This window comes from Thermobia domestica, chromosome 17, assembly GCF_964235325.1.
Source record: "Thermobia domestica chromosome 17, izTheDome1.hap1.1, whole genome shotgun sequence".
NCBI lineage: Eukaryota > Metazoa > Arthropoda > Insecta > Zygentoma > Lepismatidae > Thermobia > Thermobia domestica.
The window spans coordinates 50,756,928-50,901,106 of NC_137470.1; positions in this window are offsets into that span (position 1 = coordinate 50,756,928).

Sequence of the window (144,179 nt, forward strand, 5' to 3'; positions counted from 1 at the left end):
AAAGAATATCTGAGATCCAGACTTACATCAGGGTTGACAACACACAATGCAAAAAACGTAATGTTGTCTGTGTGTTCCGCTCTTATTTCGAGATCATATTGCATAAATCATCTTGAAGGTAAGAAATACATAAGATACATGTAAATAATAATTAATGAATAATCATTTCATTCTTAACAATTCACGGGTATAGAAGCAAAAAGGGCTAAATCCATTTTTTTCAATTTTGTCAAGAGGCGAAACAAAAGTGACTACCTCATGTTTCGGAATTTTCGATTTTTTTTTTTTTTTGTTCATTGGTCACTATTAATTCAGATGACTGACATCTACCTCTAAAGAAAAACAATTGTTCAAGAATTCTGAAACATAAGAGAGTCACTTTTTTTCTCGTTTCCTTACAAAATTGAAAATTGGGTTGAGCAGGTTTTGCTTTTATACCCTTGAATTGTTATCACATGAGAGAAAGGTATCTCATGAAATATAGGTCAAACTATGAAACTAAATCTTGCATTAGAGAAAAGAGTCCATCAGGATTAAAGCGCTCAGACTAGCGTGACCACAATGTAATACACCGTTACGTCCGACCGTCACAACTTTAAGTAATTATGTTTCAATTAATTCCTAGGTGATCCAAAAATGGCAAAAATTGCCTTTTCTGAAAAGGAAAAAAATCAGCCCCTGCTGGGTTAAAAAAAAAGAAAGTTCTGTGGAAGTTTTGTGGAAGTTTCTGCTCCATTGGCCTTCACACCGTGAGATGAATGCGAATGGAGATAAGGCGAAGGTCAGATGCTGGTGTTGATATATCCAACAAACTACCTGGTTCTGGCAATTCAGTTACACCGTGAACTTGCGTAAGGACGGAGTGAACATGAGACCTCCACAGAGCGTCATAAGTAAAGGCATGAGTTCAAACTGGGATCAAAAGCTGCTGCAGCAGGGCGAAAGATATGCCAGGCCTTTGGTAAGGGTGTCGTGACTACGCGGACCCAGTGGAGGTTTAACAAGTTTGAGGACGGTTACGAAACACTCGAAGACGCACCACGTGCCAGAAGAGCAACACATGAAGAAAATCAAGATCTTCAGGTAGCAATTGAGACGAACAGTGGCCAGACATGTGAAAAATTGGGACAACAATTCAGTATGAGTGGAGAAACCATTCGGCAGCACCTCCATACAAGTTGAGTCGATAGGTCTCACATGATTTGACTTCTGGCCAGAAAGTAACACGAGCAGACACCTGTGTTTCTTTGTTGTCCCGTCTGAGGAAGAAGCCATTTCTGGGCAGGGTGTTAACATGTGATAAGAAGTGGGTCCTGTAGAAAACTCCACGATGCCGTCATCATTAGTTAGCATCCCATGAACCGGTTCCAAAACAGCCGAAACGAGCACTGCACAAGAAGAAGATCCTTCTGTGTTTTCGGTGGACTGCTCGCGGCATCATGCATGGGGAACTGCTACCAGCCAGCTTGTCAAAGCATCAATGCTGCGGTATTTCGTCAGCACTTGAGCCATGTTCAAGTAAAACTCAAAACTCTGGCGGCAGCACTTCTGAATCGTAAAGGGGTCCTCCTGTTACAGGACAAGGCTAAGCCCCGCGTGGTTAGGATAACCCTGGACACCATTCCACGCCTTGGGTGGGAAAGGGTATTGCATCTGCCATACTCCCCGGACATTTCGCCGTCCGATTATCACCTGTTCCATTCCTTGAACAATCACCTTAGAAGACGCTAGTTCAAATCCCTAGTAGAAGTGCAACATGCACTTGATATTTTCTTCGCTTCACGGCTGACCACGTTCCAATGCGACGGAATCCGTGGCTTTCCAGAAAGTTGGCGGAAGGTCGTCGATGCTGATGGAGACTACTTTTGTTATTCCAGGTATGTCTTAGGTGGCATATCGATTGTTCGGAGGTGGTGGGTGAAAAAGCGACAAAACTTTCTTGGTAACTTTATACTTCCAGGCCACTATGTATTGCTGGAAATATGAAATACATATAGTGGAAATTAGTATCTTACAATTTGATGTCTTTGAGAAACATCGACATCTTTAATAATAATAAAAAAACATTTCTTTGCTTTTCCAATCTTCCAGATATGCTATTTTTTTTCCAAGTGTCTGTCACAGAATTTCCAAGAGTCTCTTCTTCACTTGCGGAACCCCTTTTTCGTTTGCGACACAATTTTAAATGTAGTACTTTTCAAATTTATAGTTTTAACTCCCTGTGTAAATTCGAAGACCGTCGCTCGTATCCTTATTTTTCTGCCCATTGGAAAGTTTCAAAAATTAGTTTTTTTCAAAATTTCTGTTAGTCATATCTCTAAAACGAAGGCGCTATCAAGATTTGCGCACATATACATTTATTTTCTATCGTGCACAGATTTTTATAACAAACGTCTTAGCAGGAATACAAAATTACTCTGTATATATAAATATTTGTATTAAAATAAATTATTTTTATCCGTTCATTCATCCCTAATGGCTCATAGATTCTGCTTTGATCAATCCGTATCATACTGTTTTTATCGTATTAAAGACTAACAACTTTGTCAAGAAGGTGGGTCGAGAAACTGGGCTATAGTTACTGCTAAATGTAATAGAACCTCCATTTTTGTTTACTGTTAGGTACCGATAGCAGAACATGAATACAGAAATGACAAAAAGGAAAAAAAGATTCAATATTTCAAGGGTTTCCTAGTTACTATGTGTTGAGAGAGTAATTTTTAATGTCTGTACAACTTCATCCGTTCGTCCGTCCCGGTGACTGAATATTCGCCTAGATGTCATACCATTCCATATGTCTCAAGCACATTTTGAACTGAAGGGCTTTAAATAAAGTTCTCCAAAAAGTGGGGTTCCAATTTTCTTCCTGCTCCTAGAAATAAGTATAACTTACTGGAGGGTAAAAATAAGACATTGCGACTTTCTGGAGTCAAATGTAAACAAAATATGTTTCTAGGAAAATCCAAAGGGGTAAGTTATTCATAAAAGGAAAGTTCTTTAAGCATAATTTTCTTTAAAAAATAAACATTTTTATTCTTAATTCATAAATAAATGTCATTAAGTACCATACGATACGACATAAATCGTTTCTTGTGGGAAATATACACTAGGTAGTTCATCATTGGAATTTACAACTAGTTTTATTTATTTATTTTTTTTAAGAATTTCTCAATAATTGTTCCCGCGATTATTTTTTCACGTTTTACAAGAAAATAGTTAAAATACAGAAAAATATTATTCTATCTAAGAAATGTATGCACGAAATTGTGGTGGCCTGCGACTTTTATTCTTAATATGTTAGCAGACATAAGTTAAACGAAAACAGCACACACTTCATTAATCGGGGCAAAAGTTCAAAACTAAAATTTAACAAGCGCAAATAACTCGATTGCATACGTGGTTGTTCAATATGAAGTTGCTCAGAAAATTTTACATTTCATTTTTCCTGATAATCTTTGTGATATGGAAGATGAAACACCAATATTGCACTGTAGATATGGCAACACTTTTAAGGGTCCACTGTAAACAAGATTCCCTTTCAGAGATTTCGTGATGGTATGCACATTCCTACTCAGCCCTCTGGTAGCGTTTACACCAACTATTCCTAGCGTCGCCGTTATTTCTATCATAGATGATTCCGTCAGTGTTGCTAATTCAGTCGCTTTTAGTATTATGTTCATTTTCATGATGACGATTGTGTAGGAAAAATGTAAATTTTCAATTATGTTTAATTTTGTCAATTCTGTGTTTACCTCTTTCAGTTTTCACCCCATAAAAATTACTTTTAGACAAAGAAAATCGGATTTTTAAGAAAAGTGAATGATTCTGAATGAATGTGGAATGAATATGTGGAAGGAAGGAGTAGAATCCTGAGAAAACCAATGTAAAGGATAGTTTCTACCATTAACTCACATTAACTGTGATCGAACCTACTTAACTTCTACAAAAAGTTAGTGTTGAATTTGAAATATCATAAGGAGAAGAAACTTGCCTTGCTAGGTGACTACGTGGGAAAAGACTAATAACTAGAGCAACCCAAAAGCATAAAAAGCATAACAGCAATTTACACATATGGTTGGTACCTTGAACATGGTTCTGGTTGTCTAAGGGTCCAGAAGAAACTAATTTTGAAAGCATAATAAATCATAATTTTAGAAAATAAAGCATAATTTAAAATATATAGCACAATTCTTGGAAAATTCTGTTTAACTGCAAGTTTAACATACTGTATTAATATTTTTTAAACCAATATTTACAACGCAACAATGCAAACCTTATTTTTATTTCTGCAAACTTTTCGGTGTAACCCTTTGAAGTCGAGAAAAGAAAAAAGAAAAATAAGAAAACTTTCCGCCAACTATGAATAAACAATAGTTTTTTTTTTTAAGTGAAACTGAATAGTTATATGATGATTCGAAATGTACAACACGTGCACAAGACCTCCTCACTACATTGTTATGTGTACCTCTTGAACTAAAGACTTTCTGTATTTTTTGATGGCATGTTTTACTTTCCCTTTCTGTATATATGCACCTCTAAGGCACACACAAGTGAAAAAAAAAAAAATGACTCGAGTAAAGCATATCTCTTTACATCTTTACAATGCATTAAGTAGAAAGTTAATTAAATACGATAGAAACAGGTTGCATAAAATATTAATAAATAGATCAAAATATTTAGAATATTTAATGTATGCTAAATATTATACATTACATTTATGTATTTATTTATTTATTTCATAAAGACAACACAACAGGCTTAATGCCCAGTTATAGTGTCGTATACAGAATTATTTAACATACACTATTGTGCATACACAAATATACGTTATCTAGTTATACATAAGTTATTGCATGATAATTCTTTTGAACTTGTTCTCTGACATACTAAACACATCTATTACATGAAGTCTAATCATTTCATTATATGAAGCACACATTCTCCACATAGGAGACTTATGTAATATTTTTGTTCTTGCTTTTCTACAATAGAATGTCCCAGCGTTTGCTATTCTAGTCTTACCTATTGGGACACGTAGTAATACTTCTGAAACTAATTCTGGACAATCAATTTTACCATTTAATAATTTATGTAAGAACAGCAAATCAAAAACACATCTCCTTTTTTCTAATGTTTAAAAATTAAAATTCCTTACCTAGTCTTCATAGGAGACATACTTTGAATAGAAACAGGTTTTCTTGTATGTAAGCATTTTTAAGAATTTAAATTGTATATTTTCTATTGCATCAGTGTATTTAATGACATTTGGTGTCCAAACAGTACAACAGTATTCTAATTTTGACCTCACATATGAAAAATATAACCTTATAAATGTTGATTGTTTGCAGAAATCCTGTCCTATCCTATAAATTAAACCTAGGTTTCTATATGCACTACTCGTTATCGCGTCAATGTGTTGAGTAAAGGTTAATTTGCTATCAAATATAACTCCTAGATCTTTGATAGTATTTGGGGTAGACAAGGAAGTGCCGCTTATTGTATACGTAAAGCTAATTTGATTTTCTTTCCTCGTGAAAGATACAGATTTACATTTGGAAACATTCAGGACTAATTTATTCTTATCACACCACATTTGAATACTCTCTAGATCTTGTTGAAGTTTCACGCAGTCATCAATTGAAATTACTTTGGAGTACAATTTGAGATCGTCGGCTATACACGATTAATATAAAACAATGATTGAAACTAACAATAAAGCATAATTTGGAATAAAATAAAGCATAATTAAGCAAAAAATAAAGCATAATGTGGGTTGCTCTTTTAATAACGTTTATCAGTTTCAAACATCTAGCTGTTTCTATGAGACGGAAAATAGCTTATTGATCGCCCCTCGTAATTCAAAGAAAGGCTAAGACCAAGCTAATATGAGAACAAATCATGACAGATCGTAGACACAAAACGAAATTTAGTGAAAAACCAAATTATCCTAAAATGAGACATTTACCACTCAATAGATCTTATTCACCTGCATAAAATGATAAGAGTAAATGCAAATTAACATGCGTAGTTTTTGAGAAAATTTACAAAGCTAAATATATACTCTAAAATTTAAAAAAATATATTATGAAGGAAATTCAAGAAACTCAAGGAAAACCAAGACACTTAACTTGCTATTATGATGACACTGGTGTTAAAGAATCCGCAGATCAGGGTTTCTATTAGAACTCTGGAAAGGCGGAACTGTACAACATGGTTGTTCTGCGATCACCCCAATATTATTATTAACTCTTAAATTTAAATTTTCGTTTAACTAAACATTGCACACTTATAAGACGTTTACCATTCTATAAGTCACTTTGAGCTGAACGATATAACATCGATATATCGGTAAAAAACAATTTTTATAAATGTAACTAAGAAAGTTGCCCCGCTTTTTGTGGAAATCTGTGTTCTATTGGCCCTCACACCGTGAGTTGAATGCGAATGGAGATAAGGTGAAGGCCAGTTATTGGTGTGGGTATATCCAGCACACTACCTTGTTGTGGCAGTTCGGTTACACCGTGAACTTGCGTAAAGACAGAGTGAACAAGGGAACTTCACAGAGCGTCATAAGGCGTGTATGCTATACGAGTTCAAACTGGGATCGAACGCTGTTGCAGCAGGGCGGACGATATGCCAGGCTTTTGGTGAGGGTGAAACACTACAGTTGTCGATGAGTCAAACATGATTTGACTCCAGGCCAGAAGGCAACATGAGCAGACACTGGTGTTTCTTTGCTGTCTCGTCTGAGGAAGGAGCCATTTCTGGACAAGGTGTTGACATTTGATGAGAAGTGGGTCGTGTACAAAGCTCCACAGCGCCGTCATCATTGGTTAGCATCCCATGAACCCGTTCCATAAGAGCCGAAACCAGCACTGCACCAGAAGAAGGTCCTCCTATGTGTTTGGGGGATTTCTCGCTGAATCGTGCATCGCAAATAGCTACCAGTTGGTCAGATCATCAATGCAGCTGTGTACTATCAGAAGTTGAACCGTACTGAAGAAAAACTAAAAACTCTGGAGCAAGCATTTAACAATCGCAAAGGTCTCTTCCTGTTACAGGACAACGCAAGGTCCCACGTGGCTAGGATGACCCGGGACACTTTCTACGCTTTGAATGGGAAATAATTTTGCATGTATCATACTCCCCGGACATTGGACCGTTCGATTATCACCTGTTTCATTCCTTGGAAAATCACCTTAGAGGACGCCAGTTCAAATCCCTAGTAGAGGTATAAAATACACTTGATACCTTCTTCGCTTCTCAGCCCACCAAATTCTACCGGGATTGAATCCATGGCCTTGACGTTGCCAGAGGTTCGTTGATGCTGCTGATGACTTTTTTTTTTTAAATTAGTTTCCAGGCCTGCCTTAAGTGACATATTGATGTGCGATGGTAATGGATGAAAAAGCGGCAGAACATTTTCAGTTACGTTTATATGACTTTAAAAAATGTAGTTCATTACCAATCTGATACAGTTGATACAGATTTGTTTTGTTAGAATTTATTTCTTGTTCACTTATGTAGTGTATATGAACAACATTCGCTGTTAATTTCGCTCGTCTCGTGAACTACACTAGTTCATCCACTTCTCAGATCTCAAACACTGTTTGAGTGTTACACAATTCATAGTATAAAAGGTATAAGATGATAGAGCATTGTACGAACATAATGAAGAGAATTTATTAACGTTTAAAGATAAACTCTAACTACACAATAGCAATGGTTTGCATATTATTATATTACAGTCTTCGTGGACCTCCCGTGACGGGGAAGGATTCTGAAACTTCTGAATGAAATTAAGGAAAGAAAATCAGGACATATATTTTGTACCTACATTTACAGAACGAGACGAGAAATAATTCTTCGAGAATTAGATGAGACGAGATTATTACAAAACTTTATTGAGACGACGAGAAAACGTTATTTTTCATTTCGTGGTGACGCTACTCTTAACTATCAGATTATATGCACCGTTTGATTTCAACTAATAGCGGCACACATAGTCCTTACAATGAGACAAACATTCCTACTATGACACACACTCTTATAACAGTGACACGAGGAGTCCTCATTGTGACGCGCCCACTGCTTGTAAACTACTCTCAGTATAAGACTGATTTAGATAGTTAGGGATGCGCACGACACAAGATTTGGGGCTGTCTCGTCTCGACAATGTGCTGTAAAAGTGATGTTTAGACTCGAAAAATATTTATTTCTCTATTGGAAGAGCCGTGTCTCGACTCGAATTTTGTCAGGAAAATCCTGTCTCGACTCGTCTCGTGCGCATCCCTACAGATAGTCCATATCAGTGTTTCTAAATCTATGGTTCGTGATCTCTAGAGGGTTCGCGAAAGTGTTTCATGAGGTTCGCGAAGAGAAGCGGAAGATATAGATCTAATTAGAATCTAATACCGGAAAATATTTTTAAATATTATTTTGAATTTAGTTTTGATAGCCAAATTTTTATGTTTATACATACTGTTAAGAACAACAAAAAATAAGTCTATTAAACATTTTCAACAGGTGCAGAATAGTTTAAAAATAATTTTAAATTAAAGAGGCACCATATGAAATTAATGAGAACTATATTTTGAAATACCAGAAAAATACAAATACAACAAAACATTCACATTTAAAATACAATTAAAATTGAATCCTAATGAGATACCTGAGATCGGTGTGATTTCATTAGTGCGCCAATGTCCGGTTGCATATTCGTGACGCACATTATCAACTCATTTTCAACTGATAAGAGATCTCTGGTATTTGTTTCAATGCTTACCATGGAATACAGAAGTAAAAACCACTTTCGCACTGGTACGACGTAGCAAATGGAATTATTACTTTTAAAGCTGCAGACAGTTTTAAAATTTTCAAACGGTCTCCTTTTTCAAAGAGTATTACGATCGGATTCCATATTTGTAATATGAACGAGCTGGACAAATTTGTTTTAATCTATTCACTTTTAGGGAAGATACTGTGTCTACTGTATACAAGAAATTGATTCTACTATTATAGAAATAGCTGGATATTGTGAGATCTCCGCAATAGGTATATTAAATATCCCACACAAGATGATTTCAAACCATAAATAACTGGGTCACTGGCAAGAAGAGGTGATAAAAGGGAGTCGTGATAGGAATTAAGTTGAGAACCACTGGTCTATATAAATCTTTCAGTTTAACTGCCCACGATTATGCTCGTTAGGCTAAGGGAGAAGGATGATTAAGGCAACTGAATGATGCGCGAGGGAACGAGAGTACCCGAACAAAATCCACGGACACGATGTTGTTCTCCACAAACTTACTTGGCCAGGGATCGAACCAGTGGTACAAGGCTTCAGAGGTAAGTGCTCTACCACTGAGCTACGATACTCCCTTTATATACTCTGAAGGTTCAATTTATTTTGTCGTAGATTTAACTCATGACTTACCAAAGTACTGAACTATTTTATGATTAAGGCCTATGACATAGGTGGACGGTGTATAACGACTTTTTTCTTATCTACAAAGGAAAACAGGAAAAATAAAGCAGGCTAGTGCAGGTAACTGGTTAAACATACTCTTTTCTAATGAGCGTAATCTCCGCTGCGATTCCAAGTGGTAAGCACCGGGATTCGAACCGGGGACCACGCGCATTAGAGACGGATATGCTAACCAGTCGTCTACACCAGCCTTCTTTACGAACGAACTTAAATCTCTTCTTTTAACCGACGCTCATGAGTCATCATTTGTGCTGTCACGGCGTCGCGCTCGTACCAGATAACCAACTGCTAAACATCCGACTTTAATATCTGCGCTCAAAACAACTCTAAGATCATCATTTTTTACTCATCTATACTTCACGCAACCAGTGAAATCGTATTCTAGAACGAAAACAACGTACGTTGTTGCTAGTTATTCACATATTTAAATCGACTGATTGATTGGTCTCATTACACTTTTGATTAGTAACGCCACCTTATCCTAATACTTTTAACTTCTAAAGCACGGCTGACAAAAATACAGTTTTCTTCTTTACTCCCTGCTCCGTGGCTATTGCTTGCAGTGGCGACTTCCTGTTGGTGAAATTCTTGGAAGAAGGATGTCATCGTTTCTTTTCCTATTAAAAGCAAGTCTTCTAAAGGGATACAAAATGAAACATTGGCGAATAAAATACATACACTTTCTAATACAAAATACTAATCATTAATATGTGTAGGACTTTGTAGTGACAGTTTGAAGATCAACTATTCCAATAATATACAAATGAGTAAAAGTGAAAAAGACGTAAGTTCCAAAATAGCGCATGCTAACAAGCATTCAATAGGAAAAGATGACAACTGACATCAAGAAATGTGTCGTTGGACGTTCGAAAACGATGTATTAAGACTCCGGTATGGAGTGTGGCGTTTACGGGTCAGAGACGTGGACATTGAGAAAAGCTGAAATGACCAAGCTGGAAGCATTTGAAATGTGGTATTAGTGCAGAATGCTGCGCATATCGTGGATCGAAAGGAAAAGGAATAAAGATGTACTAAAGAAGCTAATGAAGGACGACGGATCATGAAGATAATAGGAAAAAAGAAGAAACAGCATACTTGGTTACCCTATTCGGCACTCCGAATGAATCACCGTGTTCATAGAGGGAAAGACAGAAGGAAAAACAGGAAAGGGAAGACCAAGATTATAATATCTAGATGCAGTTACGAAGAAGAGACCTTATCAAAGTGTAAAGGAGAGAAAAATTTTAAAATTTTCATGTTCACAACCAACCATGTTCCATGTTAAGGTGAACAAGAATAATAATATGTAACTTACATTCCATTCTCCCGTTGAAGAAGATAAGCATAGTCTTTATGTTGTAAATTTACCTACTCTTGGTTTCCTTCTTTGTTACTAACATGTTGCTCAAAGGTTACTAGAATACCTGGCAGAGAACAGACATCAGACAAATTACAACAAATGCACTGTTAAAAATACTTTATTAAATCTGAGAAACCGTTTCTTACCTGTGCACCGAGAATATATTTTCTTAGAAACAAGAGTTTGAAACTCTCATTAACGAGAAATAAAAAAAGTAGATGACGTTGTATAAAAGGGAACGAGAAAATATACTGCTGCTTTCCTTATGAATAAGAATTCTTAAATCTCATTTCTAAGGAAATATTGTCTCGGTGCACAGATAAGAAACGGTTTCTCAGATTTAAGAAATTATTTTTAACAGTATGTTTCTCTTTGGTTGGCCAAATATTGAAAATACGAAAACATTCTTATCTCTGATTGGTCGAACTGCTACCCAGATTTTTAAAGGACATTTTCAGAATAATTTTTATTATGTTTTGTTAACAGCTTCCCATTAATTAATTCCCGGTACTTACTTAAAATAGAAATGCAATATTCTTCTTCCTTTGTTGGCAACGTATTAACTTTAATTATCCAAATGCGAGCAACTTGACTGTGGAAGCATTTAACTGAAAATCACTGACTTAGGTCACACTTTTTCATTGACAGGACCTGGGCAAATTTAGGGAATTTTTGTTTCAAAATTGGCTTGGAACGAACGTAAATTTGAAATGTATTAAAATTGTACAAAAAACCAGTAGAAGCACTTGAAATAAGTAAAGTAGTAGAAAAGAACCCATTGAAACTAAAGTGAAATATCCCTAAAAACAATAGAAAAAATGAAAAAAACGCAAAAAGGAAAGAAAGTAATTTCATTTCGATCCACATAACACACAAATTAGGGGTCAATTTTTCTAAGCATACTAAGAAACAGTACCATTGACGTCATTCAGATATTTGAGAAAAATCGCAGATTACGCTCCTGTTTAAAATTAAGTAACAAAGTGCATTAAGGTGCCATACAACCAACATTTTTTTGTTATGTATAAGTAGGTTTCCTTTAACATAATGACCAATATGTAATTGACAACATTCAGAAATTTGAAAGCACCGCAGATTATTCTCATCTCTAAAACGAAGTAACAAATCATGTAACTGGAAATATACTAAATATTAGCAACGTGGCTTATAAAACTTGCCAGCTTTCTCTAATCTATCTAAACTATAATTGCTCAATTTTTCTTCGATTTGGAAGTATCGCTTTGTTTCAATTAAAAACTAAAGAAAATTAAAATAAAATGTCCTCATCTTCTTTGGCTTTGTTGGGGGCGCGGTGGCTCAGTGGTAGAGGGTTCACCTTCGTTGCTTGGGGTCTCTGGTTCGATCCCACCTCGCGCCGTGTGGACTTTGTGGTGGACAAACACCGTGCTCGTGGCTTTTTTCGGGGTTCTCCCGTTTCCTCCCACTTTCTTCATTCCACCATTTCATTCATTTCTCATAATCACCGTCTCCTTTAGCCTAACCGGCTTAACTGCCTGACGCAAAACTGAAAGATTTCATTTCATGTTTTTTGTTTTGTTGTTGTTGTCAATTCAGACAATACCAAATATTTCTTAGCCCTTAGACTCTGACTGAAGCCTTTTGGAGAATATCCAAGACTAGAAGACCAAAAAGAGTGAAGATCACAGGGAGAAACTCCACGACGGGTAAAAGCTAAGCAACGTTACTCACGAAATATTCAATCTTCAAAAATATATCGCGGCTGGATAAACAAACCAACTTACTGTGTTTCTACGAGAGGACTCAAAAAGTAAAGGCAGATTTGAGAAAAGCTGTACATATTCAACTGATAGAAAACTGAAACATACCTTATTTTTCTACGTAGCCTCCCTGGACTTCAATACACTTTTCTCAACGTTTCACAAGTTTTTTGATTGTGAGTCAGAAAAAAAAAAAAAATCGGTTGCATCTGTAACCGCATCAATGACTAGCTGATGGTTGACGTTTACATTTTTTAGCTTCTGGTGATGATGGGTGTTTCCAAACCATGCTTGCAGCCTTATTTTCCGGTTCGGGATGATGTACCCAAGTTCCTCAGTCATTGAAGTCGATGGCCTGCTGCATCTTTCATAGTCACATAAAGAAGTTCTTCCCTGTTTGAAAAGCTCTATCCATACGTAGATATTTCTTAGCGATAAACAGCTGTCACCATAATGTGCTTGCGTTTGACGAATAATGTCCGCAGGTTTCACACCTTCCGCACCCAAAAAGTGAATCACTGTTCTCATTTCCTCCTTGATGCAGATCTCCAATGGAGCTGTCATGTTTAACGGTCTGATACACTCAAACGACTAGTGCAGGAATACAAGCGACAGGTTGTATCAAAATGTTGCTAACTACACTTACTTAGCGCAGGTTACTAGCAGTGTTGACAATCCCTGAAGAGGGAAATTGTAAATGTGCCTTTACTTTTTGAATTTTTCTCGTATAAATTATTGTTATTAAGGAATATTTGTAACTTAAGGTAAGTAATTTGTAAAAATTTCAGAATTGCATAGAACAATAATGTAATGTGACAGAAATCAATTAGTAAAAGGCAAAAGATATTTAATAAACTACTATCTCAATACTTTGTAAATTACTCATATTTTAAATTAAATGAAATTCAACTCCCAGGCTGGTACTGGTCGGTGGTTCACATCTTTAGATCAGTTGAAGACTTTGGTGCAAGAAAGGGGATGCTACAATTGTACATTTGGTTCAGAATTTAAAAGTAAGTTAAAACTCAACATATTTTATTTTAGCCTTCAAACGCTTTGTAAAGAAAGATGCTATTATAATTGTAAAACATTTCTTTACAAAATGTTTGGGGGCTATAGCACCACTACTAATTTCTTAACTTTTTTTCTTTCAATCCTGAATCCAATGTACAATTGGAGTTGTCCCTTTTTTTGCACAGCCATGGAGCAACCTTAAAATTATATGCAGAAGGAACATTCCTTCTATAAGAAACAAATTTATGTTGTGTAGCAATGTATTGGTTTAAATCTTAAATGCTTCGTACTTCGAACAGTCATGAAATTCTTGCAGTGTTAAGGTAACCGGAGGAGTAAATGTGGCCACCAAAAAGAAGGAAGAAAAGATAGGTGAATTAATTTGGTACAGAGTTCTAGAGAGCATACATGTATCCATAGAAGAGGCAAGAGGTACTCATTCATCCTAAATAAAAGAATTTATGTGAGTTCAAAGCTGGCTCATGACTAAATAACACATTGCTTATATTCGACTCAAGATTGTCAATCTTTTCTTCCGTCAAAATTGCTTTCTTAATTAATCCATTATACACAAATTAGTAGTAGAAAGTTAGTAGCTCCATTAAGTAGAAAAAGGCCACAGCACCAGTTTTGAGCAATTAACAAAAATCTGATGTTTCGTGTTTTATTTAATAAATTAAGTCAATTCCAACTAAGTCATTTGTCTGCACTAATCTGAACTTAATGATTGAGATTGTTATATGCATAGAGGTAATTGGTGAGCACTTCAAATTATATGCCCGTAGTCAAACTCTCTCTATAAAAATTGTTGCGTGAGTAGCACAGGTTTCTGAAACTGAGATATTTGGATAGGTCACATAGTAGTTCCGAAGTGAAGTCTTGACCCGACTACAGTAGGTCCCAAATTTTTGGAGCTATAGACCTCTAAAGTTCATTTTTTCATGTTTTCGGCAGCCTATAACTCCGAAAGGAAACATTTGTCTACCTAGGTTGGTTTATACTTTTTGTCTTTTCTTGGTGTCAGGAATCACCTCCCAAGCGTTGCCGGTGTTGTTTTGAAACACCCTGTATATAAATAACTATATTTAAATAAAGATTTTCTTTTCTATCTGTTCATTTATGCCTAATAATTCATTTATTGTGTTTTGATCTGTCATTAAAATCACTTTATGTGTTCTAGCAATGCTTAACAATTTATTAAGATGGGCCAAGAAATGAAGTTGTAATTCCTGCTAAAATTTTCACTTTTTATTTTTATTTATTTATTTATTACTCTTAAACGACAATAGGAGAGTAAGAAACATCGAAATAGAAAAAAAAATCAATGGTTTCATAGCAACCTCATAATGAAAAAGTTATTTTTCTATGTTGTCTCCGGGTTCATTGGTTCGTTTCGTCAGGAATCACCTCCCCGATGAGTACGTGTACTCCAAGAGACCATATAATTCAATTTTTCATAATCAAATATTGAACTTAAGGGTTTTAAATATGGTTCTCCAGGGAGGGGGAGTTCGAATTGTGTTCGTAATCCCAGTAATAGTGTATAATTTGCTGGAGAGTAAAATCCAAATATTGCGAATTTGTGGAAAGCGGCTCTAACTGATTTGGTTACATTTCATAAGCCAATCACATCCGCGAAATTTCACTAATTACCCTATATTACGGTATAAGTCATTTTTCTGAGAAAAATCCAAAGGGTTAAGTTATGCATAAGGGGAAGTTACTTAAGAAGATTTTTTTAAGAACAATTCAGTTTTTTTTAATTAATAAGAAAATATTTCATTAATAACCTTACAACGTCACATAGACCGTTTTACCTGAACAATATACACCAGGTAGTATGAGCTGTATTCAGAAAGTATTGATCGAATCTTTGGTTGGCAAAAATACATTTATTAATTTTGAAACCCGAGACACTGGTCCCTTTCAAAGTAGTCTCCTTGGTAATGCACACATTTCTCTCATGTCAGCGCTTCCGCCATTGTTAGAAACACTTCTGGAACACAGTTTTTGGAATGGTGATCAACTGTTCTGTTGCATTCCGCATGATGTGTTCTCCTGACTCAAATCGGGTTTCTTTTAGTGGCATTTTCAGCTTAGGAAATAACCAAAACTCACACGGAGCTATATTGAGTGAGAAGGGAGCCTGAAGAGAAACAGGAAAATTGTGTTTGCTGATGAAAGCCTGAATCAAATTTCGCGGATATTCTCCTCATACCCAAATTCTAGTAGAGATTTGAATGTACCGATCCGATTGAATAGTTTCCGCTTGGGTATCACCAAGCGTTTGGCAAAATTTGATTCAATATCGCTGCTAAAAAAAAGGAAAAGAAAAGAAAAGAAAACGAAAAAAGAAAAAAAAAAGAAAACTGAAATTCTACGCTTACTACATGTCTTCACTAGTTGGCCGACTGCTATCGACTAGTGTTGCCAACATTTAACGAGAAAAAATGGCTAAAATCAACAGCTAAAAATGGCCAGAAGTGCCTAGAAAAAAAACAAACTTGCCTGTTCATAGAAAAGTAAATAAATTCGGTTTCTATAATAACAAAATTAACGCAGAACTTTCCTAACAGAAATAAATGTCATAATCATCATCATTATATTTAGGTTGAGCCGAAGCTTCTCTTATTTTGGTGCTTGTACAGGGATGCTTTTGTTTCAGCTAGGCGTAGTTGCAGAATTGTGGCTGAAATTTCGTATAGAAAAGAAAGGAAAAACTCTTTTGCATACGGCGCAACACAAATTTCAGTCTTAAAATTGAAGAAACCGTTTTTGTTTTCAACCTATTCCTGACTGTGACCTGGTTGAATACACGCTTCACTTTCGCATTCGAATGTAGAAGCGTTGGTATGACCAAAAAAAAAAAAAATAAATAAATAAAGCCAACGAAAGTAGTTCTGAATATATACTCTGTTCTCCAGCATCTATGTACGGGTTTACTTCTTGCAAAAAATCTTCAGTTTTAGACTTATTTCATGAAATTTATGATTGCCACTGATTTCAATTGTATCGATCAAATAGCTAAGTGAAAGCTAAACCTAAGTGAGTAAAAGACTGTTTCAACGGTTTCAAGTCCTCATTGACGCTGAAAAGGAAAATTTACTGAAGGATCTCTACAGAATATTATCAGGAAGTCTATTCTGAATTTCTTTCACGATTTTTTAAAATAAAATTTACATCTTTCCCGAAAATTTTTCTCAACATCTACTGGTAACTTACAGGTTTGAGCTCATTCTCTACTGTCTAACCGAGATATGGTGAGAGATCAATATGACCATCAATGCTATCTTTTAGCAGGAGCGTCATTTCAGATTTTGCTTGAGGGTGGGCAAGCCCCTTGACAAGTAAAATTTTGCGTGTTTCACTGATTTACTACTATTCCATTGATAAAATCTATATTACTCTCAAACTCAAGTTGGGCACCTGCGTTTTCCCTGCCTCCCCTTAATGACACTCCTCTCTTTTATAGGGTCAATTCTGGCAGTGGGGTTTAGAATGCTATCATTTAGAGAATGTATCAAACATCAGAAAATTGCCAAATGAAACAAGAAATATGTCAAAAAGTGACCAAACCAAGAAAATGGTTAGAAATGGCTGAAAACAAAAAACATATGGCTAGAAAAGCTACTAGTGGCTTTTTCGAAAATGTGTGCCTAGCCAGGTTCTGAATATGGCCAGATCTAGGTACAAAGTGGCTAAATTGGAAACCCTACCAGCGACTGACTCTTTCTGTGGGTATTGAAAAAATTTACGACTGCGCAAAATTGTTCCCTCTAAATCTACACTCAGAAAAAAAAGTCTCCGGCGCTTCATTGGTTTACGCGGGAAAAAATAAGGCTCGATATTTTTTAACACACATCGTGTACCCTTAGGATATTCGGAATGGCTCTGGTGATTTCTTTTCACATTTCATAAGCAAATATTTAAAATGCAGAAAAAACATTGTTTGAGAAGTGAGAGTGAGAAAGTTTAGTGGCTTTTATTGTCAATGTGTTTGGCTGATACGCAGTGTTCGAAGGGGAAAAAAGCAGAGGCGGTGTGTTTTATTAGGATTTTGACTTGACATACCGGCTACCTAAATGTTTAAATGCGGTGAGGGTATGTTGCCTTAAAGATTGCATTTCTATTTACATAATGACTCAACATTATTGGATAGCTTCTCTTTAGTTACGAGGCATAGAGAGACTTTGATTCCTCGTGACCAACCTTATAAATTAAAAATGTCCTCTTATGTTGTAGTATAGAGAATTATACACGAAAGTGCTCAAAATCCGAGTTCTTGTATTAATTTTCTACGGGAAAGCTCCCGGACCCCCACTCGACTGAGGAGTATACCAAACTCTCGGAAGAATCGCCCCCACAGCAGACAAGCCCTAAGTCCGCTCTTGGTCAAAACACGATATTTGTATGAATTAAGAGAAAAAGACATACACACATACGAAAGAAACAATTCAATATGGTACAGCAAAATATAAAGTAGATGAACTTCTTTGAAAACGTCTCAGTTTAAAAACAAAAGGCAGGAAAAATATAACAAAAATGTCGGTGTTGTCAACTTAGAAATTATTTTTACATAAGAAATAAAATATTTTTACATGCAAAGCTATTCGTCAATTACTGTTATAAAAATGAATTTATTAAAGGTATTTAGAATCTACTCTCCCCTGACGGTATGTCTTGGTCACTGAGAAACCAGAGGCGGTATGTCTTCATCACTGAGAAGCCAGAGGTAGTATAGCATACCACCGCATACCGCCTCACTTCGACCACTGCTGATACGCATTAAAAGAAAGCAGCATAAGCTTTAGAAATCTGGGCAACAGATATAGAAACTAAGACTTCGCAAATGGCTTAATAGTCTTTCATGTTAAAACAAGTACAAATATCTCTATTGTATATAAGACTGTTCAATAACGAAACCACCAGAATATGTTACATTTCAGTTTTCCTGATAATCTTTGTGCTATGGAAGATTAAGCATCATTGCAACATTGCGCATATGGCAACACTGATAACAGTATACTGTGTGCAAGATTCTCTTTAAGAAGTTTTGTGATGATATGCATATGTCTTTTAAGCCCCCTGGTAGCGTTTACACCAACTATTTGTTTGCGTCGTAATCATCGTCGCATTAGTTATATCCCGGAAGAGTCCGTAAGTGTTGCTAACTCAGCCGTGTTGTTAAATGTGTTCATTTTCACATGATGATACCTAGGAGAACTGATTTTTTTTTATCGTTTTCAATTACGTATAATTTTGTCAATTTTGCGTTTACTTCTTTCAGTTTTACATTCCACGAAAATGACATTTAGACTAACAAAAAAAATATGATTAAGGAAAGCGAGTGATTGTGAAATGAGAACGTAGGAGGAAGAGAACCTTGAAAAAACAAAAGGAAATAATGTTTTCTACCATAAACTTACATTACCATTGATCGAACCGGGTACCTCTCGTATCAAAGGTAAGCGGTATTATAAGTGGGCTACCTTGTCCCTCTGCGTTATAGTTCTCAAGTATATTTTTCAATTATCTTGTGATATTTAAAACTATTTATAAAAAGAAAGATAAAGTATGATTTTGTTGAATATTCTTCTTGTAGTATTATAACACTGCTGCATCACAATGAATTATAGTGAAACCTCCCCTAATAAAAATATGCCAATGAAGTATTTTTCCATAACACCAACAGATTTTTCTGGCCCAATATATTCTACTTTCATTCTCAGATGCGGAGACGGACAGTCTAGTTCCCCCTTCAACATTTTAACAACCTCTTCAAAACGGACAGGAATTATTCTCAGTTCATTCGCCTTAGACACAGACAATTCCTTGTGTAATTTTTAAATAAATATGCGATTTAGTACAACAGACAGATAACTCCTTCAACAACGGCCACAATTGGTGAGTTATCTCTCCATTTTTTTTCTGTATTTAATGATAATAATGCCCTATACTCTTCACGCGTTATTTTTAGTACAGTCAGTATGCGAATTAAGGAAATCTTGCAGAAAAATGGCATGTACTTGACGAGGAAATTAGCACACATGCAGTATATTTTCCAGTACGCGCCCATATCAAAACATTCTCAGGAAATATTTCCATTTCTTGACACAGAGTAATTTCTCTCTAAGCTCTCCGTAAATTGGTCCCCCAGTATTTTGATATTAGACTATACATACAAATGATATGTTTATTGTATATTTAATACAATTACCACATAACTTACAAGTAATCTAAACTTGTGTAATATCTCTGTAACGGGCATTTCTCATTTGCGGATATCATGTCCTATCGATGACCGTTATTCATATATTTGACTGTAAACATATCTTATATGCGCCATTTTCCGTTAGGAGCTCCATCTCAGAATAAATTACAATTCTGCAAATCAAACTTTCCCAAAATTAATGCCAACGCATATTTAATTTTAGACGACAATTTTGAGTGTGTGTTCGGTATGGACTATAAGTTGTGTGCTAAATCAAACGACATTTCGCCACTATTACCACAAAGATTACAACAACAACAACAACGAAAATAATAATTGAAAGAATGCAATCCACGCTCTTCAGCAACAATGCAAGGGTACTCTGAATATTTTAAATGTGAGTTAAGGGTGAAAGTATTTGATTTAGAGTTGTCAGGAAGATTAATGGACTCTTGATCTATCAAAAATAAAACTATGACATATAGTCGCATGAGAAACAAAGGAATGTAACTCCATTTTTGCTGGTTTACAGGCGAGAGGACAAACATGCAACTCTATTCATCACGACTCTGGTACTCACTAAAGAAATAATAAAAACTTCTGACCAGAGTATATACACTTGTTTATTAAAAACTAAATTACAGAGTAATTTAAAAACTAAATTACAAAAAATAAAGAACACTGTAATTTAGTTTTTAATAAACAAGTGTATATACTCTGGTCAGAAGTGTTTACTATTTCTTTAGGACAAACATATTATTTTTTTAAAGGTGTGTTTCTAATAACATAGTAATTGAACTATATTACAACAGATGATCGACAAGAAGAACATATGGCGTTACGTTCTATTTACACCAAGTGGGGTTTTGAAAATTATGTCCAAACACGAAAAAAACGAAAATAACATTTTTGGAGCTACGTTTCTCTGGTTCTCATGCGACAATATATTCCTTGCTTTATTATTCAAAGTTTAGCCACAATTATAGAACACTTAAGCCAGATCCTGCACTTAGGAAAATCCGTTGTCCGGACAGCGGTATATTGTACAAATATGCAGAATCCTTATGTTTACTACGGAAATCCGTACGAAGCGTACGTTATCCATATCCTACATACTTTACCCGCTTAGATGTTGCATCATGCCTTTGCAGGATGTCTGACATCTAACAGTATTCCGTGCATTATATACATACGCATATGTTACATACGTTAGCTATGTGTTATATACGTCCATCTGTATGTGGGATCCCAACCGCCTATATATAATTCTTTCTTTCATGCGGAAAGTACGTTTATTTAAAACACTTGTAGTGTACTTTTTCAGTTATGCGTTTGCTGCACGTTAAGTCCAAAACTACAGGATTTACACATGTAACCTACGGTTTTACGTACGCCACATACGTCTTTTGTCAGTGCGTAGGTAATTTAGTTGTTTTCCGAAGGTAACTGTTGGCAACATCAGGCAGGCTTCAGTGCCGCACAGTTCCGGATTAGATTGGGCAATAGACTCAATGAAACATTGCCACATACCAGGTTTCCTCTACAGTTTACATCACGTTGATTCCCCACTATTCTTTCCGCTTTTATGCATCGTGCGTTCAAAGATCCGATCGTAGAGTTGTGGCATATACTTGCCAGAGGCAAGATGAAGTTTTGATTTGATATACACAGAGAAAAAAGCACGTAGTGCAATTATGATAACACGACTATTAGCGCATTATAATATTACATTAGAATATGATTTCACAAAACACGTTAATCACTCTTTATTTCATACTTAACTTCTGAAGTAGTTACCCGAATGGATGCCAAAGAAATATTAAGAAAGTTTGTCTCTAACTTACAAGAAAATTTCAATTGTAATGTTGTTTCTTCATCTCCGAAAAAGGCAGGAGTCATTTTACCAGGGGTTACTTTGTTTATTTGTTAAAGTTTAGTTCCTTTCCATCAGCTATTAGAATAGTGTATGTACTTAAAGCTCAAGATCGAATCCGAACCAGTGTAAAGCGTTCATTTATTTCATGCTCTCCTACATAGAATCGAAATCTTGACCACGTGCACCAAAGATATACGCTCTAACCACTAGAGTACGTTTGTAACGCTTCCCTCCTAAAGGATAGATCTGTCTGCAACGCGTTCTTGGCACGCCACGGTTAAGTTGTGAGTGACAATACGCTAGGAAACTCAGCAAAACGCCACACTACTCACAAATCACTGTAACACAATTGTTTGCATGTGGCAACAAAGACCCACCAAATATCAATTACCTCATTTGATGGGCTGGTGACAACTAACGTCATCTACACGACAAAGCTAATAAGACGACGGCTATTGGAATAAAACGCTCACGTGCCAAGATAAAACAAACGTACTCTAGAAAAGCGGGGAGGACAGGGTTTCTAGTTTTGGTCAATTGTAAAGTTAAATAATTAGTACAGTGCTGTAGTGCACATTTTATTCACAAAACATCACTTAGAAGATTAAAACTCCAACATAGGAGTGATTCTTAATCATAAAAATGCACCTGCTATGTTCAATGAAAACATATTAAATATAGGAAGATTATAGATAAATATTTGCTTAAAGAACGCATTTATCTATTTGAGCTTGACTCACTCCAGTTCTACCAATAGGCTCCATTGGAAAGTTTTGAAAGAAAATACACTTGCTCCAAGGAAACTGGATAGATTCTAGAAATGTACAAAAATAAATAAATAAAATAAAATAAATTTTAAGATCTGGTAATTAACGCTCTTACTTCTGACTAACTTGAAACCCAAGCAACAGAGATATTCTTGACTAATTTAAAACCTTAGATATGTTATAAAAACATCGAAGAAGACCAGGAATCAGACAGAGTAATAGTTCAGAATGTGGTTCATTTGATAATTACAGTCGAAAAAACTTGTCCTGGACTTTTGAATGAACACAAAAGAGAAACCCGAATCGACGGGGAACAGAGTCTAATGCTAACAAAGTTTGATGAGTTTTCCTTCAAAACTAGATTGTTGTTCAATTTTTGTAGACTTATAATGTTGAAAAATATCGAGTATATAACGCGCTACACCGGCATACAAAATCACACACACCTTCAGAGCCTTCGAACATTTCGTGTAAAGGGTTAAAAGAATGACCATAAAATAACAAGTTGGAAAGTAATAGCAGCTCGCATTGACGTAAAAAACAAAATACAAGAACACGCAACTGTCCTTATAGCGTGAATGAGAGTTATTACATTCGAATTCCGCTGAGTTTAATGAATGGAAATGTTTGTTACATATCAAGAGTCCAGTAGGAAATTTGGGCTTATTGTTTGGCAAAACACGCTGAAACGACTGAATACAGTTTTCGACGCCTCAAACTGAAAAATAATGAACAAAACTTGTCTAATAAAGTTTATTTAAAAGATCTTTACTGATACAGCAAACCTAAGAGCGTGAGTATCAGTGGGGTCCATTCACAGACAAGACTGCTATAAGCGAAGTGTTTGGAGCTAATCAAATTGTGGAGAATATATCAGCCAGCACGACGACACTAGTGTAACTGTGGGACGTTTTCGGGTCTGCAATGTCGAAGAATTATATGAAGACTCTTCAACATCGTATGCAGCTAACAATGAAGTATTTCCGCGTATTCCAAATAGAGATAACAAAATTCGGTTTCTGTCAATCACTCCCAACCTATTTAGGTCTATCGATACATTGGCTTGTTTCAGTATGCTTACTGCAAAGCTGGATATCGTACACGCGAAAACCCTGTGAAGTTTGGTTTCCTGATTTATGTCACGAACTGTGCCTCATATACTTCTCTTGCTTGTATATGTTGTTTCTGGTGCATGATCATCTATTGTTTGAAGCACTTCGTGGTCGAAAGTTATTTAAGTTACTTTGGTATGCATCTTTGTTCTAGTTTTGTTAAGTATTAGTTTCTCGATATAGATTCAATAAATCCGTAGCTTGTTATCATCATTCAAATATAAAACTCCAGTTTTCTTTAATCGTTTGCCGAGATTACGGTATCTGATCCAACGTTTTAGCCTGTTAGCTTCTAGGTGCTGATTTAGAGTAAATGCATATTACATGTAAAGCTGTTGTATGATTTCTGAAGGTTTTATTTTTTCGTGTTTCATAAAATTTGTGGGTAAAGTTGTCTGGGTGAAACGAGGAGTTCCTGATCGATTGTGTTTTTGTTTTGAGTTCAACCGGAAGCTCATCATAAAATAGTTCAGTTCCAATTGTCAAATCAATCCCATTCTGACCTATAACTCTGTCAAATCCCGGGTTACTGGATTCACTTATGAAAATGAAGTGTAGTAGAATATGTCACAATTAATGTTCCTGTAAACGCGATCATCGCTCACAGTTCCAGATGAGACCTTTTAATGTATATTCTTTCGCTGTAAGCTTCTTTCTGAAGTTTCAAGTACAAAATATGTGTTAGATATTTGTTTTCTGGCTAAGGACAGAAGTCAATGGAGAGCTTTTGTTAACGTGGCATTGAACGCCCGAGTTTCATAGCCATAGAGTTAGTTACTTTACTTAGATAGATATATACTTATTCTCAGATCATCCAAACACCTGGTTTGACAGCTTAATAACTTTTACTTCAACGTTATCTCATTGCCAGTAATAGCTAAGATGAAGTGAAGCAACGTTTTGTGGTCAAGAAATCCCACATAGGTCTTTAAATTTTTATTTGCATTTCAGAGTGTGAAGGTCATCTTGTTTAGAATAAATTATTCAATAATCTCTAAGCGCCTTAATTAGAGCGTTTGAAATATTTGTAGCGAATTCTGATAAATTTGTCCACTAAGTATGTCTACTTCAATAATATTTATTTATATTTATAAGTTCCAAACAGCAAGCTGAAATAGAAAATGACAACCAATATTCGTAAAATGAGAAATATGTTGGAGTCTTCAAGCGAGGAGAAAGTGTTCTTACAATGTACCAAAACAATTAAGCTTTATATAGAATGATGGATGAAAAACGAAGCTTAGATTCATTTCCTTAATACTAGAGGAGTTTCTCAACTTTGTAGACTTGTCCCTTCTATTATGATTTTATTGTAAGTTATACGCACGGTTAATAGGATTATCATTAATGACTATCCAAAATTTCTGGTTCTCAAGTAATCAAGGAGACAAAGAACTAAAATGAATAGAAAAAAAATATATGTCAACTAAGTTTTCCCGACGTAAAGAAACGAGTGTTGATGATTTTTTTTTTTTTTTTTACTCTTCAGCAGTCCAAAGATTAGAATTTCCGAGCGTTTGTCTCATCGAAATCCAAGTTCTGACCAAAGAATTCTATTATGTCGCACACTAGGTGCAAAATGTTCTCAAGACATAAGAGATGGAAAGTTGCCTTCAACTTGAGCAGGGTCTTTTTTTCAGACCTTCGTGATAATGAGTATCCGAATTTGGTAAATGTGGTCACGGGTTATGAAACGCGTTTCTTTATTTTTTTTATTTATTTTTTATTTTACACTAACTAAACAATAAAGTATTGTCTGGTTTGCGAAAGATGAACCCTGCCAAAGAAAGTAAAACGTCTGAAATTTACTATTAAGTCCTGTTTGCCGCTTTTATATGCAAGGACATAATTGTAGGTGCCACTCTCTTCTATTACGGATAGTGTCATCCTATAGCTACACGCCCAAATATTTATCCGCTAATTTGAAACGTCAACCCCCCGATACTTTCAAAATGGTTTCTCCACCACGAACGTCTCGGCACATGGGTCTCCCTAAATCGTTGACTTCATTCGTGCTTCGAGGATCCTACTTCTGCAGGCAGCACCTTACTCAGCCTGCGATCTTTTGTCTTCTCTACAAGTAAAGACCAACGCACATGGCAGATATTAAGAAGTTTATTATTAACGTAGTGCATGCCAAATGGCATAAACTGACACCTGTTGATTTTCAGGACTGTTTTCTGTAAGTGAATATACAGGGCGTTTCAAAACAACACCAACAACGTTTGGGGGGTGATTTCTGACACCAAGATAAGGCAAAAAGTATAGACTAATTTGGGTGCACAAATGCTTCCTTTCGGAGTTATAGGCTTCCGGAAACAATAAAAAATGAAATTTAAAGGCCCATAGCTCCAAAACTATGCGGCTACCGAAGTTGGGTCAAGACTTCACTTAAGAACTAGTATGTGCCCTATCGAAATATCCATGCTTCAGAATCATTCGGTAGTTCCACAACAATTTTTATAGAGAAGAAGAACTTTAAGAAGGCATAACCATCCAATTTTCCTATTACAATTCAATCAGAATCATTTGCTTTTTACAAATGCTTCACAATAATTGAATAAGGATTTATAATATAAACCAAAATATGTCTGGAAAGCGATTATTCTCGGAAACATACGTCCAAACATCTGCATGGTGGTCACTAGAAACAATCATTTCATCTTTTTGAACAGAACGAAGTCAGAAACTCACACGGGCTTCTGTCCGTATGGAGGAGACATAGCAGCGACAATGTGTATGCGCGTAAATGAAGACAAGTACGAGAAACGAACACCAACCTGCGCTACGTACTCATTATGATGTAACATATTCTTGGGGTTCAGGATAAGCAAACGTGCGACTGTGTCCGTAGAAAAGAAACACGTCAGCATGTGGAAGTAAAACCTAAATGCTTATTTTCGCTTTGCGTTGACGCAAACCGTTACAAAATGAGAGGGTCTAGATACAAGTACTAGAGTCATTTCAAAAGTTTTGCATACAGCTCATGCACGGTCGTTTGAGTGGTTTGATCAAGTTCACTTTTAGGTTAGTTATGGGTCAGAATTTGGACTTGACGATTGTGTCTGTGTTTGCTGGTTTGCATAGCTGTGTTGTGAGAAATTCAGTGATGAACCCGACTGAGGTTTATTACACATGGTGAGAAGCGTTCCTATATCAAAATCGAAACTCTATTTGGAAAGAATCCAACTGAAATTTACAATGTTTGCGAGATGTTCGTGGAAATAGTGTAGTGGATCATAGCACTGTATTACGGTGCTGAGCTCATTTCCGTGAAGATCGTGTAAGCACTACGGGCAACCCAACAAGTGAAGGACCATTAACTGCAACATACTACACCTCTGAGATTATTGTGAATGACACTGTGAGAGAGGATCGACGAAAACGTAAGAAAATTGCATATGAGGCCAGAATGTCTGTCACTTTACTTTACAAAATAATTACTGAGAAGCTGAAGCTAAAGATGAGATGGGTTCCGCATGATCTGAGTGAAGAGCAGAAAGTATGTCGCAAACGAATCGCCGAAGAATTGCTTCAACGTTTCCAAACAGAAAAAGATCAGTTTCTACGAATGACTTGTAATTGATGAAACCTGGATACGAGATTTTTAACCAGAACTGAAGTCTCAGTCGTCAGAATGAAACTGTTCAGACTCTCGGGCCCGAGTAATTTCCTCCGCCAGCAATCAAAGGTTAAACTCACGATGATCTTCGCGTATGATATGCACGCGGAGATGGCTACAATAGAGTGCCACAGGGGATGTCTGTACCAGGCGTATACTACAAGATGTTTCTGGAAAATATTTCTCGCCTGAAAATTCGTGAAATAAGGCCTGACATTCTTGCAGCTGGTGTCCTCATTTTGAACGATAATGCAAGACAGCATACTGCTCTACAAGTAAGGAAGACACTCGAGAAGTATGGATGGGAAATACTTCCCTACCCAATATAGTCCTGCTTTGAGCCCACCAGACTTTAATTTATTTCCATTATACACTCTGTAAAAATCGTTTTGATTCAATTGACCAAGCCTTCAGGCAGTTCACCCGAGTGATTAGACACCTCAGCAATGAAGGTACCCTATCCAGAATACAGAATTTACCAAAATGTTGGGAAGCTGTCATAAAGAAGTATGGAGATTATATTGAAAGCCTGTAAAGGTATTTTGTACAATAAATTATTTACTTCCATAATATATTTTTGCAACTGTGCAGAACTTTTGAAATGACTGTCGTACAATATATTGCAAAAAATATTCCCAACAGTTGCTAGGACATAACATTGTACGTAAGGGTACATGTAAACACTAACTGAAAACATTAGAAACTATTAGTGACATAACAAATAACAGTTATGTGCCACGCTAAATAACAATATATGAGTCTAATTTCGTAATAACGTTCGCAAAATTTACGGATCACAAACGAATAGTGAAATAAACAATTATAATTGCATATCAAGTATCGCAAACAAACATGGCCAAACTTTACATTTCGTTAACACAATCCACTGAAGAATAAAGCCGTATAAAACGTTTTGAGACATTCATTAAGACCTAGCTGCTCCGTATGTAAATGAAAACTTGAACCTATGATTTTAGTGATGTTAATACAAAATTCACATAGTTTAACGTTTGGCGAAGTATCATAGAAGGAGTTTGCCAAATATACTAATCTAACCAAAGCTTATCTACCTATCCTAAGTCATAGTTTATGTTTAAGAACAAAAAGAAAGAAAAAAAACACCTAAGTAAAATTTTAGTGAACCCCATCAGCACTATATTACATAAATTAAACATATCACGCATTGAGCCTGTGTATAGTACATTACGTCAGTATTACTACTTGCATTTTGGTCAGTTTATTTATCCTTAAATTTATAAGAAATATGGTGCTGCTTCGCTTTTGGCGCACCAGATTTTCGAAGATTTACTGGTAAAATTCAATACTAGAAAAGACATTTATAAAGAACAAATTTCTACTGACGATATAATTAAATACAAAGTAATAAATCTGCATTTTATGTTTACAAGTGTAGAGTTGCTAGTGTGTAATCCTTACAAGTACTTTACTACGGATAAAATAAGTGAGTGCATATGAAAGGTGGTCGTATTAGAAACTATTTTAAGCAAACCCAGGTTCTAGCAAACTTTCGTACATCACAATACATCGATTACTGGGAAACAATCGATTATAGTTTGCTTGCATGTCCATTGTTGGCAACTCGAAGTGATGCCTCGTATATATATATCGCGGGTAGCTCAGTGGTAGAGAGCTCTGGTGTGCGGAGTCAATAGTTTCATCCCAGGTGTCACTAAGTGGGCTTTGTGATGGACAAACCTCGAGGGTTTTCTCGAGGATCTTACTTAAGTTTCGTCTTACTTTCTTCATTCCACCAAGTCGTTAATTGATATATTCACCTTCATGAATAAACAGAATAAACGTCGAACACATGAATTAATGATAATGAAGGAAACAATGCAATAAAGGTAGAGGTAAAGGTGTTATTGTGGAACTTTGCTAGTAAAATGTAACCCCTGCATATCGCAGCTTCCAAGTGCTGCAGCCTACTGGAAAGAGTGAGAAATTATGCATTTTGTCATCCAACAGCCCATTGTAGTGCTCGAGTTCAATTTGATGAGACATATGCGTGCTGAGGAAGTTGTTTTGATTTTCTTCTTTTGTTAAATTTTTTGCGAGGTAAGATTCGTATTGTACTTTTTGATGTATTTTACTGATTGTAGATATCAAATGATTTGCTTATCGCAATCTATCATAGTTATAGTTTTTTTCCTTTCTTTAATGGCCTAAGTTATCTTTCAAGAGTAAGGTGTAAGGAGAAGTAGCAATCTAATATGTCGAAGGTGTTAATGTGGAACCCTGCCTGTGTTGGTAAAATGAAACCCTCTGAACTTTTCCACAAATCACTAATTGGCATTCTTATGTCATTCCATATACCCATTAAGCAACTAGGACCAAAACCGAAAAGTGTTTTGAAGAAATGGAATAGTGAAATATGATTCAAGCAATCAAAGATGTTCGAGAGAAGAGAACAGGAAGCCACTTTCTTCAGGAGTGTTCACGTGTCTCCTCAAGAAATCAGCTCAATATCTGAGTTTACGAGAAAGCGATCTAATAGAGAACGGAAGGAATCCAGTGCATTAGTTCTTCCAGCTTCATCTTACAAGTTAGCATTGGAGGGAACATTGCGCAAAACTAAGGGATACAATGCAAAGTCGTTGAAGAATCGTCTCAAATTACAGAAGAATGCAACAGATTCAGAGCAAAGGATAAAAACTAAATATAGAAGAAAACTGTCAATTGAAGTTGCATCTGCGTCTGAAGACGAATCAATTGTTTCTGGGGAATCAGCTTTAAGTATCCTGGTTAGAGAGATTTGTCCGGACACTGAGGATGGAGCGTGTATATTTTGCAGACAGTCGTTTTCTGAAGACACGAGACGCGAGTTGTGGATTCATTGTGTATGTTGTGAATTGTGGTGCCATGTTGATTGTTCGGGATGTGGAAAGGACATATACATTAGGGATGGCCGGATCCGGATCTGGCCGGATCCGAAGATCCGGATCTGATTGGGTTCGGATTTTTTGGATTCGGATCTCGGATCTGGATCCGGATTTCGGATCTGGGTCCAGATCTCGGATTTCGGATCTGGATCCGGATCTCGGATTTCGGATCTGGATCCGGATCTCGAAACTGGATCCGGATCTCGGATCTTGGTCCGGATCTCGGATCTGGATCCGGATCTCAAATCTCGGATCTGGATCCGGATCTCGGCTCTGGATTTGGATCTCGGATCTGGGTTCGAAATTCGGATCTGAATCCGAAATCCGGATCTCAGATCTTGATTCTTATCCAAACCCACATCCCACCCAAATTGTGATAAACTTGAATATCAAAAATTCGCCGAAAGTAATTTCACGAAATCCTGACAGTGAAGAAGAAAACAGAAAATTAAAACGAATATTGACAAGTCTATTTGTCTCTTTCATTCTACACTAAACATCAAATGCTTGCCTTACTAAACAATAATCTGATTTGACCCGGATGAGAGTTCAAATGTCGAATCTAGGTCCACCCGGTTACAGGATTGAGATGCAATACTAACTAACTAACTAACTTTATGGCCTATGGAACCCGGAGGTTCAATGCCGCGTTCACAAAAGCTCTCCACTGACTTATATTATTAGCTAACTTCATCCAGTTTCTACTTTGTATTCCAATCTCTGCGAGATCCATCTTAATATTGTCATCCCATCTGCACCTAGGTCTTCCTAATGGTCGTTTTCAGATTGGTCTTCCAGTCAAGACTTTGAAACCGTTTCTACTTTCTTCCATTCTAGTTACATGACCCGCCCACCTAAGCCTCCTAGACTTGACGATCCTAACAATGTTGGATAAACCATATAAATTATGTAGTTCCTCGTTATGAAGTTTCCGCCATTCCCCATTCCCGGTCCTCTTGGGTCCGAATATTCGTCTCAGAATCATGTTCTCAAATATTTTTCACTCTATGCTCTTCCCTCAGAGTAAGTGACCATGTTTCGTAGCCATACAGCACAACAGGCATGATTATCGTTTTATATATTTTAAGCTTCAAATTCCTCGACAGAATTCGCGACGACAAGAGATTTTGAACCGAATAGTAACACGAATTCTCTGCTTTTATTCGACATTTAATTTCTCCGTGACTATGATTTTTGTCTGTTAATATTGATCCTAGATATTTGAAACTATCCACTTTATCAAAAGTATTATTTAGTATATTAACACGTCCATAATTTGTTGTATTCCGGTCCCGACGCACTTCTATGTATTTAGTGTATGTATTTAGTTTCCTCCGCATTTACTTCTAAACCCATGTCCCTGCAAGCGTTTAATAAGATTTGTGCATTTATTTCTAATGTTCTCCTATCATCTCCTATTAAATTTACATCATCAGCATATGCCATAACCTGGTGAATACCGTTCAACTGTAGCCCCTGGTTGCTATCTTTGAGTTTCCTTATAGCGTATTCCAGAACGAAGTTAAATAATAATAGCGAGATGAATAATAAATAATAATAGCGAGATGAAATACACACATATTTATATTTGAAACCGGAATACAAAACTCGAATATTTAAAATTCCTCAATACACCTATTTCATTGACAGTTTTTAAGTATACTTATCTTGCTCAGTCTGCTCAAAATATCAAATGTATACCTTACAATTAGATTTAATAATTATTTAGTAAATCACAATATGAGCACCGAGAATAAACTACGAATTTTGGTACCCCTTATCTAGATTTGAAATTTCGGATTCATACATAGAATCAGGCTGAAAGATAAATATTTGATCTGGACACCTAAACAAGTGCTAGTACCAAGATCGTAGCCGTTTTACCTAGGTAATGCGAGCGGAAGGCACTTGCACTAATTCCGCATGTACCGGTACTTTGGGGAACACAAGAAACTAAAAACAGATAAATATTCTTTTTCAGGGGCAAGTCGCGCTTTAACATGACTTTTTTATGAGTGTTGTGTTCAAATACGAAAACTGTAAAGGCGACTTGTTTAAAATAAATGCCTTTTCTTTTTTAGAAATAAAGTTAGGTACTTTCACATTGAATAAAAATTAGCAAAGCACATTTCACTGATTTGAGTGCTGGTTCTTATGGAAGCTTTCACACTGAACCGAAGATTTCCTCATGTGGGTAACGGATTGCCACAATTCACCTTGCTGAAAGACGTGGCTTATCAGAAGGTCTGCCAAGATTCTTTTGGACTTAGCCTGTAGACTGCTTCTGATCTCAATTATTCCCATATAGCAAGACTAACCATATATAAAGTTGGTTCGAAATGATTTAAAATATCACTAATTGACCTTAAGGGGATAATCGCGATTTAAATATTCGTAAATCAGAAGAGATGTAAAAGTTAAGCGTTAATATAAATCCGATAATTCCTAATGCAACCTAATGATAGCAATAAAACTCCTTATGTAACATTTTCAAAGCTAAGATTAACAGTTTTGTTCCTGAAGAGGGTTTATGGCAACACAGAATATTATAAATCCAATTATCATAAGTAGTACCTCTGACAGCCCCGCATTTCACATCACCGTCGCCCTTCATCCTGACAAGTGGGCAATTCACTTACCCACAATGAATTTTCAGGCATTCCAGTTACATCAGTATCTCAGTTTGGGTTTGGGATCATGCTTCGGTGAGCCTTGACTATCACCATCAGCAGCTATTAGAGAAGCAGAACTTATTTCTGTATTAGGTAATGTGGGTAACTATAGCTTTTCGTCTATAGAAGACAGAGAGCGTGCCTTCGGTGCCCGTGGTCATGGGTTCAATTCCCGGAGAGGCACTCAACAATTTCGATGCATCGTGAGGACAATTGGGGAGTTATCTTAAATAAGAGGTAGCGGACTCCAGTCTAGAAATCCGACATTAGGGACTTCGGGTGTCGATGCGTTGACTACACATCCCCACTTTCAACGTAAGCCCGCTGATAGGAACCAAAGGACTGTCGTGCCAAGAATTTAGTTTGTTTTAATTATTATAAATGCCTTCTTTATTATTAAATTTTATCCAATATTTTCTATTCAACTAGTTTGCGAAACTCAGAGCTAGCTAATTGTTTTCTTTTTAATTCATGTTCATAGTTAGCACAACTAATCACTAAGGAAAAACAATCTTTTCAATAAAATTCGCCTCGCGTCTTTCGTAGCTCTAAGTTTAGTTATTTTTAGTTTTTAGTTTTTTTTTTTTTTAAGCTGAAGGGCGGTTTATCATTTTCCCCTCGCTTTCCCTATTCTTTTCTCTAGTTTTACTTATGTTTCTTTGCACGGACATTGCGCCTATACGCACGTGCTTAGTGTGTTCGTTTACTAAAGCGGGCCATTTTCCTGCCACTATAGAAAGTAAGAGTGCACTTTTTCAGAGAAATATTAATTGACGTATGTAAGTGAATATATCTGTGACGAAGTCATTATTACTCAGTTTTTTGCATCGTACATAGTTTCCTCATCCTTATTAATCTCTTCAATCCCGCTTCCTGAATTCCCGTTCTAGTAGTCTTTCTTGATGGGGGACTGATGTCTCATGTAGGCTTATTAACTATAACATCAGCAATAAAGAAAGTACGGTTTAATTTGCACTAATTTTAAAACATTGCGTTAATTAAATAATAATAATAATACGGAGCGAGCTCAGGCTACTTGTTAGGATTCTTGCTTCGTAATTGGTTCGAATTCGGAGACGAGCCATCCTGACTGAGAATTTTCCAGGGTTGTTCCTCAGTTATACTGGGCAAATGCTAGGTTAGTACTTTGATCTAAGGCTCTGGAGACCTTCCTTTCATTCCTTTTCCAATGTTTTCATCTGTTGATTACTACAGTGTAAAGTGGCCTCTGAGGATGTATCTGGTAGCTTATAGTAAATAAACAATAACGATTTAACATATCTTCACGAAACGTGTGGGTTAATTTAACTACAGCCTTACAGTACCAATAGATAGCTAAAGTTTTAATATCAATTTCCTGACTTTTATATACTATTTTCATATTGTTTCAGCTTTCAATTTTTTCATGTATGTTCCCACCGAGAATTGAACCTGAAATCACATGAACAAATGCGAATATGTTAAATATTTTTGAACACTTTAAAATACAAAACACAAAACGCTTCAATAATACGATGCATGGATATGTTTTGGTTACGTCCTGCAATGTATGATTAAAGAAACCAGGAGGGTGAAGAAAAAATAACAGAAATCTCTTTTATATTTACTCCTTCAACAAACTCCCGACCTCAGAAGGGCAAGCCATAAGTTAGCTAATAAAGTCATACAACGAACACAACCATATCGCTCTCCTGAAATTCTTGTGTGTATGTTTAAAAATCTACTGTTGTTCCACGCCAACCAGTCTATATTTTTTGTTGCATATACCTTCGAAGTGAAAGATATTCATTATTACATTTGTTGGTGGTTGGACTCGTGAGTCAGAAGAAACTACTATTAATAAAGAGTTTGTTTTGTCTGCTACCCCTGCGATTAGAAGGGCCTTATCTAAAATATATTTCATTTGTATATGAGAAAAGCAGAAAGTTTGTTTTCTAAGGGGAAAAAAAATATTTTCAATGTGAACCACCTAACATTAAGTTTCGAAGAGGAGCTAAACAGAAGAATTTGTTACCATTTACATCAGTTTTCAGAGAGTTCACTATACTCTGAAATGGAAAGAAATGAAACTTGGAAACATTTTACTAAAGAGACTTCGACAGAAAGTGCAACATGTAAATATTGCAAGGTTAAAATAAAATAAAGAACAAAGGTAACATAAACGTGTTATGGAAACATTTAAAACCATAGCAACCTACTATATCAGTGAATCCTAAAAAAGTTTATACGAATTTTAGATATTCAATTTTATCATCACAATTTCAGATGTAGGTTTGGATACGAATCAAGATTTGAGATTCGAATTTCGGATCCAGATCCGAGATCCGGATCCAGGTCCGAGATCTGAATTTCGGATCCAGATCCGAGATCCGGACCCAGATCCGAAATCCGAATTTCGGATCCAGATCCGAGATCCGGATCTGAGGTTCGGATCCGGATCTAGGTCCGGATCCGGATCTCACTGGATCCGGGATATCCGGATCCGAAAATTTTTGGCCATCCCTAATATACATCTGTAACTTCGTCAGTAAATAGACCATGGAGAGTTTTTTTTTCTACATAGCTGACCATAACGTGGATTTCCTTTCGTATTTCTATTAGTTGAATGTAAACCTAGATACCTTATTAAATGATACATTTGTTTTGAATACCAGCCTGCATTTCATTTGCTTTTTTTTTCTAATTCTTTAAACATACTGATATTTTGGATCCACATTACCACCTTATTTTTGAAACGACTTAATTCGGAGTATTTATGAAAATGTGAATTATTTTTATCTAATTATGCATATTATCTGAATTTGATGATATGTTGCACTGGCAAACATAATATAGATTGTGTACAAAGTTTGGATGTATTTTATGTGCTCTATAAAATTTTACATGCCAGAAACAAAATGGGGTTCCACAACACCATCTTTACCTCTAATTAAAGGAATTGGAAAACCCCTGGAAACCGCACGAACACGTTAACACCAAACCGTATAACGGTTTAACCCTTTATTTACTAACCACATTATGGGATCATCATCGAAACCAATCATTATGGGATAGGACTCATACGTTGTGTTCGAACTGTCCTCCTTGGAAACAATTTTCTCTGTTTTGCCAATCGACAAATAGCTGGCAGCATCAGGTACAAGAAATAGGTTTCCCTCTGAAGACATTTTGTTTCAGATAGGCAAAAGGGCTGAGTAGCTGTTTTCACTATCCAATGTTTGAAAGACGCGCTAACTTAATGTAGCAAAGTTAGGTGCTTGGCTTTTTTTGTGTTGTTTTGTTTTTATCTACACGCTTGGTAAGCATGTATTCATTGTTAAGTTTCGGAATCATTTGAGTGTTGTGTGCAAAAGAACCAATTGCGTTTTTTGAACTTAGAAGCAGGGGCGTCATTTAGGGGGGGCAGGGAGGGGCAATTGCCCTCTACTGAGTTTGAGATTTATATAGACTTTATCAAACGAATAATGGTAAATCAGTGAAAAACGAGAAATTTTACTTAAATCAAGGGGTCTTCCCCCCCAAGCAAAATCTGAAATGACACTCCTGCTTAGAAGTACCTTCTGGCCGGAAAGATATAATTTATGTCTCTATTTACTTTCTTTTTGTATTTTTAAAATTAAGAATGTAGAGTGCCATTCTCTACGAATTGTATTTGAAACTTCTTTGAATAATTGATGCAAACATATATCTGACTCAGATGTAAGCAGTGGCGCACTTAGGTAGGGGTAAGGGGTCATTTCTCTCAATATCTTTTATCATATGAAATATCTATTTGAAAATAATCTGAGAAATGGATACCGTGAGAGGTTTCAGATAAATGAAAGTAAATAGGATGACTGGGCCGTAGTGGTCTCCCTTTCAGTAGTGGTCACCAAGGACAATAAATTTGCAGTGCAGACTCGTATTAGCCAATAGGTTTTAGTTTTTCACTTTTACTGTAATGCCTATTACCCTTTCTGTATACTACACCCCTAATGGATAGTTTTCTTAGTTGGAGTATGAGTTTGGAAAAGGTTATTATGTGTATGCGGAGAATTATTCCAATTTACAAATTTTGAAGCTAAGCAACCCGTTCGATTTATTCCTGTATTTCCAATATCTTATAAGTATTGTGAATCTTTTTAATATGTAAGAATTCAATAATGATCAGTTAATTCAAAAATATATTTACTTTTTACGACAAAATTTTTGCAGACGTGAGTTTTAGGGGTGACCACTACTGACATATAAAAATGACTACTTTTTTAGTAACGGTCACACTAGATGACCATAATTGAAAGCACAATTTCACTAGTGAGCACAGAAATGACCAGAATAAAAATTAGTGGTGTTCACAGAAACAGGCTTTTCGGCTTTTTTTACTTAAAAAAAACTGGTTTATCACCGAAACCGATTTCAGTTTCTTCCAAGACCGGTTTGGTTTTTCAACGGATCCGTTTTCGGTTTCCTTCAAAACTGGTTTCGGTTTTCTCCAAAATTGGTTCTATTCCTAACCAGAATAGTGTTTTGTTGTTCTCCGGAAACCAATTCCGTTTCCACAGCAATAGAAAGTTTTATGTGCTTTTCAAAAGTTTTCGTCGAAATCAATTTCGGTGAAAACCAGAACTGGTTTCAGTGAAAAACCGAACCTATTTCCGGAGAAAACCGGTTTCGATTAAAAAGATCCGGTTTTGGGGAAAACCAAGACCGTTTTTGATTAAAAAAAATTGAATTGGTTTTTGGAGAAAACCGTAAACGTTTTCGGTGAAAAATCGCACCGGTTTTGGCGGAAAAAAAGAAAAAACAGTTTCAATTGAAAAACGAACCAGTTTTGGAGAAAACCAAAGTCGGTTTCGGTGAAAAATCGAACCGGTTTTCGGAGAAAACCAAAAGCTGTTTTGGTGAAAAACCGAACCGTTTTTGGAGAAAACCGGCGAAAAGCAAAACCGGTTTCAGTGAAACAACAAACCGGTTTTGCAGAGAACCAAAACCGATTTCGATGAAAAATCGGACCGGATTTTGGAGAAAAAACTAAACTGGTTTCGGTGAAAAAGTGATCAGATTTTTGAAGAAAACCAAAATAGATTTCGTTGAAAACAACTGATTTTTGGAGAAATCCAAAACCGGTTTCGGTGAAAAAAGAAACGATTTTGAAGAAAATCAAGACCGGCTTCGGTGAAAAAAACGAACTTTTTTTAGAAAACCGGAGAAAACCAAACCGGTTTCCGTGAAAAAATGAACCAGTTTTGCAGTAAAATCGAATAATGTACAAAATACATACAAATAGCTAATATACATACAAAATAATATATTATACCGCCCGGTATTTCCACTTCTGGTATTCTTTTGTTTCTTTCGAAAGATATTACTGGAAAACTGTAAAATTAGTGTCAGTTTAATTTCGTTGCATGGAAGACCCTTAAAATATGATTTTCTGCCAGATTGGACCTTTATGTATGAATATAAAGGTACATAAGCATAGCTTCACTATAGTTTTACATATATATATATATATATATATATATATATATATATATATATATATATATATATATATATATATATATAATGTAACATTTTACTTAAAATGTAATCATATTGCAGTTTCCTTTTATATTTTTCTGCAATTCTTTGTTTTCATTGAATATTGTAGCTAACTAATATTACTTAGTTACAATATTACTTTGATAACACTAGAGTATTGATCATTTCAATGTAAATTTAATTTTACTAAGAAAGTGTAAAACGAAGAAACACAGTAACCTATAATAAGTATCAGCTAAAAAAAGGAAACACTACTGAATATAAAAATGACCACAACTAGAAAAAAGTGGCCACTACATGTAAAACTGCTCTTACCAATGAAAAATTGGCATATTTTCTTACTGCTTCCCTTAATGAATGAAAGCTATGGTTGCACTGAAAGAGAATAAGATTTTCCCTTAGATGAATAAAAACCACCACTGTAACATAAAAACACAACTGGCAAGACAATATCAAAATCAAAATTTCCTTAAGGGTGTCCACGACCTATTGAGTCAAAGGGTCCGCAAAAAATTCAGGAATGCCTCTTTTACAATTGTTAATCAAAAATATTTCTTTGTTGCCCAATTCATGCAAAAACATCTCACGAGTTCATGTCAAACTCCATTGTTTCAAAATGCCATGAATAAAGGGTTAAATCTATATTTATCATCAGAAATGAGTGCTGTATGAGATGGCCACTATGCACTAGATATCCATAAATGAGTGTACAACATATAAGTGTTTCCTTGTACGAGACTGTCTTTGTCTCGCATAAAAAATATAAAAACAAAAAACTTGTAGGACATTTACCCTTAGTTTGAGTAGTCCTAATTTCAATCTTCGTGTGGATCTGAGTGTGGTTATAAGTTATATTCTTACGTCAACTAATCCAAAGTACAGTATATTAACATTCACTTACTTGTTTGTAAACTTCCGAACCAAACGAAATATATTATTCATACCATTTTTGTTGTAAGACAAAACAGTATTATTAGTAAGACACATACATGATGATATTATTGTCACATCTGTATATATATACAGTATATATATATATAGCTATAATATTTTGCATGCGTTCAGTGAAACGAGTACCTTCGCTACACGCAACATTTACCCCCTAAAAGATGGCTTTCTCACCGGAGCTTTGGCAATAGCGGAATGCATACTCATTGGTTGACACCATCCGCCAGTTTGGCCTACGCTGACTATAGTAATATGTCCCTTAACTCTGGAACTGGTGATTAACAAGTGCAGACAATTCTAATGAGGTTAACGGACAGTACATGGTAGAAGAAGAAAAAGTTGGACGTCAAAATACTTTAAAATAAAGAGAGGAAAACATGCATAGAGACATTAAGGAACATATGAACATGTATCCCAGGATGTACGGCCTCAGAACTTCCAGACAAATATTTGTAGCCCAAGTTTACGATCACAAACATGTATGAAACTTTTAGAATATGAATTGCAAAAACGCTTCGGCATTCTGTTTCTTATAGCCTCATTCAGATCAGTTTTTAAATATGTGAATTTAAAATTTCGTTCTGAAATAAAAAATAAGGAACTTTGTGGTTTGTATGAGACGTTTCACACATCAATTTTCCTGGTTATAACCATGACTTGATTGAAAGAAATAATAGATGTATACAGCAAAGGACAAAAGGTAAGATATATTAAAGGTACGACGAAAAATCGAGCTGTAAGTATACCACTGCCTTTCGTGTTTTTTTTAAACATGGAACAAGTCATAAATCTAGAACATGGCAAAAGAATGAATATATATATATACAATTATCTATATAAGTTATTTCCTACAAAACTAATTAGAGAGTGCGACGATTGTATGGGCGTACGCTACAACTTGGACAAAACCCAAGTAGCCAAGTAGCAGGACAACTGCTGAGATACAAATTAAAATTTTTCTTTACGTTTACGAATAAAGTTAATAGAAATGAATAAGCAACTGTATGATACTTGTTTTTTTAAAACATTCAGCGAATCAACATAAACTATATGCTGATCACTGACAAAATGAAGTTTGCTCAAATATGAACACAGCAAAGAATGAGGTGTTGAAACAACACAAAATGACTACCACTTTAGCGTGTTACTTGTGTGTCAATTCAACACCAAGCATGTCGCCTTAGAGTATTTCAAAAATACCTCGTTACTGGCTGAGTATTTGTATTGTTTCTTTTTTATTGGCGGGTACGAGAAAAGCTTTGCGAAATATATTTCACATTTGTGGCAAGTAACTAAACACATCCTATGTTTTCTGTAATCAGTCATAATAATATTGTTGTAAACCTTTGAATCATCTAACAACAGTTACACAGATAGCAGTGCTTCTATCTGTTTTCTTTATCTGTTATTCTTGTGTCTTAGCACGTATGAACAGAAGATGACAGAACTATTGCCTATGTAACTCTTGTCAGCCGATTCACAGGTTTACCACAATATTATTGTGACCGATTACAGGAAACATAGAGCATTATTCGTTACTTGGCACAAGTGCCAAATATACTTCGCAAAGCCTTGCTTATATTAAACGATAAATACCAATGAAAACTCTCCCAAGTAGTAAAGAGTTATTTCCGATATGCCCGGAAGGCGATGTCCTTGCTGCTGAATTAACACACAAGTAACACGCTAAATTGGTAGTCATCTTGTGTTGTTCCAACACCATTTTTTACAGTGTATATAACATGATGCTTGATACATATAACTTAGACAAGCCTGTGCTACGCGTAGCACTGGTGGTACTCCCATGCGCAAAAAATATTGCGCGTATACTGTAACTCACGATTTTTCGCAATTATTTCATTTTCCATATGTTTATGGGTAAAATTTAGTTATTAGTAAGTGGAGATAATAGAAAGCAATCCATCTAAGGAGATATTTCCAAAAAATATAATAAAATAATAAAAATATAAGCAAAAAACAAAATTATGTTCGGTTTTGTGTATACTGGCAATAATGTTTTCGAGGGAATTTTTGGAGTAGCACAGCACGATTGCAGAGGGAATAACAAGATTAGTAGGAGAAGACCTGAACCAAGGAATGGAAATTGGAGTAAAATATTGCATTTATTGGCTTAAATCTAGGGTGTAAATTGTCTGCCAAATATAAATTAGCTTCTGTAAGCAAGATGTTAAGCGAAAATATATAAACAAAGAGAAAAACTGTTGTCTTAAGTTTGGAAGTGACATGCTCTATAGCCATGAGCATTTATTTCTTAAGAAAAAGATAGGCAACAAAAGAAAATCTGTGTGGTCAAGTGGGTAGTGTGACGGACTAGTAATTCTTATACTGTTTTGACACCAGATCGAATCCCATCCGGTCCTGTTCAATTTTTTTTCTTTACAAAACATTGTAGAAAGTGTATAATTTTTATGTTGATAAAACTGAAACAATACAATTAGGAAATAACTTTTTGTTTCCTCTGATGACGTATTTATTTAGAATTAGTGTACTATTAGTAATACCGATTGCTTTCAGTTTATGGTGTTGTATAGCTTCCTTTATCATCCTCTTTTCTTGAAAAAAAAAATTATCTCCAATAAAGTATGAAAATTATATATAGTCAGAAACAGACATCTTAGTATCAAACGTGATTTATCGTGATGAAATGAATGTTTCCCGTTATTAAAAAAGAAAACTATAGAAAATCATTGGATTTGGTCTTAAGGTTTTTATTGTGCTATATATATTCTTTATAAGACTATACTTTATAAGGGAAGATGAGCGATCATACCCTCAAATTTAGCTAGTGAGTGAAAGATGTTTTCGGCACAAATATTTTACAGGTTTAGGTGCATGAAACACCAATACGCCATGGTCTTGACCTTCGTTTATTTCACATTATTATCCGACATATCATAGCAGGTAAAAAGCAGCATCAATCGGCAAGAAGAACTGCAAGTTGTGGTCTTAGTCTGTTTTTGATGCTCCGGACTCGATCGCCTAGCACGCTCGTCTATACCTTGACTCATACGTCTATCATTCAGTGCAGGCACATATCCAACTTTTCTTTTCGGAGGGGACCCGACACGAATCCTCGTAAGCACGTATTTCTAATGTTTCAAAAATATCAATAATAATAATAATAATAATAATAATAATAATAATAATAATAATAATAATAATAATAATAATAATAATAATAATAATAATGCAACAGTTCTGTATTTCTCTTAAACGTTTCTTACTTGTCATTTATGAACCGGTCAAACTTAATTCTAACTCACACGAAATCGAAAAATATTTTCTAGAGACATGTAAGGAAAACTGTCTGCTACGTATATCACATAACAAAAATAGCAAATGGCAATGAGTGTATCGTTCTAATAAAGTAATGTTATAAACAGACCGGAAACGAAATTGTAATCCCATTTAAAAGTGTTCTTTAATTCCACCTGGTATCAATGGCATTACGGTATATTCTTACAAGTAACACTTCCCAAGTGTAAGACCCCGATTTTGATAAAATTTGACAGTCAGATACTACACATAAAATAAACGAATACATGTTTTTTATTTTCTGCGGAAAAACTGTTTTACGGGGGCAAAAGCACTCACCCAAAATTTTGAAAGTTGACGCCCGAAAGACAAAAACAACTGGACCAAAGTGTACGAAATTGTGCACAGATATGGCAGACGTAAAATGAAGGAATACGTGTTTTGTATTTTCCTGGAAAAAACGGTTAGGTGGGACGCAGACCCCTCCAAACCTTTGATCATGAAATATCAAAAGTGCTAGTAACAATATGTCTGATGTGTGTAAAGGACGAAGAATTCCGATGACACTTTGTGTATGGACAATACGCAAAAACTAAACGAATGCCTGTTTTAGGGGACAAAATCCCCTATCCAAAATGATGAAAGTTGACGCCCGAAAGGCAAGAAGAAGTGAACCGAAATGAATGAAATTGTGCACAGATATTGTAGACGAAAAATGAGGGAATATGGGTTCCGTATTTTCCTGAAAAAAAAAAACGTTTCGGTGGGACACAGACCCCTCCAAAACAGTATGTCAGAAGTGCTTAAAGGACATGAAGAATTGGAACGACACATTGTGTAGGGACAATACGCAAAAAAAAAAAAAAAAAAAAGGTTTATTTTCTGCGAAAAATTGGTTTTAGGGGCAGAATTCCCCCCCCCAATTTTGAAATCGTGCACAGATATTCTAGACGTAAATCGAGGTAATTGTGTTTCGTATTTTCCTGGAAAAAAGCGATTGAGTGGGGCTCGGACCTTCTAAGCTGTTGATTAGGAAATATCAAAAGTGCAAATAAGTATGTATACGTCAGAAGTTCCTAAAGAGTATGGAGAATTGCAACAAAACTTCGTATAGGGACAATTTTCAAAACAATAAATGAAATGCATTTTAATTTGTATGAAAAAACAGTGTTGGGGCCTAGAGCCCCTCCAAAAAAAAAAGTTAATATTACCGTAAAAGTGCAGGAAGGAGTGGACCGAAGAAAATGAAATTGTGTGTAGATATTGTATAGACTGTATGTAAAATAAGGACTTTCGTGTTTTAAAGATGTCCCTATCAATTTTGGCACATCAACAGCAAACAGGAAATTAATCGGCACGAGTTTTTGTTTATGCGGAAAAACATTGTAAGGGTTAAAGTTGCCTCGTGAAATACTACAAAATACGCTATACTGTTTGTGCTTGTTGTTGATCTGCCAAATTTGAAGAAATCTGATGGAGACACTTGTGAAACACGAGGGCTTTATTTTCCATATCCAATATCTACAGACAATTTCATTCGCTTCGGTCCAATCCTTCCGACATTCAACGCCTCGGTCTACTCAAAAGGTTTTTTTCTCTTTTCAGGAAAATACGAAGCACGTATTTCCTCATCTTACCTCTACAACATTTGTGAACAATTTCATTCAGTTCGGTACATTTTTTCTTGCCTTTCTTGCGTCAAATTTCAAAATTCATGGGGGGGACCTTTTGTCCTCTAAAACCGTTTTTTCGCAGGAAATAAAAAAGCCGAATTTGTTTATTTTTTGCTTATTGTCCTAACACAAAGTTTTGTTCCAATTCTTCATGTAAATTTAGGCACTTCTGACATACTGTTATTAGCACTTTTGATATTTCATGATCAAAGGTTTGGAGGGATCTGTGCCCCACCTAACCGTTTATTCCAGGAAAATACAAAACACGTATTCTCTAATTTTATGTCCGCAATATCTGTTCACAATTTCGTTCACTTTGGTCCACTTGTTTTTGCCTTTCGAGCGTCAACTTTCAAATTTTGGGTGAGGGCTTTTGCCCCCTAAAACCGTTTTTCAGCAAAAAAAAATAATAAAAAATAAAAAAGCACTTATTTGTTTATTTTATGTATAGTATCTACCTGCCAAATTTTATCAAAATCGGAGTGTTACACTTGGGAAGTGTTACTTGTTAGAATTATAACAACAACGCATTGTCCACAGTTTGGACACTGACTCAAAGTAATCTGACATAAAAAAAAAACTCAAAAGGGAAAAAGTAGGTTTATTAAAAAGTGATTGAGGTTTGGTAAGGGACAGCTTCCAGGACCTCACGCTGGATATCACTGAGTCAATGCATTATATTTGTTTCTTGCAAAGATGATAATTAGATGCGTAATGTGTAAAATTATATCATAGTTTGACTTTTTATAGGTCTTTCCTTAACACATCCATATTATCCGGCGTTCTGCCTGCCTGTTTTATGTCGGATAAGCGAAACTCTACTGTATTTTCAGATAGCATATACACAGGAGCTAGAGGTCTGCACGGGCCGGAATTTTTAGAACGGACTCGGCCCGTCCCCTTTAATTTATAATCTATAGGCATTAGCATTAAGGGCAGAGCCAATGGAGCCCAGGGCCCCCAGCTCAGGGGGCTCTTTAAAATCCCTCTGTTTAATACTTACGCTCGCGGTATCGCTAGATTTAAGTCTTTGCATCAGCAGCATTTACCTGTTAATAATGAATGCAATTATTTAATTGTTAATAATGAATTTAACTAAACTAATTATTGTAAACTTGGAGCACATTCAAATATTACAGCATAGTTCTCGGTAGTTCCATAAGTAATTTCAGAGACCACGGTGTTTCAGTGGTAGAGCGTTCACCTTTGGTGCATGGAGTCCTTGGTTCGATCTATGCTCGCGCCAAGTGAACCTTGTGCTGGACAAACACTGTGTGCGTGGGTTATCTCGAGGTTCTCCCGTTTTATCCCACTTTTTTCATTCCACCATTTCATTCATTTCTTATCATCACTGTCTCTTTTAGCCTATCCGGCATAATCGTGGGACGTAAAACTTAAAAATTTCATTTCAAATCATTTCAATCAAAAAACGGTTGCAGGAAGTACCGGTATGTAATTTCGAATAAAACAAACTACTATATACAATTCTGAGTATATTATTCTTTTATGAAATTCTCGCGAACCTTATTTCTAAATTGAAGGGTAAGAAGACTAAATTAATTCTCTTATTATTATAGATCCATTTCAATTGAAGCAGTTGGAATAGTTGAAAAAAGAAAAAAAACATACCCTATATTCCAGTGTGCCACAATCGGTATAACGCGCCACACTGGTGTGTCCAGCAAAGTGAACAGTGTGACGCAAACTTTTTCCTATTATTTGCAAGAATATTTGTCGAGTTCCTGTTATTTATTATTATTATTATTATTATTATTATTATTATTATTATTATTATTATTATTATTATTAACGATTTTTTCATGGATCAGCTGTCTGTATACGGTTAAGCAACCACAAGTATCACATTGAAGGAATGAGTGTAATTATTTACTTTAATAGTAATACAAAAGTCTATTTGCTTGTATATTCTACCGGTAATAACTGCATCCGTCTAGAAAGCTAGGACTAACAACAAAGGGATACCAAGTTGTGACCACACACCGCCCCAAATCGTGGGTGCCACAAGTTCTCTTCTACGCCTTAGAACAATAAGGGCTGTAGCGTTCAGGGAGAGAGAGAAACAACTTAATTCCATTGCAGTTATATGCTTATTAAATGTTAACTTATATTTATAAATTGTGTAAGTGATCGTATCGTTTTCTGTTTATTATTATTATTATTATTATTATTATTATTATTATTATTATTATTATTATTATTATTATTATTATTATTATTATTATTATTATTATTATACATTTCTTAATACGTTGATTGCCATGTGTATGGAATTCCATACACACGGCTGTCCTGTACAGTAGAGCGTGATTATTTTCCATGCGCAAACAATGTAGATATTCCAAGTTTGTTGTGTTCGTTCTATAGGTGTGTATGTAATTAGATACATATGGCGTAGAAATCAAAATTTAATGTCCATGCCACGTATATGCAAAACCATACACAAAGACATTTATGAACAAAGACATTGAGTTTGAGTTTAACGTCTCGTTCAGCAACGAAGCTATATGAGACGTCGGCCTACTGATTAACGTGGACTCCGAACCACGTGAGCTCTCGCCAGGAATCGAAGCCGGGTCTTCCACGCCAAAGGCGCGTACGCTAGCCACTAAAGAGCTTATGACTGAGACATTTATGAGCTAAAACAAAGGCGAAAACAAAGATGTGTGATGTGATTTTGAGTTTATCGTCCCTTTCAGCAGCGAGGCTATATGAGACGTGGACCTACTGATTAACGTGAAATCCGAACCACATGAGCTCCCGCCGGACGAAAACAAAGACCTTTGGAATTGACAATTGTTTGGACATTCCAATCGAACCTACCTAATATTAACAACGTTTCTACGATAATTTCGTAACTTGTATTATTTCTTTTGTTGATTAGCTTGGTTAGGCTTATTTAAACACTTGCTTCTTTGCACCGACGTGTCACATCTCTTGGATGAAGATACACTAGCTCTCACTGGAAATCTAATCCAGAACCAATGCACTTGAACCATTTGACCACAACAAGGCACATTTAAAAAGAAGTTTCGATTTTGTTCGGAAAATTGCGATTAGGTGTAACATTTAAAAATATATTTAAGAAAGGGTACGGAGTAAACGCACTGTACTTTCTCGCTCGAATTTTTTACACTGACTTATGTTAGGCTGCAACTGTTATTGAAACATTTATTTGGGAAATTGCGAATAAAATAATGTTTTGGAAAACTTTGCTAGAAGAAACTTCAGGCCCAAAAGTAAAGTACCCATTGGTCATATTTCCGTTAGAAATAACTTGATCCATATATTAGAATTATAAAGGATATAATTGTATGTGAACTATAAGCAAAAGCGTCTGAGTAATTTCTGAGAAAATTATGCAAAAAGTCATCCCCAAGAATAAATTATCCCTTGTGGATCTTTTCAGTACAAACGAGCTATGCTATATTGTTAGTGTTTTCATAAAACATTTATTTATGAAATACAAACACAATCGCCTAGTCGTTCTTGAAAATATCGCAGGGTAAAACTTACTGTCAAAAGTAATATACCATTTCTAGATTTTCCGGATGAGGGAATTATACCATATAGCTAGGTTATTTATGTAACACGTATTTATAAAATATGAACAACAAACATCTCCTGAGTTGTTTTTAGGAAGGTCATCGGGAAAAGCTTACCCCCAAAGGTAAACTCTTCTATCTGTACTTTTGACAGTATATCGAGTAATTTTTAAGCAAATCGTCGGGAAAAATTTCACTGTCAAAGTAAACTCTCTCTTTTGGATTTTTCTTTTCGGAACAAGCGAGTTATACCATATTGTAAGATTATTACAGAAAATATTTTTACTGAAATTAGAACAAATTTGTCTCAGTTATTACTGAGACAATTGTCCAAAAAAAATGAACCCTTGAGAAAACCACTTCTTCTGTATGTTATCGGAATAAACTATTTATGCTCTATGTTAGTTTATTAATGAAATATTTCTTTACGAAATATGAACAAAATTGCCTGAGGCGTTAATGGGAAAACCATCGGGGGAAAGCTCACCCTAAGATTAAGCTACTCCTTCGAACGAGTTGTCATATTGTTAGGTAATTAATGATACGTTTATTTATGAAATTTGGTTGAGAAAATTGTGCAAAAAGAACGCATCCCATACAGTAAATTACACCATATATATTTTTTCAGAAAAAATATTCATATGTGGTGGAGATTTGTTAATAAAATATATATTTATCAAAAGTAAATAAAATCGTCACAGCTTTTTTTTATTTGAGAAAATTGAATTATTTTAAATTTTAATCCTTCAGTAAATTACCCTTGCTTTTAGGTGTCGAAGGACATAAAATTCGAAAGATATTATGTTATTAAAACGTTATGTCTAGAATTCGGTGCAGATAAGTTGAACAGTATGGCCTCTATTTGAGTGCGTGTAAAAGCGTGACGAACCGAGAGACAAATAGATGGACAGACATCGAAAAATCATTTTTTTCAATATGTAAGAGCCATGTAACTTGAATTTATTGAAATCTAGTATTCGGTTTTTATAACTATCACCACACTTTCTTCTTTCGTCGCTCGAATGTGAAAACGAATAGGCCTACACCGACACGTACTGTGATAATTTGTAATCTCAAAAATTTAATTTGTTATGTTTAATGTGTGGTTACTCTAGAAAAAAAAGCTTATGCATGTTACATCATTTTATTATCAGTTTTTCATGCTACTGTATAATTTGGTACGATTATAGTTAATATTCATGGCATCTTTTGGAAGCATTCGCGTTCCTCACAAAGAGAGCTGTAAAATTTACTTTTGTTTAAAGAAAGCACTCTTGATTTTTTTTTCACACAGACTTGCATTTGTTGCACTTGTGGATATGAAACAAAAGGAGAGAGATAGAGAGTCAATACTTTAAAAAGAAACACACACACAGAAACACTAGAACAGTTTTTTTTCTTCATGACAACGAGCTATCGCTGTGACTGTGTTCCTCACGCTGTGTGTAAGCTGCAGGTTGCTCTTGTTTTGTTTTTTTTCTGTTCCTGACTCACAGACACTCGCAGTGAGTTGAAGCTGTGTAAAAACGGAGAGGGAACGGTTAAGCATACCATACCATAAACTAGAAACAATCGCTATTAGTAATAAATAGTAAGCTAATTCTGAAAAAATACGTCATCAGAAAAACAAAAAGTTATTTCATTATTATATTATTTCGTTTCTTATTAACATAAATATTATACACTTTCTACAATGTTTTGTAAAGAAAAAAAATTGAACAGGACCGGATGGGATTCGATCTGGTGTCAAAACAGTATAAGAATTACTGGTCCGTCACTCTACCCACTTGACCACACAGATTTTCTTTTGTTGCCGATCTTTTTCTTAAGAAATAAATGCTCATGGCTATAGAGCATGTCATTTCCAAACTTAAGACAACAGTTTTTCTCTTTGTTTATATATTTTCGCATAACATCTTGCTTACAGAAGCTAATTTATATTTGGCAGACAATTTACACCCTAGATTTAAGCCAATAAATGCAATATTTTACTCCAATTTCCATTCCTTGGTTCAGGTCTTCTCCTACTAATCTTGTTATTCCCTCTGCAATCGTGCTGTGCTACTCCAAAAATTCCCTCGAAAACATTATTGCCAGTATACACAAAACCGAACATAATTTTGTTTTTTGCTTATATTTTTATTATTTTATTATATTTTTTGGAAATATATCTTAGATGGATTGCTTTCTATTATCTCCACGTACTAATAACTGAATTTTACCAATAAACATATGGAAAATGGAATAATTGCGAAAAAATGTGAGTTACAGTATACGCGCAATATTTTTTGCGCATGGGAGTACATACGATTTATGGTGGTATTAATAATTAACCCTAGGAACACCAAAGTATTTTTGGGTTACATGGAACACCAACGGGGGCCTCTCAGGCCCACAGCATAAAAGTCATTATTTCTCACAGAAGATAATTTATCTTCTCTGATATGAACTTGGCATGTCTAAGACATCATACATTTTTATTCTCTATTATTACAAGGTTTCTAACTACAGCTTTGCCAACTATATGTGTGTAATTGTTTACGTTACTATTTTTTATTTATGTTAGTAACTATGACCTATTTATTTTATTAGTTTGTTTGGGAAAAAAACTATCAAACAGATCAATATCAACTTAGTACAGTGTAGTATGTATACAAAGGAGGCTTCGAAAAGCATCTTGGTGGTGTACAGTAAAGTAGGGTAGAATGGGGAAGAGTGGGGAATACTTCAGTATTCTAGTGAATTCAGAATTAATCTTTTATAATTCCATCCAAGCTATCCTTGGAATGGCGAAATTCTTTCAAATTTTGTGTGAGGGACGTTCATTGGACACTATCTATCTATCTATGTATCTATCTATCTATCTATCTATCTATCTATCTATCTATCGATCTATCTATCTATCTATCTATCTATATATATATATATATGTGTGTGTGTGTGTGTGTGTGTGAAAGAGAGAGAGAGTGAGTGTGTGATCATAATATAACGTGACATATTTAGGTGCTAGAAGGTTTGAAAGAATAAACTAATATGGAATATACAACTGCCGAAAATATAATGAGAAAAATGTATATACTAAATTTTTTTAATGCGCAGTTGGCAACATTGCACCAGCATAATAGCTCAGAGTACCCTTCATGTTGTAATACCAAATTTATTTCAGAGTAAAATGAAATAAATAGCCAAAACACTGGAATATAACAGTTAGCGTATGTGGTGAATAGTCCCATAGTACTACCAGTGGGGGGGGGGGCTCTTAGGCCTACAACACTTTCTTTATTTATAAATAGAAAAAAATAACACTAAAATCTAAACAAGTACGTTTCATGATGAATGGGGTCAAACTTGACAATATCAATTATCTTCAAACTTTTTATGCAATCAGAAATGTTACAAAATGGAAGAAAAATAATTTGTGGGCCTCCGAGCCCCAGCCACCCTCTTGATGAGCCTAGGGTTAATATGCTTTGATAGTACGGTACGTCAGTGGAAATTATTGACAACCCTTGCGTTATAACACCTTTACACACTTAGAAAACATTATTTTTGATACAATAGTTTCACGATACACAAATAGGGTGGCCACAAAATCCCGTTACTCCTGAAAATAAGTAACATAAACCACTAAACGTAAGTAAATAATTGCACGGAAGGAAGTGAATGACATGAAGAACATTGTTTTCGAGAAGTTTATTGAGATAGGAGACATTAAGTGTCCAAAGGACCAGTCTGTCGAACGTTATTCTCGCGACATTTTGCAGAGCATTGCAGGTATAACTTGAATAAAAGCTTGCTTCACAACTTATGTCAGCTCTGCGGTGGTACTGTAACGGTTTTGCGGAATGATGACCTTTATGAACCCCCATAGCGCACTATCACAGGTGGTGAGGCCTGGGCTTCGTCATGACCAGGCAAGTGGTACTGTAACTGGGAATATCAGCCATCGTTCACACAATCTGAAACAGTGGAAAAATTTACATCTTAACTCTATATAAAAGTACAGTAACTGACATAAATTAAAGGGGTACTTCCGATTGACGTGGAAAGTTAAATTTAGCGTGATTACAGACATGAATTTCTGGGACTAACTCACAAAACTGAATATTTTTAATTTTTAGGTGGTCTAAAAGGGGTATAAGGACATTCCCCATGTTATTTAAATGGGCCTTTTTTGGACATATAATCTCATATTTTAGGCACTTCCCAGACAACAACTTAAACTTGCTTCAAGCTTGTGGCAAGCTAGTTAGTTACATCAGGGCAAGGCTTGGGGCAAGCTTGCGTTCTCAAGTGAAACACAAGTCCAATTATGTCAAACTCAAGCCATGTATAAGCGTAACTCAACAATGGCAAGCCTTATTAAGCTTATTGCAAGCGAAATTCACGCCAAACAAGCCATATGGAAGCTTGTTGTAAGTGAATTTAAATAAAACATAAAACAGTAAGAAATCCATATATATCGATCGTCTGACTAAATCCATGCTACAACCCTTGACTATATCGAAAACAACTATGACATATAAATGTTACCTCAATTTTCCAAATATTGAAGCAAACGCACAGCCGTGAAAACATCCACGACTGCGATCCGTTTCTGCGAAAGTTAAAAATATCAATAATCATAATTAGTGTTGTGTCGATCATTAACGATACGATCATTATGAACGAATCATGGTGTGAATCAAATGAATTATGATTCTTTTCACAAACGAATCTATTCTTCTAATGAATCATTTGTACTTCTCACTGAATTGTTTGCAGTGATCGAAATGAATTTAGAATCACAAACTGCCAGCTTGTGTGAGACAATTGGTGTGGTCAGTGTTGCTATGTTGAGAGATAAATCCCACGGCGTAGGGATTTTTGACGTTGTGAGGGATTGTGGGATGATTCTGGGAAAGTGTCTGAAATGTAGGGATTTTCCGGCTGGCTTCTGCTTGATGCATATATTTTACTTCAAGGAATTTTTAAATCGAGTTTCTTTATTTTTGCTTTCGGTTTCTGAGCAGATATCCGTTTTTATAAGTCCCTGTCTCTTTTCGTTTGTGAGGCCTGTACACCGCACATGGGAGTCACTAACCCTCCTCCTCGCTATGAAGGAAGGAGAGGCAGATGGTATGTGTAATAAACCAGCATCCCCAAAGACCATTGACCTTGCCTTAGTCCGATTCTTCCCACCCTTCATTGAGAAAAAAAAATCACTTATCTTCCCTTCCACCACTTCCCTACAGAAATATAAATAAATAAATCTATATGGGGCCAAGGCAAACGAAAAAAAAAAATGTATGTATTCTGCTGTTTTGGTGGGACAAGTAGGAATGTCAATTCCCTAAGAACGATTAATTTTCTTGTTATTCTTGAAAATATTTTAATTTTCTTGCATGTTTATTATCAATAGTGTATACACGATTGGTTTTGCATAAGTGTCGTAAACAACCCCCCAGTGCTCATCAATACCTTAAATATCATATAATGATTCATATTGATTTCTGAGGGAGCGGAAAAGGTGGCTCTGTGGTATAGCGCTCACTTTCCGTGCGAAAGGACCTTGGTTCGATTTCAGGCCATGTGAATTTGCGGCGGAGAACACCGTGTTCATGGGTTTACTGGGGGCGCTCCCTCACTCTCATCCCAGTAACTCTTCATAATCATCCAGTTTCTTAATTCATCCGATCCCTTTAGTCTGAAAGGCATAATGATGGGATGAAAAGCTAGAAAATGTTTATTTTCTACCTTAAGAGCTTTGAAACAAAATGGAATGAAATCTTTGAGTTTTACGCCCCACGATTATGCCGGTTAGGCTAAAGGAGACGGTGATTATGAGAAATGAATGAAATGGCTTAAGAGCTTTGAGTTCTTGGCTTAGTCAGACAATACGAAATGTTGATAGTACGGTAACAACACTTTAGATATATGAGTGTTCTTGATATATTCCACTATGCTATAGAACAGATGCTTAAGTATCAACAATTTTGTCAGCATTTTTAAATTGGCAATTTGTCATTTATTTAAAAGAAATTGGAAGTTTATTACATAATTTTATTCGTATGTGGGGTGTACCGAGTTTTGATTTTTTTTTTTTTTTGTTAACCTGATATTTTATATATGAATATGATATTGATTTAAACAGTTTTTTGGGAAGAGGGGCAAGGATATCCATTTCGTAGTGGATTTATTGGAGTTTGAAAATGATTCGGAAATCTAATTTATCTAAAACTAGCATTGTAGGGGGATATTTTAGATAATTTTCGTAAGCCTATAGTCAGGTCCGGCGCTAGTAGTTTTGCCGCCCTAGGCGATACTTTCATATGCCGCCCCTTTAATCCGCAAACTTTATTTGGACAGAAGACTTTCAAGTGTCACGAAAAACTAATATGCCCCATTTAAAACCGTACGAAATGGAAAAGTAAACAAAAAAAATGAACTACTTCTTTCGAATGCTTACGTAATATTTAAACGACTCCATACATGACACAATATTCAGTATGCTGGATTTCGCTGTATATCTGTGATGTACAGCAGCGCATACAGAAAATAAAGAGGTATGCTTTAGTCACGACTAAGAATTTTAAGTTTATTTTATATCAAAAGGTGTTTCCAATAGAGCATGGAACATGAAGATAATATAGTGACTCAGATATTACGGCAAAACTAAGTGATTAGCCTAAACCCTATAATGTTCTAGAACACAATAGGCATACATAAATTTAACAAACCTTAATTGAAAGAAACTTTTCTTTCTTTGTTATGAGCAAATTCTTTTATCACATTCGCATAGTCCAATGTTCCAGCCAATTCATGTACTGTTGATATCATCGCCAGACTACTCAAGTGCGTTTTAGACATGAAAGAACGTATATAGTTTTTAATAAGCTTAATTAATGTTCCTTAATTAATTTTAAAGTTTCTTTTGGTGAAAATTTAGTCTTAATAACAGCGGATAACACTTCTTTCAGTTCGTCTTTCAAATCACTGTGGTTAATATCTTTAGATTATTCGTGTGTTAAAATGCTGGCAAGTTTAGTACACTTTTCAGACATAAGTTCAGGTGGCATATCTTTAAGATTACTTATATCTTAAAGAATATCGAAATACTCGCTGTGATATTTAAGTTGCTCAAACCTTTTTCTTAAAGCTAACACAATCACTTCTAGAACTTTGTAATAAAAATCGATCTTGTATCTTTTTTGTGATCTTCAATAGCTCTGCCTTGTACTAAAATTGTCTCTTCTTCTTTCGACTTCGAGCATGCACTGTATTACCTATCAGTGGATCATCCATATCTAATGCTGATACCAACTTCATCGCATCAACTAAGTAAGATTGAAACTTTGCATAATTTCTTCTCTTCTCAAAGTACTCAAATACATTTTCAAGAAACCCGACTGCATCAACACATGAGAATCAATGCTTTGGACACTTTTGCTTACTATGTTTATGTGGAGTAGAAAGTCATACCAGATAACAAGTGAGGAAAGTAACCACGTAGCTGGTTTGCTATACACAGAACATCGTGGGTGACCATTCTATCTGTTCTATTGTTGTTACTTATTTGAAGTAAGACATCATAAATCTTCCCTATTTGATACCTAACCAGTAAGTTGAGTCAGAGCATTAATTCGGCTCTCCCACCTTATGGTGCTGTACAGTTTTAAAGTGAGACTGCTAATATGTTCCTTTAGTATGGCCCAACGTTGAACTGGCGCAGAAAAAAAAGTCAAACTTTTTTAGCTGTAGAAAAAATAAAACGGCGTACTAAGATGCTGTAATTACATCGTTGAGACAAGATTTAGTGACTGACTACCACAAGGAGTATAGAAGACTTGGGAATTTATTTCTTAAATTCTCTTCTGAATACCTGAATGTTTGCTTTCCTTATTGGAACCAATGTCGTACCCTTGGTCCCTTATGTCTTCGATAGGAATGTTCATTTCCTTTAGCTGTTTAATTATTTCTTCTGTAAGTCATAGACTAGTGATGACTGTTACCGGTACGAAACCAAGAAAATGTTCGCAAATTTTTACAAGGCATTCTCCATTACTGTATGTAATTTGTACAAAACGGAAATTGGTTACGATATTTGCTCAGTAAATTGGTTAACAACTTGCTGCTAGAACCTAAATGTCTCTAGAAGCTGTGGGCTAGAACGGCCTGCTTCAAGTGGAAGTGTACCTTTCGCATACTTGGAGTGGAGCGTTAGAACATTGCTGAATAGAAAAAAATATAAAAGAAACCTTGATAGTCTTTTCCACCCCAGCTGAAAATCTTATCTACGCCATTGCAAGAGAAATATTGAACGAGATACGTGTGGCTAGTAGTTTGATAATTGGAAATAAAGGAGAATGCTCCGAATTTCCTAAGTGAGTATTATCTGGAATGTGAGTGAAGTAAGTTCAATTACATTCTCAGGCGAATACAATTTTATTTCTCCATGTGGGCCTATTACGAAGCATTATATTGTGATAGTATATTTTTATTTTTCAAATTTTTCCACCCTGGGCAATGGCACGGCTCGACCCCTCTTGCGCCGGCTCTGTGTATAGTTTAGTAATTAACTTTGAAAGTCCTGAGAAAGGAAATCTAGTTTTGAACCCTGAATCATTTAGGTTCTTACAATAGATATTCTTTAGTAATCGACTATTGAAATGTCCTTGGAGAAAATGCTGCATATCCATTAGGATCTTCATTCAGAAAACTTTATAGAATATAAAGAAACGATGAATGACCTGTGTTTCAGGTGTCAATTGAATGAACGTGTCTTTTTTTTTACAACTGTGGTTGTAAGATACAATATAATTAATGCTTCTTGTGAACCATGAGGCAACGCAGATTCAATTCGCAATCGAACTCAGACTCTGAAGCGAGCATTTAAGCATATTGCCATTAATATACATAGAATATCCTAGAAATGAGTTGTATGTATCCCGTAGAGTCTTGTGGGAGTAACAGCATTTACCTGTTAAAGTATCTGCATAAAATGTGCTGGGTATATGCAAGCAGAAATAATCGATGAATATATCCTTTCACTTACATGTTAGTATTGCATGTAACTTTCTTGTGCACATATGCAACAGTTTCAGAGTACTACATTTTTGTTTACTACTGAAAAGCATATTTCAACCAAAAATAATAGACATCATTAGAAGATTTGAAAGAAAGCACACAATGTCTAATGAAAATTGGCTATTTGAATTTAAAAAAATAAACTAAAATTATATATAACATGCTTTCGCAAGATTAGAGAATTTCCTTTGCTTAATTTCAATTCGAAACAAATGAAATGAAACTTATAGTTTAACGTTCCATGATTACACACCGAGGCGAAGGCAGACGGTGATAATGAGACATGAGAAATGAATGCTCTACCACTGAGTCATCGCAGCCCCAATCCAAAACAAGAGTATTATAAAACGGTAGGAGTAAATTTCATGTTTCATAACAATCGCAGAATTTAAAAGGTTTTTCGATTCGATGGAAGCTAGATTCACTTCATCATTATTTATTATCTGAAAAAGCAGGAATACTATTAAAAAATCACAGGAAAATATGCACCATATTCAGCCAGAGCACATAATACATATAAGGTGGATGCCTCAAAGAAATTAACGACACATTGCATCAAAATCGAATAATTTTGTTGAAAATTATGGGGAATATTGTTTCATCATGTTATTTTAAAATATGGAAAATTCGATTTCAATGTATCCCTGCAGACAAAGCACAAGTATATTACTCAAAAAGAGTTACGCACTTTTGATATGGGGGGCCCGGATTCAGTGTCTCGCCCCCCGTGCATAGCTTCTGTAATAACTTTCTAAATGTAGGGTTATTTTTCCAAAATGAGGGATATTTGACATTAGTTAGAGGGTTTTTTTTAGCAGTGAAAACCTGGAAACACTGGGTGAGGTTGCTTCTGCAAACGCGCATGCAGTTCACGGGGAGTGAAAAAGAAAGAAAACCATACGCGCGTCTTTTATTCCTGCTTTTGTAGATGGGTGCGATTTTTTTTTTCTTTTTGCGTGGTAGGGTTGTTTCCTAGGAAGAAAGGAAGCCGCGTTGTTAGATTACTTTCAGAATAAACTTTCTTGTTGCTTGCTTCTTGTCGTGAAGTACTGGCAGTGTTGTTCAATTAGGTGTAATACAATTTCGTAGTTAATATCAACATACTCTTGATGAGCATTTATCCATTACATTAAGATACTCTACGTGCATTGGATAAAATTATTTTCATCACGTTCAACTGCAATAGCCAAAAAGGTAAATTTTAATGTTTTACAATCAACTCAAAGTACTATATCGTAAAACAGATCTAATTTGTAATTTCTAAAAGGAAAACAAAATAAATCAGAAAGAGTACAAAGGAAATAATAAAGAAACGCGATTATTCTAAATTTAATTTTCCATTGCATAGAAACGTTTACTTTTCGTGTCTCATGCAATTAGCTTTCAATAGTTCAACATTAGCCGGAAGCAAACATGCAGATAGAGCAGAAAAAAAAACATACAACGAAACTGCAGACATAAGATGGAAACACACTGAAGAGAACGTTCTCATCACAAGCAATTGATTTGCTGAGATAGGGACGCCAGATCCTTCGAACAACGCCGAGCGAAGTTACAAATAGAAGCAAGAACTTGTAACACTAAGCTTTTTACCTCGATATTTCAAACTCGCAACACCTCTGTGTGCGAAATACTCCGATTTGTCTTAATTTGTTATTGAAGCATATACGAATCTGAAGAAGAAAATACCTAAAATGAGAAAAGGACTGTCATAGACTTTTAGGGTATTTCAGATCCTTAGGAGACACCCTCGTGGTCCTCCCAAAAGAGGGAAAATCACCGAAACTTCGCCCATACAGAAAAGAAGGAAGAGATGGTTGCCTAGCAGTCTACGATGCTGGAGTCCAGATTCCTAATTGGTCGCCGCTCAGAGCTAATCTCCAAGCAATTTAGATGCTTAATGGACTAAAAACCTTCCCACCTCATTTTTCGGACTAAGACAAGTGTCACTGAATAACCTTCAAGAACTGTGTATTAGTGATGTGTTAGTGTGAGTGTTAATACAGACCACAACAAACTGGAATGGATGGAACTAAATCCGTAAGTAGTACTCATTTATTGGCAAATCCGAGTCAGTTCCAGTTTCTATACATATACTCACCGTTCTGCTCTCATATCTGAATGTTTCCTTTTAGGCTGTGTTGTTTCCAATCCAACACTAACCCAAAATTTTATCGGGAATTAAATTTCAAATTAGATTCGTTTTAAGAAACAAAGGCACTCGCATTAAAGCCTCGCACATTGCCTTTGCTGTGAATGAATGTTTCCTTTCTACTCGCACATTTCCTCCTCGAAAACTGTGTACCTTTCATTCACCCAAAATGCTCTCCCTAATAATATAAAAATGAAGATACGTTCTAGGTTGCAGGTACGGAAACCTCATCTAGACAAGAACGTTAAATGTGCGCTGTGCCCTGAGACCAGGAGCATATGTAAGACTCAGGAGCATATGCACACAACGTGGTGCCGAAACCCGCTCTTACCGTAGTGGTCCTGCGGACTCACAACGTGGTGCCGAAACCCTCTCTGCTAACGCTAGGAATTGAAAGACTGGTCCTTCCCATGCAACGGGGTGCCGAAACCTGCTCGTACACTTGTGGCCACAGGCTCACAGCGTGATAACGAAACCCGCTTCTGGAATCGAACACAGACCTTTATGCGTAGCATTTGTGATGGTATCCCTTCCTGTTTAACTCATTCTACATGTGCTTTGTAATCACATTGTGATTATTGTACGATAGCTTACTGACCTACTCGCCTCATACACTGTAATCGGCTGACTTCCTTCCTTGTTGTTATTAGTGGCACGACTACGAAGATAAGCATTGTATGCCAGTCTCTTGATGGGTCATTGTCCGCATGTCGGCAGATTCCAAGCAATCCCTCGGTGGTTTACTGGATGATATCCATTTGGTAGCGATAAGAAATCGTAAGCACCTTAAGAAAAACGCCAAGGAGCTTAGAGAGGCATTTGCTCTTCGTTTGCGCACTAGAACAATTTGTAGGCGGCCTTTTTCTTCCTCATCGTCATCCGACATGGCAGAACAAAATAATGGTGTACATACTGGAAACGTGTTGAACCAGAATGTGGTTCCCCCAAGTAATCAACCAACCCCACCTAATCCACCTCCACCCCCCCCCCCCACCACCGGTCGTACATGTTCATAATGCAGCTTTTCGCTATCCGACTTTTGATGCGGATAAGGATGATATTCAGGAATTTTTTTAAAGAAATGGACGATGTTATTTTCCTTAATAACATTCCCCGTGACCAGGCAAAACAAGTAGTAGTGTCATGTTTTACAGGTAAAGGTAGACGTCAACTTCGCGTTCTCCTTAAGCGCAATAACTTGGAAAACGCTACCTATACTGAATTCAAAGATGCTGTCATAGAAGCTTTTAAACGCGCTAGGGACAAACTTTCAATCTTTGAACAACTACATGGTAGAGTACAAGGTGAAACAGAATCCGTCCGTAACTATGTTTACGAGAAAATGATTTTTTTGGATAAATGTGATAATTTTTCTAATGAAGAACAATGTTCATTCATTAAGAACGGCCTTTTGCCTTACTATTTAGACAGAATTGGTTTTCATGCCTTTGACGACCCGGACGAGCTTTTGGAGGTTCTCACACAAATTGAACTAAACAAAAATCGTCTCGAACGCAGACAGGTCCAAACGTTGGAAGATAAAGTCAAAGCAGCAGTGCGGAAACAGCTTGCGTCTTTACAAACGATCTCTTTTGCGGAGTCTCTTGACACGTTTGTAGACACGAACCCCGCACCCACCAATACGACTAATCCTCCACTCAACAACAACCTTCGTAAAAATAAATTTAAATACAAAGGCAAGCCTAGCCATGTTCTTCCATCTTCGAACGCTTCACAGCACGCACCTCTCTCCCCTCAAGGAAATACGGAGGACCTAACGGCCAAAATTGATAAATTACAGAAAGACTTAGAGGGCTTAACTCTGTCAGTAGCCTCAACCACGGCTTCCAATAAACCTACACCTTATGTGAAAAATACAGGACAGGAAGGTCAATTTAGAGGTAAACCTAGAAAGTTTGGTAAGGGTAGAGGACACAAACAGTATCCTTCTTATCCCGTTAACCCTTTCCCTCCAGGTTATTACCCCTATCCGTACATGCCTTATTTTCCGCAATCTATGGGTATGGGATCATCACCCCATCCTATGACGATGCAACCCATCACACAACCAAGTGGTAGTGGACATTTGAATCCCGATGCTCAGGGCTTCTACCCCCACCCACCTTTGACTTACTCGCAGGCTTTAAATTAACTACGGGTAAGACAGTTGGGGGCAGTCTTACCCCGAGCTCCCCTCCCACTTCCACCTCGGACAACGGTCCACGTACGCCACATGTCCCTCACGGAAATCGAACCAATACCACTTGCTCTGAAAATAAAAATCCACGTGGTAGATTAGGACGCAAACCCTTTGCTCAAACCCTTCACGTACCACTTATAGCAAATGAGATTCTTCGTATACCACTACAAATTGGTAGAAATGACGTTCATGGTATAATAGATAGCGCGTCATCTATCTGTATCATTGATAGAAGTCTTGTCCCCAAGTCGGCCAAGCGTTATCAAATTCAAACCACTGTAGTAGGTATCTCTCAGGCCCCAGTACAGCTTAATGAAGTTGTTGTTTTACGCCTTAGAATTCATGGTTACACCTTCCACCATCGCTTTCATATCGTCGACCGCTTAAGTGTACGTCTGATCCTTGGTGTGGATTTTTTACGACCACATATGGCACAGGTCAATATGGAATCGAACACCTTGACGCTCAAACGTCATGGCAAACCCCCGCCAGACGCTTTTAATGCGACCCCTCCCATTAGTTCATCAGCATCTGTGTATAACATCCTTTTAAATGCTTCGAAACCATATTTCACCTTAGGTCAACGAACGAGGTTGTTACCCCGTTCTCTTACGGTACTTCCGCTCCGACTTCACAACGGAGACACGGGCGTTGACTATTGTATTGAACCTGACCCCCGCGTTTTTGCGAAACATGGTATTCTCATACCCCATGAGTTATTGAACAACGAATGCAATTACATCGAACTCATCAACCCCAGGCAGAAATGTATTACTTTACAACCTTCGCTATTTATTGGAACTGCAGACGAGGTGGTAACTGCCCCTCAAGATAAGGAATTTTACTCCTACTTTGACCCCACCTATATCAACTTGCCACTTTTAAATGAAGGTCAGCGTAATTTTGACTCATCTAAATTACAAATTGGACCAAACGTTTCTCCTGAAACGAAAGACAAAATAGTTAAATTAGCGTATCAATATGCTGATACCATGACTTGGACTGACACTATTGGTTCTGCACGAAATTTTCAATGTCAATTTCAAATGAAAGAACATTCGCTTTTTCGAGGTAAGAGTTACGCAATTCCTGTTGCCCTTCAAGATGAAGTCCGTGATTACATTAATCAATTGTTGGACGCCAAAATTATACAACGGTCGAGTAGCCCATACAGATCGCCAGTCATGTTTCTTCGCAAACCCTCTGGAGCGATTCGAAAAATCATTGACCTCCGTGAAATTAACAAATGAATTGTATTTCAAAGCGTACAACTTCCTCCTATCCAGGACATTGTTCAGAAACTTAGTGGTCATAAATTTCTGACATGTTTCGATGTCACCAATGCCTATTTCCGTTTGGACCTTCATCCTTCGTGCAGAAAATATACTGCCTTTGCTATTCCTAACATTGGAGTTTTCGAATATTCTAAACTTCCACAAGGTCTGAACGTATCTCCTGCATTTTATAATAAATTTATGAGTATCGTTTTATCGAATTTGGAACCTCAATCCCTCGAATACTATTTTGATGATATTGTCTATTTAAGCGATTCGGAAGAACAAGCTTTAGTGATATTGGAAAAGCTGTTCAGACGTTTTCGCGTTAGTGGACTTCTTTGCAGCGTTGCCAAATCTAAATTCCTTTTCGATCAGTTAGATATATTAGGCTATACTATCTCTCAAGACGGACATAGAATTAGTGAGAAATTGATAAATGCAGTGAAAACATACCAACAACCTAAAAACACACGCCAACTTAGACAATTCTTAGGTTTAGCGAATTACATGCGTAGAGGAATACGGGACTATGCCAAATATGTAGCCCCTTTCCGTCCTCTCCTACGTACAGGTGCTAAATTCCAGTGGTCCCCGGAAATGCAGTCCTCCTTTGAAACGATCAAAGACAAATTGGTCTCTTCCGAAGTTCTAAGGCCCTATGATAGGAATAAACCTCTATGGGTATATACGGACAGCTCAGACACATGTCTCGGCTCGATTCTCTTACAACAAGAAAGCGAGACTGACACTGAATTTTACCCAATAGCTTACTTCTCACGTTTGTTAACACCTAATGAACTGAAGTTGTCTATTCTCCATAAGGAACTTTTAGCCATCATTGCCACCTTCAAAGCATTTAAGTTCTACTTGCTAGGTAGGAATTTTACTCTTTGTTGTGACAATAAGAGTTTGACTTACTTACAAACTGCGAAAGAACTGAATTCGAAACTTTTATGCTGGTACATGACTATCAGTGAATTTCAATTTGATGTTAAATTTATTAAAGTAAGGACAATTTCGCAGACCCCCTCTCACGTTACACTATCCGCCCATGCGATACCGAAGATGTCACATTTGAACGTCTTGCAGCAGAAAATTGCTTTGTGTCGAACGCAAAGAAGACAAAAGGCATCCCACATTTTAAGTTTTTGGACCCTGTAGATGTCGTTACAGCGCAGAAAAACGATTCCATTTTTTGGTCCGCTGTACAAATTGGTGAAAGACGATCAACCGCCTCGTAATCCAACCGAAGCAAGAGCGTTGCGAAACTTCAAAATTGTTGATGACAAGCTTTACAAGATTGCTCGCTACACTAATTGTGAAAGATACCTGTTGTGTATTCCCGAGAGCCTCAGAGAAGAAGCGTTTTATCTCATACACACGCTTCCTGAACTTGGTAATCATGGTGGACAACAGAAAACATACGCGTTGGCCCACTCTCGTATCTTTTTTCCGAACATGCGTGAATATCTAAGAGAAAAAGTTCGCCTTTGTGAATGTTGTTTGTTACACAAACGAAACTCCAATCAGAGAAAATTATATCCTCAAACTTATGCAACAAATGAACAGCCCTTCTCCACGCTTATTTTGGGTGAGATAGGTAAATTACCAATCACAAAACACGGGAATACTTACACCTTAATTGCTTCTGACCTCACCACCAGATATTTGATTGCTATCCCCATCCCTGATGTGAAAGCAAACACAATCATAGAAGCGCTTCGCACCCATGTCTTTCTTGTATACGGGTACCCTCGTATTTTAAAACTGGACAAATTACCTAGCCACTCCAGCAAAGTTTTCAAGGAATTTGCTGAGAAATACTCTATACAAACAGAGTATGCTACAACTCAAAACCATAACAGTATTGGCTTATGTGAGAAATATTGTGACATTTTACAATCATCCATTCGGCATTACATAAGTAAAGATCGCGATGATTGGGATGAGATATTACCCGCTATCACATTTGCTATTAACACGTCTGTTAATTCCAATACTGGAGATAGCGCGTATAGACTTCTTTTCGGCCACTTTCCCCTAACGGCTTTTGATGTCAAATTCAACACTTGCACCGACCCCGAGGTCTATACCAAACGTCTCAAGCTATTGCAACAAATTCGAGACAAGGCGCAAGAGAAACTTAAGAACATATTCAAGAAAAGGCTAGATGCTTTTCACCCAAGTCCCCGTTCACATGACTTTGACATTGGTGATCCTGTAGCCATACTAGATGTCACGCCTAAAGTTAATGTGCCGCAATTTTTAGATTATACCTATAAACTCGCTAAAGCTCGCTGGGGGCTCCGCCCCCAGACCCCCGGTCACGGTTTTCACATGAACTGTGTGAAATTCTAGAAAACTAATCTTGAGGAATTTTCTTACATTTAGAGCAGACACTTGTCACCAACACACACTTCAATTCAATCAGTATTATTTCCTGCACTTCACTTTGAACAGAAAATACACAATCTAATTAGAAACAACTGTATTCCTACTTCTACTCTGACAATCATTATTTGCTTATTATGTACGCTTTTGCACAAATCTGTACATATTAGAAAGAGAAATAATACTTATTTTCTGCCTCATAGTAGCTCCTGCCATCTTAAAATCTAATACGTATAAAATCTTGCTTTTTCCAGAAATACTCACGGTTTACAAATATTTTTTGCAGTCTTTTTAAAGATTTATTCATAGCATTTTGCAACGACTTTCTTTCGGGTAGGGCTTTGCTAACTTTCGGGGGGAGGGGCTTTGCTTGAAAATGTGAAAATTCGGGAAGATATTTCATATACTTTACTATAGTAAGATTTCTAGGGGGGCTTAAGCCCGGAAGCTCCCTTAAGTACGCCACAGATTATAGTTATAATTGTGTATTATAGTGGTGTATTACAATGGTTTATTATAAGAGTGGTAATTCATATCTGTCATATAAGAATAGGAAAATATTTGCAGTTTTCCTACGTAATTATTCTTGTATTTTAAACGAAGATTACAATTTAGTAGGTAATTTGCAAATATGAATTTTCTTGCACGTATTTTAAACATTTGTTTACAGCATTTGCGTCAACACTACCTTTTAAAATGTCATTTAGTAGAGTGACCTTGGGTAAAAATGTGCTTATCACCTGCAGGAACACTGCTTCACATGTTCCATATATACTGGTTAAATACTTGCCGTCTTCCTGCATATTTATTTATGTATTCCCAAGAAAGACTACAATCTATTATATAAAAGAGAACGCACAAATCCTTTGTTAGCTCATCACGCTAATACGGCTGAACCAATTTCTTTCATTTTTGGGGGGTTATTAGGATTTGGACCCTAGATGGTTTTTATCATATCACTTTAATTTTTAATTACCAGTGTCTTGAGATAATTGACCATTCAAGTGTCCATAACGTACAAATCCTTTGTTAGTTTATCATAGGTATAAAAATAAACGTATTTATATGCAACCCGCATGACCGTGTCACTCGGCGGGTTAACATAAATGACAGGCGCTATAATGTTAACATTTACTGGAATTTGAAAGCGAAAAAGTAAAAATTATCTAAGTAACAAAGTTTATTGCGTTCCGGGGTGACCGCAGCGAAGCGGGGTGAACGCTGCTAGTTTGTAAATAAATTACAAATGTGAATTTTGTTGGAAACTTTTTAAACATTTGTTCATAGCATTTGCAGAAACACTACTTCTTACAGTGTAATATACACTTACACTTACACTTACACTCATCGAAACAGAACGAAAGAAACAGAACAACGAAGAAAATCAAATATACAACACACGAAAGAAACAAGTCAGCGCCTGTACTAAATTATAAAATATAACAGTAATAGCAGAAGGAATAACAAAAATGCTACTATTTATTCGAATCAGCTAATAAAACTTGATATCCACAATGATATTCCCCAAAAAACTGCAATATATAAAAACATTCTCATTCCGATTTTAGAGGTGTAACTCGCTATTGCTCGCAGGGGGCTCCGCCCCCAGACCCCCGGTCATGGCTTCGCAATGAACTTTCTCAACTTCTGGATAACAATTCTGGAGAAATTACTTATCTTTAAAGAATATATTTATCACCAACACATGCGTCAATTCAACGGGTATTATTTCTTGAATTTCACTTTGAGCAGCAAATATACAATTTATTAAAAAGAACTATATTCCTACGTGTACACTGACAATCATGTAAATGGCTTATTGTGCGCGACTTGCGCACATACGTATCAGAGACAACACTACTTATTTTTTGTCACATAATAGTGGAGAATGTCTTGCAATCTCCTACTTGATAAACCTTACAATATAATTTTTTTTGCAGGATTTTTAAAAATTTATATATAGCATTTTCATAAATACTACCATTTGCCGTGAAATATATTACAATGTATTATAATGGTGTACTTGGGGATAATTTCCAAAACATATTACCAGCAGCAAAGGTACGTCCTATCTGTTACATAAAAGTGGGAAAAAATTTGCAGTCTTCCGACATATTTATTTTTATATTTTCATCGAAGACAGATATTAGTAGATAATCATTTCTTAATAACTGAAACAACTTATTTCTTATTACAATCAGCTAACAAAACATGAATACCAAAATAATATGCTCTAAAAGAGCGCATATATAATGCCATCAGTACTCCGATTTTAGAGGCGTAACTCGCTATTGCTCGCAGGGGGCTCCGCCCCAGACCCCCGGTCATGGCTTCGCAATGAACTTTCTCAACTTCTGGATAACAATTCTGGAGAAATTACTTATCTTTAAAGAATATATTTATCACCAACACATGCGTCAATTCAACGGGTATTATTTCTTGAATTTCACTTTGAGCAGCAAATATACAATTTATTAAAAAGAACTATATTCCTACGTGTACACTGACAATCATGTAAATGGCTTATTGTGCGCGACTTGCGCACATACGTATCAGAGACAACACTACTTATTTTTTGTCACATAATAGTGGAGAATGTCTTGCAATCTCCTACTTGATAAACCTTACAATATAAATTTTTTTGCAGGATTTTTAAAAATTTATATATAGCATTTTCATAAATACTACCATTTGCCGTGAAATATATTACAATGTATTATAATGGTGTACTTGGGGATAATTTCCAAAACATATTACCAGCAGCAAAGGTACGTCCTATCTGTTACATAAAAGTGGGAAAAAATTTGCAGTCTTCCGACATATTTATTTTTATATTTTCATCGAAGACAGATATTAGTAGATAATCATTTCTTAATAACTGAAACAACTTATTTCTTATTACAATCAGCTAACAAAACATGAATACCAAAATAATATGCTCTAAAAGAGCGCATATATAATGCCATCAGTACTCCGATTTTAGAGGCGTAATTCAATGAGATACTGACCCCTCATCTACGTTGTGCGTTAAGTAGAAACTTGAATCTGTAAAATTTTAAGCAGTTCACTAGTCCAGTGGAAAGATGTCAGACTACTGCGGGCGAGACCTGGGTTCGATCCCCATCGATTTCTTCTTATTTTTTTTACTTTCTTCAAACTTATATTTCGTTAACATATATTGATTGTCAATAAGGTTGAGTCTATTATACACATCATTTCATTCGCACCTTGCCCGACAGAGAAACTATTGAATCGAAAGAAACACTTTCCCACTATCTCATATATTATAACTAATTACACTGCCGACCACACAAAAGCCAAAAGGCGTTTTTTTTTTTTTCAGCATCTATTGTGACTATTTTCCAAACTGTTTTTCCGATACTAACGTACTTCCTATTTGCAGGCTAGATGTGTGGTATACATGATAAACTTGTTATACGAGGATCAACTACGACAATAAACGGAGAGGTTTTGTGCGATCATTTTTTCGATTTCTTGCATCGTTTCGGGGATATCAGCTAATTTCTGGTTTGAAGAACACACATTTTAATCGCGGGACACAATATCGTACAAGTGATGCCCAGTGTTACTTCCAGACCTGTATTTCATTGGGGTGGGGGAGACCGCCGGAGCTTTAAGAGTGCCTCTCGGAGCACATCAAAATAATACCTCTTATAATACAAAACGTAAAACTTCTGAACAGAAGACCTGCGTTCGATCCTTATCAAATTCTTTTCTGATTTTTTTTCTTTTTCGAAAATTTATTTTTATAGCATAGGTGATTGCCAATAAGCTTGACTCTATTATACACGGCATTTCATTCCAACGGGAACCGCAACACAAACTATTAAATCGAAAGGGGCACTTTTCCACGTATCTTATATATTATAACTATCTACGCTGCCGACGAGAAAATTTTCAAGAGGTGCCCATTAGTGTGTGTGTGTGTATGAGTGTGTGTCTGTATTTCTTTAAAATTATTATTTTATACTTTCCAGTTGTGGCATTGACTTCAAAATTGCTATACGCATGTATCTTAACGAGGGACATAAAATGTGAGAGAGATATTTTGCAATCATTTCCGGTTTGAAGCAGAAACTGTTGTCCCGAGACAAAATGTATTGTTGTCTTCTATGGACACTATATCGTGAAAATGATGCCCAATATTTCTTTCAGACAATTTTTGAAGGACAGAGCCTCGTCAGAGCGCCCCTGGAGGAGATCAAAATAATACGTTTAAAATAAAATAACAAATAGAATATTAACAGCAGTGCACCCGTCCTAATAATTCCCCCCCCCCCAAACACGGAACATTGCTTTCGAAAGACACACTGGTGATGCACCATTTCCAAAGCTACATAGGTTTAAATTTAAATACTTCAGTATCGTCTCGAAACTACACACGAACATACCAGGGGCGAATCCAGGGGGAGGCGATCGGGGGGATCGCCCCCCCAAAAAGAGGAACCTTTCTTATTTTATATATAAATAAAATATATAGTTTATTTTTTGACGCTCTTAAAAGTAGCTCTAAGTAGCAGTATTACAACCCCCCCAGAAGTCCGTCCTGGATCCGCCCCTGGAACAAACTGCCTCGTTTCGGGACCATCTCAAAAGTTGCTGTATAAATATACCTTTTCCCTCTACGTATGTAATAATGAAAATATTTCGTTCCCGCAATACGAACAGAAAGTAGTTTGCTAAAACGAAGAAATGGAGATAAGAAAAAGTACAAAACCGTTTAGCCGGGAATAGAACCCAGACCTGCTACTTAGAAAGCCCAATCGTTACCTCTGAGCTAAGCTCGTATGTTGATTCTAGTTTGTTCCATTATGATTAGCATAGCTCATAACAAGACAGATCAAGCAAATTCAACAACATAGCTTCTTTGCATTAAAGATGGCGACTTCTCCAATGATTTGTTTCCTTATTTAAAATGCATTTCATCCTTAAGAGTATAGCAAAACATGACTGTCCTACCGTGAGAACAACTTATAATTTTCATGGTTACAAACTTTTGAACCGCAATCTTGAATCGAAGATGCCGACTTTTCTAACATGTCGGATTTTTCCCCTAACTTACTTTGTAATCTACACACTTAAACGAAATTTCGTGATTCCACCATATCTACAAGTTGCCTAGAATTAGACGCCCCCTTATTACATTCCTAGAACTTTCTTACACCGAAAATGATTATTTTTTCAAGTTTAAGGGCGGATTCGTAAACTACGCATGAGAGTAAACATCACCGAGGAATTTCAACGTCCTAGACACAGCCATTACAAATTTCACATTTTCTCGATTTGTGCCGCCAAACCAAAACGAATTTTAATGCTCTTTTTTCTATCATAAACTATGTTTCTAGCTTCACTGACTGACAAAATATGACGTTTCTATGGTGTGCGGAACTACTCTAAAAAACAACATTTCGAAACGACGAAAAATTTTGACACTTCATTTACATGGAAAATGTCGCCTTTTTCGTGATATCGGAATTTTCCCATTACTCACATCCCATGACAAACAAGTATGCAAAATTTGGTGTTTGTATGTTTTGTGGAAGTATGCAAACAATTAAGTGTGTTTCCGACTTTAGAGGTGTATAAAATTCAATGAGATACTGACCCCTCATCTACGTGCGTTAAGTAGAAACTTGAATCTGCAAAATTTTAAGCAGTTCACTAGTCCAGTGGAAAGATGTCAGACTACTGCGGGCGAGACCTGGGTTCGATCCCCATCGATTTCTTCTTATTTTTTTTTACTTTCTTCAAACTTATATTTCGTTAACATATATTGATTGTCAATAAGGTTGAGTCTATTATACACATCATTTCATTCGCACCTTGCCCGACAGAGAAACTATTGAATCGAAAGAAACACTTTCCCACTATCTCATATATTATAACTAATTACACTGCCGACCACACAAAAGCCAAAAGGCGTTTTTTTTTCAGCATCTATTATGACTATTTTCCAAACTGTTTTTCTGATACTAACGTACTTCCTATTTGCAGGCTAGATGTGTGGTATACATGATAAACTTGTTATACGAGGATCAACTACGAGAATAAACGGAGAGGTTTTGTGCGATCATTTTTCCGATTTCTTGCATCGTTTCGGGGATATCAGCTAATTTCTGGTTTGAAGAACACACATTTTAATCGCGGGACACAATATCGTACAAGTGATGCCCAGTGTTACTTCCAGACCTGTATTTCATTGGGGAGGGGGAGACCGCCGGAGCTTTAAGAGTGCCTCTCGGAGCACATCAAAACAATACCTCTTATAATACAAAACGTAAAACTTCTGAACAGAAGACCTGCGTTCGATCCTTATCAAATTCTTTTCTGATTTTTTTCTTTTTCGAAAATTTATTTTTATAGCATAGGTGATTGCCAATAAGCTTGACTCTATTATACACGGCATTTCATTCCAACGGAAACCGCAACACAAACTATTAAATCGAAAGGGGCACTTTTCCACGTATCTTATATATTATAACTATCTACGCTGCCGACGAGAAAATTTTCAAGAGGTGCCCATTAGTGTGTGTGTGTGTATGAGTGTGTGTCTGTATTTCTTTAAAATTATTATTTTATACTTTCCAGTTGTGGCATTGACTTCAAAATTGCTATACGCATATATCTTAACGAGGGACATAAAATGTGAGAGAGATATTTTGCAATCATTTCCGATTTTAAGCAGAAACTGTTGTCCCGAGACAAAATGTATTGTTGTCTTCTATGGACACTATATCGTGAAAATGATGCCCAATATTTCTTTCAGATAATTTTTGAAGGACAGAGCCTCGTCAGAGCGCCCCTGGAGGAGATCAAAATAATACGTTTAAAATAAAATAACAAATAGAATATTAACAGCAGTGCACCCGCCCTAATAATTCCCCCCCCCCACACACGGAACATTGCTTTCGAAAGACACACTGGTGATGCACCATTTCCAAAGCTACATAGGTTTAAATTTAAATACTTCAGTATCGTCTCGAAACTACACACGAACATACCAGGGGCGAATCCAGGGGGAGGCGATCGGGGGGATCGCCCCCCCAAAAAGAGGAACCTTTCTTATTTTATATATAAATAAAATAAATAGTTTATTTTTTGACGCTCTTAAAAGTAGCTCTAAGTAGCAGTATCACAACCCCCCCAGAAGTCCGTCCTGGATCCGCCCCTGGAACAAACTGCCTCGTTTCGGGACCATCTCAAAAGTTGCTGTATAAATATACCTTTTCCCTCTACGTATGTAATAATGAAAATATTTCGTTCCCGCAATACGAACAGAAAGTAGTTTGCTAAAACGAAGAAATGGAGATAAGAAAAAGTACAAAACCGTTTAGCCGGGAATAGAACCCAGACCTGCTACTTAGAAAGCCCAATTGTTACCTCTGAACTAAGCTCGTATGTTGATTCTAGTTTGTTCCATTATGATTAGCATAGCTCATAACAAGACAGATCAAGCAAATTCAACAACATAGCTTCTTTGCATTCAAGATGGCGACTTCTCCAATGATTTGTTTCCTCATTTAAAATGCATTTCATCCTTAAGAGTATAGCAAAACATGACTGTCCTACCGTGAGAACAACTTATAATTTTCATGGTTACAAACTTTTGAACCGCAATCTTCAATCGAAGATGCCGACTTTTCCAACATGTCGGATTTTCCCCCTAACTTACTTTGTAATCTACACACTTAAACGAAATTTCGTGATTCCACCATATCTACAAGTTGCCTAGAATTAGACGCCCCCTTATTACATTCCTAGAACTTTCTTACACCGAAAATGATTATTTTTTTCAAGTTTAAGGGCGGATTCGTAAACTACGCATGAGAGTAAACATCACCGAGGAATTTCAACGTCCTAGACACAGCCATTACAAATTTCACATTTTCTCGATTTGTGCCGCCAAACCAAAACGAATTTTAATGCTCTTTTTTCTATCATAAACTATGTTTCTAGCTTCACTGACTGACAAAATATGACGTTTCTATGGTGTGCGGAACTACTCTAAAAACCAACATTTCGAAACGACGAAAAATTTCGACACTTCATTTACATGGAAAATGTCGCCTTTTTCGTGATATCGGAATTTTCCCATTACTCACATCCCATGACAAACAAGTATGCAAAATTTGGTGTTTGTATGTTTTGTGGAAGTATGCTAACAATTAAGTGTGTTTCCGACTTTAGAGGTATATAATTCAATGAGATACTGACCCCTCATCTACGTTGTGCGTTAAGTAGAAACTTGAATCTATAAAATTTTAAGCAGTTCACTAGTCCAGTGGAAAGATGTCAGACTACTGCGGGCGAGACCTGGGTTCGATCCCCATCGATTTCTTCTTATTTTTTTACTTTCTTCAAACTTATATTTCGTTAACATATATTGATTGTCAATAAGGTTGAGTCTATTATACACATCATTTCATTCGCACCTTGCCCGACAGAGAAACTATTGAATCGAAAGAAACACTTTCCCACTATCTCATATATTATAACTAATTACACTGCCGACCACACAAAAGCCAAAAGGCGTTTTTTTTTTCAGCATCTATTATGACTATTTTCCAAACTGTTTTTCCGATACTAACGTACTTCCTATTTGCAGGCTAGATGTGTGGTATACATGATAAACTTGTTATACGAGGATCAACTACGAGAATAAACGGAGAGGTTTTGTGCGATCATTTTTTCGATTTCTTGCATCGTTTCGGGGATATCAGCTAATTTCTGGTTTGAAGAACACACATTTTAATCGCGGGACACAATATCGTACAAGTGATGCCCAGTGTTACTTCCAGACCTGTATTTCATTGGGGTGGGGGAGACCGCCGGAGCTTTAAGAGTGCCTCTCGGAGCACATCAAAATAATACCTCTTATAATACAAAACGTAAAACTTCTGAACAGAAGACCTGCGTTCGATCCTTATCAAATTCTTTTCTGATTTTTTTCTTTTTCGAAAATTTATTTTTATAGCATAGGTGATTGCCAATAAGCTTGACTCTATTATACACGGCATTTCATTCCAACGGGAACCGCAACACAAACTATTAAATCGAAAGGGGCACTTTTCCACGTATCTTATATATTATAACTATCTACGCTGCCGACGAGAAAATTTTCAAGAGGTGCCCATTAGTGTGTGTGTGTGTATGAGTGTGTGTCTGTATTTCTTTAAAATTATTATTTTATACTTTCCAGTTGTGGCATTGACTTCAAAATTGCTATACGCATGTATCTTAACGAGGGACATAAAATGTGAGAGAGATATTTTGCAATCATTTCCGGTTTGAAGCAGAAACTGTTGTCCCGAGACAAAATGTATTGTTGTCTTCTATGGACACTATATCGTGAAAATGATGCCCAATATTTCTTTCAGACAATTTTTGAAGGACAGAGCCTCGTCAGAGCGCCCCTGGAGGAGATCAAAATAATACGTTTAAAATAAAATAACAAATAGAATATTAACAGCAGTGCACCCGTCCTAATAATTCCCCCCCCCCCCCCACACACACGGAACATTGCTTTCGAAAGACACACTGGTGATGCACCATTTCCAAAGCTACATAGGTTTAAATTTAAATACTTCAGTATCGTCTCGAAACTACACACGAACATACCAGGGGCGAATCCAGGGGGAGGCGATCGGGGGGATCGCCCCCCCAAAAAGAGGAACCTTTCTTATTTTATATATAAATAAAATATATAGTTTATTTTTTGACGCTCTTAAAAGTAGCTCTAAGTAGCAGTATTACAACCCCCCCAGAAGTCCGTCATGGATCCGCCCGTGGAACAAACTGCCTCGTTTCGGGACCATCTCAAAAGTTGCTGTATAAATATACCTTTTCCCTCTACGTATGTAATAATGAAAATATTTCGTCCCGCAATACGAACAGAAAGTAGTTTGCTAAAACGAAGAAATGGAGATAAGAAAAAGTACAAAACCGTTTAGCCGGGAATAGAACCCAGACCTGCTACTTAGAAAGCCCAATCGTTACCTCTGAGCTAAGCTCGTATGTTGATTCTAGTTTGTTCCATTATGATTAGCATAGCTCATAACAAGACAGATCAAGCAAATTCAACAACGTAGCTTCTTTGCATTCAAGATGGCGACTTCTCCAATGATTTGTTTCCTCATTGAAACTGCATTTCATCCTTAAGAGTATAGCAAAACATGACTGTCCTACCGTGAGAACAACTTATAATTTTCATGGTTACAAACTTTTGAACCGCAATCTTGAATCGAAGATGCCGACTTTTCCAACATGTCGGATTTTTCCCCTAACTTACTTTGTAATCTACACACTTAAACGAAATTTCGTGATTCCACCATATCTACAAGTTCCCTAGAATTAGACGCTCCCTTATTACATTCCTAGAACTTTCTTACACCGAAAATGATTATTTTTTCAAGTTTAAGGGCGGATTCGTAAACTACGCATGAGAGTAAACATCACCGAGGAATTTCAACGTCCTAGACACAGCCATTACAAATTTCACATTTTCTCGATTTGTGCCGCCAAACCAAAACGAATTTTAATGCTCTTTTTTCTATCATAAACTATGTTTCTAGCTTCACTGACTGACAAAATATGACGTTTCTATGGTGTGCGGAACTACTCTAAAAAACAACATTTCGAAACGACGAAAAATTTTGACACTTCATTTACATGGAAAATGTCGCCTTTTTCGTGATATCGGAATTTTCCCATTACTCACATCCCATGACAAACAAGTATGCAAAATTTGGTGTTTGTATGTTTTGTGGAAGTATGCAAACAATTAAGTGAGTTTCCGACTTTAGAGGTATAAAAATTCAATGAGATACTGACCCCTCATCTACGTTGTGCGTTAAGTAGAAACTTGAATCTGCAAAATTTTAAGCAATTCACTAGTCCAGTGGAAAGATGTTAGACTACTGCGGGCGAGACCTGGGTTCGATCCCCATCGATTTCTTCTTATTTTTTTTTACTTTCTTCAAACTTATATTTCGTTAACATATATTGATTGTCAATAAGGTTGAGTCTATTATACACATCATTTCATTCGCACCTTGCCCGACAGAGAAACTATTGAATCGAAAGAAACACTTTCCCACTATCTCATATATTATAACTAATTACACTGCCGACCACACAAAAGCCAAAAGGCGTTTTTTTTTCAGCATCTATTATGACTATTTTCCAAACTGTTTTTCCGATACTAACGTACTTCCTATTTGCAGGCTAGATGTGTGGTATACATGATAAACTTGTTATACGAGGATCAACTACGAGAATAAACGGAGAGGTTTTGTGCGATCATTTTTCCGATTTCTTGCATCGTTTCGGGGATATCAGCTAATTTCTGGTTTGAAGAACACACATTTTAATCGCGGGACACAATATCGTACAAGTGATGCCCAGTGTTACTTCCAGACCTGTATTTCATTGGGGAGGGGGAGACCGCCGGAGCTTTAAGAGTGCCTCTCGGAGCACATCAAAACAATACCTCTTATAATACAAAACGTAAAACTTCTGAACAGAAGACCTGCGTTCGATCCTTATCAAATTCTTTTCTGATTTTTTTCTTTTTCGAAAATTTATTTTTATAGCATAGGTGATTGCCAATAAGCTTGACTCTATTATACACGGCATTTCATTCCAACGGAAACCGCAACACAAACTATTAAATCGAAAGGGGCACTTTTCCACGTATCTTATATATTATAACTATCTACACTGCCGACGAGAAAATTTTCAAGAGGTGCCCATTAGTGTGTGTGTGTGTATGAGTGTGTGTCTGTATTTCTTTAAAATTATTATTTTATACTTTCCAGTTGCGGCATTGACTTCAAAATTGCTATACGCATATATCTTAACGAGGGACATAAAATGTGAGAGAGATATTTTGCAATCATTTCCGGTTTCAAGCAGAAACTGTTGTCCCGAGACAAAATGTATTGTTGTCTTCTATGGACACTATATCGTGAAAATGATGCCCAATATTTCTTTCAGATAATTTTTGAAGGACAGAGCCTCGTCAGAGCGCCCCTGGAGGAGATCAAAATAATACGTTTAAAATAAAATAACAAATAGAATATTAACAGCAGTGCACCCGTCCTAATAATTCCCCCCCCCACACACACACACGGAACATTGCTTTCGAAAGACACACTGGTGATGCACCATTTCCAAAGCTACATAGGTTTAAATTTAAATACTTCAGTATCGTCTCGAAACTACACACGAACATACCAGGGGCGAATCCAGGGGGAGGCGATCGGGGGGATCGCCCCCCCAAAAAGAGGAACCTTTCTTATTTTATATATAAATAAAATATATAGTTTATTTTTTGACGCTCTTAAAAGTAGCTCTAAGTAGCAGTATTACAACCCCCCAGAAGTCCGTCCTGGATCCGCCCCTGGAACAAACTGCCTCGTTTCGGGACCATCTCAAAAGTTGCTGTATAAATATACCTTTTCCCTCTACGTATGTAATAATGAAAATATTTCGTTCCCGCAATACGAACAGAAAGTAGTTTGCTAAAACGAAGAAATGGAGATAAGAAAAAGTACAAAACCGTTTAGCCGGGAATAGAACCCAGACCTGCTACTTAGAAAGCCCAATCGTTACCTCTGAGCTAAGCTCGTATGTTGATTCTAGTTTGTTCCATTATGATTAGCATAGCTCATAACAAGACAGATCAAGCAAATTCAACAACATAGCTTCTTTGCATTCAAGATGGCGACTTCTCCAATGATTTGTTTCCTCATTGAAACTGCATTTCATCCTTAAGAGTATAGCAAAACATGACTGTCCTACCGTGAGAACAACTTATAATTTTCATGGTTACAACCTTTGAACCGCAATCTTGAATCGAAGGTGCCGACTTTTCCAACATGTCGGATTTTTCCCCTAACTTACTTTGTAATCTACACACTTAAACGAAATTTCGTGATTCCACCATATCTACAAGTTGCCTAGAATTAGACGCCCCCTTATTACATTCCTAGAACTTTCTTACACCGAAAATGATTATTTTTTCAAGTTTAAGGGCGGATTCGTAAACTACGCATGAGAGTAAATATCACCGAGGAATTTCAACGTCCTAGACACAGCCATTACAAATTTCACATTTTCTCGATTTGTGCCGCCAAACCAAAACGAATTTTAATGCTCTTTTTTCTATCATAAACTATGTTTCTAGCTTCACTGACTGACAAAATATGACGTTTCTATGGTGTGCGGAACTACTCTAAAAAACAACATTTCGAAACGACGAAAAATTTTGACACTTCATTTACATGGAAAATGTCGCCTTTTTCGTGATATCGGAATTTTCCCATTACTCACATCCCATGACAAACAAGTATGCAAAATTTGGTGTTTGTATGTTTTGTGGAAGTATGCAAACAATTAAGTGTGTTTCCGACTTTAGAGGTATATAACTCGCTATTGCTCGCAGAGGGCTCCGCCCCCAGACCCCCGGTCATGGCTTCGCAATGAACTTTCTCAACTTCTGGATAACAATTCTGGAGAAATTACTTATCTTTAAAGAATATATTTATCACCAACACATGCGTCAATTCAACGGGTATTATTTCTTGAATTTCACTTTGAGCAGCAAATATACAATTTATTAAAAAGAACTATATTCCTACGTGTACACTGACAATCATGTAAATGGCTTATTGTGCGCGACTTGCGCACATACGTATCAGAGACAACACTACTTATTTTTTGTCACATAATAGTGGAGAATGTCTTGCAATCTCCTACTTGATAAACCTTACAATATAAATTTTTTGCAGGATTTTTAAAAATTTATATATAGCATTTTCATAAATACTACCATTTGCCGTGAAATATATTACAATGTATTATAATGGTGTACTTGGGGATAATTTCCAAAACATATTACCAGCAGCAAAGGTACGTCCTATCTGTTACATAAAAGTGGGAAAAAATTTGCAGTCTTCCGACATATTTATTTTTATATTTTCATCGAAGACAGATATTAGTAGATAATCATTTCTTAATAACTGAAACAACTTATTTCTTATTACAATCAGCTAACAAAACATGAATACCAAAATAATATGCTCTAAAAGAGCGCATATATAATGCCATCAGTACTCCGATTTTAGAGGCGTAACTCGCTATTGCTCGCAGGGGGCTCCGCCCCCAGACCCCCGGTCATGGCTTCGCAATGAACTTTCTCAACTTCTGGATAACAATTCTGGAGAAATTACTTATCTTTAAAGAATATATTTATCACCAACACATGCGTCAATTCAACGGGTATTATTTCTTGAATTTCACTTTGAGCAGCAAATATACAATTTGTTAAAAAGAACTATATTCCTACGTGTACACTGACAATCATGTAAATGGCTTATTGTGCGCGACTTGCGCACATACGTATCAGAGACAACACTACTTATTTTTTGTCACATAATAGTGGAGAATGTCTTGCAATCTCCTACTTGATAAACCTTACAATATAAATTTTTTTGCAGGATTTTTAAAAATTTATATATAGCATTTTCATAAATACTACCATTTGCCGTGAAATATATTACAATGTATTATAATGGTGTACTTGGGGATAATTTCCAAAACATATTACCAGCAGCAAAGGTACGTCCTATCTGTTACATAAAAGTGGGAAAAAATTTGCAGTCTTCCGACATATTTATTTTTATATTTTCATCGAAGACAGATATTAGTAGATAATCATTTCTTAATAACTGAAACAAGTTATTTCTTATTACAATCAGCTAACAAAACATGAATACCAAAATAATATGCTCTAAAAGAGCGCATATATAATGCCATCAGTACTCCGATTTTAGAGGCGTAATTCAATGAGATACTGACCCCTCATCTACGTTGTGCGTTAAGTAGAAACTTGAATCTGTAAAATTTTAAGCAGTTCACTAGTCCAGTGGAAAGATGTCAGACTACTGCGGGCGAGACCTGGGTTCGATCCCCATCGATTTCTTCTTATTTTTTTTCTTTCTTCAAACTTATATTTCGTTAACATATATTGATTGTCAATAAGGTTGAGTCTATTATACACATCATTTCATTCGCACCTTGCCCGCCAGAGAAACTATTGAATCGAAAGAAGCACTTTTCCACTATCTCATATATTATAACTAATTACGCTGCCGACCACACAAAAGCCAAAAGGCGTTTTTTTTTCAGCATCTATTATGACTATTTTCCAAACTGTTTTTCCGATACTAACGTACTTCCTATTTGCATGCTAGATGTGTAGTATACATGATAAACTTGTTATACGAGGATCAACTACGAGAATAAACGGGGAGATTTTGTGCGATCATTTTTCCGATTTCTAGCATCGTTTCGGGGATATCAGCTAATTTCCGGTTTGAAGAACACACATTTTAATCGCGGGACACAATATCGTACAAGTGATGCCCAGTGTTACTTCCAGATCTGTATTTCATTGGGGGGGGGGGGAGACCGCCGGAGCTTTAAGAGTGCCTCTCGGAGCACATCAAAATAATACCTCTTATAATAAAAAACGTGGAACTTCTGAACAGAAGACCTGCGTTCGATCCTTGTCAAATTCTTTTCTGATTTTTTTCTTTTTCGAAAATTTATTTTTATAGCATAGGTGATTGCCAATAAGCTTGACTCTATTATACACGGCATTTCAATCCAACGGGAACCGTCACACAAACTATTAAATCGAAAGGGGCACTTTTCCACGTATCTTATATATTATAACTATCTACGCTGCCGATGAGAAAATTTTCAAGAGGTGCCCATTAGTGTGTGTGTGTGTCTGTATTTCCTTAAAATTATTATTTTATACTTTCCAGTTGTGGCATTGACTTCAAAATTGCTATACGCATGTATCTTAACGAGGGACATAAAAGGTGAGAGAGATATTTTGCAATCATTTCCGGTTTGAAGCAGAAACTGTTGTCGCGAGACAAAATGTATTGTTGTTTTCTATGGACACTATATCGTGAAAATGATGCCCAATGTTTCTTTCAGACAATTTTTGAAGGACACAGCCTCCTCAGAGCGCCCCTGGAGGAGATCAAAATAATACGTTTAAAATACAATAACAAATAGAATATTAACAGCAGTGCACCCGTCCTAGTAATTCCCCTCCCCCCACGGAACATTGCTTTCGAAAGACATACTGGTGATGCACCATTTCCAAAGCTAAATAGGTTTGAATTTAAATACTTCAGTATCGTCTCGAAACTACACACGAACATACCAGGGGCGAATCCAGGGGGAGGCGATCGGGGGGATCGCCCCCCCAAAAGGAGGAAACTTTCTCTTTTTATATATAAATAAAATATATAGTTTATTTTTTGACGCTCTTAAAAGTAGCTCTAAGTAGCAGTATTACAACCCACCGCCCCCCCCCAAAATCCGTCCTGGATCCGCCCCTGGAACAAACTGCCTCGTTTCGGGACCATCTCAAAAGTTGCTGTATAAATATACCTTTTCCCTCTAGGTATGTAATAATGAAAATATTTCGTTCCTGCAATACGAACACAAAGTAGTTTGCTAAAACGAAGAAATGAAGATAAGAAAAAGTACAAAACCGTTTAGCCGGGAATAGAACCCAGACCTGCTTCTTAGAAAGCCCAAACGTTACCTTTGAGCTAAGCTCGTATGTTGAGTCTAGTTTGTTCCATTATGATTAGCATAGCTCATAACAAGGCAGATCAAGCGAATTCAACAACATGGCATCTTTGCATTCAAGATGGCGACTTCTCCAATGATTTGTTTCTTCATTGAAACTGCATTTCATCCTTAAGAGTATAGCAAAACATGACTGTCCTACCGTGAGAACAACTTATAATTTTCATGGTTACAAACTTTTGAACCGCCATCTTGAATCGAAGATGGCGACTTTTCCAACATGTCGGATTTTTCCCCTAACTTAAGCTTTAATCTACACACTTAAACGAAATTTCGTGATTCCACCATATCTACAAGTTGCCTAGAATTAGACGCACCCTTATTACATTCCTAGAACTTTCTTACACCGAAAATGATTATTTTTTTCAAGTTTAAGGGCGGATTCGTAAACTACGCATGAGAGTAAACATCACCGAGGAATTTCAACGTCCTAGACACAGCCATTACAAATTTCACATTTTCTCGATTTGCGCCGCCAAACCAAAACGAATTTTAATGCTCTTTTTTCTATCATAAACTATGTTTCTAGCTTCACTGACTGACAAAATATGACGTTTCTACGGTGTGCGGAACTACTCTAAAAACCAACATTTCGAAACGACGAAAAATTTCGACACTTCATTTACATGGAAAATGTCGCCTTTTTCGTGATATCGGAATTTTCCCATTACTCACATCCCATGACAAACAAGTATGCAAAATTTGGTGTTTGTATGTTTTGTGGAAGTATGCAAACAATTAAGTGTGTTTCCGACTTTAGAGGTATATAATAATAATTCAATGAGATACTGACCCCTCATCTACGTTGTGCGTTAAGTAGAAACTTGAATCTGCAAAATTTTAAGCAGTTCACTAGTCCAGTGGAAAGATGTCAGACTACTGCGGGCGAGACCTGGGTTCGATCCCCATCGATTTCTTCTTATTTTTTTTACTTTCTTCAAACTTATATTTCGTTAACATATATTGATTGTCAATAAGGTTGAGTCTATTATACACATCATTTCATTCGCACCTTGCCCGACAGAGAAACTATTGAATCGAAAGAAACACTTTCCCACTATCTCATATATTATAACTAATTACACTGCCGACCACACAAAAGCCAAAAGGCGTTTTTTTTTCAGCATCTATTATGACTATTTTCCAAACTGTTTTTCCGATACTAACGTACTTCCTATTTGCAGGCTAGATGTGTGGTATACATGATAAACTTGTTATACGAGGATCAACTACGAGAATAAACGGAGAGGTTTTGTGCGATCATTTTTCCGATTTCTTGCATCGTTTCGGGGATATCAGCTAATTTCTGGTTTGAAGAACACACATTTTAATCGCGGGACACAATATCGTACAAGTGATGCCCAGTGTTACTTCCAGACCTGTATTTCATTGGGGAGGGGGAGACCGCCGGAGCTTTAAGAGTGCCTCTCGGAGCACATCAAAACAATACCTCTTATAATACAAAACGTAAAACTTCTGAACAGAAGACCTGCGTTCGATCCTTATCAAATTCTTTTCTGATTTTTTTCTTTTTCGAAAATTTATTTTTATAGCATAGGTGATTGCCAATAAGCTTGACTCTATTATACACGGCATTTCATTCCAACGGAAACCGCAACACAAACTATTAAATCGAAAGGGGCACTTTTCCACGTATCTTATATATTATAACTATCTACGCTGCCGACGAGAAAATTTTCAAGAGGTGCCCATTAGTGTGTGTGTGTGTATGAGTGTGTGTCTGTATTTCTTTAAAATTATTATTTTATACTTTCCAGTTGCGGCATTGACTTCAAAATTGCTATACGCATATATCTTAACGAGGGACATAAAATGTGAGAGAGATATTTTGCAATCATTTCCGGTTTGAATCAGAAACTGTTGTCCCGAGACAAAATGTATTGTTGTCTTCTATGGACACTATATCGTGAAAATGATGCCCAATATTTCTTTCAGATAATTTTTGAAGGACAGAGCCTCGTCAGAGCGCCCCTGGAGGAGATCAAAATAATACGTTTAAAATAAAATAACAAATAGAATATTAACAGCAGTGCACCCGCCCTAATAATTCCCCCCCTACACACACACGGAACATTGCTTTCGAAAGACACACTGGTGATGCATCATTTCCAAAGCTACATAGGTTTAAATTTAAATACTTCAGTATCGTCTCGAAACTACACACGAACATACCAGGGGCGAATCCAGGGGGAGGCGATCGGGGGGATCGCTCCCCCAAAAAGAGGAACCTTTCTATTTTATATATAAATAAAGTATATAGTTTATTTTTTGACGCTCTTAAAAGTAGCTCTAAGTAGCAGTATTACAACCCCCCCAGAAGTCCGTCCTGGATCCGCCCGTGGAACAAACCGCCTCGTTTCGGGACCATCTCAAAAGTTGGTGTATAAATATACCTTTTCCCTCTACGTATGTAATAATGAAAATACTTCGTTCCCGCAATACGAACAGAAAGTAGTTTGCTAAAACGAAGAAATGGAGATAAGAAAAAGTACAAAACCGTTTAGCCGGGAATAGAACCCAGACCTGCTACTTAGAAAGCCCAATCGTTACCTCTGAACTAAGCTCGTATGTTGATTCTAGTTTGTTCCATTTTGATTAGCATAGCTCATAACAAGACAGATCAAGCAAATTCAACAACATAGCTTCTTTGCATTCAAGATGGCGACTTCTCCAATGATTTGTTTCCTCATTTAAAATGCATTTCATCCTTAAGAGTATAGCAAAACATGACTGTCCTACCGTGAGAACAACTTATAATTTTCATGGTTACAAACTTTTGAACCGCAATCTTGAATCGAAGATGCCGACTTTTCCAACATGTCGGATTTTTCCCCTAACTTACTTTGTAATCTACACACTTAAACGAAATTTCGTGATTCCACCATATCTACAAGTTGCCTATAATTAGACGCCCCCTTATTACATTCCTAGAACTTTCTTACACCGAAAATGATTATTTTTTCAAGTTTAAGGGCGGATTCGTAAACTACGCATGAGAGTAAACATCACCGAGGAATTTTAACGTCCTAGACACAGCCATTACAAATTTCACATTTTCTCGATTTGTGCCGCCAAACCAAAACGAATTTTAATGCTCTTTTTTCTATCATAAACTATGTTTCTAGCTTCACTGACTGACAAAATATGACGTTTCTATGGTGTGCAAACTACTCTAAAAACCAACATTTCGAAACGACGAAAAATTTCGACACTTCATTTACATGGAAAATGTCGCCTTTTTCGTGATATCGGAATTTTCCCATTACTCACATCCCATGACAAACAAGTATGCAAAATTTGGTGTTTGTATGTTTTGTGGAAGTATGCTAACAATTAAGTGTGTTTCCGACTTTAGAGGTATATAATAATAATTCAATGAGAAACTGACCCCTCATCTACGTTGTGCGTTAAGTAGAAACCTGAATATAAAAAATTTTAAGCAGTTCAGTAGTCCAGTGGAAAGATGTCAGACTACTGCGCTCGAGACCTGGGTTCGATCCCCATCGATTTCTTCTTATTTTTTTTTCTTTCTTCAAACTTATATTTCGTTAACATATATTGATTGTCAATAAGGTTGAGTCTATTATACACATCATTTCATTCGCACCTTGCCCGCCAGAGAAACTATTGAATCGAAAGAAGCACTTTTCCACTATCTCATATATTATAACTAATTACGCTGCCGACCACACAAAAGCCAAAAGGCGTTTTTTTTTCAGCATCTATTATGACTATTTTCCAAACTGTTTTTCCGATACTAACGTACTTCCTATTTGATTGCTAGATGTGTGGTATACATGATAAACTTGTTATACGAGGATCAACTACGAGAATAAACGGGGAGATTTTGTGCGATCATTTTTCCGATTTCTTGCATCGTTTCGGGGATATCAGCTAATTTCCGGTTTGAAGAACACACATTTTAATCGCGGGACACAATATCGTACAAGTGATGCCCAGTGTTACTTCCAGATCTGTATTTCATTGGGGGGGGGAGACCGCCGGAGCTTTAAGAGTGCCTCTCGGAGCACATCAAAATAATACCTCTTATAATAAAAAACGTGGAACTTCTGAACAGAAGACCTGCGTTCGATCCTTGTCAAATTCTTTTCTGATTTTTTTCTTTTTCGAAAATTTATTTTTATAGCATAGGTGATTGCCAATAAGCTTGACTCTATTATACACGGCATTTCAATCCAACGGGAACCGTCACACAAACTATTAAATCGAAAGGGGCACTTTTCCACGTATCTTATATATTATAACTATCTATGCTGCCGATGAGAAAATTTTCAAGAGGTGCCCATTAGTGTGTGTGTGTGTCTGTATTTCCTTAAAATTATTATTTTATACTTTCCAGTTGTGGTATTGACTTCAAAATTGCTATACGCATGTATCTTAACGAGGGACATAAAAGGTGAGAGAGATATTTTGCAATCATTTCCGGTTTGAAGCAGAAACTGTTGTCGCGAGACAAAATGTATTGTTGTTTTCTATGGACACTATATCGTGAAAATGATGCCCAATGTTTCTTTCAGACAATTTTTGAAGGACACAGCCTCCTCAGAGCGCCCCTGGAGGAGATCAAAATAATACGTTTAAAATACAATAACAAATAGAATATTAACAGCAGTGCACCCGTCCTAGTAATTCCCCTCCCCCCCACGGAACATTGCTTTCGAAAGACATACTGGTGATGCACCATTTCCAAAGCTAAATAGGTTTGAATTTAAATACTTCAGTATCGTCTCGAAACTACACACGAACATACCAGGGGCGAATCCAGGGGGAATCGATCGGGGGGATCGCCCCCCCAAAAAGAGGAAACTTTCTCTTTTTATATATAAATAAAATATATAGTTTATTTTTTGACGCTCTTAAAAGTAGCTCTAAGTAGCAGTATTACAACCCACCGCCCCCCCCCAAAATCCGTCCTGGATCCGCCCCTGGAACAAACTGCCTCGTTTCTTGACCATCTCAAAAGTTGCTGTATAAATATACCTTTTCCCTCTACGTATGTAATAATGAAAATATTTCGTTCCTGCAATACGAACACAAAGTAGTTTGCTAAAACGAAGAAATGAAGATAAGAAAAAGTACAAAACCGTTTAGCCGGGAATAGTACCCAGACCTGCTTCTTAGAAAGCCCAAACATTACCTCTGAGCTAAGCTCGTATGTTGAGTCTAGTTTGTTCCATTATGATTAGCATAGCTCATAACAAGGCAGATCAAGCGAATTCAACAACATGGCATCTTTGCATTCAAGATGGCGACTTCTCCAATGATTTGTTTCTTCATTGAAACTGCATTTCATCCTTAAGAGTATAGCAAAACATGACTGTCCTACCGTGAGAACAACTTATAATTTTCATGGTTACAAACTTTTGAACCGCCATCTTGAATCGAAGATGGCGACTTTTCCAACATGTCGGATTTTTCCCCTAACTTAAGCTTTAATCTACACACTTAAACGAAATTTCGTGATTCCACCATATCTACAAGTTGCCTAGAATTAGACGCACCCTTATTACATTCCTAGAACTTTCTTACACCGAAAATGATTATTTTTTTCAAGTTTAAGGGCGGATTCGTAAACTACGCATGAGAGTAAACATCACCGAGGAATTTCAACGTCCTAGACACAGCCATTACAAATTTCACATTTTCTCGATTTGCGCCGCCAAACCAAAACGAATTTTAATGCTCTTTTTTCTATCATAAACTATGTTTCTAGCTTCACTGACTGACAAAATATGACGTTTCTACGGTGTGCGGAACTACTCTAAAAACCAACATTTCGAAACGACGAAAAATTTCGACACTTCATTTACATGGAAAATGTCGCCTTTTTCGTGATATCGGAATTTTCCCATTACTCACATCCCATGACAAACAAGTATGCAAAATTTGGTGTTTGTATGTTTTGTGGAAGTATGCAAACAATTAAGTGTGTTTCCGACTTTAGAGGTTTATAATTCCGTGGACACATTATTGGCAGATGTCATGGCCAGAACAAATATCTCGTTCGTTATGTCAATGGTAGAGGTATCCAAATTGAGGAAGAGATTGCAGTAGAACGATTGAAAAAACTACCCGCACACCCCCTCCCACCTCACTTGGCAAACAACAAAACGCTCAACCTAAGAGTAATACACAAGGGGTGTCCACAGACTGCGTAAACAGAGCTCCGCCTCTGAAACTCAAGCGAGTCGAGGGTCATTTGCAGACTGTGTACCCCATGGTAAGCACAAACTTGCTGTCAACCCCTCTCCCTGTGTTTTACCCTCGCCTCATTCCTGTTGTGTAACCTTTCCCTTGTAACTATGCATCCCGCCTCTTCTTCCTCAAGTTCAAAAAAGGTATTCGGGCAATACTTAGAGAAAACTGGTTTGGAAAACGAGTACTGGAAACGGAAATTGAGAGAAAACAAAATAAATCAGAAAGAGTACAAAGGCAATAATAAAGAAACGCGGTTATTCTAAATTTAATTTTCCATTGCATAGAAACGTTTACTTTTCGTGTCTCATGCAATTAGCTTTCAATAGTTCAACATTAGCCGGAAGCAAACATGCAGATAGAGCAGAAAAAAAACATACAACGAAACTGCAGACATAAGATGGAAACACACTGAAGAGAACGTTCTCATCACAAGCAATTGATTTGCTGAGATAGGGACGCCAAATCCTTCGAACAACGCCGAGCGAAGTTACAAATAGAAGCAAGAACTTGTAACACTAAGCTTTTTACCTCGATATTTCAAACTCGCAACACCTCTGTGTGCGAGATACTCCGATTTGTCTTATTTTGTTATTCAAGCATATACGAATCTGAAGAAGAACATACCGAAAATGAGAAATGGACTGTCATAGACTTTTAGGGTATTTCAGATCCTTAGGAGACACCCTCGTGGTCCTCCCAAAAGAGGGAAAATCACCGAAACTTCGCCCATACAGAAAAGAAGGAAGAGATGGTTGCCTAGCAGTCTACGATGCTGGAGTCCAGATTCCTAATTGGTCGCCGCTCAGAGCTAATCTCCAAGCAATTTAGATGCTTAATGGACTAAAAACCTTCCCACCTCATTTTTCGGACTAAGACAAGTGTCACTGAATAACCTTCAAGAACTGTGTATTAGTGATGTGTTAGTGTGAGTGTTAATACAGACCACAACAAACTGGAATGGATGGAACTAAATCCGTAAGTAGTACTCATTTATTGGCAAATCCGAGTCAGTTCCAGTTTCTATACATATACTCACCGTTCTGCTCTCATATCTGAATGTTTCCTTTTAGGCTGTGTTGTTTCCAATCCAACACTAACCCAAAATTTTATCGGGAATTAAATTTCAAATTAGATTCGTTTTAAGAAACAAAGGCACTCGCATTAAAGCCTCACACATTGCCTTTGCTGTGAATGAATGTTTCCTTTCTACTCGCACATTTCCTCCTCGAAAACTGTGTACCTTTCATTCACCCAAAATGCTCTCCCTAATAATATAAAAATGAAGATACGTTCTAGGTTGCAGGTACGGAAACCTCATCTAGACAAGAACGTTCAATGTGCGCTGTGCCCTGAGACCAGGTAAGACTCAGGAGCATATGCACACAACGATATTATATTCAACGTAAATAGAGCACTTACACAGAAAAAATGCACTGTAAATTACCTGTACTGTACATAATTAATTTAAAAAAATGTATATGTACAAGGACGAATAAAGATTCTTTCTGGGAAGACAGTGTATTGCATCTTTCAGTAAAAACACTTGTTCACATGAAACGAAGCTTAGTGGTACACTCTTTTCGCTTTACTTCTATTGAAACATACATGAAGACACATATGGCTTTCTGAGTAAACAAGATGTGGGAGACCCGAGATCGATTCCCGGCGGAAACTCATGTGGTTCGGATTTCATGTTAATCAGTAGGTCCACGCCTCATATAGCCTCGCTGCTGAAACGGACGTAAAACTGAAAATCAACTCAACTGAGATTTAACTAACTAACGGTTTCCTCTTAGAAATGTAGACAAACTGATGATAACAAGGGTGGTCGGGAAGAAAATCCGCCAGGCCAAGAAGTTTCTCCCGGGGCATTTCACAGTTGGGTTCAATTGGGGTTACCAGTATGTTCGCAAAATGTATGTTCATCTCTTGTTTATTGAAGTAGTAGTGGCTCAGTGGTAAAGCGTTCACTTCTGGTGGATGGGGTTCCTGGTTTCCATTTGCGCCAAATGGGATTTATAGTGAACAAACACCATATGTGTGGGTTTTCTCGGAGTTCTCTTGTTTTCGCTCACTTCCTTCATGTCACCATTTCATTCATTCTCATCATTATCGTTTGCTTTAGTCTACACGATGATAATCATGGAACGTCAAACTAAAATTCCATTTCATTTCGCGTTTATTCATAGTTTCCCCGAGCTAAATCTTTTAAAAATAGCACAATAGTATTAAATATATGTTCATGTGTAAACTCCCTTTTTTTCTCTATCTCGAAGATCAGTATCTTTTCCAGTCAAGAATAAAATACAACATATTTTAGAATATAATAGAATAAAATAGAAATCTTGCAGTTTAACGTCCCACGTTTATGTCCATTAGCCTAAGCAAAACGAATAATTAAGGCAAATGACTATGAAAGAATAGTTGGAATGAGAGTGTGGAAGGAAACGGGAGTAGCCAATAAAACCCACGGACATGGTGATGTACACCACAAACTTACATAGCAGTGGATCAAACCAGGGACCCCGCGCAAAGGAGGCAAGAGTTTTATCAGTGAGCCACGGTGACTCCTAGGATAGAAAGAATGGACTGCGGGATAATAATTTACTTTAATTAATCATCCACATCTTCTTTACCCTACAGGGTAAAACTCTGACTTATAACAACAAAAGAAATCCATTAACATGATGTGTACTTTACAAAGTTTATATGACCTGGGCAAATAATACCCACTAGAAATGAATATAACACTAAAGACACATTGTATAATGCTTTCTGTATTTAAAACCAAAAGCATGAATGTCGCCTATACAGAGCTCTATATTTTTCCCCATATTAATATGTACGACAATAAGAAGCTGAAAATAAATTGTTATAACTGCTCATATCCCGTGAAAATCTTACGGAGTATATTTCAACAAAATATTTCCTCGAAAAACTTAAGTTGGCAGAAAAAAACGTGGAGACTGCAACAGTTTTAGTGTTTGTCTCAAGCTCTAATATGAAAGCAGGATGCAAAAACAACAACAATGGGAATAGAGCAACAGCATATTATTGAAACTTCATAATTGCACTGAAGCTTACGAGTTCCTAAGCCACTCCACTCACCCCAATGCAACACTGTCCGTGTCATGTGGCAAGGATGATTCACGAGATTGCATTTTCTCACAAGGAATTTGTGAAGTTGCGCAGAAAAGAAATGCAGTAGCCCAAGCGATTCATATGATTGAATAACTCATTTGAGTAAAAGAGATGCGCGGAAACCTAACTGATTCAATGAGCGAATCATCCCAAGCAGTTCACTTGCGCGAAAGGAATACGCGGACGACCAATTTATATGAACGAATTAAATGATCGAATCATTTTAGTGAATCAAAGTAAATGAATCGATTCTCCAAAATGAATCGTTTTGCCCATAACTAATGATAATCGTTTTGTTGTGATAAACAACGGACGGCGTTGGTTCTTACCAATATCCAATATATTGTTTTATTAGACGCGAGTACTTGAAATATGTACCTTTTTATATAAAAATGCAGAAAAAAGTTTATACTTTAAACACGGCATTCAGATAAAGTTTATACTGTAAGTTGAACTTTAAGTTCATATTAAAATATCTGCAACAGTTCTGTATTCTTTCGCAAAATGAGTAGACTCAAATCTGATGCCATCTACGTTCACATTTATGCTTTATACATAATATCACAATTCGTTATGCTCATGGTTATCGAAATATGAGGAAATAAAAAGGACATTATACGGACGTGGGACTAGTGTACTAGATGGCACAATTTTAAAGAAATAATAATAAAGTTTTGTCCTTTATTCAAGGTGAATGCTAAAAAGACGCTAAGAACACGAACACTACCTTGTCGCCGAAAGTTAAGAGGTCAGCGTCACGTGGCTTTTAAGAACAAATGAAAATCGAACACGTGCTGGCTTTTTATTTGAATTTAAAGAAAAGCGTCTCGCAAGTGAAGCTTCGGTTGCCCGCACTGCAGCTTGCGCTAAGCAAAAAAAAAAAAAAAAAAAAAAAAAAAAAACTTTTGTGTATAAGCGAAAGCGAAAAAGAATAAAATAAAAGGGACACGCAAGCAAGCATGCTGTCTGGGTTGGAACTGAAATAAAAACTTGAAATTCGGTATGTTTACCATACGTTTTCGTTAGCGTTTTTTGCTAAGTAAATTATCAAAAATACAAAGTTCCAACTGTAGAGTTTCTTTTTTTTATGGGGAACTGAAAAATCTTTCCCATGTTATTTGTATGGGACATCTTCTACGCCCCAAAATGTTTAGGTACTTCCGGCAAGATTTGAATCATGAAATTTCGCTGTAGATTTCGGGACAGAGTCTGCTGCTCTAGGAGACGCAGTACTTCTAGTGCATGCTAATTTTTTTAGATCAGCAGAGTTTAATGATGCAGATAGCGGGAAAATTGCCAAAAGTGAATATTTTTAGTTTTTAAGTGCCTAAAGGAGGATGAAGAAATTCCCATGTTATTTAAGTGGGCGTTTTCTTGGAATACAAAAATCTTATCTTTTACATAGTTGAAATATGAAAAGAAACTTCAAATTTGATAGAGTTGTGGATTTAAGAGATGCGAGGCCATAGACCGAGTAAACGCGGTGGTCGGGGGGTGAAGCCCTCAGTTGTATCAAGTTCAGGAAATGTAATTAAAGACCAAATGCACGAAATTCACTCTTGATGCAAGGCTGACACATAAAGAGATGCCAGGCTGTAGGCCCAGTAAATGTTGGGGTCTAGGGGCGGAGTTCCCAGCTATTCAAAAGCTAGTTAGCATTTATAAAAGTGGTAACGGGAAAATTTACATTAGCATTTATCAAGGGGCAACGGGGCTGTGTCTTAACCCTGAACAATAACATAATACGAAGACAATATTGCGATAACTTTTGTCACAGAGCAAGTTGGCAAGCTCAGGTTCTCAAACTTTCTCTGGCTTTATCGTGAAAGAAAACTAACCGTAGTACATTAGATATTCTAATACAGAAACGGGAAATCCCCGCTTGCCTTTCAGTATCTTTGTCTGAAAGTTCATGCTTAACTCAGTAGAGCGTGCTAGATGCTTGATATAATAAGCAAGAAGTATACAGCAGTGACATCATTCGGATATAGTGAGAACTAGTTGAGTATAATGCTTGTTATCTCGCGCTTTTGAACGGAAATTCCAAAGATTTTCTTTTTTATGAAAAGAACGGCACTCTTGGGTTAGTTTACACCAATCAGAATACAGTCAACTTCTGACTGTTTCCAATACATTTTGAATGTACACTCATGTCCAAAATGATTGTCGCATGACTATAAATATGTTGTTATAAGAATATAATTTGATAGCGAATTCGCCCGATATTTCTTATAATGTTAGTATGTGTATAATCGGCAATGACATGTATGTGGCAAATTTCATGTCATAAGAGCAAGGAATAAGAACAATAAAACGAAAATAAAACTTTCTTGTCCATTTACCAACATTTTGTTTTACACATTCTAATTTTCGTACTTATAATTCTTTTCCTATGAAATTTACCACAAATATACATTTCTCGATTATAGACATAGTAGAGGAAGTTCGGGTATTATGGAATACCATTTTTGTTTTGCTTTTGACTCAGTTAATAATTGCACATTGAAACAAAAAGGAAAACAAGTATACGCCTTACATATTTGGCTTTACTTATGTGTATCTTGATAAAGAAGTTTCGTTACAGGGGTGGGCAAAATTTATAATTTGTAAAGAAACTACTTTGGAGGGTAGTATGAAATAGTCGGGTAATTTGAAATATAAATGCTATATAGAAACGAAATGAGTTTTCTGTTGTAAAAAGAATGAATACAGTGACACTATATGAAACTTCTGCACGCCAAGCCATAACTGAATGTGATTACTTGCAAAAATCACAATACTCTGCTTCAGGATCGGTACAGTCATTGTCTGCTCACATTAAACATGATGAACGCTGGACCCAAGATCACGCCTTTTATCATCAGAAAATTTGCTATAATAAAAAATACACTTAGGGTTGTTGTCATCATAAATGTATACTTAATTGCCCAATACCGATAGATATTTTTGCAATCGGAATACCATACGGAACCCCATGTTTTCTTGCGGGTATTCCATATTGCCCTCCACGCCACCTTGAAAACGAAAGAGCTCTTTAACGCATTCGAAGGCGTATAGGATAATGGCGTTTATCAAGCTATTATCAGGCGAGATAATGAGGTATTCCATATTTCCCGACTATTCCATAATACCCGAACTTCCTATAACAGTATTAAAAGTACCCTGCAAAATCATTATAAAATTATTTTCTTACAAGAAGGCAGTTATAGATATGCGACAATCATTTTAGACACGAGTGTACATGTCAAATATAACTAGACAGATGCTTACAGTACTAATTAGCGTCTCTAGTTACGTCTATCATTGTTTAGAAGTATGCAGTGAGGAAATACGAGACAACAAAGATCAAAGTTAATGTTGCCTGATCTGGCTATTTTCGTAAAATAAGGGACAATATTTGATTTGTACAGGTTATTGCACGATTAGCGATACACTTTTACTTCATAAATAAAGCAAGGGCGGATCCAGGACTTGCTTCTGGTGGGGGCGGTGGGTTGTAATACTACCACTTAGAGCTACTTTTAAAAGCTCCAAACTCTCGGATTGGTTTTATTTATATATAAAATAAGAAGGTTTCCTCTTCTGGGGGAGGGCGATTGCCCCCCTGGATCCGTTTCTGAAATAAAGTATAATTTTCCTTAATTTAATGGAAACCTTGTCAAGACCAACAGGGATTTTAAAAAAATGTAGACCTTTACGTTGGCGCCTCTTGTACCCGTTCTTATTGTCACACATACATGAAATATACCTCGTTGTAAAGCTTATGAAACACAAATTCCAACGAGCTAACTATTATGACCCTCGTTCTAAACCAGTGGACAAAGAAGAAGAAGAAAAAGAAGGTCTTTTTTAAAAATATATGTATATAATCTTTTTGTCTTTGCAATTTTTTGAGAGGCTGGCAACGCTGTTACTTGTCGTACGCAGGAGAAAATAGTGTCACGTGTACGCAAGACATTAGGTAGAATCATGTACAAAATGGAGGGCAAAGGTTGAATACGAAGTGAGAAATAAGCTCCGAATGTGTTTCCTACGATAATCATTCTGTTCATATTTTTTGCAGATATTTTGTTATACCCTGACATTTTCAGCAATAGTGACCCCCCCTGATTGTCACAAAGATATAAGCCATACTTCGTTGGAAAGCTTATGGGACATAAATTCTAACCAGGTAACCGTTATGCCCCCGTACCCAATATAAGTGAATTTTTATTCGTCAATTCTTTCTAAGAATCTATCCCATAATTCATGAATTTGAAGTCCATTTGTCTAATTCATAAATCTTTCTCTCTTTTCTTTCTTAATCCTTCTAGCTTGTTTAAATTTTCTTATTAATATTCTATTCTATTTTTCTAAACCTTGTATCCCTTCCCAATCTATATCATGTTCTGTTTCTTTTACATGTTTGCATATCGCGTTACTTTCTCTTTTAAGTCCCACGTCATTCTTATATTGTTTTACTCTTTCTTTAAGCTTTATTAATGTTTCTCCAATACATACTATATCACATTTCTTACATTTCACTTCACATACTACTTGTTAATCTTCTTTTATATCCGTCTCATTCCTCATTTTGCTAATCATTTCTAGGATTTTTCTCCTTTTATGTGTGTTCACACCTTTTCTTAATAAGTTCTTTAGTATTTCTGTCTTTTCTCCAGTACTCTCTATCCCATGATATTTTATTTCTCCTCTTCATTTTTTCTCTCTTTTCTAACCTTTTCCTCTGTCCCTTTTGATTCTACTTTTCTTTATATTATTTATATTATAATCATTTTTCTCTGAGAGTTTGCCAAACTTTTCTAGTTCTTCTTTCTTTTTCTCTTCTCCACTATCTATATCTTCTATCCTCTTCTCCATATTTGTTATGAAGTTGTTTCTCGTGCTTTTATCTAAGTCTCCTCCAGAAATGAGGACGTGCATGAACATATTCCTCGCAACAAATTACGTAGCAATGTGTCAAAATGATCGATATATATATATATATATATATATATATATATATATATATATATATATATATATATATACAGATCAGGATGCACCGACTTGCGGGCCAAGTGCCTGTACACAAACCTAACAGACACCTCCGAAACGACTTGCGGGGACCATCTAAAAAGCAAACATTTCTAACGAAAGTGGAGGGTTATCAGTTGAGTCAATCGTTAGATAATGCGTTCACGAGTTAAACTACGCCATTCTTGAAGTGTGAAGTACTTATAATCATAAGAAACCACTTAACACACGAAGAGTCCCCGAGAGTAGGTGGGCCGTAAGTCAAATAGCAAATACTGTATGTATTTATTTACTTACGGGCCGACCTCATAAGTGATTGCATTTACATATTTAAAGTGTGTGTATAAATAAACTCCTCAAACATTTGTAATGTGGTATTTCTTTTAAAGAAATGGGCCACCTGTGGCTTGCTTATCTCTCTGAAAGGTTCTGAGAGGATATTCTAAACTTGTAGTTCTTATTATGAAAGCAACACATAACAATATATCCCTCAAGATCGTAATAATTCATAATCATAGCATTACTTAGTGAAGCATATAATTCCAGGTACATAATAAGTGTCTACCGTATATTTTCATGTTATCAACTCACATAATTAAAAACTCTCTCCAAATGGATCTTAATATTAATATCCATTTCATAAAGATAGGCCCCTGACTTCGTGGTGATGCCGTGACGTCCAGTCAAAACTTATATTACATTGTCGTACCTCGTTGGAATCGCTGGAATGTTGTCTTTTCAATACTTAAGACATACAAATTTTCTTTGTACTGTGTAGTGAGAAAAAAATAGAAATTAATGAAAAAGTGCGTATTTTTTCGTACTTTTTTGGTAAATCAATGTTTATAGGACTATATCTCGGAAACGAGATAACATGAAATAATTTCCTGTGCACGATATGTAGATGCATATATTACCTGTAAGTTCTGCAAATTTCATTACTCAACACGTAGTAATTTTCTTGTTATTCAGTAAAAAGTGAGACATCATTATCTCTGAATTGCTGCGGTGTATTTACAATCTGAAAAAACTTTTAGAAAGATCTTAAAGTAGCTTTTTCAACCAAACTGTTTTGACTTGTTTTAAAAGATAAACAATCACATATATGACATTATGATTTTCTCAGCTTTGCGCCCTTTCCTATCGCAGTTTATACGGAGTGCTACGTTGCCACATTTTCCTGGCGCTATACACTCTCAGCCGGACGGGTATTTAAACTTGTCATGCACACTGTCCGGCACTTTTTATGTAGATATTTTTAAAATTTTATGTCTCCACAGATTTTGAACCAATTTCTTAGAAATTAACAGGATATACAGTAAATGTGCCAAGTGTTCAAAATTAGAAAAGCGAACTCTTATTTTGTTTGGATTTGCATGTGATGGTCCTCGAAAATTTGTTGCTTTTTGTCAGTTTTTCACTTACTGCACGCAGTACAAAATACACTTGCACAGAAAGAATCACAAATTTTATTATACGACACAATCTTAGTTGATATGTAATATTGAGTTTACACTTCACAGAAAATCTGTTTTCAGATCTAGGAGTCCCAGTACTTCTCTTTAGTGTTGTACATTTCGAAGCACTTTCCCACGCAAAGTCCAACTTTATATATCAGGCAATAAACCAGGGATGCAAATAAGCAACAAAAGTTTACTCGCCCAAGAAAAAAGTTACTAGCCCACATCACATAATAAAAATAATTTACTTAACTTCCATATGATATTAAATACTCGCCCGCACCGATGAACCACACGCCCCGGGCGAGTGGTTATTTGTATTCCTGCAATAAACGCTAATATTTATTAAAAACTTCCTTTCACCTTGCGGATGCTACGTACTTGTAGTTTGGATTCCACGTTTATCAGTAGGTCCACGTCTCATATAGCCCCACTGCTGAACAGGACGTTCAATTCAAAATCAACTCAACTTTTTTTTTTACTATAAAATTTCATCGGTAAAAACAGCTGAAACACTTTATATGCGGAATACTCTGTAGATAGCCCAGCATTTTGATCAATTCCCGGGACACCACTAAAGAGGGGTTTTGCGTTTACTTGAATTTTATCGCTCCAAGCTACATCAGAATCTGTCTTTGAATAGGAACGACACGTTTTTTTCTCTCTTTCCCGGTGCAGTCTCAGGTTCACTTGAAATCGTGTTACTACCTTGTTCACCCCCGAATACGCCAGTAAGCACAGAATAATCAATGTCATTACTATTCATTACTAACTCATAACCGTCTAAGTCGGAGTCATTCATCAGTTCTGCAATTCCATTATCGCTAAAAAATTTGCCTATTCTTTTTGTAATACCGCCGCTCGTAAAGGAATATCCATATATATATAAGCGTGTGTAAGTTTTTGACGCCTACGAACCGAAGGGAAGTGTTGAAGACGTAATCAGTGCGACGTGATTAGACGCAAATACAGCTCTCGTCAGCTACTCATTGCATTGTTTTCTTTCGTTGAAAGAAAACAAAGGACCCATTCTGTGTTACTGTACATTCGGCAGGGGAATTGATCGCAGAACTTGGGTGAACACGTGATTGTCAAGGCTACATTTCTTTCTAACCTTTAACATGTTCCTAAGCTGGAAAGTGTATACTAATAGATCTTGAGGTAGAAATGGAGCCATAGTTAATAAGTGTTCAGGAAGATAGCAGGAGCAGTGATGAGTCAACAAATCCATTACGAAAGTGAATGAAGTAAATAGATTAAGAGATGAGTTTTTGGATGTTTTACTTCAACGTTTTATTTTGATTACATTGAGATGTGTAATGCATTATTATTATTTTTATGATGTTGTGAAAGATTATAATAAATATTTTTTCCTATTACATTCTTTATGAAGTAGGCTTCGCGCTACAGGCTTCCTGAACGCGACAACACTGTACGACAGCGGTGCCGCACTTCCACTTACTGTATGCTGTATCTTCATATAAGCGCGGGGAATTTAAAGGTTGGGCTGCAACATGGCTCACCGCTTAACGCAGAGAATATGTTGAAGTAAAATTTTTTAAAAAAATAAATACTCTACCAACTAAACCTTTTTTGTTAATAGATTCAAATATTTGGAACACTAGACTTCCAAATTTTCGAACAGTGTTTTGTACGTTTCTCTACCTACCATGGTAAAGGAGATCAGAGCGTCGTACATTTGTTTTAATTACACAAAAAGTATCAAGTGATGAAAATTGAATTTTTCACAACTTACAGTTAATGGATGCATCTACATATTGTACATAGGAAATTATTTCACGTGATCTCTTTTCTGAGATATAGTCCTATAAACATTGATCTACCAAAAAAGTACGAAAAAATACGCACTTTTTCATTTATTTTTATTTTTTTCTCACTACATAGTACAAAGAAAACTTTTATGTCTTAAGTATTGAAAAGACAACATTCCAGCAATTCCAACGAGGTACGACAATACAATATAAGTTTTGACTGAACGTCATGGCAGCACCACGAAGTCAGGGGCCTATCTTTATGAAATGGATAGTAGTCATATTTAACGTTGATACTTGATTCCAATCAGGCAAACCTAAATGCTATTAATAAGTATGCCATTTATAAATGGTTAAAAGAGTCGGTATCGAAAAGTATTTATAAAATAAGGTACTTCTATCTCCTAATTGCAATGCAAATAAATTAAAGTTATACAAATAGCATGTCTCTAATCTACTATAATAGCTGTTACTAGTGTACAAATCGATTGTTCTTGATCATAAAACTTGCTCACAATCTACTTCTTAAAAGAAAAATAGTAATTTCAAACCCACAAATTATAGTCTGAGCTTGTGTTTCTAATAAGTCCTAGTTAAAGTATTAGTTATCAATACTTCATACATAATATTGTTTCATATTTCAAATATAAAATAAATTCTAATCATACTGTAATATGTACAATCAAATAGTCGAAACCAATTAATTTATCCTAAAATGTATGCAACACAGGTTAGAATAAAGTACTAAATCAGTGAAGGTATCATAATACATAATTAAAGCTCCAGTCAATACAGTAAGCAAATATTGATCATTACTAGATTAAAGCATAATTCTCTGTCTTCAATCTTATTTCAAATATATTTAGCAGTTCTGATAAAATATTTCTAATAAGTCATAATAAGTTATAGCAAATTAATTTCTATTTGATCCTGGTATTGTTACATTAATATAATACACTAAACAACTTTCGAGTTTGAGTACTGTGTATATAATTCGACAAGTTTTTAATCATAATTTATACCTAAGCTACATAGCATCAAACAAATTTCTATCCTACAATCAGAAATCTTAATTCACACAAATTTCCATGAATTCTTTTCCTACAAAGCAAATAATCATATATCTATTATCGCAACAATAAAGTGTGAATCATTTTCATCATCATACAGTAATATCGTGTACTTATTCTGTATCTCTTTACATATAAAATCTCCTTAAGGACCTACTTTAGCAAATGCAAGCAGTGGTCAATCAAATCTTCAAATAATGGTTCTGCAGGATAAGTTTCTACAGTATAAATATAATACAAGTTATCTCAAATTCTAGTATTCTCTTGTGTTGTATATTTAAATACATCTATACTAAATAACAGTGTCTTGTATATACACATCACATCCCAATGAGTAAATCTCTGATTCCCAACTTCAATTAAAAATCATGTCAAAAACTCTATCAAATTCTCACATACTCCACGAACAATATTTTTAAGGTAAACAATCGAAACATGCAACATAAAATTTCGACACAAAACAATTTTACCTAAAAAGGCAATAACAAATAATCTTAAATGTTCATGGAACGAATCAACATAAAATCTTATGTAATAAACTAATAATATGTAGCATAGGAAATGACTAATCAACGAGCATAATCAAGTGTTAACCAAAAGGAATGTAATTCGACTCTACTTGAGGGCGCAAGTTTAAATATCCTCACTATATTAATTTGAAAGTGTAATAATACAGTCATCAACAAGCTTAAACTAAAAACCTCTTTATAAAAGGCCTCAATTAAAATCTTACTCTAATTCAATAGTCTTAGTAATGTAATCAAGTGTAAGTCTTATGTCCACATAATATAAAAGTAGTTCTGCAACACCGTCTATCCTATAAAGGGGATAACTTTTCACCCCTGCAATTATCAACCACTTTTTAAACAATAAATATTATCTATTCTTACTTATAGGGAACACACTGCATAATTGGTAGCGCCAATACTGTAGGTTCAATTCTGGACCATGCATGTTTGTAATGGACAAACATCGTGCACGGAGAATTTTCTCAAAGTTCTCCCACATTCTCATTCTAGCATTTCAACCATTTGCCATCATCAGTCTGTCATTTACTCTAGCAGGCATAATCTTAGGTCAATCAACTTAAAATGATTAAGTGTTCGGCTCTAACCTCTAGCGCATTGGATTTTTCAATTCGTAATAAAACTTTCGGTAAAACCAATATTTCTGTAATCATATTTTTAATCAGTCTACAAAAACTATCATTATCCTGCAATAAACGTTTATTCCGTTCAGACGCGGCAAAAAGTTTTCCAACTAATCACAAATATAAAGTTTCCCACTATAAGTAAAAAAAAAAAAAAAACTAATTTCAAAGGATAATATAAATAATTTTAATGTAAATCGATCCGGCAATGTTAATTTCATGCAAGCAAAAAAGCATGAAACTAATGTAAGATTTAGTAAAAATAGTTGTGTGTTCCTATATATTTCCTATAAGGTAGTGCCCATAGTGAATACAAAATCTAATTAGTAATATTCACGCTTAACTTGACATAATCCGTAATGTATCCCTTATTTTGAATACAAGTTGTATTAAGTTAGTTATAAAATTATTAAATTCGGCTCTCATACCTTCAATGTATATTCATTAATGTGGTAAATTTAAAAAAAAACAAAATGCAGCGCTCTTTGTATACTAAATAGAAAAATAAGTACCTAACAAAACAAAAAGAGTTTATCTCTATCCACCCTCCAAAATACTTAAAATACAATTTCAGTTCCAAACATTCGTTCTATGCATGCAATGTCTATGATTATACATATGCAACATGAAATCTATCATAAGCAGATCGCTATTAAGTTGGTAAACAGGTCTTCTACGCATTTTCCAAATTGTTTATTCGTTGTTGCCAATTACATAACTGCCAGGATGCGCACACAAACACACTAAACATTAAAATCTAAATAACACAATCTTAAAGTAAACTAAAATCATATGCGCCCCGTAATTAGTAATATAAATGTTTAACTGAATTCTACATACCAATTAGTTGTAACGTATAATTTCACATTTAAATAATAGGTCCTGCAATTAAAAAATCACATCTAAATACTAGCTTTTAGTATTTCTATATCCGATTTCACATACTAAATCACATGATCATATATTTATAGTAATTTCCTACAGCATGCAAGAAACTACCACTCTCCCAGCTATATATATCATGACGAATAGCGAATATCATGACGAAATAACAATTCAAAGAGATTAAGTTCCTATTCTATTTACGTAAAATAAATCTTATTTTCATAATTCAAATACTAATACTAATACTAATACTAATAATAATAATAATAATAATAATAATAATAATAATAATAATAATAATAATAATAATAATAATATAACAATAATAAATCAGAATAAGCGGAGATTCAAATTCAGACTGTACTAATGCAAAATGATGTGCTTAAAACATAGTTCGAACATGCAAATAATATCACGTATCGTACGATCAAATGCTATGTCCGCAACCAGTATAAAACAAGTTATGCTTGCGGTTGAAAGAGCGATATACATTACCAGCATGCAAAGGTCAGCTTGTAAACATACCTAGTTCCGGATGGCATCTGTATGTCTAACTCGTATCATAAAAATATTCACATTGCAATAATATCTTTTTCGTATTCTTTAAGAATTTTTTCTTCAATAAATAAGTGTCTAATATTTATAAGTGTTTTCAAAACAATACGTTATCAAATTCATATATTCATGCGATTAATTCTTATTTACTTCACTCAGTAATAATCTGAATCAAAACACTCAACCGAGTTTATAAGTATATCCTAAGAAAAAACAGTTTTAAATTCCGCCATCGCAATATTTCTTCGATTTCGATTCAAGCAGCAAGTTCTACCACGTCATAAAGAAGATTGGCAACATCATTAAACCAGCAGGCAGCAACAAAGAATCAGGAGGATAGGCGAATAGGCATATGATCAGGACCGTGAAAACGGGGTGGTAATCCCGACGAACGTCGGGGACCCGGACCTTTGAGAAAAGCGAGATAAATGATATTTTCTTCCATTTTTTTCAATAACTTTCCTAAAGATTAAATTAAACAAAATTCATTTAATTATATGAACTTAAGGATCTTTTAAATGTATTTGGTAACAACAATTAAAATTTGTTCATTGGTTGGTAAAGAATTTAGTGCTGTTGTGCTGCTACTTGGTTGTTTTCAAGCCCACATAGATTATCATAAATATTATTTAAATGCTCTGTTGGGCAATCTATTTTCTTCACAGCCTTTCTGAAACAAGATGCACTGTGCACAAATTGAAACAATAAAATCAAAAGCAGAAAAACTCCCAAAAGTAGAGAAAGTTGTGCAAAATACTCAAAAGCAATACAATTTGTACCGTGATGGGATATCAGAAGTATACTCACAGATTATGCTTCTCTCAATTTGAACCTCTCTTGAATGTCTGAATCGCAAATGTAAGAAGATGAATCCTGCAGTCGAAAGATAACTCATTTGATACTAAAATAAACAATTAAAGCTCTTAAGGTTACCATACATAAAGGTGTAAGAGGTTTAAGGTCTGAATCAATAGTGCCATTTCAGATTTTGCAACGGTAGGCGGGAGAGGGAGAAAGAGAGGGGTCCACAGACATGAGTTTTGCGTTTTTGAGTTTCAGTGGACGATTTAAACACCTCCAAAAAAAAACTGTAGAAAAGCAATTTAAAATATTGTTTTTTATTTATTTTTAATTTTTTTTTTTAGTACACAGGATGGTTTTTCGTTTTCTCGGTGCGCAGAAATGAGAGATATTTATGCAACTTTCGAAACCGTACTGAGAATAAACACTTTGGGTAGGAATGATGCAATCAAGAAATTAATTACAACCTATTTTGATGATCTGGTGATATCAAAGAGAAACAAATATAGAAGTGAGTAAAGCAGCTACTTTCTTGGATCTGACCAAGTCACAGAAAATAAACGGCTTACACTCTTAAATATTTCCTTGCTCAGAAATGAGAAAGATGCAAGTTCAAAACAAAATAAGTAATGTTTACTCATATTTGAGGGAAAATGTCTCATTTTTTCCAAATGTGTTTTCATTTGTGAACTCAAGGCAAATTTTCAGGTTCCCATTTATGAGATTTTCTCACTTCTTAAAAATGAGAATGGAATAGTGCGTGATTTGCAATATCATAGATGATTAAAAAATAACGGTAACAATCTTACCGAAATAATATTAGTATGTTTTACTAGGGTGTAATATTGCTAGGGCTCAGTTACTATTCACGAAACGAGATAAAGGATTTCAGCTGTAGCAGAGTGCGAATAGATATGAGTACGCAGTAGGTGATGCAGCTGAGGTGGCGTATGGATGCATATCATGTGACAGCGGCGAGGAGCAGCATACATATCAACATTCGAACGTAAGTTTGGGTAAATTGTAAACATACTACCATAGACTAAAAGTTACTGTAGTACATTCGTTGGGGTGTAGAACACTGACCCCCCTCATACAGGTTATATAGGCTATAGCAGTCAGGTTGGCTCATTTATGTATCAAAGCTCAGTACTCAATTCACATAACAACGAGTGCAGCAATAACAAGTGAAGACGGGTTAGAGCCCCGTAAGGCACGTTGTTTTCTATATTACAATAGAACGGGGAGTCATGTCAATGTTTTACACCCTTCTCCATTCGTTATAATGTGCAAAGTAGCTTATGTATGGAAACAAAGAATACATAAGTCATCTGTGTAATTAGAAACAGCGTTACAAAACAACGTACGATTTATTATTATGGAATTGTAATGCAAAGGTACTTTGTACTGATCATCGACCATAGATTGGCGCCTCCTTTCTTTCACCACCAGTAATCGTTTTAATGACACATGTTTGCAAGTTATTTGTGGCATATTACTGTACGCATTTGTTCTTAATTTAACGTAGAGGCTGTGGTAGCTCAGTGATAGAGCGTTCACCTCTGGTGCGATGAGGCCCTTGCTTTGATCCCAGGATTTTCAGCTCGCGGCAAGTGGGCTTTTTGGTGGATAAACAGAGTGTGCATGGGTTTTCTCGGGGTTCTCCCATTTCTTCCCACTTTCTTCATTCCACTATATTTTTTATTCTCATCATCATCGTATCCTTTAGCCTACCCAACAAAACTGTGGGAAGTAAAACAAAGATTTCATTTATTTTTTAATCCAACGTCCCACGATTGTGCTCCAAGGCTAACAGAGATAGTGATAGAGATGGATAATAATGGTGTAATGAAAATGTGGACGTACGTTTCTTGGCAGTTTTTGCATGGGTTTGTGACCTTGTTTCCAATCTGAATTGAATCCTTAGCAGTGGAATTTCAGCATATTTATGAGGGGTAGAAATTGTCGCATGCCCCTGCCGTAATGAAGAAGGTGGAAGGTAGGGGCTGAGTCCTGGAACTCCGGACCTTACCCGAAATCGCTCCTGTTGTGTTAATTTTATCTAATTTAGGGACAATTTTACATATTTTAATACAATTTGTCCTCGTATTGAACTTGGAACTTCTCCGAAATAAATTCCTGTGTACGTTTCTTGTAGAGGAAACTGAAGAATCCTGGATAAAGCCCACAAACACGGTGTTTTCTCATGTAGGCAACTTTTTTCATGGTAGAGAAGTAGGCATATTGGACTGCGATGACTCAGTTGTAGAACCAGCCTCCGATCCATGAAGGCCCTAGTTTGATTCAACCTCCGTCAAGTGGGCAGTGCGAGTAAACATCTTATGTGTGTTTTTTGGTATTACCTCACTTTCTTCATTACAGCATTTTCGCTCATTTTCACCATAACGTCTCCCTGAGCTTCGTAGCGTAATCGTGGGATGTTACACTACAGCAGAAATTGTTGCCGCTATTCTGAAGTAGACGGATAATTCTTGAATCTGAATTATCAACAAGTTGGTATAATGTTGGAGGAAACGGGAGAATTTTGAGTAAACCACGTCGATGACAAAGAAAAGTCTTGAGAAAGTGGACAGTGATAAAAAGGAAAATATTCAACTGTCTGATGCAGTACGAATAAGTAACACACCTAAAGTACAAGTTGTCGTGGTATTCATGAAATTTTCTTGAATTGAAGTGAAGATTTAAATGTGTTATGTTTTAAACAATATCTATAACTATAGGTGTTTATTTAATATAAATTCTTTGTGTACTAATAGTTTGAATTTTTTGCATGTTTATATTTTGTTTATATCCTTTTACGTCTTCTCGTATTTGAGAACCTCTTTTCTGTGCACCGTTTCTCGGTTTTGAGGAAGATATTTCTTAAATCTTTTTGAGAAGTGTATTTCTCAAAATTGGGGTTATACGTCTCATTTCCTGAAGTGTTACTTTCTCAATTTTAAGAAAAAATACATTTTTCTCAAATTTGAGAAAGCATTTGCACCCTCAGAAATGAGACATATTTCCTCGCATTTGAGTCATTATTTGTCAAAATGATTTGAGAACATCGAAATCTCACTTTTAAGAATGTATTACTCGGTGCACACGTAAGAAACGGATGTTCTCAAATATGAGGATTTTTTTCTCGAATTTAAGAAACCATTTTTAACAGTGTACAGTTCTTTTTAACGAAATTTGTAAACTAAAGTTACAATAATTGTGTTTCCTGAACTTTGCATTGCTCTCAAAATCTTCATTACCCTGCACGTGACTGCTCTTTCACAGCGAGTGAGAGAGTTTAATTAATTATCGTTAGATCATAAGCCATTGAGATCAAAGAGCTTAAGTTCTTTCTTTTTTTTGTGATGGCATGGACAAATCTGTTTAGAATAGTTCTAATAGATTTAGAATCCTCATATTAGTATGGAAACTACAGTTATAAATGTTTCAAAGCGTGGGCACTTTCACCGTTAACAAAAGCAGTGCTTCGGAGAGCTTAAGTTTGAATTCGTGACCCTATGGACGGATATGTTTAAAAATATTTTCATCCAATTCAGTGTTCTCCAATTTATATAGAAAACGCAATTACACATTTATGCAAGCAAGGGGAGTTTTTATTAGTGCCATTGTCAATATTTTTTTCGGGGGGGGGGGTCAAGGAATAATAAACCATCGAGCACTCTCATACCAATAGAGCATACCAATCGAGAATACCAATATAGAATTAACTACCTTCTAAACCAATGGTTGCCAAACTTGTGAATCTTCTGAGCTACCGTACCATTTTTAAGTCGTACTGTGAGCTATCAACAAAAAGAACTACCAACTTTTTCAAAAAGCAAATCTTACACTTCTTTATTGCTTATAAACTTACATTTCTAGTTTCAACCGACCTGAGCGTTAACGCAATCTACCGAAACTGTCCCTGCGAGCTTCTAGTAACTCCCGATCGACGATTTGGCGATCACTGTTCTAAAATGAACTTTCTTCATTTATTATTAGCTGCAAAAGTGTATAGCTTACAGCATCATATTTGCTGAATGAAAATGTTATATTTAATTTTCATGTTTTTGGAAGAATGGAAATGCTGAATATTGCTTAGAAGAAATCAAGGGCAATTTATAAAAAACTTGACAAGATCCAATTTCTACAGTTGGTGCTAGTCTACTATGGAAGAAGGCTCAAAAGAATGAAACAAAAAAGAATACTTCAGAAATAATAAATAAAATTATACTTCATCGAAGACCTAATGCGAATTGTATGGTGTGTAATCCTTGGTATGTTCCTTCTCGAGTTACGTCTCGTCATCACTAAATTATAGTTAATAATGTGAATAATATACCGAGGAAGAATAGGGAGGGATCATATTGATGAAATCATTTAGTGAGACCCGTGGTGGTAATTAAGGCCGCGAGGGCTCCGGTAAGTGGTCAAGGACTTTGATCGACATAATGGTAGGGGTGATTTATGGTGCTGACATAAGTAACTTCTCTTGAATATAGTGTAACTAGGACTGCAAATACATAGGATTGAATTACTGCAATAGCAGATTCTAGTATTAGTAGGGTAATTTGGCCAATTATTAATAATGAAAGCATGGAGAGTGATAAAGGAGGGCCCATATTACCAAGTAATTTTAGCAGGACATTAGAACGACAGCATGTATTATTCGGCATGCATGTATTATTCTTTACCTGCACCATTTAGATATTTTAATCAAAGGTGTTATAAACTAGCCAACTATTTAATTATTTTATATAGGTTAGAAGAAGAAGTTATATATATTTTAAGAAGTTATAATTATATAAATGTTTTTGTATCATAGAACGTTGATGGTGTAACGAAAGCAACGATATAACAAAATGGTTGTTATGAAGATATTTGTTCGACAAATATTTTGTGATGTGTAGTCATCTTTTAGAATAAAAAGGAAGTGTAAGCTGTTAATAGCCATATAAAAGAGTCTTGCTTGCTAATAATTATTTAATAATAATAATAATAATAGATATCTCGTTATATATGGTGCGATGAATCCCGGGACCCTGAAAAAGTCTTGAAGATTAGTAAAGACAGGGTTCAATTCTAATATCAAGGGACTTATGAACTTAAATTATACTTGTTTGCGCAGTGGAAGAAAAATTGAACGCAAGAATAACATGGCTAATGTACATAATGATGGTAGGTTAACGACGGATAACACAGAAGAAGCCGTATCGCAAATTGTAAATGCTAGCCAAATCTTAGATATGTTTATGCAATTGAAGCAACAGCTTACAACGACAGTCGAAGAAATGAAACTTAACACAAGTCAACAGCTTACAACGACAGTCGAAGAAATGAAACTTAACACAAGTCAACAGCTTACAACGACAGTCGAAGAAATGAAACTTAACACAAGTCAACAGCTTACAACGACAGTCGAAGAAATGAAACTTAACACAAGTCAACAAATACAGCTGATGTCTCAAGAAATCACGCAACAACTGACGCAGCGAATTGATTCTAAGTTAGACTTAATGAGTGAACAGTTTAATGCAAAATTCGAATTAACTCATCAAAAGGTACGACGAATATCACATGAAGTTACCGGAATACAAAATACCGTAGAAATACTTGAAAACGTTGTAACAGAACATTCGAATAAGATTAAAACCTTACAGGAGGAAGTCAATATCTTACAAGAAATGTTTCGTCGTCCTAAAGTTACTGAATCAGATAACATACAAGAAATCCCATCATCTAGTGTACAACCGTCACCAAATATACCAGAAAATGTAAACAATGATTTAGAATCATCCGGCTACAGTGAAGACAGTTCAGATAAGGAAGGAATACACAATGGTGTACCTCATCATCAGAAGGTAGTGTTTACTGGCGTTCGTACCTCGAAACACAAGAAAAGGGGTAAATCTCTACGTTTTAGTGAGATTAGATCTCTTTCCAAATTCAGTGGGCTATCCGAAGACATATCAGCGAGCGCATTTCTGGAAAAATTCGAGGATGAATGTAATTTGATGGGAGTCGAGGAATCTCAATTATTAAAAGTTTTGCCTCATGTGTTATTGCCCCCATGTCTTACTTGGTTTAATGCTATCAGAGGTAGTTTACGTAAGTATTCTGATTTTAGAAATGCACTGTTATCAAATTATGAGAACGATCTTGTTCTAGCCAACCGGGATGCGTTAATCCGATCAAGGCATTATAATCCGAGGATTCATAAAAGTATTACTGATTTTGTGGTGGCTACATATAACGAATTAAAATCTATCAATCCGTTCCATCCCGAAGCTCGTATCATTGCTTCTATCCGTATACTTTTGCCTTTTCGGTTGCAGCAATCGTTGATGACAGCACAATGTGTTAATTTCAATCATCTCCTTATGATCGTACAAAACTTCGAGAGTCAATCTTCGATGCAGAATAATAATAGATGCCCGGACAAGCAAAACAATCCGACTCGCACTCATGTTAATTATGTATCAATCCATAACCTAGATATCCAACACAATAAGCGCCAATTTAATGATAGGGTTATTAATCAAAATAGTACCGGCAATTCAAGTCAACCTAATTATAGATATCGTAACGGTAACAGAAGTTACCGGAATTATAATAGGAATCCTAGTAGAAATGGCAATACGAATCAGCGTACTTGGTCACAAAATAGACTCCTAGATGGACAAGTTTGCAGTAACAGAAACTCAAATTCAGTATCTCTATGTAATCGATCGGAACATGCTCAAGAGTGCGGAATACAATGTACTTTATTCGAGTCTACTAACCCTTTTAATTCAAACTGAAGCTATCGGTTTGATATTCTAGATTGTACTTAAGATTTTGTTAATGTTTATGTTATCCTTATATGTTAATTTAATATTTGTATGTTAACTGATATTTCATTTTAATCAGTTGTGATCCAATATTAAACCACGTTATCTTATAATTTAATTAACATCAATTTTATTGATTTTTCCTATCATAATTTCATCTTATTTTTCTTCTTCTGAATTCTATATTATCTATATTGTATTTTACCTATGTAATGAATGTATGTGACACCTAATTATCAAGTGCAGGAAATATATTTTGTAACATCCTTATTTATAATGAGTTTAAATATTCAGAGAGCCTCGACCATGTTTCTTTAAAAAAATATATACTTAGACCAAAAACAAACTTTTAGTTGTTCATAATTTTTGGAATAGACCCTCCTCTACGGTGTTATAAAGAATTTGAAGTATAATTAATTATAAAAGAATATTATTGATATAAAGAATAAATAAAAAGAAATATAAAGATATGTATTTTATATGTATTGTGAATTTTGTATATACGAGGGCTATCCAATAATTAATGTATACTTATCTTTGTAAAGTTGTCATACGGTCCAGAATTCTTTCTAGAAGTGCTAAATCACTTCAAGAAGTCCTGTCGGGAGCCATTAAAGATAGAACGACAGCATGTATTATTCGGCATGCATGTATTATTCTTTACCTGCACCATTTAGATATTTTAATCAAAGGTGTTATAAACTAGCCAACTATTTAATTATTTTATATAGGTTAGAAGAAGAAGTTATATATATTTTAAGAAGTTATAATTATATAAATGTTTTTGTATCATAGAACGTTGATGGTGTAACGAAAGCAACGATATAACAAAAATGGTTGTTACGAAGATATTTGTTCGACAAATATTTTGTGATGTGTAGTCATCTTTTAGAATAAAAAGGAATTGTAAGCTGTTAATAGCCATATAAAAGAGTCTTGCTTGCTAATAATTATTTAATAATAATAATAATAGATATCTCGTTATAACATGACCTGCAATTAGGTTTGCTATCAGTTGTACAGCTAGGGTTCCAGACCGGATGATGTTACTGATTATTTAAATACATACTATGAATGGTATAAGAGGAGTTCCAGAAGGAACGAGGTGAGCGTATATGTGTTGGGTGTGATTAATTCAACCATAAATCATAAAACTTATTCAAAGAGGAAGAGCTAAGGTTAATGTAACAGTTAAATGACTAGAGCTGGTAAATACAGATAGAAATAGACCTATAAAGTTGTTGAATAAGATGAAAGAGAATAGGGAAACAAATAAGAAGGTTCTCCCTTGGTGGCTAGTAGGGCGGTGAATAACTTTGAATTCCTTATGAAGAGTTAGGGTAATTTTATTTCATAAGATGCTTGATCGTCCAGGTGGAAATCAGAATGGAATTGGAATAATTAGAAGTCCAATTACTGTTCTAAGCCAATTGAATGATATGTTTATAATTGAAGTAGAGGGGTCAAAGGTTGAAAAGAGGTTTGTTATCATTTTCAATTTATGGTTGTTTTTTTTTATGATTGTGCTGTTTAAGACAGGATAGGGTGTGTCTGAATTAAAATATATAATAAATGCTAATAGGAGGTAGGATAAGGAGAATATAATAAATAATATGAGCCATTTTAAAGGGGATATTTGAGGAATAGAAAAAATACTATTGAATAGTAATTTAAGCTTGACAAACTTATGTTGTAATTTAACTAATTTTTCCCATTGGAAGTAATTGCTATTTTACTATTACAGCGATATATCCCTATTATAGTTAATCTGTACCCATTTTACCAACACTGATCAGAGGCGCAATAATTAAGCATATAGCTTAGATGTAATTAAAAGAAAGAACGCTGTTATTGACAGGACATGTTGTCATGGTTAGTTGATATATTTATTATAATAATGTAGTAAATTAGAGGTACATAAACGAATCAGGGCTAAAGCGAAGTGTTTTTATAATATATTTCGTTTTATCTGGTGCCGAAGACACGGGACTATACTATACTATTTAGTTCCGAAGAATAGTAAGAACTGAGTTTATGTGTATACGTATTTTATGAGTTTCACTACTTTGAGAAGTGGGAAGAGAATCCAAAGAATTAGCAATATGCAGGATTCCGAGATTGAAGAAGTACCCAGCATTTCAAATGAAACCATACCTGGAAATGTCGTAACTCTGTCTGAACATTCCTGTTCTAAACTTATTGATATGTTTAGTCGAATACTAGATGAAAAGCTAGAACAGAAATTTGATCAACAACAAAAATTATACGATAAAAAGCTAGATGAAAAGCTAGAACAGAAATTTGACCAACAACAAAAAAGGCTAGAACAGATACTAGCACAGCAAAAATCTCTTGCAGATAAAGTACAAGGTGTACAAGAAAGGTTCGATCGGCCACAGCATAATTTGAAAGAGGATTTGCATGTATTGATTAAAAGGGTGAACGGTACTGATGTGAATATGAAAGTAGAACCGAAAGAAGATCAGAAGAAAGTCGATGGACGAAATGGAAATATTGAAGAACAGGATGGAAATGAAACAATTGAACCTGTGACGAATGGTGATGCGGGAGTTGTTACAATTGAAGAAGAACCGTCATCTCCGGCCAAGGAAAGCTCTACTACCACTACAGGCGTATTCAAAATTGAAGTGAAAGGTCTACCGAGATTATACCGGTTAGAGAAATTGAAGAAATTGTTGACAGACGATTTGAAGTTGGGAAGCCATACTATTTGGTCACCGAAAAGAGTGAGTTCTTGGATTTATTTGATCTTTAAAACTGAAGAAGACCAACAGATGGCAGTGAAGACCTTGAACGGATACAGTTGGAAGAAGCGAGTTCTTTCAGCCGAAGTTGCCGAAGCTGATCATCGTAAACGAAAATTGGAAAACTCTATTGATAAGGATTCTAAAAAGGCGAAAGTTGTGTTACCTGTAGAAGATAGAATAAAACAGACTACAATACCTTTGTGGGATGTTACTTATGGAGAACAGTTGAAGAAGAATAATGAAGAAATAAAATCTTCACTCACGCGACTGATGGATTTGTTGCCGAGAAGGAATTTGGATTTAGCAGATTGGACAGAAGAAAGAAAAGAGAAGAATGAAGGACTTGCAGACTTTCTGAAGCATTCGCCTATAAGAAAAATTACGCATGATTGGAAAGATTATTTCCAAAACAGAGAAGGTAACTGTTTGAATGTGGCATCGTTCTATTTCCTGATCTCCACTGAAAAGGAAGAAGGTGAGAAACCTCCACCACTGCAGCTGTTGTTCGGGAAAGAATATGTGAAAGAAACTATATGTGACGTGAATTTCCGAGTATCTCTAGATTATTATTTTCAAGTGAATGCTTTGATAGCCGAGCAGCTTTATACTTTCATCGCGGAAATGGTTGAAGTTGACGAACAAACTTCCTTGATAGATGTGTGTTATGCCACTGGAGGAACTGAGTTTATTCTTGCTAAGAAATGTGTTCAAATTCTTGATATTGAAATGTCGAGCCAGACAGTTGAAGATGCAAGTGCCAGTGCTGTAAAGTATGCCATCACAAACAGCGAATATTTTGTCGGACGAACGGAAGATATTTTGCCCACCGTAGTGAAGAAAGTAGCTAGAAAGAAGATACTTGTTATTGTAGATCCACTTAGAATTGGACTTCATCAGAAGTTTCAGCGACATAGTGAAAAGGTAGAACAAGAACAGGAAAATAAGTATCAAATTAAAGTTGGAAATGGCTAAAGCTAGTTGAAACTTTAGTCAACCCTGATATGTTAACTAAATTAAATTTGGATAACAATTCTTAATTATTTGGATAACAATTCTTAATTTATTCTCTCAGATGTTACGAGTTGTGTTGTGAATACTTCATTTGAACTTTACATTTGTGCAACATGTTATGATGTGATTAATTTATTTTATCTTTGTATTAACTTTGAGTGTTATGTTTACTTTTATTTTACTTTGCATGTTCAAAAGAGATTCGATTGTGTTAACTTGAAATCCATGACAGTGAACTTAAATCGAAGCCTTTAAATGTAATTATTGCCTTCTGATCTTGTTGTTGTTTTGATAAGATGACGATCTTAATAATGTTGTTTGTATATGGATGTTATCGCTCAATGTAAAAGAGGAACAATTAACTAGTAACTCTGCGTAAGTCATCAATTACTTATAATTTTGAATAGACCCATAAATGATATTTGTAATGAATCGACGTTCTATGATATGTAATTAGTAATAAAAGAAAAATGTTGTTATAAATGAATTGATATATATATATGGAGAAAGAAGAGAAAAGAAAAATATTTATATTGATGTAATAATAATAATTAATACGAGGATTGATGTAACAATAATTAGTACGAGGGCTATTCAAAAAGTGAGTGTTTTGAAAATATCCAGGGTTCTTTCCTTCACCGTAATACTGTTACGGAATTCCCGTTCTGGGCGACATTTACAGCGATATATCCCTATTATAGTTAATCTGTACCCATTTTACCAACACTGATCAGAGGCGCAATAATTAAGCATATAGCTTAGATGTAATTAAAAGAAAGAACGCTGTTATTGACAGGACATGTTGTCATGGTTAGTTGATATATTTATTATAATAATGTAGTAAATTAGAGGTACATAAACGAATCAGGGCTAAAGCGAAGTGTTTTTATAATATATTTCGTTTTACTATCTTTTGGTTTAAGAGATCATTGCTTACTTTTAGCCATCCCATGAAAGTTATTGCATCATTTTTGTTATTCAGTTAATAAATACTGAATGAGGACAGGCTTCAACGACAATTGGAATAAAGCTGTGATTTCTGAGCATTGACCAAAGAATAGACCTGTACGTGTAACATTAGCTGCTACTTGATTGAAACGTCCTGGTGTAGCATCTTCCTTAATTTCAAAGACGGGCATGGCCCATGAGTGAAGGACGTCTGCAGCGGTAATTAGGATACGAATGTCAATATTAATAGGCAATACAATACGATTATCTACGTCTAGTAGACGAAATGAATTAGGATTTATTTCATTGATAGGAATTATATAAGAATCAAACTCTGTTAAGGAGAAGTCGGAATATTCATAGCTTCAGTACCATTGATGTCCAGTAGTTTTAAGTGTAGTTGCTGGTTGGTGGATTTCATCAAGTAAGTTTAAGAGTCGCAGGGACGGAAGGGCAATAAAGATTAATGTAACAGCAGGCAGGATTGTTCAAATGGTTTCTAAGGTTTTCCGTTCTAGTAAGTTGCGTTTAATATATGTGTTTGGTAACAGGGAGGCTAGTAAATAGCCCACAAGGACGGTAATTATAGTTACAATAAGTATTGTGTGGTCATGAAAAAATACTATTTGATCTATTACAGGAGATGCAGCGTCTTGGACACCTAGTTGATTTCAAATGGCCATTTCTAAGAAAGATGATTATCTTATATTTGGGGCTTAGGCCCAATGCACTTATCTGCCATCTTAGTTTGTTAATAAAGGAAGTTCTGCATAACTATGTTCTGCGGGCGGCAAGTTTTGAAATCATTCTAGGGATGTGGTTTGTTGATCTGAAAAGATTACCGGCCGAGCTCTTGCAAAGGCTTCTCATATAATAATTACGAGTACTAGAACGGCGATGAAGGAGAGGAATGAGCCTACATTTGATACTATATTCCATGTGGTATAGGCGTCAGGGTAATCTGAATATTGCAGAGACATACCTCTTAGGTCTAAGAAATGTTGAGGATAGAATGAAATATTTACTCTTAAGAATATTACTAGGAATTGAATTTTCAGTCATGTTGGATTTATTGTTGTTCCTCTGAAAAGGGAGAATCAATAAATAAGTCCTGCTATGATGGCAAATACGGCCTCTATAGATAATACATAGTGGAAATGTGCTACTACATAATAAGTATCGTGCAGAACAATATCAAAGGATGAATTTGCTAGTACAACTTTAGTGAGACCTCGTACAGTGAATAAGAAAATGAAGCCTAAAGTTCATAAGATTGAGGGTGAGTAAGTTATTTGTGTGCCATGAAGTGTGGCAATTCATCTGAATACCTTGTTTCCCGTTGGAACAGCAATGATTATTGTAGCTGCAGTGAAGTAGGCACGAGTATCAACGTCTATGCCAACAGTGAACATATGGTGGGTTCAGACAATAAATCGTAGGAATCCAATTGTTAGCATTGCATAGATTATTCCTAAGACACCAAAAGTTTCCTTTTTACCACTTTCTTGGGTTACAATATGTGAAATTATACCAAATCCTGGGAGAATTAAAATTTATTATAAAAAACCTATTAGCATTTATTATAAAACTTCAAGGTGACCAAAGAATCAGAACAGATGTTGATATAAAATAGGGTCTCCTCATCCCAAGGGATCGAAGAGGGAAGTGTTAAGGTTCCGATTAGTTAGAAGTATTGTAATGGCTCCTGCTAGTACAGGAAGAGATAGTAGAAGTAATACAGCAGTAATTACTACGGATCATACGAGTAGAGGTATTCGTTCTAAGGTTATTAAAGGAGTTCGTATATTAATTACATTTTTCATAAAGTTTACTGCCCCAAGATTTGAGGATACACCAGCTAAATGAAGGGAGAAAATAGAAAGATCAACAGAGGCCCCGGCGTGAGCAATAGTATACAGTTCATCCAGTTCCCGCACCACTTTCTACAATTCTTCCCGTTAATAGCAGAGTTAATGAGGAAGGCAGTAATCAAAATCTTATATTATTTAGGCGAGGGAATGCTATATCCGTTGCCCTTAGTATTAAAGGAACTAATGAATTACCAAATCCACCAATTATGATTGGCATAACTATGAAGAAAATTATAATGAAAGCATGAGCAGTGACAATTACGCTGTAGATTTGATCATCCCCAATTAAGCTAGCAGAACGACCAAGTTCTGCTCGAATAAGGAGGCTTAGAGATGTACCTACTATTCCTGCTCAAGCGCCACAGATTAAGTATATCGTACCAATGTCTTTATGATTCGCAGAAAATAATCATCGTTGCAAGTAAATAGGATGTCGAAATATTAGGTGATAGATTGTAAATCTATTTATGGTGTAGTAAACCTCCTGTTAGGTTTTATAGTCAATATTTATGATTGCAATTCAGGAGTAGTAGTTAATATACTTAAAGGTTGCCTTTTATTTACAGCTTTGAAGGCCATTAGTTTTTTTTTTAAACTTAAAGTCTTTTGGTTTAAATAATATTGACAGCTAGGGGCAGTATAATTATCCCTCTTAATGAAATAAAAATGAATGTTGATCTAATTGACGTTTCTTGATTTTTTTGAGTAAGGATGTTCATGTTTGGTTATGGTGGTTAATGATAAAAGCGGCGTAGGCAATTCGCATGTAGTAGAAAAGAGTAATTAGTGCTGTTATTACTATTAAGGTGAGAAGGATAAATGACATTTGTTCAGCCGTTTTTATGATGATGATTCACTTAGGTAAGAAGCCCAAGAATGGGGGTAGACCCCCTAAGGACAAGAGAGTAGTAAAAATAGCTAGTTTTGTTGTTATAATAATTTTATTGGAGAAAGTTTGATTAATATGAAATATTTTGTTTATTGCAAAAACGGCGACTGCCATTGCTGAAAGTAAGGCGTAGAATAGGAAATAAAGGGATCATGTTATATCACTTAATAATAAAGCTATAAGTATTCAACCAGTGTGATTAATTGATGAGAATGCTATGATTTTACGGAGTGATGTTTGATTTAGGCCTGCGATTGATCCTACAATTAAAGATTGTAATTAGTTTGATCATTTCTTCTAAGACAGTTAATGAAATTTTTATCCAGGATAACACTGAAATAAAATTTAGTTGAAAGAAAAGGGTCGGGTTGAAAATGGGCTGTAGTGTGATAATTTGACTTTCAATGACTCACATATGTTTATCTCCTTTAAAAAAAATAGTACAGGTAAATTTCCAGAAATTATAAAAAAAAATATTAAAGCAGTTCACAATCGTTGACATATATATTAGGAAGAGTAAATTGAATAAATATTTACACAGTATTAGGGGCCAGTTATTTGTTCTTTTTCTGCTTGCCATCTTTTGCGTTAGTGTTTTTTTTCTGCCCGTTTAATGTGAAATAAATATATTTTCGTAGTACATGGGCTCAATCTTAAATAGATAACTTTTTTGAAGTCGATTACAAATACCTACCTTATAATATGTTTCCTTTCAATTACACATAATATATCATGTCTTGCTCTAAATTAAAGTTAGAGGTAACGTCATAACTTAGATATTTCCTAGGGAGAGGGGGCAAGCATTAATATTTGAGCCCCCTCCAAAAGATTGTTTTGAACCCTCCCACAAAATTCGAAAATAGATATCGTTTTTCCATCTTTCCCTTACTCTTTGTCGGCCCCGGAGCCTGTGGGCCCTCCAGCACTCTGCAGGGCCCATTCCATACATGACAAATTAATTAAAGGGACAACATTTACAACTCTCAAAGCCATAATAATAAATATTATTTCTGGGGCACTTAATAGTAGACTTAATATCATTTTACTACTTTGGAAATTTGTGGAATTTTATAACTTAAAACTACACTTGCTCAATAACTCATAACAACTAATGGCTAGTTGTTATGAGTTATTGAGCAAGTGTAGTTTTAGTTATAAAATTCCACAAATTTCCAAAGTAGTAAAATGATATTATGGTTGTTTTAAAGGATTGCGCAGAAAATCAGGTAGACGAACAAGATAACGTACAGAATAGAAACTGGAGTTTAATGTACCCTGGCAACAAACTCTAAGATACCAAGAAGCTATGTTGTATTTGAAAGGGTTGCCTCTCTATGCCACTCAATTTCCAAATTGGACCTAACAATTTATCACGATTTAATAAGCTCAAAACAAAATTATTAGTTATATAATTATAAATATAAATATAAGAAATTATAAGTATTTTTAAGTCATTGACTTGTATTACTCTTGATTGGTTTTGGACTTAATGTTTGTTCACGCTCCAAGAATAACAGGATGGTTGTGGTTTTCTACGGGAAACAGGTTTCCACTAAGACAAACCACAAGGGTTTTGTCATCCTAAATTGTGATGATTGTGGTTTCCTACGGAAAACATATTGTACGGAAAATGTGGTTGTATCGACCATAGGAGTTTTGTCATCACAGATAGTAAGAAAATAATGAAATCCGGAAAACTCATATTCTTCATATATCTACGTCGCTATGCCATCCTACTCAAGTCCTGATACTCAAGTTCATAACCAACCACGAATAAACATGTCAAAGGAATCACCATAAACTCCGCCTAATCATACTATTCGATCCCCCCCTTTCTTACAATTTGCATCAATTAACATTGTGTGACTATGTGTTCCGGCCAACGCCTTGTTATTGGACATAAAAACATTTCAGAAGGGTGCCCAGGCATCCTTTTCGACTCCGAAGTGCTCTGCTGCAGGAGGTAACTATGATTTTCATTTAAATCATTATCGTTGCTATAAGACTTAAAATTCAATACCCCTAGACGTCAAACTTTAAAACCTTGAGTAAAGAATACTGTTTTTTTAAAAAATGTACTACAAAATTTCTCGATACAAACTCGCTTGGGAAATGCGTGCACACTTAAAGTTAAATAGATGTGTTGTATATGTTACATAGACAATTGCTTTCAAGTGTTATTTGAAATTCAAACATTACTTTCAAATCTTTCTACTAAACTAAAAGAAAGGAACTAAATCTCTTTACATGGTAATATTTAATATTTTTTCTGTATAGTGTTTTCTTTTCTTGTTTCACAATTCTCATCTTATTCATACTGTTATTATTGATCTTGTACACTACATTCATATAATAAACTTTATCATATCTAACACATGTCTCATAGTATGATTCTAACAGTCAGAGCTTATTTCCCCCGAGGTAATTGAAGCTTAGAAGAAACTACTCCGAACAGGTCCTTATGAGAGAGGGCCTGGGTTTGTGACGCTTCTGCGTTTGGGTGACTCCGTAATTTCACTTTTCAGCGTAAGATTTCGTTTCAAGTGGGGGCACGTCCGGGATTATAAACATAAAAAAATAATTGGACTGTAAGAATTCCATTACCCTTCACCTTACGTGTGGCACAATGGCAAGCGAAACTCATAGCAGCGATATATATTATATTCATTTATTTATTATTTAGTTAATATGCATGTTATATTAAGATTGTTCTGTTCCACATTTTACCTTTATGTTGATGTTTTTATATGCTCTGTATTACGTAAAATTGATTATTTTTTATATATTAGATTATTAGAGACTTTGTATTATAGTGTGTAGCGATGTTCTAACAGAAACCAACAATGTCCTTCGTTAAGAAATTTTTGTCCTCAGGGAAGACAAAGTTAAAAACTCCTAACTGTAGTAGCCTAAATACTACAGAATACAGAGTTACCAACTCATTCTCGCGAGAAACCACACTTAGCCCCACGAACGCAGTATTTAGGAAAAGATGAACTAGTGTCATCTAATACTCCTGAGTGGGATAAACCTAATGCAACATCTACTCCATTAAAATCAGAAGTACTACCCACTCTATCGCAAGCAGAACCACTTAATGTTTCAAGAGTAAAATACAAAAGTTGGTCACCTACGGATGATTATACGTGGGTTCGTCCCACACCATTTGCCTTAGAACGTTGCGAAACCTCAACTCAAGTTGATAGAGAACTAGAAGGTGCATTTGAAAAAGATAGTAATGAGCAAGGAGATAAGGTAACTATAATTAAAGAACTTCCTCATACTAGCAGTCGGGAATTGGTCACTGAATCCGGAAGTGTAGTTCAGGAAAGGGCAGATAATGAAATTTCGAATCCAGGTATTCAAACGACGGATAGCGTAGTGGAAGAACAAATGAGTCAACATAGTAATTCAGCTGTACATCAAAGTTCTAGTGACACTCAGAAAGTTTTGAATACTACAGATGTTTCGTGCCAAAATTAAAATTCCCACCATTTTCGGGCTCTGCGAGGGAATCAGTGACTAAGTTCATTAACGAATATGAAGTTTTGGCTCTTATCTATTGTTGGACAGAACAAAAAAAAATGGATCGCATTGTCGCATGTTTTAGAGGTGTTGCAGCTCATTGGTATTGGTGTAAACGGGATACCTTATTGGAAATAACAAATTTCTCTGAATTTAAACAAATATTGTATAGAACCTTTCCAGACAACTTGTATAAGGCAAATTGGAAATCGAACTAAACAATAGGAAATTAAAAGCGAATACTCCAGTTGACTCTTTTATTTATTAGCTAGTTCGGAATTGGAAATTAGTGCATGTCGAAATATCAGAGAGGGAGTTAATGACGAAGCTATATGAATCCCTGCCATCCAAATATGTAGAGACACTAATAAATAACGAGGTTCAAACCATAGAGGATGCTATTCATAAATTACGCTTATTACGCCAGGCGGAGAATTACAGAACATCATATCCTAATAATAAGGATTAAGAACAAGGGAATCGAAATGAGGATTCCAATTACGAACACATAACCGTTGTAATGCTTACCGAGACATATTTTATGATAGACAACCACCTTCAATAAAGAAAGTACCATATAAAAAAGGGAATGCGCTCCCTGAAGTACCTATTCGCATTTTTAATCGTACAACTTTTGGGCTATTGGATACTGGAGCCCAAATTAGCATTATTCATGAGGATCTAATCCCCACGACTTTTTCCATTGCAAAGAGACTACGTTCAAAGTTTAGAATACAAGCATTAGGGGGAGCACCCACGGAAACCTTGCCGGTTTTTAGGCTCTGTTTTCATGTTGGCACCTCAAGCAGACATTCCCATAGATTATGGCTTAATATGGCTTTAGTTAAAGGACCAAATCATTCGCATAAAATAATTGTGGGCGTGGATTTCATATCAAAATTTACATATGGGGTGGGTCTAAACTACATCATTATAAAAGGAAATTCCAGGAGGCCGTCCATGAAATTTTATTTAGGTACTACTCAAATAAAGAGGAATACCGCATCTCATCCTGCATTGAACTTGTCTCAAGTAGAATATTACAATAAAAGAGCAATTAGGAAGAGAGCCCCTCCTTTTGTTCCGTCGGATAGAGTAAGACCTAGAAAGGGTCGTAATTGTCATTCAAAACAGCGCGAACAAGTTAAAAATACTGTAGTAGGTAAGCAGATGACACACAGAAGCGTTAACACTCCAGGGGCAGTGAGTAGGGGTAGGTACTTGCAGTCTTCCATAATTCAAAACCATGCGCGAGCAGTTAACCAGATGGAGGTAGCAGAAATACGGGAAACTGATAGCGCAAAGGATAGGAAGAACGAAGTTACATCGGTTCAAACGAATGAAATCGAAATTGACGACTGGCTTAAGAGAATAGAGGATGTCACACCATCTAGGATTAAAATTCCTCTCTGTACCGTTGTTGATGTTAAGATACCCGCTCGTGGAATGAGTTTAGTGCTAGTGAAGGCGCGCGATAAGGTATCTTCAAATTATTGCGTTGAATCAAGCGATGGTATTCACTATCATTTTCGTTGCCTAGCTCCTAGGGCATTATACATGGAAACAGACGAAGCATCTCAAATTCCTATTATAAATTTTAATAAAAGGGAGGTTCAATTGCCAGGAGGTACAATGGTGGGGAAATTAGAACAATATGATGTACGTACTCCGGAAAAGTCTTGTACATCCTCCGAATTGAAGACCCAGATTAAAAAGATTTAAAAGATCGTGAAAACGGTGGACGAATAAGACTTAGAGAAGGAATTCAATATTTCCTTAGATTTGACAGATGAGCAAAGATCAAAAATATTACAGCTGTTGGCTGACAGAAATTTAAATAAGGTATATAATGGTATTTAAATTTTCTGACCTTACGGTCACAGATGAATGCGTACCCCCTATAGAAATGACAACCAATGTACCTATCTCCTCACCTCCGTACCGCGAGACACAAGCGCAAAGAAAATTAATACAGGAAGAAGTTGACAAACTCGTCGCACAAGGAATCATTTCCCCGATATGTAGTTCATATGCTTCACCTTGTCTAGTGGTTAAAAAGAAAGATGGATCCACGAGACTAGTGATTGATTATCGCCAGATAAATCAATATATCAAACCCAATAGATACAGACTTCCCTTAATTGACGACTTACTTTCATATTTAAGGAACGCACAAATACTATTTTCGTGTGACCTCCGCAGCGGATTCTGGCAGCTTCGGGTTAGAAAGGAGGATAGAGAGAAAACTGCCTTCATATGTAGCACAGGATTATTCGCATTTAACTCTTTACCAATGGGGCTGAAAGTGCCCCATCATATTTTTCCCGCGTTATGGACAAGGTCTTTGCATCCTTAAAATTCAAAATTAAGATTCTGCATTTAGATGATTTGATAATTTATTCGGAAAATTTTCAGTAAATGCTTGATCGGTTACGTTTAGTTTTTGATAGACTGGGAGAATCGAAATTGAAACTGCACCCTAAGAAATGTTATTTTTGCTATCCTCAACTAGAAATTCTCTTGTTTCTAGTAGGGAAAGATGGAATAAAACCTGTGCCAGAAAAGGTGAAGGCAATAGCCGATCTTCCAGAACCGAAAATTGTAAACGATGTACGTTCATTTTTAGGCTGCTGCTCCTACTTTCGGAAATTCGTTAAGCAATTCGCTACCATTTCGAAACCACTAACCGAGCTAACTAGACTAGATGTACCATTCGTATTCGTGGAGAAAGAGAAAGAAGCTTTCAATACATTAAAACAGAAATTAGTCGAAGTACCGGTTTTATCATTTTATGACCCTGAAGCTCCCACTGAATTGCATTGTGATGCCTCTGAATACGGAATCGGAAGTTTAATTATGCAATTGAAAGATGGCAGAAGGAAGCATTAGACTATTACAGCCGAATGTTATCAGGACCCGAACGTTCTTATTCTATTCCAGAAAAGGAATGCCTTGCACTGGTCCAAAATGTTTTACACTTTCATGAGTACTTAACCGATATTCACTTCACTGTGTATACTGATAGCTGTGCTCTATGTTACTTAAGACAGATGACTAATCTTAAGGGCAAGTTCTTACGATGGATGATTCGGCTACAGAATTACCATTTTGTAGTAAAACATTTAAAGGGAACAATGAATAAAGTCCCAGACTGTTTGAGTTACGGAGCTGAAAGACGTAGAACGCGATCTGAGGTAGGATGGGCCAATGGTTAATGTAATAGAAATAACTACTAACGATGTGGCACTGTCACAAGCAAAGGACCCATACTAGTCAACAACTTTGGAACAAATAAAATCAGATCCTACTTCTAGGGTGACGCGACCATACAAGTTAAAGGACGGTATACTCTACCGCCGTATGGGAGACGAGTTGAAACTTTGTGTACCACGAGAGATGGTATCGCAAGTGTTGTATGAGATACACGATAGCGCCCTTCATAGGGGACACTTTGCATTTAATAAATCATATGGGAAATTAAACGATCGATTCTATTGGCCAGGTTTTGGTAGAGATTTAAAAAAGTATTTAAAATCATGCTTGGAGTGCCAACAGCGAAACAGAAACACCAAAAAGCAAGGGTTGATACAACCTCTTCCAATAAAGGCTCCCTTTCATACAATTGCAATGGATATTTATTGGCCGCTGCCATCTTCTAATAGCTATAAGCACATCATTACCGCTTGTGATTAGTTTACTCACTTTGTGATGGCTAGACCATTACGAACAATAACAGCAAAAAATGTAGCAAAGTTTCTACTGCAGGATATAATCAGCGTGCATGGGCCGCCAAGGGTAATTCTTACGGACTTGGGCTCTAATTTTACCTCCACCTTGATGAAGGAAATCATGGAGAATAAATATGTGAGAGCCGATCAAAAAGACTGGAGTGATTATGTAATACTAGCTGCCTATGCGTATAATGTGAGCAGGCATGAGAATCATACGTACAGTCCTTATATTTTTTTTAACCAACTCGATATTCCATGTCACAATCCAACTTCTCAGGTGGTTAAGAAAAAATTGAGGAAAATAAGGGAAATAGCAAAAAGGGAACTCATAAAACAACAACAACGTAATAAGGAGCGTGCTGATAGGAAACGTGTAGAGTCTTCATACAAGGTAGGCGATTTGATATTAATTCACAATCCGTTGACCCTGTCAGGATTATCCCCGAAGTTAGAACGGGCAATATATGTAGGCACATACCGTATCTTGCGTATTCCATCAAAGAATGTTGTGGAAGCACAAAGAATACATGGTAAACATGGTAGAGTGAAGGTAAATGTAGAACGCTGCAAGCTATATATAGATCCCGCTAGTTTTCCCGGTAGGTTGTAAAAAAAGTAGAATAAAATGAAAAGAGAGCTCAATGTTAATATTAACTCAGATTACTTGTTGGTAGGTATTACCCATCTCAATGGAAGCTGCGAGCAAACCCATTGATTATAGAGCCAGTCAAGACGCACCCATGAGTACCCAGGAAATACCGGAAGCAGAAAAGGTCGCAGGAAAATTGCTTCTTACAGGCTATAGCAGATTTGCAGAAACATATTTCTTGGCATTAGAAGGCTTTTTTATTAATCAGGATCTTTTTATAGCTAAGGAATTATCACTAGCGATAATGAAGGAGGAATATATATATGTCCTGTCCGACCCCCTGCAATTTTGTCTTACGTATTGCGTCCGCCAATCTCCTATGAACACTTGTCCGGTAACGACCAAATATCCGCATGGATGTTTGAAAGGATGACAAAAACTAAATACTCAGAGGGAGAATTAACGTATGAAAAAGCGATTGAAAAAGTGCGTCCCCTGATTCCGTACGGTGCTACCATCTTTACTATAGGAGATAGCCAGACGCAAATGTTATCGAAGGCTTTCCCAAAAATGTATGTAATGGATATGAGACATTTTCAGATGCCTCATATTAACTGTATCCGAAAACCAAGGATAGCATGTAGCTATAAGCAGCACGGGGCAGGCACAATTGGATGTAGTACCACTACTGTGTTGAAACTGTTTGATTACCATCGAACGCGTGCTCTTGGCCCTGTGCCCCCGTATTTTAGCTGGGATGACTCTTCCTCCTCTGAGTAGTAGATTCACGAGATTGGCAATAATACTGTTTTTGTTACAGGCGATGCTCTCTGGCTAGAATCAATAGAGAAAATTGTTTTGTAAAAAAAGAAAAGAAAAAGAAAACTATAGCCGGAGTAAGAGAACAAGGTATTCAGTATTTATTTTTCCCGTAAAACTGCTTTTAGAATGTCCAAGTCTTTGCATGAACGAAATTTCTACCCCGTTCATGATCAAAAAAAAAAAAATAGTCAGGTACCCAAAGCGTTTGAAGTACCTGATGATAAAATTGGACGGAAAGCCTTGTTTTGAAATTGAGCACCCTGCCTTTAATGCGATAATAATGAATGAAATAAATCGGGAACTAAATAGAAAACTCCATTGGTACATGATCGAGTTGGCCAAATGGAATGAAAATCTTGCAGAAGTTATATATCATGGGATGCAGACTTTAATTCTGCACTATGCAACCGTTCTCACAAACCGTAGCGACTTGTTCAAACATTATATTCTGTATGCGATCATAACACCAGAAAACAAAATCAAATTCGTAATACTGCTCACAACAGGAAGAAATACAGAATATTTGAGTGCGAAACTCGACATCTTTTGGAATCTTTTCAAGGTAGAACATCGAGTGAAATCGGACGTTTTGCAGGCGGTGGAATTTAATCAAATGAAGGCAGCAGCTACTATAGCTACTAAATCATTATACCTAACTATGTCCGCTTTGGCTACCTTGGCCAGCGAGCGCTTGAAGAAGGAACAAGAGCACAGCTCAGCTTAAGTTAAGTACAGCACTGTTCTGCCTCTTAACCCAAGAACGCTAAAGCTTTTCATTAAGTTAAGGTAATAATGTGTATGTAAGGAAATAGAAATCTACATAGATACAAACATTAAGTTTGTAATTTAAAAAAAAAAGAGAGAGAGAAATTGTTGACTACACTAGCAATACACTCACTGTTTACGTAACATCAAATTCTAGACCTTAGAAGTTACTGGGGAAGACGTAATGGGCGTAACGAATTAGTGTTAATGAAATAGGTAAAGGTGATTTTAATATTATTTTAATATTAACGAAGTGATCCTCAGCTATGCTTCGAAGTCATGGAATTTCACCCAACCTTGACCAATAATTACCGTTCATTTCAGGCTAACGTTGGTCAGCGGCTTTAGATTCCGATCTAAGATTAACCAGATGTCCAAAAAGGGACAACAGTTCGTCCGAAGCAGTCCAATGTTTACCAGAAGTAAGTGTCATTTTAAAACTTGTGAAAATACCGCAAACCCTAGGGATATTTTTAAAACTGAAGAGAGAAACCAAAGTGCAAGTACAACGATGGAACCTTTTGTCAATGATCATTCAACATCACAAATCGTGCACGTTCAAAACAAAGTTCCATCGTTGGCACTCGCGTGTTTTGGTAGGCGCCCAGATGAAGATGTAAATGCATTTTTAGAAAATTATAAAATGGCTGGAGATATTTTTGGATGGACAACTGAGGAAAAGAAACGTTATGTTAAAGCCAATTTGCAGGCTTCTGCAAGGGATTGGTATGAATTGCACATGAATGAATTAAATGCCTTGCCTGATTTCAACGCAATCGCTGAGAGATTACGAAGTGCCTTCAAGTCATCAGCAGAAGTAGGGGACCCATATTCCTTGCTAGCGCAGCGTAAGAAAATTCCTTCAGAAAGTTATGTGGAATATTTGTATGCCGTATTGCGTCTTTGTAAGAAGGTATCTGAGGATATGACACACACAGAGAAAATGAGACACATTACAAAGGGTCTTCCCCCAGATACATTAGAATATATCATTACGAAAGAATGTAGAACATTAGATGCATTGGAATCACAATTGAAATTGTATGAAGCCGCAAAGACCCAGGCTGGTTTACGGGCAATTGGTAGTTTTCCTCCTTCCCCCGATATACGGGTTCGATCGAATCCCACTAACAACAACCCTAAACAAAAGAGTTACAGGGGTCCTCGTAATTATCAGTACCCAAAAATACAAAATCTACAGATAAAAGAAGCAATCCAATGCTATCGTTGTGGCCGTTTTGGCCACATTGCCCGTATGTGCTTAACACATATACCACCAGTTAACAACAAAGGCAATAAACAAAGAAGTAATCAAGGTGAGGAATGGTGGCATAACAATGCGAAAACACCTCCCTCACGAAAACATAGGTCTACTAAACCACACCATAAAACCTCTCCCCAATTGTCTAAACAAGATGTCGAGAAACAGTCAAATTAAAAAAATAATGGAAACATATGACTAAGTATTATTGTAGAGTCATGTAATTTACATTCTAAGATATCATTGTATTTTGTCTTGTCATCTATATATATATATCTATACCCATAGTTTGGTAACAAATAACTCAAAGAGTAAATAAGTTAGAGAGGAAGATTGTCACATACAGTATTACAGTTAACAGAACTATCAATTCTCTCCACTTTATTATAGGTCACGCTAAACCCATGTATTACGCCATGAATTTTACCGGGATATATGGAAATGATGGAGTTTTCCTAATGAGAGAGATTGCCGTAATCTCCGTCTCACCAGAACAGGCATTGTTACAACCCAGTATCAGTTTATTCCATCAGATTATACGAACACCATACCCTCGGAGAGAATTGAACCCAAGATGGGTAGTTCCCAATTCCATGTACGAAAAATTACCAAACATTACTTGGGAAATGGGGATCAGGGCTGAACAAGAAGTTATGGCACGTTTACAACAGTGTTTAGCCTTCGGAAATATCATTTATGTGTTAGGTGAACAAACAGTTCCATTAGTTCAGGAATATTTTCCACAATCTGTAGTAATAAATGTGCAGCAGATTCCCGGATTAATTTGGAACTTCTTCCGGATATACAGTGGGAATGCCCCTATCATCGCGGCATTATTCAACTTTGTTCTGTGAACACTTTAGCATATATTTTTAGCGGTATAAAACGACGAATGACAGCAGGGATTCAGTATAATGATTCCGAATGTGATAGCGGATATGAGGAATAGAGATAAAATAATCTGATCACTAAATAGGAATATTGTATTCAGCATCTTTTTCTAGGTTAATAGGGGTTCTGAGGAACAACTCGCCCCATCACTGGATTTTTAAAATAAGTATGAGTAAAACTGTATCTTATTTTTGGGAAGCTTGCTCGATAGTTGCTAACATATAATCCCGACTTCCCAAAGAACATTTACATATATATTTAGCCAGTGGAACTGCTTTAGCTATTGCTAGAGCTCTCTGTATTTTACATATCACGTCATATGATAGAGATACATACGAATATTTTAAAAATAGAATCCAAGAAGCCTTGAATATCGCGGTCAATACGGCCATCATCGCCTCAGCAGAAGAAGAAATTATACATAGGATATCTGTCTTAGTGGTAGGCATTGAATGCACTTTTTTATACACCGTTGTCCTCGAAAAGGTCGGTCAACCCTCTTGTCCAAATGGAATGTCCTCCCCTAGAAGTCCTAATCCCTTAGATTTTCAAGCATTACCCCGACCACACATTATTAGGCAAATTTACAATTGGCAAAAAGAGTTATGGATTGATTGTTTTCGCTACATCCCTCCTAGCTTCTTACCAGATATGTTGCCACAAGGATTTGACCTTTTTCTAATTCAGGAATCACAATTAAATATATGCCAATGTCTTTTAAAATCCTTTTTCCCTATTGGCTAAGGAAAACAAAGAAAGAATTGGGAAAATTAATAAGAAGGGCAATGGCAAGGTACGGATTTGCTTTCCGGTTGTGTATTCGTTACAACGAAGACACTAACAAATTTCGCGTTTATGTTTTAGCACGTGATGTCACCTGGAGAGAATTTGTAGCGGAAGGATAGGAACAACCCTTAACTGTACTCCCTTCTCCTCTTGCAGTGATGGCGTCTCTCGCAGTGATAGCGACAACATTGGCAGTATTAATTGGAGTTTGCAGTTTTTCATTGGCGTACAACCTCTCCGTATTGGTCACACCCGGAGTTTATTGGGCAAAGTTACCGGACCTGATTACGTATGATGCTTCCATTCCTGTTATTTATGAAATTGACCTGATGCCCGCCACAACAACAGACGAGGTATATAAATATATCAGTAATGTGCTTAGAAGTACTGAATGCAATGGAAATAACAGCGAGGATTACTTCTGTTCCCTCACAAGCCATGCCGATGAACTAATAACTATCCTCTCTTCTCATAGGCATTCTGGATTACGTTATGATACTCCTGACACTCAGATAAACCCTTTGTCGCGTAACAAAAGGGGGCTGGCGTTTCTAGGCATGGCAGGACGATGGTGCTGCAATTTGGCAACCCAAGATTTAGTCGATAAAGTCAGCTTACGACAGGACGAATTGGCGAAATTTATTACCGAACTACAACATGAAATCCATGAGGACCATCATAAATTAATTACTATTTCACACGGTACTCATGAATTCAACGCAGCTCTTAAGACAGTGGAAGATCAAGTAAAACTAACACAAAAATTCGTAAATTCAATAACTTTCGAGCATTTGTCAGAAAAATCCACACATCAATTGCTGTATACGGTACGAATCTTAACGTCATTACTTTCATTGACTAAAAATCAGATTGAAAGAGAGCTTACGTTAGCATGTGCTGTAAAACGGTTAACTCCACTAATACGACCGGTCGAGTTGTTACGGGACGATCTGGTATTATTGACAAGAAAGATTAAACGGTTTAATTATCAGGTTGCTATTAGTTTTGCAGATTTGTTAAAATATTATACTATTCCTACTATAAGCTGTCACTATTCGGGACATAAAGTACAAGTTGTATTTAAGATCCCTGTACAGAGAACCTTGCCATCCGCAGATGCCTACGAACTAATTACTATCCCGTTTAAATTCCAAAACCATACTTGTCTCATTTCTCATCAAACTACCATGTTAATTAAGAGGGATAAAACTATTTCTATATGGGAAATAATGAAATGCGAGCATGTGACCCGAGGAAGAATCCTCCGCTTTGCTATCTACCCCTCTTTTTAAGTGACTCCGTGGCCTCACCAGGTTGTCCCCGTATTTTATTCGAAGGGGTTACGGTAGAACGAATCAGCCAGTATTGCATCTTCAAATGTGAAGAAGGAAATGGTCTTCTCATAACCCAGCTTCAAGCAAACCTTTATGCTATAACCAATCCCCCCGAAGTCATTCGAATGAAATGTCCAAAATTCGAAAAAAGTAATAAAATTAAATTCGAACTCATCGGGCGCTGTCCAGTTATATCTTCCTTGCGAATGCAGGGCTATTCTAACCAAGTATCATGAAATTCCGTCATCGTTTCCCTGTCCAGCAGTAGCTGAGACAAACGTTATCATAAAACGGATAATACCGGCTTCTTGGACCCTTATTCCTAGTTTAACAATTGCAAATGTTTTTTCGGAAAATACAGAATTTCAACATTTAAATCAGTGTTTAGACGAAACATGGACCTTTAAAACCCCTTATTTGAAAATAGATAGACAGACGCAGAAAAATGAACCCGTCCACCTTTTTTTCATGCCAGGTATCACTAATCCAAAACGTCCGTATATATCTATTCTTTACATTTGGAACACCATAATATCAGAACTTTTAATCTGTATGCTGTGTAAATTGCAAACCATAATATGTGTTCCGTTATGTATGATTCCACCGGAGAAGGCACAATTCCTTCACGAAGAGACAGAATTCGCAAGCAATATTGCACTCAGTTTATGTTTTACTGGACTTTTACTTTATTTTCTCTATATATTATGCTGTAAGAGATGCAACCGGTTTTTTGTTTTCAAAATATGTTTAATGCAAGCATGAGCAATCCTGATGAAACTCAAACAGTCAACTTATCGTCCCCCCGCCCACACCCATGCCGACTCGACGTAACTTAGCAGCTAGTCAAACAAATGAATCCACCCAATTATGACTATGTGCTGTGATCACCCTCTTGAGCAACGCAATAATAGCCCAATTCCTAGACGTACAGACAATAGCACATCCAGGTTTGATAGTAACTCCTCACCATAGTTCACTACTTTATGAGACGGCTGTACCAATTTTATTTTTAGTACATTACGATCCGAACCATACAAGGCATATTGATTGGACAAATTTACCAAAACATAATAAGGAAAATACAATTACAGCTGACTCCCCATTAACCGGGTCCTATTTTCACATCATAGAACGTCAGCATACCAAACGCCTATTTGTAAGCAATTTGGAACATATTGTACAAAGAGTATTTTCTTTCATTAACGAACCATGGACGTTGAGGGCTACTGATAGATGGTTGCGAACCCAATTCGAGTTTCAAAATTTTATTCAGGCCTGTCAGACAAAAACCTTATATAATGAATTAATTGGATTCGGAGAAATAGATAATATCACATACAGTTGAGGGGTCTAGAAAAACGTATTGCGCTGGGTCTCTCTGACTCAGCGGCCATATATAACGTTCCTCTTTTGGAATGCTTAATAGGTAGAAATTTTTCTCTAGTAGGCCTTAAAATTCCTGTAGTTTCACAGACAGTCTCTTATCAAACAATAATGTTTTCCCCATTGTTGTTTCGACGGGAAAATAATGCTTGCTATATTTTGAGTCGGCCACAATTAATTATCAAACAAACAAACGGTACACGACTATTTAGCAGTAACTGTGACATATTAAAGGACTATTTTTGCCTAATACAAAGAATTCAACTGGAAGATGTAGATCAGTTACATTGTATCCGTGCACAACTTTCAGGAAAAAGCATTGATATCATAAGACACTGCAAATTGACTTGTTTGCCTTTAGAAGATGTATTGCCTTACCAGTATGTAAATTTTACAGCAGTAACCTTATTAACTGATCATAGCGATTATTTGCGAGTGACATGCCCAATAGTTAATCTTCCCCTTCTTCCTGCCCCTTCAGTGGGACTGTTATACGTCGACATGTCTTGCGCTTGCGAAGTTATGTTCCGCAATGTAAGTTTGAAGCCAAAATTCCCATGTTTCAGTATCACAACCAAACACGCTAGTGTCTATCATAAGATACCAGTCAGCTGGCTAGATAACTACCCCTCTAAAGTCCCAGGAGAAATATCAAAATATCAATTACAAACAGCAAGACAAGAGTCTCCGATTATACAGAATAGTATATTAGCTATAATAAGCCTGTTAGTTGGAGTTCTTAATTTTTTTATCATCTTGTCAATAACAAGCATACTGTATATAAATAAGAGAAAAAGAGAGTTACGTTCTCCTAGGCAACCTGATCCTATTTACTGTGACGTGATATAAAAACAAGAGAGAAAACATAACAGAAAATATTGTGTTGACAATCTTCACCTCTTTTTTTCTCCATTCCCCTGTTGAAAAATGAAATATATTGATAATGCTTGTTAAGCTTAGGTGTACAATTACATTTAACTTTAAAAAAAAAGCTAACTTAAACAGCGCGATATAGCTGTTGTTGAGTGTACTGCTAGTCGTGGTCACAAATTTCAGTTCAATATGTAGCTTGCTAGTTACTGTTGACTTGTATCTCTTTTGTTTTTGTTTTTTTTATTCTAGTTTCTTTATATGTCAGTTCCATTATAGCTATATTAATGTGTGTATTCATTAAATTTTATTTTAATTTTTATTTTGTGTATTTTGCTTGTATCGATAGATTGATAGCAAATTACATATATAAATGCTGTTGCAATATGCTCAGTTTTCCTTTGATCCACTCCTTAAAAATAGATCATAACACTAGAGTGACTCCAATAGATTAAAGAAATTAACACAAAAAAATACAGTAATAATAATAAAGTTTTAATATCCTTTTTAAACACCATTAAAAAGGATACAGAAACGCCAACACTCCTCGTGTTTCGTCCTTGTGGGCGTGATTGAAACTGCATTCACAAAATCCATGCTGCATGCCACAGGCTACTATAAACGCAAGAGGCCAAATGTGAGATTTCAAATACACTCACATAAGGTCCCCTTGTGAAAAGAGGGCCAGAAGTCCACAAACCACCAAAAGCGTCGATACTGAAGAGGATTCCTTAGCTTAGGCCTAATATCAATAAAGCTATTCTTTTTACTATGTATTTTTGCTATTATTTCTACCGAGTTAACCTTAAGCAAGTATCCTCATATTAATTCAAGACCAACTGTCATGCAATTACTAGAGATATGTATCTATATTAATAACAACATGCACCAAACAATCCTTTAGGTAGTACAAGACCATCATGCAGTCATACTCCTAAAAATTACGGGGTACACCCGGGGTCGAGCCCCGGACGAAGCTCACGTACATTCTACAATCAACATTTATCAGAAACTAAAATGAATGTATATACAAACAAAAAATAAAAACATACACACACACACACACAAAAAGAAGAAACCAAAAGAAAACTTCGCATAAAAGTAAGCAATGTTGGCTTAACATTAGTAAAGTAAGAAATATACTAAACCCCTTCCTCATCCACCAGATGAGTGATTAGGTTCCTTGAGTTACGCTATCACGATTGATACGATTTCTGGTATAGTGTCATATCTATTTTATGTTTATGTATTCTAATCAATGACTGTCTTCCAGAGCCAAAGACACAATTAAAATGAGAGCAATGTAGGTGGGAGATGAAGGAACTTATTCTCTATCGAGGTCGAATGTGTGGAAAAAAATACTTATATGCGATTACAACAATAAGGTATGGTATTGAAAGGAACATTCTTGCTCGAGTATTCTTAAGATGCTCCAATCGTTCACTTTGGAGATGCCCATGTTGTTATATCTCCGTCTCGAAGAAGGGCGTATCGAAGCCTAGTTAATACGCATCGATAAGTCCTCCTCCTCCTATAACATTAATATACAATTATTTAACGTAGTGTCATAGGTATATAGCTTGTATATGTATTTCGTTATTTTAGTTTAAACAAATAAGATTAAATGAGTTTGCACTGAATATAAGCATTATATTTTAATTTTAATTAAAACATTGTTTTTGTTTTAATTTAAAATCAAAATTGACAACAAATTTCTTGCGATATTTTAGTTGTTTATAAATAAAAATTTAATGAGAATTGCACTTAAAACAATACAGATTATAAGCAGTTAATTTAGAAAGTGTTTTACTTTTTATTGAAAATTGACAATTAAATTATTTTAGTAATCAATGAAACATAACAACAATAATAAACCTATGACACTCCGCATGGACTTACCTTATTCCCCTTGCTCCAAACTGGAACAGTCACTAAGTTTACAAAACACACGTACACCAACACGCACACCTAGATTGTGTCGTGAATACTGAATAATTGCTGTGGGGACTCAAATGAAGCTGCACAAGAAACAAGGCGTAGTTTTAATTTTGCATTAATTAATGTTACTATAAATATTTTAATTGCACAATTTACAATCTCATCGCCTTGTTACACCCACTGCATTAATGATAAACGAACCTACTTCCGTCTCATACTGAGACGACAGATTCCGTTTTGTCTCTGATACGAGTCGTCTCCCCAGGAAGGAGACAAAGAAAACTGGAAGTAACTGGTGGGCGTTCAGCTTCCAAAAGATAACCAGTTTGGCAAAAGCAAGGAGGAAAAATTACCATGCGATCATAATGCAATGAACCAAAACAGCCTTGGATTGATTATGATTGTGTATTAATCTTTGTCTTTCTCTCTGCTTCGCAGACCACGAGATGCGAAATATCCAATTCTGCAACGCTTTACGCATGAATCCGCCTATCCACGAGCTATTGGAGTCCTTGAAATATATATATATATATATATATATATATATATATATATATATATATATATATATATATATATATATATATATATATATATATATATATTCTCAGATCAATAATTTGAATTGTAATAAAAATGCATTGACCTTCTAAATGTAATCACCTCCTAAGTGTAATGTCAGAATTAAATATTTATCACGATATCGATATATAAAATCGGGAAATCTGTGCCAAGCAATGTGCCATTCATATGTATTTATGCAATTTAATATATAGTTATAAGTATTTGTATTATCATTGAATCATAATCAATGGTTAACGTAAATATTAATGGGTTTTGGTACATATAATCGATCATAGACAAGTAAATAACCACTTGGTATATTTAGTAATATTAAGACTAACAAAAAAATAGAAAGAGAGAGAGAGATTGCCGGCCATGTGTGCACACACAGTTTATTTTTCTTTTTTTTCTTTTCATTATATCATTTTTTGCATTATATCACTAGACTGTTCTTATCAAGGATATAATTATTTACTTGTAATATTTAATATGCTTAATAGATGTACTCAACTGAAGATATGAATCATCCTAATAGTTAATGAATCATCCTTGTTGTCGTTTAGTTAATTGTAAGTTTGCCAAACAATACACAACAATACTACCAGATCGCACATCTAAGTCATATGCTCTTATGATTTAATGTTGTTTTGAAATGATGTAACATATATAAAGTGCGATCAAATGGTACTGCACGACCTTCTCTTCCCAAGCGACTTTGTTCTAGTGTATTTTATTTTATTTTACTTTATTTTTTTTTGTTTGCCTCATAATTCGCTCAAAAATTGATTGTATTAAGTGGGATGGGACTCCCACCATTAAAGTCCGGGAGACTGAAAGGGTTGCCTCTCTATGCCGCTCAATTTCCAAATTGGACCTAATAATTTAACGCGATTTAATAAGCTCAAAACAAAATTATTAGTTATATAATTATAAATATAAATATAAGAAATTATAAGTATTTTTAAGTCATTGACTTGTATTACTCTTGATTGGTTTTGAACTTAATGTTTGTTCACGCTCCAAGAATAACAGGATGGTTGTGGTTTTCTACGGGAAACAGGTTTCCACTAAGACAAACCACAAGGGTTTTGTCATCCTAAATTGTGATGATTGTGGTTTCCTACGGAAAACATATTGTACGGAAAATGTGGTTGTATCGACCATAGGAGTTTTGTCATCACAGATAGTAAGAAAATAATGAAATCCGGAAAACTCATATTCTTCATATATCTACGTCGCTATGCCATCCTACTCAAGTCCTGATACTCAAGTTCATAACCAATCATGAATAAACATGTCAAAGGAATCACCATAAACTCCGCCTAATCATACTATTCGATCCCCCCCTTTCTTACAATTTGCATCAATTAACATTGTGTGACTATGTGTTCCGGCCAACGCCTTGTTATTGGACATAAAAACATTTCAGAAGGGTGCCCAGGCATCCTTTTCGACTCCGAAGTGCTCTGTTGCAGGAGGTAACTATGATTTTCATTTAAATCATTATCGTTGCTATGAGACTTAGAATTCAATACCCCTAGACGTCAAACTTTAAAACCTTGAGTAAAGAATACTGTTTTTTTTTTAAATGTACTACAAAATTTCTCGATACAAACTCGCTTGGGAAATGCGTGCACACTTAAAGTTAAATAGATGTGTTGTATATGTTGCATAGACAATTGCTTTCAAGTGTTATTTGAAATTCAAACATTACTTTCAAATCTTTCTACTAAACTAAAAGAAAGGAACTAAATCTCTTTACATAGTAATATTTAATATTTTTTTCTGTATAGTGTTTTCTTTTCTTGTTGCACAATTCTCATCTTATTCATACTGTTATTATTGATCTTGTTCACTACATTCATATAATAAACTTTATCATATCTAACACATGTCTCATAGTATGATTCTAACAGTCAGAGCTTATTTCCCCCGAGGTAATTGAAGCTTAGAAGAAACTACTCCGAACAGGTCCTTATGAGAGAGGGCCTGGGTTCGTGACGCTTCTGCGTTTGGGTGACTCCGTAATTTCACCTTTCAGCGGAAGATTTCGTTTCATATTGAGGAAATAGTATACTTGTTTACAGTTACCCGTTTAATTTAATTTTTCAAAAAAAAAAATGTCAGGTGTTTACTCAGTGTTTAACAAAACTTTTGAAAAGAAAAATCATAGTTTCACCGAACAGCTTGATATTCATTTGCATTCATGCTACATGAGCAGTACATTAAGATACGAAACTATAAATAAGTGCATAGAAATATTTAAATCTTTTAGGATTTCCACTTTTTGAGTTAACCTGAGAATTTCACTCAAACAGCTACTGCTTCCTTAATATTTGTCATAGGATCACGGTTCATACATTGTTTCTTAAGGATAGAGGATACTTTCCAATGGTATCACTCGCTTGTCTGTATTATACACTGGAAACGGGAAAAAGACTGGGAGATTCAAACGTCATTTTCTTCAGTATAACGAGCTCTTTCTAACGGTACCACTATATGTCCGTATCGTACACATGAACCGGAACAATCCGGAAAATCGGAATTTTTTCTGAAACTTCACCCCTCGGACCCCTCCCAAACACACTTGAGCCCCTTGGACCCCGACCCTTGTTTCACATACGGATCTCAAAAAAATTGAGAAATGCCTAATGGTGCACGCAATCCGTATGCAAAATTTCAATTTGATATCTTGAAAATTAACGCGTGAAAAATTTCTGAAATTTTCCCCCTCCGGCCGCACTTGGCGTCGCCAAGTTCACCATCCGGTTCCCAAACGCATCTGGGGTGTTCTTTGTCCATCCTAGACTTGGCCAATAAAAAAACGGCTTAAATATTTGTTATAGAACCTAAATAAGCGATCAAATACGATATTACGCCGTAGTAACAAAAGTTACTATAGAGCCTAAAAGGGTTAAGCTTTGGAAACAAACGTCACTGTTGAGCTTCGCACTGCCGCCACCTGTACATATATTATTTCGGAAAGGTGGAAATATATTCGTACTTACAGTATATATTTTTCCGATATTTTAGAAAATAATCCCCTTCCTTTAACATTCTTTGATCTTACAATGGAATGAGAAAGCTTGTTTCTTAGATTGAATGACTTTTGAAACTTAAACTTAAAATTTGAGTTTCATTGTATTGTGCTTGAACAGAATAAAGTATGAAAAGGAAATACATTTTGTGGCCCAAGGCTGCAAGAAAAAAGATTTTCAGAAACATGAAATTGCCGCTAATAATACATTGTGTAATTTGTATTGATTAATTGATTTTGAGTTTAACGTCCCTTTCAGCAGCGAGGCTATATGAGACGTGGATCTACTGATTAACGTGGAACCCGAACCACGTGGGCTCCCGCCGGGCATCGAACCCGGGTCTCGCACGCCAAAGGCGAGTATGTTAACCGCTTAGCCACGGATGAGCTCATTTTTGTAATTTGTAGTTCAATTTGGAATTTGTAATTGTAACTTTGTATACCTTTGAGTCCCGTTTGTATAGTTTAAAGCCAAAAGGTCCCAGGTTGAATCCGTCATGTAATTTTTACTCTTTAAAGTTCAACATAAAGAACCTTACTTAAGAGCAACCTCATAATCTGATTTTAATTTTGATCGTTGTTATGTTGATTATACCTAGAATTAATTTTCCCATTTTCTTAATTTCAGAAAAAAATAAAAAATGGAGCGCACGAAGAAAGAATCTCATGATATGTCAGTGAATCATTGTAATGTAATATAATAGTTAAATATAATATATCAATACATCTATGTAAACTAAAATGGTTCTGTATATATTTACTCCTACTTCTAGAAGGTTAAAATTCACTTGTTTTTAAAAAGTATTTATTTAAGTAACAATATTATGCGTTTATAATACCTTTTATAATCTCAAGAATAAAACTGGTATACCAAACTTTTGATATCATTGATATGCGAAAAAAATCGTATTACAATCTTATTCATTATATTAAAAAGACAAATACTGTGGAGCAGTGTATCTACAAAATCTCAAATATAAAAAGCACTGTTAAAGAACTTCAAGATGTAATTAGAGGTAATCCAATAAAGTACATTGTTATCTTATTCGTTTCTTTCTATGTTAGGCCTTTCTTATTCTTTAATGTATATAAGTTCAATAATTTGAAACGTTCTCGGCCATTAATGGACGGCATGTTTTGATTGAAGTTAATGTTTATCCTGTGAGTATGGACGTCCAGTAGACGCATGGCAACTGTGCCACGTGTACTGTCCCGTGTACATCCACTAGACGTTGCATGGACCAAAAACACACGTCCACTGGACATCCCGTAAATCCTTGCCCAAACGTTAAATGGATGTACATTGGACGTTGGTGTGCTTTGTGGGTGCATGTTGCAATACCAAAATTGTTTCAAAGGAAAATAAAATAAATAGCCAAAAAACTGGGATATAACTGTTAACGTATGAGGTGAATAGCCCGTTAGTACTACCACAGTTAGGACTGGAGGCCCACAGAACTTTCTTTATTAATAAATAGAAAATAAAACACTAAAAAATAAGCAAGTACATTTTATGATGAATGGGGTCAAGCTTGATAATATCACTTTTTTTTTTTAGATTTTATATGCAATTAGAAACGTTACAAAATGCAACATAAATAATTTGTGGACTTCCGAGGCCCCCCTTGGTGTTCCTAGGGTTAATGATATCTAAAATTGTTTTCTCTCCCACGATTTCTAACACCCCCTCATTCATTTTCAGATCGGACCATCTATTTCCCTTAATTCTTCCCCACACCCGCATTTCGAAAGCCTCCAGTCGTTGTTTATCATTTTTGCGTAATGTCCATATTAATGACCCATACAGTACAACACTCCACACGAAGCATTTCATGAGTCTTTTTCTCAACTGTCTATTCAAGGTCCCAGGAAATAGTATTTTCTTCCTCCTGAAGGCTTCTTTCGCCATTCCTATTCTTGCTTTTATTTCACCTTCACACTTAGTATCACTACCAGTAATAGTACCCAGGTATTGAAAATCAGTCAGATGTTCTATTTTCTCCCCTCCTACTTCTATATTTGACACTTGCCTTTTCGTTCCAGTTACCATGACTTTTGTCTTTCTAACATTTATTTTCATCCCGTCAAGTTTCCGAAATAATCTAAGAATTTCTAACGATAGCTCAAACATTTCAATCGTTCACAGCTTGTTACTTTAACCAGGCATACAATAACACATCATTCTTCCTTGTGTTATCAATCAAATTGCAAAATTACGGGAGCAACAGGATTGCGCACACTATAGATCCCGAATTGCGCACAAATCTCTGTTGGTCTTTCTGAACACAGATTTTTGCCCAACGTTGCCACAATGGTAGATTTAAAATCTGTGCGCAAAGAAGGTTTACCTCCACACTAGGATAGAAACAGAAATTAGAAATAAAATTCATATTATATTCAGGATTAACTAAATATAATTTGGTCAGTAGATACAAGAAGTCATGATACCTCCAAATTTACAATCCAAATGTTAAAACTTTCTTGTCTCATAATCTGAATTCCTTTGGAGTTCTAGTACCTATTTTTAGGTACTAAAGAAGCGTCTTCATTATTCGATTAAAAAAGAACCAATAAAGCTTTTTACTTTTTTTCAAGTCTAGAGGCACTGTAGAACACGTTACGTATGATTTCACGCCTTCCTGCGTCGAGACATAGGAGGTGATGACATCATAACTTTAAAAAATATTTTTGTTTGGCTTATTTTCATTATTTTTTGGCGGGCTTACTTTCGCACCTAGAAGATTGAAATTTCGTACAAACATTTAGTCCACCGAGTACTATTTACTAGATTTTTTCGGATCTCTGGTTTAGCACAAGGTGGATCCAGAGGGGCAAAAAGGTAAATAAAAGGGATTTTGTGGTTTAAAAAATTCCTTTTTCCGCGATTTTCCCGCCTGAGATACATGATGGAGACATGTGAAGGGTCCGTTTGAAAGGCAGTTTTATTCTGAAGATAATAAAGGGCGAACTATGATTCTAGGATAAATAGGGATGTCTCAGGAAATGTTCTGTCTGAGATCAAGATATTTTACAGTAATCTGGGGCATTGTGGGGATTATTTATATTTTTCCCGCCCTGGCTGTTGAAGATAAAAGCTTGAAATTTTTTACAGGCATTTAGTACACCCCTTAGTGTTTTCCAGTTGAGTTTTAGGTCTCTCCATTAACACAGTGGGGGTCCAGAGGGGCTCATTTAAAAAAAAAAAGAAATATTTTCAAAGAAAAATCCCGATTTCTCTCAAAATTTCCCGCCTCAGGGACATGATAAGGAGATGTGAATGGTACCATTTGAAAGGTTGCTCTATTGTAAAAAGAAAACGAGGTATGAACCATGATCCTGTGATAAATAGGGATGATGCTGTAGCCGCTTGACTGAAAGTCTCTAATTTACCTTAAAAAGCCGGAATCTATAAGGGTTAAGCATTTCATACTGCTTCAATATAATGTTATGTTTCTTTAAATCTTCCTTTTTGGTATATCCTTTCGCAATTGATCTTAATTCCAATTTTGTTTCTGATTATATCTTCAACAAAGAAGAGATCACCTGATAAATATATGGACCAAGTGAATAGAATTATTAATTGTAATGTTTGTGAAATGTTTCCGCCCTATTTTCGTTCGAGGAGCTACTGAGGGTTCTGAAGCCCATATTCTAGGTGGGAACCTAAATAAAACAAAACAAACATTTATGATGATTTTCTTAATGTTAATAATAATAATAATAATAATAATAATAATAATAATAATAATAATAATAATAATAATAATAATAGTAATATAGTATACATACTTCCCACTACTAGCCAAGTTTTATGGAAAAATTGAAAATTGAAAAGTGAATAATTTTTTCCATTGTCGTAAAGTTTTGCTTTGGTAAATTTATTGAGGTCTGTCGTTAACGTCTGGTCATATAATAGGATACTTGTTACAATAATATGTGCGATACAATAAACTTAAATTACAATATTATTAGTATAATAGAACGATGTGAGTAAACTACTTTCTCATACTATTTACATTGCATTCCAATATAACCCGTGCAAAATTACACGATTTACTTATTAATAATATTTAATCTGTCAATATACATCTTAAATAACCTTCCTAAATCTAGTTAGAATATATAATTAGAAACAGTATGATGTAGCTACCTGCTAGTTTTATTACATACACTACGACTATGCACAGTAAATGCTATCATTGTTCGTACCTAATGTTACTCGCACAAGTTAGGACGATAATCTTAGCTTCTTTATTTATAAATAGTAAATTTTCTCCGTCATAACTGAACTCAACTTTTCTTTTAATCACTTCCTGAAGCAGCCTCTGTAATATTTCTCGGAAGAACTGGTGTGAGATCTTTTTTTTTTCGAATGCAGTATATAGCTTCTCTATCCTTATGTGTTAATTCCTCTGTATTTTCTAAATTAGCTCAATCCTAGTAATTTTATTCGACCCTTCGTTCGGGTATTCCGCTGGCCTTGTTTTACAGATTTACATAACAGAAGAGAAAATATTTTCCATCTGACAACATTGCTTAATTTTTCTGCGCGCAATCCTGTACATAATGACAGCTTGTCAATGACTTATCAGATAAAAATTATAAAACTGGAAAAGTGTGCGCAATCTAATTGCAGCCAAAATTACATGGTCCTGATTAAAACCATGTCCTGACCCAACATTATAACACAAGACCATTTCCAGCTGAAAACTGGAATAATATTGTTGGAATTCCGGGTATTTCTTTAAC